The sequence below is a fragment of the Miscanthus floridulus genome, chromosome 9, assembly GCF_019320115.1.
Source record: "Miscanthus floridulus cultivar M001 chromosome 9, ASM1932011v1, whole genome shotgun sequence".
Classification (NCBI taxonomy): Eukaryota; Viridiplantae; Streptophyta; class Magnoliopsida; order Poales; family Poaceae; genus Miscanthus; species Miscanthus floridulus.
In genome coordinates this window covers 91,558,761-91,702,939 of record NC_089588.1, presented here as the reverse complement: position 1 = coordinate 91,702,939, position 144,179 = coordinate 91,558,761, and the positions used below count along the sequence as shown (strand labels likewise).

Here is a 144,179-nt window from a genome sequence, read left to right as displayed (position 1 = left end):
GATTTTTCCGCCCTCAAGTAAAGGATATAAGTTCATATTGGTAGCAATGGATTACTTCACTAAGTGGGTTGAGGCAATTCCTTTGAAGATGGTAACCTCAAAGAACATGGTTGATTTTGTCAAGTAGCATATTGTGTATCGTTTTGGGATTCCTCAAACTATCACTACCGATCAAGGGACAATGTTCACATCAGAAGAGTTCGGAGATTTTGCTGCTAGTATGGGAATTAAGCTACTAATTTCTTCTCCTCACTATGCTCAGGCTAATGGCCAAGCAGAAGCATCCAATCAGATTATGATTAAGCTGATCAAGAAAAAGATTGAGGAGCAGCCAAGGAAGTGGCATTCAATGCTTAATGAGGCATTATTGACATATAGGATGGCCTATCATGGATCGATTAAAACATCACCTTATGAACTTGTGTATGGTCATAATGTAGTCCTTCCTTGGGAAATTCGAACAGGATCGAGGCATGTCACATTGCAAAATGATTTGTCAGCCGAAGTCTACAAGAATCTTATGATAGATGACTTAGAAGACTTGAGTTGCCATCGACTGTGTGCTCTTGAGAATATCGAAGTCAATAAACTGAGGATTGCAAAATATTACAATAAAAAGGTCAAGGGCAAGCAATTTACTAAAGTAGACTTAGTCTGGAAAGTAAAATTGTCGATCGGGTCAAAGGACAACAAGTTTGGCAAATGATCGCCTAATTGGGAAGAACCTTATCGTATTAAACGTTGTGCGCCTGGCAATGCTTATGTTCTAGAAACACTAGGAGGAGAAGAAGAGTTTAGCAGAGCAATCAACGGAAAATATCTAAAGAAATATTATCCCAACATTTGGATTAATACTTGACAGCTGATTAGTTCGATCATCGGTTCTAATAGCCGATACCAGAAGGGTGTCGCCTCTACTTCAAAAAATGAACCCAAAGGGGGACAAGCCAGTGCAATATGTATCGCCTATAAGAGCAAAGCGAACACAGATAAATTGATGCATGGAACATGAAGTACAAAGCAAAAGAAAAATCACTTGAGACGAAGAAATTGTTTACTAATGTCACCTATTACAAGCTACAGGCCAAAAACACTTTGTTTACTATATCATCGGCCTGGGAAGTAAGGGCTACAAAGTTGGTGACGTCAAAGAAATCCTCGACCAGGAGCTCATGATCCACAGGGTGTGCCATGGCTGGAAAACCATGGGGAAGAAGCCGAAGCTCATGGCTAGAACGGGCTTGCGCAGCAGCCAACACCATGGTAGCACCATGATGAACGCCATGCAGAGCGACCTCCCTGACACGGTTCGGGATGTCATGCAAACAAACCACCAGAACGGCGCCTCTGGCAATGACGAATCCCACCGCGTACTCCGCAGCTGATCGGAGGCTTTCTAGCTGAGCCGATAGATCTAAAAGATTAAAGGGAGGGATGATCAAGATCTTGAAGACAAAATTAAGAAGAGATAGAAAGTTGTGGTAGGCATCTCACTGATGATTCTAGACTCGCCCTTGGCCAACCTATCATTAACTGGGTCAGCGTCGGAAGGCGATCGGCATCGAACCATGGCCAGAGTTGATTCTGCGAGGGAAAGGCAATCGGTGAGGTTCTGGCCAGCCCGATCGATGGAGGCGAGCAGATCATTATTGTCAATCCACCTCCTCGGATAGTAGGGGAGCTGGCGGTGGGCTATTGACGAGGATGACCCCGAAGGTTGAGCGGAGTTGGCCCTATGCTCCGGGATGGTGGGGGCATCCCGAGCTGCACCCTCCTGATGACGAAGGTGCTGGCGTGATGACGTAGATCTATTGAGGGCCTCCTTAGCAGACCTCTTACTATTCTCCATGATCTCAAACCTATGGAAAAGCAGAAATCGTAGCAAAGACACGAAAGGTTTTAGATGAAGCAGGTTGTTTTTCGATCCATAGCCGTGGCCCGTATATATAGCCTGGGAAGGTGAGAGGATAGACTTTGCCGAGGTTATGGAATTGAAGGCAGATATGGAAATGGATCGACACTCCAGAAATTCAGGGGACGGATCAAGAAGAGATAACAGATTAAGACTTATTGCTCCCCATAATCACAAAATATCGTGGGATGGATACGAAAGGTTTACATTGACCAGCGATCAACCCACCAAGGCTTCTTTGGATTGAAGGGAGTCCGGATCCCCACAAGGCCAAAGGTCATCATGAACCGAGTCACATCAGCCCATTGATAAAATTGCATCAGTAGAAGGGGAAAGGCCGCCTGCTTAACAGATGCCCAACTGATTTCTCGGTGGATGGGAAACTGTGGGAAAGAAGTATGTGGTTTTCCCGACGGGCATTTGATGGAGTGAACAAGGGGAAGGTGTCCACACATTTTAGCCCTTGCAAACACTAGAAGAGCTCTGTGATCATGGAGAGAAGACTCAGTTGATATCACAAGAATTCTTCAAACCACAGTAGCCGATCCTCTTGCTCGACAAGGCACTAAGATGAGCGACACAATCACCCTATGCACAAGAATTCTTCTAACTACTCAAGATCTTCATACCAAAAAATTAAACCATGGAGGATCCGGCGGAGCCAGAGGCACTCAAGGAAGCAGGCAGAAGAGAAACATAACTGAGTTGTTGAATTGCTCTCACCAGAGTCGGATAGACATTTTATAGTCGACCTGGAAAGATGGATCCAACCGCCCATGAAGTAATGATGCTCTCATAAAAGTTTTGAAGCATGAGCTCATAAGATAACATATAGTAGACCCCAGATCAAGATTCTCTACCCATGACTACGGACCTATCGAGGGTACGGACATGATAATTTTGGAATAAAATTACTTTTATCCCAAAATTGGGGGGCATGTGTTTACACCAAAATTTGGGAAGAAGAATTATAGGAACTCAAAAGCTCCCAAGATCATGTCATCAAGAAATCGATTGCATGAAGGTCGGTATCAGCTGATTCGAATGCAGCACTAGAATCAGCTCTCTTCAGATAATGCCAGCAGATAACGATAAAAGCTACGGTTGGCATCAGGAAAAACATGTTGGACTCCACAAAAAGGGAAAGATTAGGGTCCAAATTATCTTAAATTAGGAACGTTTTCTCTCATGCCAAAAGATTGTGATGAGTCATACTTAAGTAGGATTCATGCATAGATTCTGGGTATAAATATTGGACCCCGGCTATTGTAAAGGACACACAATCAATCAAATACAAGTCATTTACTTTTTCGGCTGAGTAGATCTCGGCGAGTTCTTCAGCGAGCAGGGATGCATCGGTCCGACTGACCTCTAGCTTGTCTATAAGTACTGTCATGGCTTATACTATTGTTCGTACAACTGCATCGATCCGGTCGACCTCCACTGCAACTCTAGTATAAGCTAGTTATCGACTCTTGTCTAGTTCAAGTATGGCTGCATCGATCCGGTCGACCTCCACTGCTCGAACTAGATTAAGGTCAAGTTATCGGCTCTAAGGGTAGCATCCTTCAGGTAGATTCATTAAGTTACTGATCTTGCTGATGTTTTCATTGTTATTAGTTTATAGCAACATCAATCCGCCCCGTCGAGATCGAATTAGATCGGCCTTATATCCTTTCAGTCTGTCGTTCGCTTTACTACAACACGATGTTTCTTACTCTGAGCGACGGATTACGTTTCGTTGGCTATTTCTACTTCGATCTTGATCGTGCATAGTATGCGGTTAAGGCATGAATGATCTTGAAAAGGTTTGCTGGCTAGTTAAATCTGATCTACGGTTCACTATTATGGCTGTAACGATCCGGTTGATTCCCACTGATAGCACTATAGATTGGAGTATGCTAGTTAGTAGATCTATTCTTGATTAGGCACGACCTTACCTGTTTGCTATGCCTGCATCGGCTAAATAGCCGATTGCCTATGTGTTAACACCTACATCATATTTACATGATTCTGTTGAACGTGAATAGATCTGTTCACTTTAAAGGTTTGATTTGTTGTCTTTATCACGGATGCATCGATCCGGTTGAACCCCACTGTTAGAGATAGCAGGTTACGTCTAATTAGTCCATGGGTCTGTCCATATGAAATATTCGATTGTTCACACGTTGTAGTTTTCTTCACCTAAATCGGCTATTTTAGCCGATTTATCCGAGCCTTCATGTATAGCATGTCTTTCGGAAAGCCTGTCTAAGTGTAGATGGTTTTACGGATTCTTTGGTTTTAGTTTGTTATTATCATCATAGCTGCCATCGATCCGGTTGAACCTCACTGTTGATGGTAACAGATTAGACTCAGAGCATCTATAGATCCGTTTCTATTAGATAGTCGATTTGTTCGCATGTTATATCATTTCTGGTTAGATTCATCGGCTCAATGATTTATACTGGTAATATCCACCTAGCGGATGATCTCATTTACATATACATGTACTGTACCTATCAACATAAAATCAATCGCTACCCACGAGCTTTATAGTCCGTAACAGCCGATTTCTGTGCGTATCAGCTATTTAATCGTTCTTTCCGTATGGCTGCTCCCAAAGCGGCACACTTGGAACTATCTAGGCATAGACCGGCACGTTCCACCATAAATTACTGATAAACTTTCTCTCCTTGTTAATTGCAGGGTTAAATTGACTAGCACGTCTCTGGAGGAATACGCAGGATCGATTATCCCTGTGTTGAAGCCAGGCGGATCTCCAGCTCCATCGAGCAGACCCTTCCGGCTTGCTGTGTGTTGACACATTTTTGTGCCGACAATCTCGAAGGCAAGTTCAAGTAGAACTTGGATCCACCAAGGTACAAGCCATAGAGAGGGCACCGATAGGCCGAATCCTCCTCCAAACTCTTCCCTGACTTTCCATCTTACTATTTCTATTTCTAAGACTAGATCCTATAGAGGAATAATCTTCTCTTGAGTGCTGGCTCGATCCTGAAGATATGAATTAGGGTTTTAGGGATGGCTCCAGGGAGGGGGTAGGGTCTGCTATATATAGGCTGAGGTGGAGTAGGGGGTCAAGCAATCACCACGTCATCGATCCGTGTCAACTTCTTTGATCACCGTTGGATAAACCGACGTAAAACCCCTTTAAAATCAATGGTGTAGATCTTAGCAACGAGTACGAGGCAGCGGACGATGAGCAGGCTCCATGGCAGGCCGGTCGGCCTATGGGCTGGGCCGGCCGACGCACTTTCATGGCCGTTTGGCCCAAGCTTCGGCGTTGTGTTTTCTAGAACCTTCTAGAGTTGTCTTTTGCAGTTTTCGCAGGTTGAATCACTTGTTGTCGTCAGTTTGCTTGTTTAGAGTGTGTGACAGTGGTCCCGGGAGTTGTTTTCTAGATAAATCCTCCTGCAGTCATGAAATCACCAAAGCTCCTAGAATTCATTAGTTAAAACCCCTATACCTATGTTTGGTGATGTAATTAAATATAAATGTAGGTTATGTTGATGGTTTATAATTGGTATTAGTGACCGACTTAAAGGACGGCGTAGATGTGACCTAGAAGGCAGTGGAGAACCGACATAGGAATGGGGGATGACATGTGGGACCTAGGGGCTAGGTGGCCTATAGGTGGGGTCGGCCGGCCCCTCTTGGCAGCCACTCGTGCTCCGCCTCGGTGTACAGTCCTCTCGAGTCTTCTAGAGTCTTCTGGTGTCCGTTTCGTTGTGGATAAACGCGATTAATTCCGATATGTAGGTCCACCTTGATGGTTTTCTAGATAATCCCTGCAGAAAATACAGATTCATAAAAACTATGTGGAATTTGTTAGTTTAAACCCCTAGACCTTCGTTGGTGATTATATTTATGCCCTTATGCATGTTATATTGACGGTTTATAATGGTTGTTAACTACCATCAACAGTGTATAATTAGTCGGTCTACTCATTTAGTTGGTTGTTTTAGTGGCAAGCAATCATCCCAATTGTGTACAGTATATGACACCTTGTATGGTAGTACAAACTTTGAATCTTTAATGCCTTGTATTTCAGGAAAGAGGAGGTATCGATGAAATAACAGAGAAATTTAAGGTCTCAAAGATTTTTCATCATCCAAGAATGCCACTGAAATACTGAAGACTGCAGACGCATGCGTCATCCTAACTGCTTGCAAGCAAACACATTATTATTATTGTAGAAAGAATGCCACACATGAAGGCAACAGAAGCTCTCTTGCCTCTCTCAAACTCTCATGTCCCTTTTAATAGCGTCTGTGCTTTCAGTGGTAGGCGATGTTCATGTCGACAGCAAGGCGCCTGTGTTGACTTCGTCAATATCGAAGATTTGCTGGCTCAATCTTCGAAGATGCTCATATGGGTTGGGTTTGCGTGCGTGTATTCATATAGATTAGTATATATCCCGCGCGTTGTTGCAGAAATTACGGATGATTTGGAATGAAATTAGACTATATACAATTACTTATATCAAGGAAGAAACTATTCCAAATTAATACTACGGGATTGTGTAGAATGTTACATGGACAACTAAATGTTTGTGTGTATTGCTGATGTGGACATCACAATTACATATGCTAGTGGGTTTTAATTGCATGAATCACTAGCAGGGTTTAGGAATATAAGATATAGAGATAGGGATACTTTTTATTTTTTAGAAGAACTTGCTAGCTAATGGATCGCACATGATTTAATTAGAACTCTCTCCATACTGAAATACAAGGCATTATTGGAATTGTTCTAAGGAGAAGTTAAGAGATAGAACAAAAGACGCCTGTGTCCCAGATTTGATCTTCCAAAATGTTAAATGCAGATGCCGTTTGTTTTCCTTATTGGTGTATAATTAGCCGGTCTGCCCGTTTAGTTGTTTGTTTTAGTGGCAAGCAATCATCCCAATTGTGTACAGTATATGACACCTTGTATTGTAGTACAAACTTTGACTCTTTAATGCCTTGTATTTCAGGATAGAGGATGTATCAATGAAATGACATAGAAATTTAAGGTCTCAAAGATTTTTCATCATCCCAGAATGCCACTGAAAGACTGAAGACTGCAGACGCTTGCGTCGTCCTAACAGTTTGCAAGCAAATACATTATTATTATTATTGTAGAATGCCACACATGAAGGCAACATAAGTTCCTCTTGGCTCTCTTAACTCTCATGTTCCTTTTATTTCACACCCCTGTATGCAACTATGCATGCTTAGAAGTTGAGGATGCCTGCATCCTTGTAGGATTTTACAGTGTCCTTGAAGGTTTCCTCTGCCGGCCTGTAGCTCCACCCCAGCGCCTGCAGCTTCTTGGATGTGAACATCCTTTCGCCTTGCATTTTAACGAAGCTGCAAAATCATCATATATAATTAATTGAAGTCATCACTAGCTTGGATCAACTAACTAACTGATACGTGGATTATTCAAGTTCTTTAATAATTAATCAGTTCCCTCCAAGACACAAATGCATGCATGTTCCATCAATATATGAATTGGAAGCTTACTTCTTAGGGTAGTAGAAGATGTTTGGCAACGCAGAGCTGGAGCGAAGCTGTAAAAACAGGGGTGGATTTTTTATATTAATTTTTCTCTTCTATGTTTCGATTGATTTTTTTTATTTTTCCTGTTTCGTATATATTTTCCCTTATTTTTTTCACGCTTGCTTTTCCATATATATTTTCCCATATTTTTTCTTCTATGCTATCTATGTTCAGTTCCCTTTTTCTTTTTTGTTACGTAGTTTCCTTTTCCGTTCTGTGTGTAACACCCTAAAATTTACATGGTTTTAAAATAGGAAAAAATGATTTAATTATGCATTTTATGAGCATTGAAATTTAGAAAAATAATAACTTTGTTAAAATTAAAATAAAAACAGCTCTACATACATATTTATGCATTCATGCTGCTGCATATTATTTTTGCATTGTGCAGTTTGAAATCAAATTTCAAATTGATTTGAATTTGGTTGGCATTTGGAATTGAAAATCAAATTGGAAAAAAGGATTCTTCCTCTCCTTTCTTTTTTTGGCCCGAACGGCCCAGCTCCCGCTCAGCTTTCTCTTTCCGCTGGCCCAGCTCGGTCAGGCTCCCCGCGTGGCCCGCTTTCCCACGTGGCCTGTTTCCTCTTCTGTGGCGGTCCAACAAGCCAGCCCAGCGCAAGCCACGCCGCCCCGCGCTCTCTTCGCTTGGTTTCGCTGACGAGGCAGCCCCACATGTCAGCCGCGTTGTCTTCCACCCTGTGATCGTTTCCACGCCGGACACGACTACCGCCGGGAATCCGCGCCGCCCACACCACACTCCTTGCCTTGTGCCCCAAGCCGCTCCCGACAATAAATACTGGATGCTCGCATCGTGTCGCTCTCATCCCAAGCTTCGAAGCTGCCTCACCTCGTCCCGAGCTCATAGCGTCGCCGTTAGCCCTAGCCGCCACCGCCGAGATCAATCCACCGAAGCTGTGCGCCGCTTCCATCCGTTTCGTGCCTTGGTAAGTTACCTAGACCGTATTTTATGAGCGCCGCCTGCCTCTGGCCATGGCGCCGCCGTCGGAGCTCGCCGCCGGCCTCGCCGTCCGCTCTCTCTCTAGTTTATTTCCAACCGTCTGATCCAAAATCAAGGGATGAGATTAGAACATACCTCCTCGCCTGACGTTTTGCAAAAAGACCCTTATAATTATTTGGATCTTAACCCATCGTCCCTGCATTTATTCTAAAGAGCCCTTGCCTTTTCTTTAAATTGTATTCGCAGTCCTTAGGCAGATTTAAAATCAGGTTTTAACTATTTTAAATTTAGAAATTAAGTTTCATCTACTTACAAAACTGCCTCTACCTTCTGTAGGCCATAAAATCTTTGTTTTAACTCCGATTTGATACGTTCAAGTTGTGTTAGGTTCGTAATTGAGTAATCTACATGTTCATATTACTATTAAGTATGTTTTCAACTTTTGAAATTCAAGGTTAGATTTAATCCATTATGTTAATAAAGGAAATCTTGTTTAATACATAATTTCTTCGTTTTAGCTCCGATTTTTGTGATCTTCGTGTCTGTGTGTTCGTAGCATGATGTAGATTTGTTTTACAAACTTTTCATCTTGACATTATGCTGATTGGTGTAATGTTCTAATCTACAGCTTTTGTTTGCTATGCATGATTGCTTCTAGATGCTTGTATGTTGCTGTGATTATCGAGTATAGACGGTGAGCAATTCGTGGGTGATCAAGAGTACTACTTTAATGAGCAGAAACACACATGAGTACTTTGTTCAAGGCAAGTATAGCATGAGATCATCCTTGTTTCCTATCAACATTAATACCTTTAATTCATGTTGCGCTTGTCACCTTGATAGGGATTCCTGAGAATTGAACTTATACCTTGTCTCCTACGGGATATGCATTGGGTAGCTTTGCTACTACCCAATTAAACCATGATCTTGTAACTTGACTAATGATATATGCAATAAACATTAAAATATGACTTTTTAGCAACTTGGAAATAAAGGGCTGGAGTATTTAGCTAGTTTCTAAATGCTTTAGATTCCTCTCCCTAAGGACTTATCTATAAGCGAACATCCGGGACATATAGTACAGCTGTGAGGGCTACATGACTCTGGCTTTAGCTCAGTAAGAGGACCTGTGGGAGTATGGCCCCCAAGACATGGGCCGCACCATCGGAGATGGCCCGACCCACAAGATCAAGGCATGCACGGCGCTGCTCGGTGTGCACCGCAAGACATTGTATAGTACCAAATAGGATACTTTACTTGTAACCCTGTCTCTCCAGACTATATAAGGAGAGGCAGGGGTCCCCTAGCGGAGAGGGCACATACATCTACTTGGTCGTCCAGATCAATACAATACACCAAAGACACAGGACGTAGGGTATTACATCGATCAGATGGCACGAACCTATCTAAATCGCTGTCTCTGCGCCTTGTGTCACCATCTGGTTCCTGATTACGCGCATCCACACCGACAAATCTACCTTCGTGGGATACCCCTTGGAGGACTGCCGAGCATATTCTATCGATAGTTGGCGCGCCAGGTAGGGGTGTGCGCTTGATCCATGGCGAGCCAGATGGACCTCAAATCAACAACGCGTTCTCGTCGTCAATCTCATGGAGATCCATGCCGGTCCACGACGATGATTCATCGCTGCTACACCAGCCCCTGCGACAGCAGATCCGATCTCGGAACCACCTCCGAGGTCGTCTTCACCAACAACTCACCGCCCGCCAGGTGTTCGCTGTCAACGCCAACCAGATAGCACCATATGATTTTCCGAACTATTTTCTCCATGTTTGCTCTCCAAACGATTTTTCGAACCCCCGAACAGTCCTGTTGATGCTCGGACGCCTCCAGAGACGGCCCTGTCTCCGGCTCCTCCCTACACGTGCTATGGGCTCTGCGCTCTGCGTTATGGGTGGTCGGCAGTGGCTCCTTGGTCATGCCTGTTCCTCCTACACGTGCACGGGCTCCATGCTCGACGTTATAGACTATGGGCTAGCTAGGGCTGGAGACTCAGCTACACACTAACTGTTTGGGCGGTTTATATTAAACATAAATATATTTTTACGCCAATTGATCGCTGAACTGCATACGCCGTTTCATCACCATTGTTGATTTTTCTCCGGAGTTTCTTTATTTGTACATTATGTACTACCCGTTCTACATATTTGTATTGCAGGATCGTCGTCTAGGTGATCGGACCACCTAGTGCTCGGGCTTCACCACTGATCAACTGGTCGGACCGCTTGGTTCATGGACTCCGTCGCCGACCAGTTGATCGGACTGTTCGCCGGTCGCTTCTACTCAATGTTCACTTCGCCGTCGACCAGTCGACCAGACTGTTCGTCGCTCGTGCTTTATCGCCAGCTACGTCGGTTACTCCTCGGCCCTCGGATTCTTCGTGCTCGAGGACTAAGTGGGCACACTTCACCGCACGGACATCATCAGCTACGTCGGTGCTCGGACCACGCCGCCTACGCTGAGGACTCCTCGGTGCTCGGACATCGCCGCCTACGCCGGGGATTCCTCGGTGCTCAAACATCGCCACCTACGCCTAGGACTCCTCGGTGTCGGACATCGCCGCCTACACCGGGGACTCCTCGCTCCTCGGTGCTCGGTCATCGCCAGCGACGCCGAGGACTCCTCGCTCCTCGGTGCTCGGACATCGCTGCCAACGCCGGGGACTCCTCGCTCCTCAGTGCTCGGTCATCGCCAACGACGCTAGGGACTCCTCGCTCCTCGGTGCTCGGTCATCGCCGCCTACGCCGGGGACTCCTCGCTCCACGGTGCTCGGACATCGCCAGCGACGCTGGGGACTCCTCGCTCCTCGGTGCTCGGTCATCGCCAGCGACGCCGAGGACTCCTCGCTCCTCGGTGCTCGGACATCGCCAGCGATGCCGGGGACTCCTCGCTCCTCGGTGCTCGGTCATCGCCAGCGATGCTGGGGACTCCTCGCTCCTCGGTGCTCGTACATCGCCAGCGACGCCGGGAACTCCCTTGCTCCTCGGTGCTCAGTCATCGCCAGCGACGCCAGGGAATCTTCGCTCCTCGGTGCTCGGTCATCGCCAGCGACGCCGGGGACTCCCTTGCTGCTCGGATCTTGCTACATCTCGTCGGTGTGCTATCAAGCTGCTCCATGTTGTTCGGATCAAGGTGCTGATCTTGGGCAAAACGTCTGGGGTATTGATATGCGCATGTCAGACGACGTCGGCAAGTTTTCAGACTTCTTTGACCCTGCTACAAGATTCATTCTTCATCTTCTAGCAGGCTCGGGGACTAAGTGGGCACAATTCACCTTGCGGTGAATGTGCTTGTTCTTATCTCGAGGCTACGCCCGGGGACTGGCTGCCTGCTCGGCTGGTCTTCTACTTTATGACCCTGGCACCACGTGACTGCGTCACCTACTGTCAGGCTCGGGGACTAGCTGTGGGGGTATGGCCCCCAAGACATGGGCCGCACCATCGGAGGTAGCCCGGCCCACAAGATCAAGGCGTGCACGGCGCTGCTCGGCGTGCACCGCAAGACATTGTATAGTACCAAATAGGATACTTTACTTGTAACCCTATCTCTCTAGACTATATAAGGAGAGGCAGTGGTCCCCTAGCGGAGAGGACACATACATCTATTTGGTCGTCCAGATCAATACAATACACCAAAGACACAGGACGTAGGGTATTACGTCGATCAGACGGCCCGAACCTGTCTAAATCGCTGTCTCTGCGCCTTGTGTCACCATCCGGTTCCTGATTACACGCATCCCCACCGACAAATCTACCATCGTGGGATACCCCTCGGTGGACTGCCGAGCATCTTTTGTCGACAGGACCTTTTCTAGCTTGTTAGAGGTTACCTTTATTGGCGTAAGAATGGCTTGTCGAGTCAGGTATAGGACTGATGAGCCCATGGCTCCTCAATTTATTAGAGCTGGAGATGATCCATATTATTTAACCATGAAATTTGGTGCATTATCCTTTGATGTGAAGGGAAGATATATGAAGAAACATATGCCCAGCAAGTACGTGTTTATTGGTGCTAACATATGTGAGGAAGTCAAGAAGTATGCTGCTACTTTGATGGGAAAGCATGTTGAGGCACTTTTAGATTATGGCTAGATTAAGTAACGTGACTACAAGCTGCTGGATTATTTATTATTTCATTTAAGTACTTAGTCCAGCTAGATTGTTTTATCAGTCATAGTCGGTCAAGTCTCCTAGTGTGTCCAGACGGGCCTGGTTGGGCCTCAGTCGTAGGTTGGTGGGTGGCCTGCGAGCCATATATCCTAGGGCCGTGGCTCTTGTAAAGTTTGGATTGGATTTTATTCGTGGAGTTATTCTCCGTCGAGCCGCTGCTCGTGAAACCCTAGAGGTTTACCATTCTGGATCCCTGCGAGGATTTGTGTTGGTGTGTGCCCGAGGATTGATCCTTTGACTCGTGCTGGAATTGATTCAATTCCCCATCTTCTGATCGTGGTTCATCGTGGCCGCGGGTGGAAGGATTATCCTAGGGTTTGGTTTGCATCATCTATTGTAAGCTGATCTCTTCATCTATCAATAATATTGCTACTGCCGTGTTTGATTTACTGGAGAAATTATTTCATCTGTGTGGAGAATATACACAATCTTATTTGGAGCGAGTTTGTTGCCGTGAATTTAATATTTGATTATTAGTGAGATTCACGTGTCCTGTTGCTGGCCGTGCTGCTGCTCTATATGGTTGTGCCAGATTACTAGTTGACTGCTTGTGCGAATATATTTCGAGCTCTGAAATTCAGTCTAGCATCTATTGGTTCGAGCCTTGCAGCACTTATTATTTTCTATTGACTCAACTGAATCGAACTGATAATTTAGAGAAGCTATAATTTATTCTGGTACCGTGAAAGATTGGGCTTATTATTGGGCATTGCAGACGTGTCTACATTAGTTGGTATCAGCTTCTAGGTTGCTCACGGTGCATTTGGATTTTCTTTTTCAATGGCTGATTTGAAATTACTCAAGAAAGTTAAATCTTTGCCAAAGCTATCTCTAGCATCTAGTCACCTAGAGTATTTTGATTGGGAAGAAAGTCTGGAGGATTTCTTCCGGGGTCGTCCACTCCAACAGTCAGAGATATATTATGCAGAAAAGACTTTAGCTAACGATGTTTTTATTGGTGGATTGACTATGACAAACAATTTCCTTGTTGGACATGGAGCGATATGAAGGTTGTGCTACAATGCCTATTTCTTTCTCCATTTTGCTCAAGGAAAATGGTAGCTGAAGTGTATGGTTCCAAATCTCTAACCACCAAGCCAATTGATAGTTCTAAGAAACTGAAGAAAGCAGATTCTCAGTTGTTGCAGAAGGCTGCAGTGCCCAAACCGAAAGTTATGCATGGGAGTGCTGATCTTTCTTCTACATTAGGGTTGTCTCCTAGTGCTTCTTCTTGTGATACTTAGTCTGAGCATAAAATTGATGATACAGATGATGGATTATCTATGATGGCAACTCAAATACATAGTGATGGTACTATTGCTACCATGAAGGGGCAACGCTCCAACATATTTAAGTCGGAATGCACAATTAAGGATAAGGTATGCAAACTAATTATTGACGGTAGCAGTTTCACTAATGTCATTAGCTCAGATGTTGTTCATGCTTTATCTTTATCTACGTGGAGGCTTCCAACGCCGCGTTATATGCAATGGATGAATCAAAGTGGTACACTAAAAATTACTCATAAGGCTAGAGTTAAATTTTCAGTTGGAACATATATTGATACTGTGGATTGTGATGTTGCACCATTGACTACATGTCATTTGTTGTTGGGTCACCATGGCAATTTGATCTTGATGCTACTCATGGTGGTCGTTCTAATACTTATTCGTTTGTGCACAAGGGAGTTAATCATGTCTTTAAACCAATTCCTGAGAGTGCTATTAAGGCTAAGGTATTTGCTACTTCGAAAATGAAGAAAAAGGTTGCTGAAATTATCTCAAAGCCGAGGACGGCTTTGCTCCAAGAGGGAGAGAATGATGTCACTGTAAGTGCTAGAATTAATGCATCTGGAAATCTATGCAAGGATCCTAAAATTGTGGCTGGTAATCCTAAAATCCCTAGTAAGGGAGAAGAAGATATTGTGATGATTAATTCTCTAGATAATGCTTCTGAAAGTTATTGCAATGGGTCTGAAATAGCAAAGACCGTTGCTAATAAATCGTCTTTGCAGTCTGGCTTTCTATCTACTTTTGAGAAGCCTGAAGGTGGGAAGAATGATGAAAATATAATCACTGCTGAAATGAGGAAGACACTTAAGAATAATCCAAAGCCGAGGACGGCTTTGTTTCAAGGTGGAGAGGATGATTAGCCCATGGCTCCTCAATTTATTAGAGCTGAAGATGATCCATATTATTTAACCATGAAATTTGGTGCATTATCCTTTGATGTGAAAGGAAGATATATGAAGAAAAATATGCCCAGCAAGTACGTGTTTATTGGTCCTAACATACGTGAGTAAGTCAAGAAGTATGCTGCTACTTTGATGGGAAAGCGTGTGGAGGCACTTTCGGATTATGGCTAGATTAAGTAACGTGACTACAAGCTGCTGAATTATTTATTATTTCATTTAAGTACTTAGTCCGGCCAGATTGTTTTATGAGTCATAGTCTGGTTGATTACAGTCAGGTCTCTTAGTGTGTCCAGACGGGCCTGGTTGGGCCTTAGTCATATGTTGGTGGGTGGCCTGCGAGCCATATAACCCAGGGCCGTGGCTCTTGTAAAGTTTAGATTGGATTTTATTCATGGAGTTATTCCCCGTCGAGCCACCGCTCGTGAAACCCTAGAGATTTACCGTTCTGGATCCCTGCGAGGATTTGTGTTGGTGTGTGCCCGAGGATTGATCCTTGGACTCGTGCTGGAATTGATTCAATTCCCCATCTTCTGATCGTGGTTCATCGTGGCCGTGGGTGGAAGGATTATCCTAGGGTTTGGTTTGCAACATCTATTGTAAGCTGATCCCTTTATCTATCAATAATATTGCTACTGTTGTGTTTGATTTACTGGAAAAATTATTTCATCTGTGTGGAGAATATACACAATCTTATTTGGAGCGAGTTTGTTGCCGTGAATTTAATATTTGATTATTAGTGAGATTCACGTGTCCTGTTGCTGGCCGTGCTGCTGCTCTATATGGTTGTGCCAGATTACTAGTTGACTGCTTGTGCGAATATTGGTTCGAGCCTTGCAGCACTTATTATTTTCTATTGACTCAACTGAATCGAACTGATAATTCAGAGAAGCTATAATTTATTCTGGTACCGTGAAAGATTGGGCTTATTATTGGGCATCGTAGACGTGTCTACATCAAGGACAACCTCTACTCTTATGTGTATAGCCGTGATGGAATTGTATCATTCGACAGGGATTCCTATATCTGTTTGCCGAGTGAATCTAATGGCCCTAACTTGTTAGACGAACCTTTGAAAGACTTCATAGTGATTCCTACCAGCTCATCTTGGAAGTGTTTTGGGAGTAATTAACCTGGGCATATGGGTATCACGACTCATAGTGAAAGTGTACAACCTCTAAGAGTGTAAAACTGGTATATCAACCGTGCTCACGGTTACGAGCGGCCTTGGACTCTTATGGAATAGATTATCACTAAGAATTATCCGTTTATGCTATTCATTCTTGTTTACATTGATTATGTGTTTTACTTTGGGATTGAAACAATTTGTTGCTACTCTTATGCTAAATTGTGACAACTAAAAGCTGAATGTTGTTAAACCTGTGTCAAGCCTTTTGAGCCTCATGAACCCTATGTTACATTTGTTGAGTACGACACATAGTTACGCTTGTTTATTTTCATTATTTGGATAAAATCCCGGAAGGGTAACACATGGCTATGGTAATGACGATTTTCCTGAGGATTACTAGACTTGTGGTCAACCAGTTGATGTCCCTGTGATATGGAGCTTCCGTGAGAGATTTTTCTTTATACTTCCACAATATTTATGTGAAGACTATTTTTTATTATTTGTGATGTAATAAACACTTGTGATGATACTATTTATAATTTGTCGGCTTATATGTGTGACTGATCTCTAGGCACACATAAGATTTTGCATCCCATTTTAGCCTTAAAATTGGGGGTGATAGATTGGTATCAGAGCCGTGTTGACTGTCACTGGTAGAGAACCGAGCTTTACTCCCGGTGGGGAATCCCCTCTAGTCCCGGTTCCCCACCCGGGAGCAAGCATCCGGGACTAAAGGGGGGGTCCTTTAGTCCCGGGTCAGGAACCGGGACTAAAGGTGCCTCCTGACATGCCACGATGGCCGGCACCTTTAGTCTCGGTTGGTAATACGAACCGGGACTAAAGGTTTTTTTCTTTTTTCTTTTCTTTTCATTTTTTGTTTTCTTTTCAAAATAGGTTTTCGAAGTCGTATTGTACGCTGCTAATTATACATTTATACGCGCATATAGTATGTTTCGGTTCAAGCACAATGAACGTATTAAATCACACAATTCAAGCATAGAAATATATATATATATATATATATATATATATATATATATATATATATATATATATATATATATATATATATATATATATATATATATATATTTACATGCATGCATGCATATGTGTATTTTACATTATATTATTTCATGTGCATATATTACAAAAGATTGCATTACAGTTGTTGTGACATAACAAGTTTCCTCTCGTCCTCTAGCTTGGCTTCAATGGCAGTGTTGGGTCGAAGTAGAACTCGCCCTTGGAATCGATGACCTGCTCATTAAAAAATCCGGCTATAGACTCTTGAATTGCTTTGATTTGGTCTTGCCGTATGACCTTTTCCTCCAACCATCGAGTCTACAGGTTTGAATTAAAGGAAAATAAATTAATATATGTACATATATATATATATAAAGACATAGTAACACAATCAATAATAATAATTAAATGAATATATAGTGTATTTTTAACGTACTTTGAGTCTCTCTGTAGGAGTTCTTTGGGAGAGCACCTTGATAAACTTGCAAACATAGTAACCACAGTAGTTGTTCCCCTGTTCCTGCCTCAGACACCACTTTACGAGAAAAAGATTTGTCATCCAATCTGGTGATCCGGTGAAAGCTATATGTTTAATTAATAAAGATGATGCGATTCAGGGGACTTACTTTCAAAGGGATTACATTCAGTGGCGCTTTGCATTTTTCCATGTATTGCTTCTCAATAAAGGTTTTCCAAACACTACCCAATAAAAAATTTGCCACGTCATCAGATATAGTTAATCATCATGTTTGTGTGTATATATAGTTGCTAGAGATCCCGAAATTACCTCTGGATAATATCTATCATATCTTGGTAGTCTTGTTGTGGTTTTCTCATCGAGTCATAGATTATCAAGTGACTTTTCACTAGATCGATGTCCATCAATATCCAGTGATTGCTGCATGTGTTTATAGGATATAACGCATAACACTCATTAATTAACTAGAATCAACATATGAGCCATTAAGGATATGATCGACATGATTAACACTCACTTGAAGTTATAGGGAAAGAGTATATCCTTCTTGTGGCGTTGGTTCACTAAGAAGTTCATGAGGTTACTCTCTGACTCAGACTTCCAATTAGTCTTTGGAGTAATTGGGTCTTTGAATACTATATGGGGATCAACAAAACCAATTTCATTGCAGCCTTCCTTTCTGAGCTCTGTCATTGTAAATCTGCATATATATAGTACTTGTTAGGATAATTTATATGCATATACACACATATGATGAGTTTAATAATAGATCGAAAGAATTATTACTTACAGGCAATAGCAGCTAATGATAACTTTGTCCAGAGAGGTCAGGTGGCATAGTTGATGAAATTCTGCAAAGTCAACATACATAACATCATCGCCACGGAACCAATGTTCGTCTCTAATTCTAACACCAACGCAGAAGTCTCCACTGGTAGACGCCTGCATGTACCACTTGTTTAGCAGGTACATTTGCGTCCCCAGATCAGATAAGGCTTGAGGGTTGTATAGACTCTGGCCTAGTACAAATTTTTTCTTCCAAATATCAACCTCCGCCGCACTCTCAATGTTTCCATCACCAAACATCTGGTAAAGGTCGAGACCAGTCTCATCAAGAAATTCACCAAGGTGATCCAAATCGACATCCGGAGGTATGTTTGCCTGATGCATTAATCCTAAATTCGAACCATATTCATTACCAACAACTAGCGAGGGGATTGATTGGTGCGCTTGTTGTCCGAGTTGGGCAACTCCTTTCCCTGCCCGCTTCTTTTTCTGTGCCGCCTCAATTGACTTGGTGAGAGTGCGGTCATAGTCTGATAACGTTGATTTGGACGGCTTACGAGATTCCCGCTGTTGTTGCTGGTAAGAAGTCACCTTTTTTCTTAGAATATCTGGAGCTACGAAGAAGTACGGTTTCTCCGGGTTTCTCCTTGCTTCTTGATTCATTTTAAGTTTGTCATAGAATCTAGACATGTCTTTTTTATATGCATCAGTTCCTTCTTCCTTCTCTTCAGATATTATTTTGGGAATAGCCCTTGGTTTCACGGTGGCTTTCTTTGCAGGCGGGGACTGGTTCTTCGTTTGAGGGGCTGGCCTCTTGCTAGGCTTCTTGGTAGGCGGGGGCGGGGGAGGCGTTGGAGACCTCCTTGGAGGTGTTGGCAGCGGCGTTGGAGACCTCCTTGGAGGTGGCGGCTGCGGCATTGGAGACCTCCTTGGAGATGGTGTGGATGCAGCCTCGTCTTCCAACACAATGTCATCGTACAGAGCACTATGATGATATGGCGATTGAACAATTGGATTTAGGTTGGGGGAGGATCTGCTACAAAAAAAGGAATGACATATTATTATGAGCAGATTGTTAATTATTTAAGCCAATACAAATTAATGATGTAGTGTTTTCATCCGCACGTACCTATGGTGAGGTAGTTCAGGAGGAGGTGGAGCCGACATCCCTGGAATGATGATGTAGCGCTTGCGCCATAGAATGAATGTCTTCTCCGCTTCTCCTAGAGTCTTCTCGCCATCACCTCCAGGAATGTCAAGAGGCAAATCACTAAAACCTTTTTCAGCTTTATCTACCGAGATGGTAGCATATCCTTCTTGGATTATATTCCCATGAATCCTTGGTGTCTTGGTTCGGTCGATAGGATTAACAAGACCGATAGCCACCTTGATTGTGGAATTCTCCTTCGGAATGTGTAGCTCACACGTTGTACAAGGTTCAGTGACGTCATCCATAGGGAAGCGTAGTCCTGTGCCCCCTTGATTTGGTATCTCCGTGGAAGCGCAGCTGCTTTTCAACTGAACAGATTAGCTAATGTTGATTCCTGGCTCTGATGCCTACTTACTTGCACTCACTGCTATTTGCACTTGCCTTCTGATTTCCTCCTGCATTCTCGCTTCAAGGTTTTTTTCCCGCTCCTGTGCTTCACGCACCGCTTCCTCCAATCTCTGGAGCCGCTGTGCCTCTTCTTCCTTCTTTCTCTGGCGACTTCTGTAGGAAGGTCTGTCCTGAGGGAATCCATGCTCCCACGAGACACTTCCTTTGCCTCTAGTTCGGCCACCATGTTCAATAGTCCCGATGGCGTATGTCAGCTCATCCTTCTCTCTGTTGGGCCTGAACGCACCACTAGTAGTAGCTCTCTGAGCATAAAACAATCTTTCTGCTGCTTCTTGCAGTCTTGCGCCATAAATGCACTTCCCTGTCTCCTGGTCTAGTGTTCCCCCATGACCGAAAAACCAATTCTTTGCACGTTCTCCCCACTCGAGTGATTCTGGTCTGATACCCTTGGCAAGAAGGTCTGCTTCCATTTTGTTCCACTTCTTAATGACAGTCGGGTAGCCACCTGATCCCAAGGTATGGTGGTATGTCTTCTGTTGGGCATTACGTTGGTTCTTTATCACCCGACTCACACCCTCTTCCGAAGTCTTGTACTATACAAACTCATCCCAATAGGGCCTCTGCTTTGAGATCGGGCCTGGGATAGTAAAATCTGGTGCTATGTTCTTCTTGACATACGTCGTGTATAGGTGTTTCTTCCAAGTCTGAAACTGGGTGGCCATCTTCTTCATTGCCCAATCCCTAACTCGCTCCTTCAATTCATTACCATCTATTATATCATCATAACCATCTGTTTGGAGCGTGAAATATACTAAGACATCATTCCAAATTAACGCCTTGTCACGATCGGAGACAAAACTGATATGAGGAGCATTGGTCTTCTTCTTCCATTCATGGGTACTAATCGGGAGCCGATCCCGTACAAGGTAACCACAGTGGTGCATAAATTTCATTTTATTCGGCCCCCCCGGTTCTCCTGTATCCACATTGAACTCCGAGATGATGAAGCGGCCCTCCAATGGCTTTTTGGGACCTCGAACATTTTTACTCTTCGTTGTAGTTGTTGATGTCGATCCAGAGGGCTACAAAACATAAACATTATTTTTAATGTCATGAGCACACATAAGACATATGATAATATATATAGCTAATAATAAAAAATATATACTTGGCCAATCTGTTGTTGCTCATTTTGTTCAAGAGCTAAGTACTAACTCCCGTCATCTGCATCCTCTTGCACGTTATTTTTAGCACCATCATCGCCGGCAACTTGAGTGCCAGTGTTGATCAAATTCATCATCAACTCCTCCTCATCCATGTTTCTCGGGTCGGCCATCTAGCTTCAAAAAACAAAACCAATATATAGTACATCAACAGCGCGGTTCGCCCTGGTGTGATTGTTTAGCATTAACGATAACGATAATACGAATGTTGATCAACTAGGCCACGAGAAAGGGCGGTGTGACAAGAGTGGCGGTGCTCCACTCCGCCGTATATATGTCTGTACACATGGGTGAACGAGGGTGGCGGTGCTCCGCCGTATACATAGAAACGCATGGACGAACGAGGGCGGCGGTGCTCCGCGACGTATATATACATGCATATGAATACAAATGATGTATATGTACGTGTCGGCGCGGTGGCCGGTGTGCTAACGACGATGACGTGAGGCAGGCCGGCGTGCTGACGACGACGACGACGTGAGGCGGGCCGGGGCGGTGTCGGTGCGTGATGTTGTGATCCTATGTACCATGTGAACCATGTAGTCATTCATCATATGAGAAAATTCTATGTTGATAATGTAAGTATAAGTCATTATGAAATGTAAGTATATGTGTCATTCATCATATTACTTTAGCAACATTAATATATTATATCTGTATATTCAAAGTTCACAAATGAAGAAATGTTGAAGTTTTCCTTCATTTGTCTGTAGCTATGCATGCAAGTCCAACCAAAACTGCTTACATCATCACATGTGATATTTTTTATAAACTAAAAAATGCTTAGTTTACAAACTGGGTATCAAAATTGAGTTCCTATTTGACCATTATATATCCTACAACAAATCCTTCAAAAAAAAAGACCCTACATGAATATATTTGGATAAAATTTCGTTAACAAACATTGATCTATGAAGATAGAAAAAATTCTTCTATTGAAACTGCATCTTGGAATAATGGCATATCATATAGTGATGAATATATGGCGGTTGATGGGCTGGATCATTTTCAGCTTTAGTGACAACGACAATGGTTTCCAAATAATATATAGCGTGTTTATTATACAAGCCATGGATTTACATCGATCTAATTAATTTCTAAAGTAATTTCATTGGTGGTCCTTAATTAAACTTGTCATGAGTTCAGGTCCCAGTGATCTTAAAATGTATTTTAGTACCATAAAATGCAGTTTTTGACACTCTAAACTTGCTAATTTATCCATATAATATCCAAATATTCAAAACTTGCGTTAAGATATGGTTTTGAGATGTGAGCTTGACAACTCCATCTTTCTCTCTTTGGCCTCGCTCGCTGCATATATAGAGTTCCAAATATTCATTTTCAGTTCCTAGATTTTGTGATTCAAAATTTGGAATTTTCAATCGACCTCGAGCGTTGACATGGCTTCCACCAAAGTTGTAGTTTTCGACGTGATCTATAACTCGGCAGTGGAGGGCTCGGGCGAATGTACAAAGAGATCGACGAACATATCACCTCGAGCTCGGCAGTGGAGGGCCTCGGGCGCGGTGGGGCCACGGGCGCGGTGGAGGGGCCTCGGGCGCGGAGGAGGGCGCGGTGGAGGGCCACGGGCGCGCGCGGAAGAGGGGCACGGGCGCGCGCGGTGGAGGCCGCACGAGGAAGAAGAGGGCGGGACCGGTGTCACGGAAGGCGAACGGACGCGATGGAGGCGGCACGAGGAAGAAGAGGGCGGCGGTGTTCGACGAGGAAGAAGACGAGCGGATCGATCTGCGCCAGACGCTGGAGGTTATATATGAGAGAGAATTACTCTCGGTGCCAGCCACCAACCGGGAGTATACTCCCGGTTCGTGTTACCAACCGGGAGTAAAGGTATACCTTTACTCCCGGTTGGTAACACGCACCGGGAGTAAAGGATTTTTTTGGCGGGCCATGAAACTGCAGCCCACCTTTATTCCCGGGTGGGCTTCCCACCCGGGAGTAAAGGTGGCCTGCAGTTTCGTTTCCCGCCTGTTTTAAGCAATAGTCTTGTTAAATACAATAGAAATGCAATAGTTTTTGTTAAATACATAGTAAATTAAATAAAATGCATAAAATTATTTTGTTAAAAATATGAATTTTCTTTTTGTTTATTGCACATAGGAAAAATCTATAACCTAACTTTTTTTATTTTTTGTTAGAATTATAAAACATAATGTAACTAATATTTATTATTTCGTTAATGCAAAAATGTAGTGTTTAATTAAAATTATTAAAACTATTGGTTTTGGACAGGAAATTTGTTTTCACATCGTTTTAACGTTAATATTTTAATTTTTCATCACTCAGTATCCTAATTTACCTTTTTGAGAGAGAAATCCCACCAAATCAAACATTGATTTAATTTGAAACATGACATAATAAACATCTGAATTCACAATTATTACATAATATCTCAAACACACACTATATTAAATCACTATATCATTAAGTGGGCATAGCAGTGAACTTCTTCTTTACGTATGTCCCTTGGTTATGATCGCTTCATAACCATGGAGTGTCCTCATCATTTACCAAGATGCTAGGGTCTTTGTTCACTTTGAAGGGCGGAATTCGGTCATCCTTTTCATATTCTTCTGACATGTCCGACTTGTCCTCAATTCCCACGATGACTCTTTTCCCTGAAAGAACTATGTGGCGCTTTGGCTCTTTGGTTGAGTCATTATCATTTTTCCCTCTTTTTGGTTTGGTAGACATATCATTGACATAGAACACCTGATTCACATCCTTGGCAAGGACGAATGGTTCGTCTTTGTACCCAATATTACTAAGGTCTACTGTTGTCATTCCATACTCGTTGTCTACTGTTACCCCGCCTTCGGTCACCTTGACCCATTGGCACTTGAACAATGGGATCTTCAAAGTAGGTGCATATTCTAGTTCCCATGTTTCATCTATGCGTCCATAATATGTCTGCTTATTCCCATTCGGGTCTGTGGCATCTATGCGGACACCACTGTTTTGGTTGGTACTCCTTTTATCTTGGGCTACTGTGTAGAATATGTTCCCATTTATCTCGTACCCTTTGTATGTGACGATATGCCATGATGGTTGCATAGCCAAAAAATACAGTTGCTCATGGATGCTCTCATCACCTTGACATTTTTTTCGCAACCAACCGCCGAAAGTTTCCATGTGCTTATGCGTAATCCAAGCTTCAGTCTTCCCTGGAAACTCGGATCGTAAGAGATCCTTGTGTGTCTCAATATACGGATCTACCAAAGAGGAGTTCTATAGAACTGTGTAGTGCGCTTTATTGAAATAATCATCATCCGTACCAATATATGTTTTCCTCCCTAGTGTCGCCTTTCCGCTTAGTCTCCCCTCATGTCTCGATTCAGGAACACTAATCGAGTCAAGGTCGGGAATAAAGTCAACACAGAACTCAATGACCTCTTCTGTTCCATAGCCCTTGGCGATGCTTCCTTCTGGGCGAGCACGGTTGTGAACATATTTCTTCAGGACTCCCATGAATCTTTCTAAGGGGAACATGTTGTGTAGGAACACAGGATCGAGAGTGAAAATCTCCTTGACTAGGTGAACTAGGAGGTGTGTCATAATATCAAAGAAGGAAGGAGGGAACACCAACTCAAAGCTGACGAGACATTGAACCACATCATTCTGTAGTTTAGCTAGATCAGTTGGATCAATTGCCTTCTGAGAAATTGCATTGAGGAATGCACATAGCTTCACGGTGGCTAGACGTACATTTGGAGGTAGAATTCCTCTTAATGCAACTGGAAGTAATTGCGTCATGAGAACGTGACAGTCATGGGACTTTAAGTTACAGAATTTCTTCTCTGGCACATTTATAATACCCTTTATATTCGAGGAGAATCCAGATGGTACCTTGATGTTGTTTAAGCATTCAAACATGATTTCCTTCTCCTCTTTGCTTAGAGTGTAGCTAGCAGGACGTAAGTAATGGCGTCCATCATCTGTCTTCTCTGGATGCAGGTTGTCTCTTTCTCTCAAACAACACAGGTCCTGTCATGCTTCAAATGTGTCCTTAGGCTTTCCATACACACCCATAAAGCCTAGCAGGTTCACACAAAGATTCTTCATTAGGTGCATCACGTCGATCGAGCTACGGACCTCCAGGACTTGCCAATAGGGTAGGTCCCAAAATATGGACTTCTTCTTCCACATGGGTGCGTGACCGTTAGCGTCTTTTGGAATAGGTTGGCTTCCATGTCCTTTTCCAAAGACGACTTTCACATCATTGACCATATCGAGTACATCCTCACCGGTTCGGTTGCGAGGCTTGGTCAGGTGGTCTGCCTTCCCTTTAAAATGCTTGCCTTTCTTTCTTACGGGGTGATTTGCAGGAAGAAATCGACGATGGCCAAGGTACACGACCTTTTGACATTTTTTCAAGAATACACCTCTAATATCACCGAAGCAGTGTGTGCATGCATTATATCCCTTGTTTGACTGTCCTGAAAGATTACTTAGAGCAGGCCAATCATTGATTGTTACGAACAACAATGCTCGCAGATCAAAGTGTTCCTGTTTGTACTCATCCCACACATGTACACCTTCTTTATTCCACAAAATGAGAAGTTCGTCAATAAGTGGTCTCAGGTACACATCGATGTCATTGCCAGGTTGCTTCGGGCCTTGGATGAGCACAGGCATCATAATGAACTTTCGCTTCATGCATAACCAAGGAGGAATGTTGTAGATACTTAGAGTAACAGGCCAAGTGCTATGACTACTGTTCTGCTCTCCAAAAGGATTGATACCATCTGTACTTAAAGCAAACCTTAAGTTTCTTGCGTCATTTGCAAACTCTGGGAATTCTCTGTCGATTGCTCTCCACTGGGACCCATCAGCAGGGTGTCTCAACATATTGTCTACCTTACGGTCTTCTTTGTGCCATAGTAACAATTTTGCATGTTCTTTGTTTCTGAACAGACGTTTCAAGCGTGGTATTATAGGAGCATACCACATAACCTTGGCAGGGATTTTCTTACGCGGACGTTCGCCCTCAACATCACCAGGGTTATCTCGCCTGATCTTATACCGCGACGCATGGCATAACGGGCATGCATCCAATTTCTCGTACTCTTTGCCACGGTACAGGATGCAGTCATTAGGACATGCATGTATCTTCTCTATTTCTAGCCCCATAGGACAGACAACTTGTTTTGCTTCGTAGGTAGTGGCGGGCAATTCATTGTACTTCGGAAGCATCTTCTTTTGGATTTTTAGTAACTCTCCAAATCCCTTGTCAGATACACCATTCTTTGCCTTCCATTGTAGCAATTCTAGTGTGGTTCCCAACTTTTTCTGCCCTGCATCACAAGTTGGGTACAACAATTTCTTGTGATCTTCTAGCATCCGCTCGAACTTGATCTTCTCCTTTTCACTTTCACATTCTCTTTGTGCGTCACGAATGACCTGACAAAGATCATCAGCCGGCTCATCTTCTGCGGCTACCTCTTCTTCAGCTTCTCCCATTGCAGTATCATTGAAGCACGCACCATCAAGAATAATATCATTGTCGTCCCATTGTTCTTCTTCACCTTCTTCCATTACAACACCGGTTTCTCCATGCTTTGTCCAACAAATATAGTTTGGCATGAAACCTGACTTGAACAAGTGTGAATGAAGAGTCCTTGAGTAAGGATATTCCACCGTATTCTTACATATGGCACATGGGCAGCACATGAAACCGTCGCGTTTGTTTGCCTCGGCCGCACGTAACAAAGAATGCACGCCGTCAATGAACTCTTGGGAGCGGCGATCAGCATTATACATCCAATGACGGCTTATCTGCATTACATGACATAAATATTATATTAAAACCTAGATCATAATTAATTATTTATACAACATGCGTGCCACCACAAAAGATACAAATTTATAAAAGCATCGCTACAATGTAGACAATCCCAACTACCACTAAAAGAACTAAAGCTAAAATACATTTCAGGAGCACAAGGATTTCACGACCAATCTCAACTAAAACAGACAGATCCCCCGATTGTGCAACATCTTTGGGCTTCTTCGGCTGGATCACTGCCTCATTAGCCGCCGTATCTACCTGTTGTGCAAGATATTTTTGCACGAGTTCAACATACTCTTCCTCCCAGTAGAAGCCTGAACATCGTCCACTGCCATCCCACTGAAATTAAAACAAAAAATTAGAACTTTAATCACAACCATCATGAAAATAGGTATAAACTAACCATAATCATTAAATACGATAAAATAACTCACATTGCGATCCGGACACTTGTAGAAGATACGATCCTTGTTGGGACCCTCCTTCTTCACTCGGTACTCCATCACAATCTTCGTCTCATCACGACACTTGCCGCATGGAATGAGAGGAAGGCCCGGCCTAAGTCGCTTTGGAAACCCATGAGAGGCCGAGGACCCGGAAGCAGTTGCCATGTACTCTCTATACTCATTTTTTAATACACTATAAATTTCTCCTTTTATAAACAAATAAAATTAACAAACTATAAAATTATCTAGATCTCTAAACAATGATATTTTTAATGGTCATTGTGTTCTCGTCTTTTACTGCGGCAGGTAAGTAATTCACATGATATTTCCGTAAATTAATAGAAGAATGGGAGTGTACACACATAACAGACTACTGCGACGATATCGGGACATGTGAATAAATAACCATCCGTACTAGTTGACCTTGCTTACGTGATCATCTCGGCGAGCATTTCTCCATCGGACGGCACCGTACTTGGTCAAGGAAGAGCTCTGATTCTACGAGGAAGGGAACACGGTCTTCCACGACCGTTGCCGCTCTCCCTTGTAGAATCAAAGCTCCTCCTTGACGTCTGTTACCGCTCGGCAGAGAACATGCTCGCCGAGATGAACACGGTCCGCAAGTTCAACTAGTACGGATTTTCTATAATTTTCTATGTTTTTTATTTCATAAAAAGTTAAAATAAAAAGTACGGTGATTGACAAACTACTGCGACGATATCGGGATATGTGAATAAATAACCATCCGTACTAGTTGAACTTGCTTACGTGATCATCTCGGCGAGCATTTCTCCACCGGATGGCACCGTACTTGGTCAAGGAAGAGCTCCGATTCTACAAGGAAGGGAACACGGTCTTCCACGACCGTTGCCGCTCTCCCTCGTAGAATCAAAGCTCCTCCTTGACGTCCGTTACCGCTCAGCAGAGAACATGGTCGCCGAGATGAACACGGTCCGCAAGTTCAACTAGCTACTTTAACCTTCTTTCATGTAAATATGCAAGCTTGAAGTGATTTTGAGCTCAAATTGCTTACAAATGAAAAAAACCACAATAAAGAACCATATATATATATAGTGAACAAAATGAGATAAGACAATGGTGAAAAATGAGAGTATGAGATTGGTAACCTTTACAACTGAAGAATCGACGGAGAAATCAAAGAAATCGACGGAGGAATCGAAGAATGGATGGAGGAACAATGGAGGGAGGGAGGAAGCAAGAACACTACTGCAGTGAGCTTCAAAATACGCTGAGCTCAGGCTCAGGGAGGAAGAAGGAGACGACCGATATATAAAGGGGGGACCTTTAGTCCCGGTTGGTGGATCCAACCGGGACTAAAGGTAACTTTCCAACCCCGGGCGCAGCCATGGCCCGGGAGTAGACCTTTACTCCCGGTTGGATCCACCAACCGGGAGTAAAAGTATACCTTTAGTCCCGGTTGGAGGCTCCAACCGGGACTAAAGGTCCCTGCCACCTCTGTCTGGCGCAGTAGCCGTTGGGCAGGGACCTTTAGTCCCGGTTGGAGCCTCCAACCGGGACTAAAGGTATTTCTAGTCCCGGGGGCAAAAAATAACGGGACTACAGCCCATTTTGGCCGAGGATCAAAGGTCTGTTCTCTACTAGTGTGTAGGATGCAAGCCTAGTTAGTAATGGTCATTTTAGCTTCTTTTACGAAGAAGAATCCAAAGAAATAGAGGTCGTTGTATTGTCTGATGATGAGGAGGAGGACACCGTTCAAGAAAATCAGCCTACCCCTGCCATGGGATGCACTACAAAGATCTGGTACAAGCCGGGGTGTGAATCCTCCATCTCGCACCACCGACTTATGGGGATTCTTCAGACCTACTACGCTGATTGGGACGCAGTTATGGAGTATGTCTGCAACGAGCATATGCACCCTCTGGAGGACACTTATTGGAAGACCTTGGTGCGCATCTCCATCCGGGATGGAGAGAAGGAAGCATACCAGCTGGACTCGAACTATGCACATCACGCTCACTGTGCCACCATGGAAGATTGCATAGAAGATGTAGCCATTGTAGGGGTCTCCATAGTCGTCGCTTTGATGATATGAAGGAAGATCAATATCACTTCCTCCCTTGCCAACACTGTGACTTGGGATGGGCAATAATGGACCCTGAAGGCATGGATTCCACTACTCAAGTGATGGTGCACTATGCCTACGAATTAGTAGACAAGAATCGATGGCTGGAAGATCAGTTGAAGGCACAAGAGGTGACACTTAAAAGATACCAACAAGTGATAGATGAGCAAATGATGTGCCTCAACCTACAAAGGATCTATGAGGAGATTCCCCATAAATTTTGCCCATAGGTGTTGGAGTTCCTTTCTATGTAATAAGACGTTAGTAGCATGGGTCAAGTTGAGTCAAGTCGAGTCTAGTAGTGTGGTGTGAACTTTGGTGTGCCTAGTTGGATTGTTATTATGTTTATGTGTGAGTTAGATTTTTGTAATGAGTGTTGGACTTTGTGGGCATATCCGCAAGTTCCATAGTTAAGAATATTAAGGTTTGAGTCAATAAATAAATAGTTGGGTTTGGTACATCATGTTCTCTCGGATCTATTTTTTAGAGCAGTCTGCCCTTATCTCAATGCCAATCAAAATCTACTGGACCAAAAATTATGAAATTTTTATGGGAGCAACTAGACTTAAGTATATTTCTAATGCCTCTAGAATCACCCTGATACCTGATTTGGTTTGTGAGATATAGCTGTTTTAACTTGAAGTTTCTATGTAGTCTGGAATCTAGGACAGTTTCGGTTGTATCCTGTTTTTGTGTAACCTAACCACAAAATCTGGGCATGTGGTCTGAATAAAAGTTGTAGATAATTTCTTAAGATTTCCAGCCATGTAAAGCATGTCTCTTTTGGATTTCTGGAACTCGACATATGACTGTTTTACTGAGCTATTGATGTTGGAACTCGTCCAGAAAATTTTCAAAATGTATCTATATCTTTATAAGTGCATATAACTTGGGAATCTCTAAATTTTGAATATTTATGTTGGATATCAGATGTCTGGAAGAGGAAGAGGTCGAGGTAATGGAGTTGTTCCCCCACATCCATCACCACCACCGCCACCTACTATGGAGCAGCTTCTGGCAGTGTAGACACAGCTTATGCAAGCTCTAGTGCAGAATCAGCAGAATCAACCAATTGGTGGAGCACCGAGTGACAAGCGTTGTGAATTCTTGAAGGGCCATCCCCCAGTGTTTTCACATGCCACTGATCCACTAGAATCAGATGATTGGCTTCGTGCAATAGAAAAGCAACTCAACATAGTGCAGTGCGATGACCAGCAGAAGGTGTTGTACACGTTAGGACAACTTTAGGGAGAAGCTCAAGACTGGTTGGTGGCATTCTAGTATGGATGTCTCACTAATGCTCCTCCTGTCACCTGGCAGGAATTTAGAGAGAATTTCAGAGCCTACCATATACCTGAAGGATTGATAGAGCTCAAGCAGGAGGAATTCAGAGCTCTGAAGTAGGGATGTATGTCTGCAGCTGAGTATCGTGACAACTTTGCTCAGTTGTCACGTTACGCTCCGAATGAGGTGGATGATGATGCTGATAAGCAACACTGCTTTCTCAAGGGTCTGTATGATGATCTGCAACTCTAGCTTATGTCCAATACATACCCTAGTTTCCAAACGCTGGTGAATCGCGCCATTATTATTGACAATAAGCGCAAAGAGATGGAGGCTAAGAAGAGGAGGCTTTAGGGATAGGCCTCTGGTAGTAATACTCATACGCGCACCAACCCTCAACAAAGGCTTCTAGCAGAGGTACCAGGGACCACCCAATCAATGGAATCGTGGTCAGTACCCTCAGCGCAACCCGAACCAGCAATGTCCACCATATCAGCAGTAGAATGGAAATCAACGTCCCCAATAGCAGAGTGGCCAGCAGACACCACGACAAGGAACACCTACGAACACTCCCATGAAGACCAGTGCACCTCGCACCCCCAACATATGCTATCATTGTGGAGAAGTTCGGCATTATGCTAACCATTGCCCCAGGAAGCAGAATCAGCAAACACCCTAGGGTCAGCACAGTAATCCACAAGGAACGCGTCAGAAGCCAGCACCCAACACAGGAAAGATGAATCATGTGTCTACAGAGACGGCGCTTGTGGAACCAGAAGTCATGCTCAGTACGTTCAATGTCAATTCCACTCATGCCACTGTTCTTTTTGATTCTAGAGCTTCGCATTCTTTCATATCACAAGCATTTGTTAGAATGCATAGCATACCCTTATGTGCCATGCAAAATCCCATATTAGTAAACTCACCAGGAGGTAGTATGCAAGCTTCTTATCATTGTCTTCTGACTAGTCTATCCCTAAGGGGGTAGAGTTCAAAGTGAGCCCCATTGTGTTGAGAACATCTGGCATTGATGTGATTCTAGGTATGGACCGGATGAAGCAAAACCGAACAATCATTCAGTGTCAAGAGAAGGTAGTTGTTGTGACCGCACCGAATGGGGATAGAATCAGTGTCGATGTTGTAGTACAAGCACAGCCGACATCCATAGTGAACCAGCTTGATGATCGCGTCAACAAGGTGGACCCAATGTTGGATGAGTTTCCAGATGTGTTTCCCGATGACTTGCCAGGTATGCCACCTCACCATGACATTGAGTTTATTATTGAATTATTACCTAGAACTGCACCTATAGCTAAGCATCCATATAGAATGAGGGTTAATGAACTAGAGGAACTTAAGAAATAAATAAAGGAGTTACAGGAGAAAGGTTTTATTCGTCCTAGTTTGTCACCTTGGGGAGCACCGGGTATATTTGTTGACAAGAATGATGGTACCCAAAGAATGCATGTTGATTATCGGTCACTAAATGAGGTTACTATCAGAACAAGTACCCGCTACCTATAATTGATGACTTGTTTGATCAGCTGAGAGGTGCTTATGTTTTCTCTAAGATTAATCTTCGTTCTGGTTATCATCAGTTGAAGATTCATGCAACTAACATACCCAAGACAGCCTTTACCATGAGGTATGGATTGTATGAGTACACCATTATGTCCTTTGGTTTGACCAATGCACCTGCATACTTTATGTACTTGATGAATAAAGTGTTCATGGAGTTTTTGGATAAGTTTGTGGTGGTATTTATCGATGATATATTTGTATTCTCCAAAATGGAAGAAGAGCATGCAGAACATCTATGGTTGGTCTTGCAAAAGCTCAAAGAACACAAGTTGTATGCTAAGTGAAGTAAGTGTGAGTTTTGGTTGAAGGAAGTTTCTTTCCTTGGCCATGTTGTCTCTAATGGTGGAATAGCAATAGATCCAAGCAAGGTGAGAGATGTGTTGAATTGGAAACCACCAACCAATGTGGGAGAGATTCGTAGTTTCTTGGGATTGGCTGGATACTATAGGAGGTTCATAGAGGGGTTTTGTAAACTTGCCAAGCCCATGATAGCTTTGTTGGAGAAAAATGTTAAGTTTGTGTGGACAGAAAAGTGCCAGGCTAACTTTGAAGAATTGAAGAAGAGGTTGACTACCGCCCTAGTGTTGGTTTTGCCAGATTTGTACAAGAACTTTTCTATCTATTGTGATGAATCTCGTCAAGGTCTTAGATGTGTTCTTATGCAAGAAGGAAGAGTAGTGGCCTATGCATCCTGATAGTTGAGAAAGCATGAGCTAAACTATCCTACTCATGATTTAGAGTTAGCAGCAGTGGTTCATGCTCTAAAAATATGGAGGCACAATCTTATCGGACATAAGAGTGATATCTACGCTAATTTGGGTTCATCATGTTCCAAGTTCCCAACAATATTTTTATGAGCTCCAAATACTTTATATGGGTTCATCATGTTCCAAAGTGTCTCTAGGAATTTTCCCCCAATTTTCGGAGGTCTCGAAGTATTTTTTGTGACTTAAATATCAATTCTGGAATTTTCTAAAATTATTTTATCCATGAAATTAATTAATTCCGAAAATAATAAATCTCTCATTTTTTACCAACGCTCAAAGCCCATGTGCAATAATCCTAATAAATCCTAAAGGCACATGCATTTATTTACTAATGGGCTTTAATGTTTATTTAGGCCCATTAGTAAATGTGGAGGGTGCAACATCAATTAGTATCATATCGCTAGTTGACGTGGATGTGGGGAGTTTTTCTTCCTATATATATCAACCAACCCCTTGGACAAAGCACACCAAAGCTACCATAAGGGGAGCCCCTAGTTTAGGAAATCCCTCGTGTAGTAAATTATATTTTTCTCCTCTTTCTCTCACCGTCGCCGTCGCCGCCGCACTGCCCAGCCCAACCATCCTCTCCTCGGCAACAAGTAAGGCCACCTGCCATGTTCCTATCGATCTCCAACGTGGCTATGTCCGATCGACTCTTTGCTCCTGGCAATCTGCAATTTGCTGATCAACAATCACAAGGTACCTCTCTTCGTTCTCTACATCTTAGCATCATTGTATCAATCAGCCGCCGTATAACTGTTTCCCCTTCGTTTTCTTTTTTTCGGGCGTGTGCCACGTAAGCCCCTTCTGCTAGCCATATATATATCATGCTGAGCCGTCTAATCTAAGATCTATGGTCCAGATTAAAACATACCCCTTCACTGTTCTTTTTGCTAAAGAGCCCGTGTATTTTTTGGCAAATTAACCCGCAGTCCATGACGTATTCCCGTAATACGTTTTCTTCTTTTGAAAAGCGTAGTTTCTTCGGTTTAGATCCAAAATACGCTTTCACTTATTTATAGATTTGCCACTGATTTTGTTTAAGCCATAACTTCTCCGTTTTAACTCCGTTTTGACCCGTTCAAATTGCGTTAGGTTTGTAATTTCATAATCTACATGTTTATACTACTGTTAGATGTGTTTTCAACTTTTAAAATTTGTGATTAGATTTAATCTATTATTTTATTAAAGGAAATCTTGTTTATTTCATATCTTCTGCGTTTTAATTCCGTTTTAGCCGATTCAAGTTGTGTTAGATTCATAGCAATGAGATCTACGCATTAGTAATAGTGGTTACCATGTTACTATTTCTGAAATTTCATGGTTTAAATCATATCTTAAATAATAATTATGCAACTAGGTTTTGTAAATAAAATATGATTTGTTTTACTTTAGTTTTATAATTTGAATCTAAACTTGACTTAATTCCATATATAGTATCTATAAAATATCTTATATATGTTATTATATAATTAAAACACATGAAGCTAATAGTTTTACGAGTAGATCTTTCAATAGTTATATCTTTTCCACCGTAGCTTCGATTAGAGTGCTTTTTCGCGTCTGTGTGTTCATAGCGTTGCGTAGAATCATGTTTCAAACTCTTTCACTTATTTTTCTATGATTGATGTACTGTTCTAATTTAGTTATATTGTTTGCTTCGTGTATGATTGTTCGGATGTTTGTGTGGTGCTTTATTATTACGTCCAGTCGGTGAGATATACGTGGTGATCAAGAAGAAGAAGAATAACGTTGAAGATTAAAGCTTACCGAAGGATCAGTGTTTAAGGCAAGTATAACATAGGATCTTCCTTGTTGTCCTATACACCTTTAATCATTTAATTCATGCTGCATGTGTCTGCCTTGACTACCACTAAGGATATCCTAGTCTTTTGTACTAGTACCTTGATACCTTTGGGTTATTGCATTGGGTAGCTTTGCTAGTGCTCAACTACAACCATGATCTTGTAACTTGACTAATGGTATAGGCAATAAATATTAAAAGATGCTTTTTAGCAACATGGAACCAGGGGGTAGAGCATTGGGCTATTTTTATGGTGCTCTAGATTCCTCTCCCTAAGGACTTATCTGTAAGTGATCATCCGGGACTTACAATACAACTGTGAGGGCTACATGGCTCTGGCTTTAGCTTAGTATGAGGACATTTTCTAGGTTGTTAGTGGTTACCTTTATTGGCGTAAGAATGGCTTGACGAATCGGGTATAGTGCGGCCTCTGTCCCCTTGTGTATAGGCTATGCGTCATTGTGCCATCGGGAAGGGGGGCTCTACATCTGTTTGCCGAGTGAATCTAATGGCCCTAACTTGTTAGACGAACCTTTGAAAGGCTTCATAGTGAACCCTGCCGACCTTCCTTGGTAGTGGGTTAAGAGGCTGATCAATTCAGGCGAAAGGGTAAATCACGACTCAAAGTGAAAGTGTACAACCTCTGCTGAGTGTAAAACTGGTATATCAGCCGTGCTCACGGTCACAAGCGGCCTTGGAACATTTATGGAAATAGATGATGAACACTAATGATACGGATGATGAAGATGCTCACTAATGGTTAACTGTTTATGCTATTCATTATTCATGTTTACCTGATCATGTGTTTATATGGGCTTGTGATAAACTTGTTGCCACCCAATTGCTAAAAGATGACTCATTAAAAGCTAATCGCAGTTAAACCAGTGTCAGCCTTTTAAGCCTCATGAACCCCATGTTATATTTGTTGAGTACGACATGTACTTATGCTTGCTTTATTTTCAATTATTTGGATAAAAATCCCGGATGAGTACCAGATTGCTAGATTTAGAGGAATTAGGCTTGTGATCAACCAGTCAGTTGTCCCTGTGGATTTGGAGTCTTCGTCTGAAGATCGGAGTTGTTTTTCCGTTGTCTATACTCTGAGGTTATATTCTTTATACTAATACGCTATGTATTTAAGTATTGTCTTTTGATGTTACCCTTATTTGTAGCTATATGTGAGATGTGACTTCCTGGGCTCACATATGGTGTGTATCTGGTTTTATCCTTAAAACTAGGTGCTATAGAGTGGTATCAGAGCAATGCTGACTATAGGACGCAAGCCTAGTTAGAAATTGGCCGTCTTAAGGTTTTGAAATTGATATAAAATCCTTGTTCTATAAACCTTGATATTTTCTTCTCTACTATATCTCTATTCTTGCTATTCATCTCTACCTTGGTGCTTATTTTAAAGTCCTTGTTCTCATCTTCACTCCTTGATTTGATTTGCTTTTAGAACTGTTCCTCATCACCCTCTTGCTTAATCTGAAGATAAGTCTTAGGATTGTTACCCCTAGTGTAATAAAAACGTTAGTATCGCAAGTTGAGTCAATGATTGAGTTGTGCATCTTTATTGCTTATTGAATTATCATTATGCTTATGATTGTTTTGGATCTTTGTAATGATTGCAATGATCTTGTTGGGTGTTACCACAATTTCATTTAGTTTATAGGCCTAAGGTATAAGGATCAGTGCAATAAATAGTTGGGTTATGGTTTTCTTCTGTTCTTCTTATCCTGTCTTTTTGAAGCAGCCTGCACTCTTTGGCTTATATCTCTATTCATGGATGATAAAAAATCATGAGAAAATTTTGGACAATAGTAGACTTTACTTCCTTTCTCTGAGCGAAAGAATCACCTTGATCGCTATCTTGGTTATGGAGATACGAAAATCACAAGGCGATGCATCTGTGCTGCTTGGAACGCAGAACAGTTTCTGTTGTGTACCATTTTCGACCAAGTTAACTGCAGAATTTGGAAAAGTGTTCTATAAGTAAGTTGTGGAGAATTTTATAAGATTTCCAACGGTATAAGCTGTATCTTCATCGGATTAACAGAATGTAAGTTACAGCTGTTTTACTGTGCTGCTATTTTTCATCTCGCAAGGAATTTCAGGTTTCTTGTTTTTGCCCATACACAAGAGTATCATTGGGATGTCGGAACATCTTGATATTAGTTAGTTCATCTAGAAGAAGGTGCAAGCTACCCTTCTTGTGACCCCTAGTTTATCTTTTCTTAAGGGGGGTAGCCAAGTTGAAGAATTTGTAAGCTAAAGTATCCTACGTTCTAGTTTGTGCAGCAGAAGCGTGGTGGTACACAAAGATGTGAGAGAAACTCAGAGTCTCAAAGAAGTTTAATTAAAGGTTCAAGGGAGGTTTAACCAAGATCATCAAGATTTTGGTAGAGCTATCGGAGAAGCTTTTAAGTTAGTTTGGATCAAGAGACCTCAGCTAAGTGTTGAAGGAGTCCAAGAAAATATTGAAGTAAAATCTAAGTATTAGCTTTGCTAGATCCAGAAAAGAGTTTTATAGCTATAATGATGCACCTTGTCAAAGGTGTGGGATGTGTATTTATACGAGAAGAAAAGTAGTGGCTGGTTCATTAGGTCAACTAAGGAAGCGTGAGTTGAACTAACCGACATGTTATTTGGAGTTATCCAATGTGGAGCGTGGAAGTACTGTCTTTTTGGAAGTAAAAGTGACATATAGGAGGATCACAAGAATCTACAGAGCATCTTCACTAAGTTGGTCTTGAGCTTGTGTTATCCTCGTTGGAATGAAATTGCTTATGACTTGGAAAAGTGCTATCACCTGGAGAAGCAAAAGTTGCGACCGATGCCCTTAGCAATGAAGAATTGTGCTAAGAAGGTTCAGATGACACCAAGGACTAAGAATTGTATTCCAAGTTTGAGCAACTTGATCGGAATCATTAAATATTTTGAAGGTTGGTAGTAGAATTTCCTTCTGACCAAGAGATTCATCAGGTTTCGTTGGACGGTGAATATTTTAAGAAAGAGAATTGATATTACGGACTAAAAAGGAAAGGCGGCCTAGTAATTAGAGTTACCAAGGAATTTCTCAAGGTACCTATCATAATCTTGGAGTTAGTTTGACAAGTTACTTGGAGTACGATTTATAGGTATGCAAAGTAAAGTGAGATCCCTATCAAGACAATGGAACTGCATGAGAAAGTAAAGAAGAATTCAAAGGCAGAGTATTCCTATCTCCTAGTCGACGTCGTGCGAATCTCGGGGACGAGATTCATCTTAAGGGGGGTAGAATTGTAACACCCCAAAATTTTGCCACTTTTGAAAATAGAGTTAAAATAATTTATTTGTGATTTTTGTGCACATGAAAACATAGGAAAATAAAAATTTTCATTAATTTAAAATTTATCATAAGGTAGAAACGTGTTTGTTGCATTCATGCCGGTCGCACTGCGTGTTTCTATGTGCAAAATGTGTTTTTTACGTTTAGGAGACGAATATCTATCTCTAGGAATTTTCTAGCTTCTTCCTGGAATTTAATTCCTACCTCCTTCACCTTAATCTTTATGTTCCAAGTTCCCAACAATATTTTTATGAGCTCCAAATACTTTATTTGGGTTCATCATGTTCCAAAGTGTCTCTGGGAATTTTCCCCCAATTTTCGGAGGTCTCAGAGTATTTTTCGTGACTTAAATATCAATTCTGGACTTTTCTAAAATTATTTTATCCATGAAATTAATTAATTCCGAAAATAATAAATCTCTCATTTTTTTACCAACGCTCAAAGCCCATGTGCAATAATCCTAATAAATCCTAAAGGCACATGCATTTATTTACTAATAGGCTTTAATGTTTATTTAGGCCCATTAGTAAATGTGGAGGGTGCAACATCAATTAGTACCATATCGCTAGTTGACGTGGATGTGGGGAGTTTTTCTTCCTATATATATCAATCAACCCCTAGGACAAAGCACACCAAAGCTACCATAAGGGGAGCCCCTAGTTTAGGAAATCCCTCGTGTAGTAAATTATATTTTTCTCCTCTTTCTCTCGCCGTCGCCGTCATCACCGCACTGCCTAGCCCAGCCATCCTCTCCTTGGCAACAAGTAAGGCCACCTGCCATGTTCCTATCGATCTCCAACGTGGCTGCGTCCGATCGAGTCTTTGCTCCTGGCAATCTGCTATTTGCTGATCAACAATCACAAGGTACCTCTCTTCGTTCTCTACATCTTAGCATCATATAACTGTTTCCCCTTCGTTTTCTTTTTTCCGGCCGTGTGCCACGTAAGCCCCTTCTGCTAGCCATATATATATCATGCTGAGCCGTCCAATCTAAGATCTATGGTCCAGATTAAAACATACCCCTTCGTTGTTCTTTTTGCTAAAGAGCCCGTGTATTTTTTGGCAAATTAACCCGCAGTCCATGACGTATTCCCGCAATATGTTTTCTTCTTTTGAAAAGCGTAGTTTCTTCGGTTTAGATCCAAAATACGCTTTCACTTATTTACAGATTTGCCACTAATTTTGTTTCAGTCATAACTTCTCCGTTTTAACTCCGATTTGACCCGTTCAAATTGTGTTAGGTTTGTAATTTCATAATCTACATGTTTATACAACTGTTAGATGTGTTTTCAACTTTTAAAATTTGTGATTAGATTTAATCTATTATTTTATTAAAGGAAATCTTGTTTATTTCATATCTTCTGTGTTTTAATTCCGTTTTAGCCCATTCAAGTTGCGTTAGATACATAGCAACGAGATCTATGCATTAGTAACAGTGGTTACCATGTTACTATTTTTGAAATTTCATGGTTTAAATCATATCTTAAATAATAATTATGCAACTAGGTTTTGTAAATAAAATATGATTTGTTTTACTTTAGTTTTATAATTTGAATCTAAATTTGACTTAATTCCATATATATTATGTATAAAATATCTTATATATGTTATTATATAATTAAAACACATGAAGCTAATAGTTTTACGAGTAGATCTTTCGATAGTTGTATCTTTTCCACCGTAGCTCCGATTAGAGTGCTTTTTCGCGTCTGTGTGTTCATAGCGATGCGTAGAATCGTGTTTCAAACTCTTTCACTTATTTTTCTATGATTGGTGTACTATTCTAATTTAGTTATATTGTTTGCTTCGTGTATGATTGTATGGATGTTTGTGTGGTGCTTTATGATTACGTCCAGTCGGTGAGATATACGTGGTGATCAAGAAGAAGAATAACGTTGAAGATTAAAGCTTACCGAAGGATCGGTGTTTAAGGCAAGTATAACATGGGATCTTCCTTGTTGTCCTATACACCTTTAATCATTTAATTCATGCTGCATGTGTCTACTTTGACTACCACTAAGGATATCCTAGTATTTTGTACTAGTACCTTGATACCTTTGGGTTATTGCATTGGGTAGCTTTGCTAGTGCTCAACTACAACCATGATCTTGTAACTTGACTAATGGTATATGCAATAAATATTAAAAGATGCTTTTTAGCAACATGGAACCAGGGGGCTAGAGCATTGGGCTATTTTTATGGTGCTCTAGATTCCTCTCCCTAAGGACTTATCTGTAACTGATCATCTGGGACTTACAGTACAACTGTGAGGGCTACATGGCTCTGGCTTTAGCTCAGTATGAGGACCTTTTCTAGCTTGTTAGTGGTGATCTTTATTGGCGTAAGAATGACTTGACAAATTGGGTATAGTGTGGCCTATGTCCCCTTGTGTATAGGCTGCGCGTCATTGTGCCATCAGGAAGGGGGGCTCTACATCTGTTTGCCTAGTGAATCTAATGGCCCTAATTTGTTAGACGAACCTTTGAAAGGCTTCATAGTGAACCCTGCCAACCTTCCTTGGTAGTGGGTCAAGAGGCTGATCACCTCAGGCGAAAGGGTAAATCACGACTCACAGTGAAAGTGTACAACCTCTGCCGAGTGTAAAACTGGTATATTAGCCGTGCTCACGGTCATGAGCGGCCTTGGAACATTTATGGAATAGATGATGAACACTAATGATACGGATGATGAAGATGCTCACTAATGGTTAACTGTTTATGCTATTCATTATTCATGTTTACCTGATCATGTGTTTATATGGGCTTGTGATAAACTTGTTGCCACCCAATTGCTAAAAGATGACTCATTAAAAGCTAATCGCAGTTAAACCAGTGTTAGCCTTTTGAGCCTCATGAACCCCATGTTATATTTGTTGAGTACGACATGTACTTACGCTTGCTTTATTTTCAATTATTTGGATAAAAATCCCGGATGGGTACCAGATTGCTAGATTTAGAGGAATTAGGCTTCTGATCAACCAGTCAGTTGTCCCTGTGGATTTGGAGTCTTCGCCTGAAGATCGGATTTGTTTTTCCGTTGTCTATACTCTGAGGTTATATTTTTTATACTAATACGCTATGTATTTAAGTATTGTCTTTTGATGTTACCCTTATTTGTAGCTATATGTGAGATTTGACTTCCTGGGCTCACATATGGTGTGTATCTAGTTTTATCCTTAAAACCGGTAGCTATATGTTGAGAGCTTGTACATTGCAATATGGTACAAGTTGGGACAAGAGCTTGCCTTATGCAGAGTTCTCGTACAATAATAGTTATCAGAAGAGTCTCAATATGGCACCTTTCGAAGCTTTGTATGGACGAAAGTGTAGAACCCCATTGTTTTGGAATCAAATGGGAGAAACCCAAGTGATCGGACCGGATGTTTCAAGAGACGTAGAAGGGCAAGGATGATTAGAGATAACTTGAGAGTGGTGTAGTCTTGACAGAAAAGTTATGCCAACACTAGGAGAAGAGAATTGGTTTTTGAAATAGGGGATTATGTTTACCTAAAAGTATCCCCAATGAGGAGTGTGAGAAGGTTTAACATGAAAGGAAAGTTAGCACCAAGGTATATTGGGCCTTTCAAGATTTTAGAGAGACGTGGAGAAGTAGCTTATCAGTTGGAATTGCTTGAGAGCTTGTCAGGTGTACATGATGTGGTTCATGTGTCTCAACTAAAGAAGTGTTTGCGTATACCCGAGGAGCAACTACCAGTAGAGGAACTTACAGTTAAGGAAGATCTTACATATGAGGAATTTCTGGTAAAGATTTTGGCGACGGCAGAAAGAGTTACGAGGAGCCAAGTTATAAAGATGTGTAAGGTTCAGTGGAATCGGTATACAGAAGATGAGGATACTTGGGAAAGAGAAGAGGATCTAAGGAAAACATACCCACAGCTTTTTGAGTAAGCATCATCCAAATCTTGAGAACGAGATTTATTTTAAGGGGGTAGAATTTTAACACCCTAAAATTTGCAAGGTTTTAAAATAGGTGAAAATGATTTAATTATGCATTTTGTGAGCATTGAAATTTAGAAAAATAATAACTTTGTTAAAATTAAAATCAAAAATAGGTCTACATACATGTTTATGCATTCATGCTGCTGCATATTATTTTTGCATTGTGCGGTTTAGAATCACATTTCAAATTGATTTGAATTTGGTTGGCATTTGGAATTGAAACTGAAATTAGGAAAAAAGGATTCTTCCTCTCCTTTCTTCTTGTGGCCCGAATGGCCCAGCTCCCGCTCGGTCTTCTCTTTCCGCTGGCCTAACTCGGTTAGGCTCGCCGCGTGGCCCGCTTTCCCACGTGGCCTGTTTCCTCTTCCATGGTGGCCCAACAAGCCAGCCCAGCGCAAGCCGCGCCGCCCCACGCTCTCTTCGCTTAGTTTCGCTGACGAGATGGCCCCTCATGTCAGCCGCATCGTCTTCCACCTCGCAATCATTTTCGTGTCAGACATGATCGCCGCTGGGAGTCCGCATCGTGCCGTGCCCATCCCAAACTTCGAAGCCACTTTGCCTCGTCCCGAGCTCGCAGCGCTGCCGCTAGCCCTAGCCGCCGCTGTAGATATCAATCCACCGAAGCCACGCGCCACTTCCATCCACTCCGCGCCTTGGTAAGTTACCTAGACGAGCTCGCCTTGCTCTCCTCTAGCTCCCGGTATCCTTGGTTTGCTATATCATGGTCCATAGACCGTATTCCATGAGCGCCGCCCGCCTCCGGCCATGGCACCACCGTTGGAGCTCGTCATCGGCCTTGTTGTCCGCTCTCTCTTTTGTTTATTTCCAACCGTCCGATCCAAAATCAAGTGCCGAGATTAGAACATACCCCTTCGCCTGATGTTTTGCAAAAAGGCCCTTATAATTATTTAGATCTTAACCCGTCGTCCCTGCATTTATTCTAAAGAGCCCCTACCTTTTCTTTAAATTGTATCTGCAGTCCTTAGGCAGATTTAAAATCAGGTTTTAACTATTTTAAATTCGAAAATTAAGTTTCATCTATTTACAAAACTGCCACTACCTTCTGTAGGCCATAAAATCTCTATTTTAACTCCGATTTGATTCGTTCAAGTTGCGTTAGGTTCATAATTGCGTAATCTACATGTTCATATTACTATTAAGTATGTTTTCAACTTTTGAAATTCAAGGTTAGATTTAATCCATTATTTTAATAAAGGAAATCTTGTTTAATACATAACTTCTTCGTTTTAGCTCCGATTTTTGTGATCTTCGCATCTGTGTGTTCTAGCAAGATGTAGATTTGTTTTACAAACTTTTCATCTTGACTTTATGCTGATTGGTGTACTGTTCTAATCTATAGCTTTTGTTTGCTATGCATGATTGCTTCTGGATGCTTGTATGTTGCTGTGATTATCGAGTATAGATGGTGAGCAATTCGTGGGTGATCAAGAGTACTACTTTGATGAGTAGGAATAGTAGGAGTACTTTGTTCAAGGCAAGTATAGCATGGGATCATCCTTGTTTCCTATCAACTTTAATACCTTTAATTCATGTTGCATGTGTCACCTTGATTGGGATTCCCTAGAATTGAACTTATATCTTGTCTCCTACAAGATATGCATTGTGTAGCTTTGCTAGTGCTCAATTAAACCATGATCTTGTAACTTGACTAATGGTATATGCAATAAACATTAAAATATGACTTTTTAGCAACTTGAAAATAGGGGTTGGAGTATTTAGCTACTTTCTAAATGCTTCAGATTCCTCTCCCTAAGGACTTATCTGTTAGCAAACATCCAGGACTTACAAGTATAGCTATGAGGGCTATATGGCTCTGACTTTAGCTTAGTATGAAGACCTTTTTCTAGCTTGTTAGATGTTACCTTTATTGGCGTAAGAATGGCTTGCCGAATCGGGTATAGGATAGCCTCTACTCTTATGTGTATAGCCATGATGAAATTGTGCCATTTGACAGGGGGTTCCTATATCTGTTTGCCGAATGAATCTAATGGCCCTAACTTGTTAGATGAACCTATGAAAGGCTTCATAGTGACCCCTGCTTGCTCACCTTGGAAGTGTTTTGGGAGTAATTAACCCAGGCATATGGGTATTACGACTCACAGTGAAAGTATACAACATCTACAGAGTGTAAAACTGGTATATCAGCCGTGCTCACGGTCATGAGCGGCCTTGGACCCTTATGGAATAGATGATCACTAAGAATTATTTGTTTATGCTATTCATTATTCTTGTTTATATTGATCATGTCTTTTACTTGGGATTGAAACAATTTGTTGCTACTCTTATACTAAAATTGTGAAAAATAAAAGCTGAATGTTGTTAAACCTATGTCAGGCCTTTTGAGCCTCATTAACTCCATGTTACATTTGTTGAGTACGACACGTACTTACACTTGTTTATTTTCATTATTTGGATAAAAATCCTGGATGGGTAACATATGGCTATGGTAATGATGATTTTCCTGAGGATTACTAGACTTGTGGTCAACCAGTTGATGTCCCTATGATATGGAGCTTCCGTGAGAGACTTTTCTTTATACTTCCGCTACATTTATGTGAAGACTATGTCTTATTATTCATGATGTAATAAACAGTTGTGATGATACTATTTATAATTTGTTGGCTTATGTGTGTGACTGATCTCTGGGCGTACATAAGATTATGCATCCCATTTTCTCCTTAAAATCGGGTGTGACACTGTGTTCCTTTTCTGTGTCTTTCCTGTGTTTTTTTTTCTTTTAGGATTTTCTTATTTTAGTTTTCTTTTTCTTTTATATTCCTTATTTTGGCTCCAGGGATGCAAAACAGCAGGACGGCCCTACTTGGTAGCCACTCGGGCTCCGCCTCGGTGTGCAGTCCTCTCGAGTCTTTTAGAGTCTTCTGGTGTCCATTTCGTTGTGGATAAGCGTGATTAATTCCAAAAATCTCGAAGCTAGGTGGATCTCTAGCTCCATCGAGCAGACCCTTCCTGCTTGCTGTGTGTTGACACATTTTCGTGCCGACAATCTCGAAGGCAAGTTCAAGTAGAACTTGGATCTGCCAAGGTACAAGCCATAGAGAGGGCACCGATAGGCCGGATCCTCCTCCAAACTCTTCCCTGACTTTCCATCTTACTATTTCTATTTCTAAGACTAGATCCTATACAGGACTAATCTTCTCTTTAGTGCTGGCTCGATCCTGAAGATATAAATTAGGGTTTTAGGGATGGCTCCAGGGAGGGGGTAGGGGCTGCTATATATAGACCGAGGTGGAGTAGGAGGCAAGGAATCGAGGTGGAGTAGGGGGCAAGGAATCGCCACATCATCGATCCGCGTCAACTTCTTTGATCACCGTTGGATAAACCGACCTAAAACCCCCCTTAAAATCAATGGTGTAGATCTTAGGAACGAGTACGAGGCAGCGGACGGCGAGCGGGCTCTGTGGTAGGCTAGCCGGCCTATGGGCTGGGCCGATCGATGCACTTTCATGGCCATTTGGCCCAAGCTTCGGCGTTGTGTTTTCTGGAACCTTCTAGAGTTATCTTCCGCAGTTTTCGTGGGTTGAATCACTTGTTGTCGTCGGTTTGCTTGTTTGGAGTGTGTGATAGTGGTCCCGGGAGCTATTTTCTGGATAAATCCTCCTGCAGTCATCAAATCACCAAAGCTCCTAGAATTCATTAGTTTAAACCCCTATACCTATGTTTAGTGATGGAATTAAATACAAATGCAGGTTATGTTGATGGTTTATAATTGGTATTAGTGACCGACTTAAAGGACGGCGTAGATGCGACCTAGAAAGCGGTGGAGAACCGACATAGGAATGGGGATGACATGTTGGACCCAGGGGCCAGGCGGCCTATAGGTGGGGTCGGCCGGCCCCTCTTGGCAGCCACTCGTGCTCCGCCTCGGTGTGCAGTCCTCTCGAGTCTTCTGATGTCCGTTTCGTTGCGGATAAGCGCGATTAATTCCGACATGTAGGTCCACCTTGATTGTTTTCTAGATAAATCCTCAAAAAATACAGATTCACAAAAACTATGTGGAATTTGTTAGTTTAAACCCCTGGACCTTCGTTGGTGATTATATTTATGCCCTTATGCATGTTATATTGACGGTTTATAATGGTTGTTAGCTACCGTCAACCGTGTATAATTAGTCGGTCTGCTCGTTTAGTTGGTTGTTTTAGTGGCAAGCAATCATCCCAATTGTGTACAGTATATGACACCTTCTATGGTAGTACAAACTTTAGAATAACTGATACGTGGATTATTCAAGTTCTTTAATAATTAATCAGTTCCCTCCAAGACACAAATGCATGCATGTTGCATCAATATATGAATTGGAAGCTTACATCTTAGGGTAGCAGAAGATGTTTGGCAACACAGAGCTGGAGCGAAGCTAGAAAAACGGGGGTGGATTTTTTTATATTAATTTTTCTCTTCTATGTTTCGATTGGTTTTTTTATTTTTCCTGTCCCGTATATATTTTCCCATATTTTTTTCACGCTTGCTTTTGTCCTTTCTATGTTCAGTTCCCTTTTTCTTTTCGGTTACGTAATTTCATTTTCCGTCCTGTGTTCCTTTTCCGTGTCTTTCCTGTGTTTTTTTCTTTCGGGATTTTCTTATTTCTGTTTTCTTTTTCTTTTATATTCCTTATTTTGGCTCCAGGGATGCAAAACACCAGGACGGCACTCAAGCTGATTCGAATAGAATTTCTAATCATGAAGTCTTAGAACAGAGAGCCCTTAGAATTCCAAGTTGTCGGCGCTATCTTAAGAAGCGTTGTATATGTCATTATAAAAACAGGATGCCCATGAGTCCATGATGGACGAACATATGAGCACAACTTGTGAGTCCGGGTCATGTACTCGACCAAATACGTTTTGGAATCGGATTCCGTATCGCGTTGGACAAGAGCTATTCTAACTCGTATAAACATGGGTATATATATAAGTCTGGTTGGAAGATACCCTCAATTATCCAGTAGTTAGAGGGAGACGGTCCAAAAAATGGATGGATAAAAAAATGGGCAAAATTTTGCTGCTTTAGTATGAGGTATAGGTGTAGAGATAATGCGGTCCTGCCATGCATCAGATAGATCGCGACACCTACCTTAATGGTTCTGCAGAAGTGCTCGTTGGCACGCCCGACACTGTTGGCGACATGAGTCTTCAGGTATGGCTCAACGTGGCTGCGGGTCACGTCAAGACACGCCTGCTCCCCTTCTGGCATTAGAAGTTTGACCCTGGATTCATACTCTTAGAACCATAGTGGTTGGGGGCGCTGCGGACTCCCGTCGGGCAAGGCGAAATCCCCCCTCGAGGGGATGGACGAGGCGAAGCCCGCGCCCGAGGGGTTGAGCGAGGCAGATCCCACGCTCTCGGGATCGGACGAGGTGGATCCCACGCCCTCGGGGTCGGACGTGACGGGGCTCTCGCCCGAGGGGTCGAGCAAGATGGAGGCCGCGCCTTCGAGGTCGGTGACCAGGATCCCACGCCCTCGAGGTCAGACGAGATGGAGCCCGTACCCTTAGGGCCGAGCGAGACCATGATACACTCTTGACCATCCAAGGGAGTTAGCGTTCGCGGCCATCAGCTTCCTTCTTCCGGGTATCCCTAAACCTGATACCCGACACAAAGTAAATGCTAAGTAAAGTAAAGCAAGAGTATAGGCACTTGGCTATTTCCCATGTTGCCCTTACATGAAGCACTCAACCCCAATCCCTTCCATGGAAAATTCGTCCAAATTTTTCTTTAACAATCCAATTGACCCAATGCCTTCTTGACTTCGGTTTGGCTCGACGCAAGCTTTGAGATGCCACCACACATATTTGTGGCTTAGACCTGACAGTGATAGGTACCTTCACTGCCTGGTGAATAGCTCCCCCACGATCCTAGGCATACAAACTAGCAGTGATGCTACGACATTGATTGCTTGTTCAGGCACAGTGCCTGCTCCGCTTCACTCTAGACGTACATGACGGTGTGCTAAAAAATTATGTGCCAAAAATTTGATAATATTGGATTCCTAGTTAATAAGAACTAGAAGCATACTCGAAAGGGCCTCTAGCCTAATGGATAGAAGAGCCTCAGTAGCATCTGAGATCCTAGGTTCGACTCCCCGTGGAAGCACATGTTCCACGATTTAATAGCGTCTATGCTTTCAGTGGTAGGCATTGTTCACGTCGACAGCAAGGCGCCTGTGTTGACTTCATAAATATCGATGGCTCAATCTTTGAAGATGCTCATATGGGTTGGGTTTGCGTGCGTGTATTCATATAGATTAGTAAATATCCTACGCATTGCTACAGAAATTACGGATGATTTGGAATGAAATTAGACTATATACAATTACTTATATGAAGGAAGAAACTATTACAAATTAATACTACGGGATTGTGTAGCATGTTACGTGGACAACTAAATGTTTGTGTGTATTGCAAATGTGGACATCACAATTACATATGTTAGTGGGTTTTATTTGCATGAATCACTAGTAGTGTTTAGGAATATAAGATATAGAGATAGGGATACTTGTTATTTTTTAGAAGAACTTGCTACCTAATGGATCGCACATGATTTAATTAGAACTCTCTCCATACTGAAATACAAGGCATTATTGGAATTGTTCTAAGGATAAGTTAAGAGATAGAACAAAAGAAGCCTGTGTCCCAGATTTTATCTTCCAAAATGTTAAATGCAGATGCCGTTTGTTTTCCTTATTGGTGTATAATTAGCGGGTCTGCCCGTTTAGTTGTTTGTTTTAGTGGCAAGCAATCATCCCAATTGTGTACAGAATATGACACCTTGTATTGTAGTACAAACTTTGAATCTTTAATGCCTTGTATTTCAGGATAGAGGATGTATCAATGAAATAACAAAGAAATTTAAGGTCTCAAAGATTTTTCATCATCCAAGAATGCCACTGAAAGACTGAAGACTGCAGACGCTTTCGTCGTCCTAACTGTTTGCAAGCAAATACATTATTATTATTATTGTAGAATGCCACACATGAACACTACCAGAGACGGCTTCTTTGCCGAGTGTCCCATACTTTGCCGAGTGCTTTTTATCGGGCTCTCGGCAAAGAGGCTATTTGTCGAGTGCCAGAGAGAAAGCACTCGACAAACAATTGGCACTCGGCAAAGAGGTGGTTTGCCGAGTGCCAAGCACTCGGCAAACAATAACACTCGGCAAAGACCAGGTTTGCCGAGTGTCGGGCACTCGGCACACCAAAACACTCGGCAAAGGGCCGCCGCTGTTAACGGCCGGCAGCCGCCGTTAACCCTTTGCCGAGTGTCTTCTTCTGACACTCGGCAAAGTGGTGATTTGCCAAGTGTCATTTTTTGACACTCGGCAAACCATTTTTTTTCACTTTTGACCTCCAAACTTTTTCTGCAGTCCTCATACAATACCTGATACTCCATGTTCCAATGTGGCACATTTCTCGGACATTTTCTATATTTCTTTAATTTATTTCATTTAATTGAATTTTCTTGGATAATTCAAATTATAACTGCTAGTCATTCGAATAATGAAAAAATGAATGGAAAATGATATTCATGTTATTTAGTATAATGTGAGGCCGTATCCAGGACCAGACCACCAATTTCGAACATCTTTTTCACGAAACATGACCACGAACTTGCGGTCAAGTTGTTTTTAAATTCTATAAAAAGCAAAGGAAGTCCAAAAATCATGAAACTTGTTAAGATGTCATGATATCATATGTGGAGGCTATGATAAAAATTTGAGAAGGTTTCGCGCAAGTTGTCACGTATGATGCTTGCAAACCGAAGAATCTCTGAAGAAGTTTCATGATTTCGTGAAGAGGCTGACAAGGTGGTAAGCATCGTACATGACAAACTTGCGCGAAACCTCCTCAATTTTTTATCATAGCCTCCACATATGATATCATGACATCTCGACAAGTTTCAAGATTTTCAGTCTTTGTTTGCTTTTTATAGAATTTAAAAACAACTCGACCGCAAGTTCGTGGTCATGTTTCGTGAACAAGATGTTCGAAATTGGTGGTTTGTTCCTGGATATGGCCTCACATTATACTAAATAACATGAATATCATTTTCCCATTCATTTTTTTCATTATTTGAATGACTAGCAGTTATAATTTGAATTATCCAAGAAAATTCAATTAAATGAAATAAATTAATGAAATATAGAAAAAGTCCGAGAAATGTGCCATATTGGAACATAGAGTACCAGGTATTGTATGAGGACTACGGAAAAAGTTTGGAGGTCAAAAGTGAAAAAAATATGGTTTGTCGAGTGTCAAAAAATGACACTCGGCAAATCACCGCTTTGCCGAGTGTCAAGACGGCTGGCACTCAGCAAAGAATTTTAAAAAAAATTTAAAAAAAACCCTCTTTGACGAGTGCCAGGCTAGGTGGCACTCGGCATAGAATTTAAAAAAATTAAAAAAATACTTTGCTGAGTGCCAGATCGGGGACACTCGGCAAATATTTTTTAAAAAAAAACCCTCTTTGCCGAGTGCAAGGCCAGGTGGCACTCGGCAGAGAATTAAAAATAAATAAAAAATACTTTGTCGAGTGCCAGATCGGGGGCACTCGGCAAAGGGGGGATTAACCCCGCCGGCCCAGCCGGCCCACACACACCGCACACACGCACACACGCACGTAGGCAGACCACGCCAGTGCCGCCGCCGCCCGCGCCAGCGTCGCCGGAGGAGGAGGAGAAAGAGAGGAGGAGGAGGAGAGGTGGAGAGGAGGAAGAAGGAGGAAGGAGGAAGAGGAGGAGGTGGAAGAAGGAGGAAGGAGGAAGAAGAAGAAGGAGGAGGAGGAGGCGCCCCGGCCGCCGTTGCCTTGTCCACCGGTGTCCTGGCCCCTTCACCACCGCCGCCCTACGACGCCCACTAGGTATGCCCTACAGTCATCGTCGTTGTAGTATTACTAGTAGTTGCGGTAGTAGTAGTGGTAGAGTAGCAGTGGTGGTAGTCGTAGGAGTGGTTGTGACATTGTTATATATGTGGTTGGATATATTCTTGTGCATGTCAGCCATCGTGCCGTTGGTTTTCTTGCAGGTTTTGAAAACCTCACCGTGCAGGGGAGGTGCTGCCGAAATTTTGTATTAATAGTTTTATGTTTCTTTTTTTTGCAGAGAAGAGCCCGTCGGAGCAGAGCCGGAGTACCTCGGCGACCCTGATCGCCTTCCTCGCCGCTGCAGGTCCGCCTGCACCGCGTCGCCTCGCCACTGCACCGACCCACCACGGCCCCGCTAGCCTGACTCCACCGCCACCCCAGGTATAACCCCTCTTTCCGTATCATGGTCATAGATCATGTAACCCAGTTAGGCGTCTCCCATTCGAAAGAGATACGGTTGGAAATATGCAGATATTTCCATATCTAAAACCGTATCTGTTTTGAATTGTCCACATTTTTTGGACAGCCCGCGAAAGAGTAGGTGGGGTTAGTTTCCATGGTCTGCTCCGATCCAAGATAGAGTTTTGGCATCATCTCCCTGTTGTTCTCCGGATACACACTCTCCCTGGCAGGACGTGTATTTGGAGAACGGTGAGGTGCTGCCGAAATTCTATCTCAGATAGGAGTAGAGTATGGAAACTAACCTCATCTATGGATCCTCACGTGGGATTAGGACCTATCCTCACCTATTAGATAGTAGGAACATCGTGTAGATGCAATTGATGTTTATATTACTCACCGCTATATATGTTAGAGGATGGAGGACCATGAGTGGATGTACATGGGCTGCGCAAGTTAGGGTCAGGTCACCAATGAATGGATCGACAAGACCGATGCTTTCTTGGAATAGGCATTTGGCCTGGCTGCTAAAGGAGCGAGTAAAATTTGTTGTCCCTGCAGCAAATGTGCAAACAGGAAAAGACAAACAAAGAAGGTCATGGGGGAACATCTTTGGAAGAATGGATTTATGGTAGACTATACCTAGTGGGTCTACCATGGTGAAGCCGATCGTATGAGAGAGGAGGTGGTGAGACCATGAGTCGAGGATTGTGATGCTGATTCTGGGGTAGCAGACATGTTAAATGACTATCACGAGGTACAGTTCGCTGAAGGACATACGGAGGAAGAGCTAGAGGCAACCGCAAAGGCGTTCTACGACATGTTTGTCGTGGCACAGAAACCACTTCACGGCCAGACAAAGGTTTCTCAACTGGATGCCATTGGACGCATAATGGTGTTAAAGTCCTAGTATAGCCTGAGTCGAGACGCCTTTGATGGTATGTTGACAGTTATTGGCAGCCTGCTTCTAGAGGGTCACCTTCTGCCAAAGAGCATGCATGAGTCACAGAAACTCCTTCGTGCACTTAAGATGCCGTATGAGCAGATACATGCCTGCTCGATGGGGTGCGTCCTATTTAGGAAAAAATACGTGGAAGCAAAGTACTATCCAAAGTGTAAATCCTCTAGGTTCCTGGAGGTAGATTCTGGTGATGGCCAGAAGAGCCAGCTTGACATTCCCATGACAATTATACGGCACCTTCCATTCATACCGAGGATCCAATGGCTATACATGACCGAGGAATCCGTGAAACAGATGACATGGCACAAAAATGGCAAACGATACAATCCTGACAGGATGGTACATGCATCCGATGGTGAAGCATGGACCCACTTTGATGGCATTCATCATGAGAAAGCTAAAGAGGCTCGTAATGTATGTGTTGTGCTGGCAATAGATGGGTTCAATCCTTATGGAATGATGGCTGCCCCATACACATGTTGGCCCGTGTTCGTTATCCCCCGCAATCTCCACCCCGGCATATGCTTTCAACGATATAACGTATTCTTGTCATTGATAATTCCTGGACACTCAGGGAATAATATGGGTGTGTTCATGGAGCCTGTGATTGATGAATTGGTCCGTGCTTGGGAGGAAGGGGTATGGACATACGATAGAGCTACAAAGAAAAACTTCAAAATGCATGTTTGGTACCACTACTCCCTACATGACTTCCTGACATATGGGATATTCTGCACCTGGTGTGTTCACGGGAAGTTCCCATGCCCAGTATGCAAGGAAGGTCTAAGGTTCATTTGGTTGCAGAATGGTGGCAAGTATTCATCGTTCCACAAACATCAGCAATTCCTCCCTCTTGACCATGCATTCAGATGAGACATCAAGAACTTTATGAAAGGTGTCGTAGTGACAGACCCTGCACCACCGATAATGACTAGTGCCACAGTTTGTGAATAGATAGATGGTCTCGTGGTCAATCCAGAAGGTGGTTTTGTGGGATATGGTGAGCAACATATGTGGACTCATAAGTCGGGCTTGACTCGGCTCCCCTATTTTGATGACCTTCTCCTTCCACACAACATTGATGTAATGCACACTGAAAAAAACATCACCGAGGCAGACTTGAGCTATTTCTTTCACCAGCTTTGTGCCAAGGAGTTATCTCGGACCATGATTGCTGACTTAGAAAGAATGGCACCTGTGTTGCTCTGTAAGTTAGAGAAGATCTTTCCACCCAGCTTCTTTAATCTGATGCAGCATTTGATTTTGCACCTCCCGTATGAGGCACGAATGGGGGGGCCGTGCAGGGCCGTTGGTGCTATCCAATCGAGAGATGTCTAAAGGTTCTTCAAAAGAAATGTAGAAATAAATGCAAAATCGAGGCTTCCATTGCAGAGGCATACATTCTAGAGGAGGTGGCGAACTTCACAACAACATACTATGGTGACAACCTCCCTAGCGTGCATAATCCACCCCCTCGTTACAATGCTGGAGAAAATGAATCGAACCTCAGCCTTTTCTGAGGGCAACTCGGAAGAGCAAGTGCATCGACCCCCAAGACCTTGAATCATGAAGAGTGGCACCATATCATGCTATACGTGTTGACCAACCTTGACGAAGTGGCGCCGTACATGCAGTAAGTTCTCAACGAACTTGTTAAATACGCCATCACTATTCTGCATCTAACCCCCTTGTTTCTCGTTGGTACAGGGAATTTCTTCATGAATTCTGGCGTCAATCGAGGGATCCTACCCCACAGCAGCTAGATACCCTTCTTAGATAGGGTGCGCGAAATGGAATGCCCGATTTCATTTATTGGTTCAAACGGAAGGTACCATCCAATTTAGCTCGTACTTAGTTTGACATTCCAAGTTACTCGTACATGCGAATAATATAATGATGTATCCTGCTTGAGCTTGTAGGGCCAGAGGGATGCATCTATGTGTGCTGAGTTGAGATAGGTTGCCGATGGCTTTTCCTATAGGGTCAGGTCATTTTCCAGTTATGACGTGAATGATATCGCTTTCGCACAACAAGCTACGAGCAGAGTCGACCCAATCGAAGAACCACAAGTTCTAGAGTTTTTACGCCCGGCGTTGATGAGGTCGAGTATTATGGAAGAATTGAAGAAATATACGAACTCAAGTTTCATGGTTCCAAACCTTTTAATCCCATCATATTCAAATGCCATTGGTTTGATCCTGAAGTAACGAGACATACATATTCTATTCTTGGGCTAGTCGAAATTCAACAGGATTTCATCTTACTAGGAGACGATGTCTATATTGTGGCCCAATAGGCCATGCAAGTTTATTATCTCCCATATGCATGTCAAACCAAAAGGCATCTTAAGGGTTGGGATATTGTGCACAGGGTATCGCCACATGGTAAAGTGCCTGTCCCAAACGATGAAGATTACAACTTAGACCCAAACACATATGACGGAGAGTTCTTTCAAGAAGAGGGACTAGAAGGGAGGTTTGAGATAGACTTAACCGAAGTGATCGGAATGGAAGTAGACAATGAAACGGTTATCGAAGAGGACGCTGGAGATGAGGTGCAAAATGTGAAGGACTTACAAATGCTTGAGCGATTACATTTAGACAATGACAATGGCAACATTGCTCATTCAGATAGTGTTGATTGTTTCGACATGATTGATAGTGATGATGAGACTTATGATCTAGCTAATTCCGATCATGAAGATTATTTCTAATACATGTAATACTATGTTATTTTGTAATTACGTTTTGTTTATTTTGCATCTCTTTCTAAGTACTTCTTGTTTATCTGTGCTTATTGGTTTACTCTTTTTAATTGTAGGTGATTGAACAAAGATGGTGGGCGGTGGGATGAGAAAGCTAGCGTCCTTGTACGGAATGACAAGGACCGCTGCACTGGGCAGAGTAGGAGGAGGAGGAGCCATAGGAGGGAGCTGTCGCCTACCGCCCCGTCGCGTGAGGAGGAGGAGGAGGAGCAGGTGCCCCAGGAGGACGCCGAGGAGGCATAGGAGGATGTGCAGGAGGATGAGGAGGAGGAGGCGACAACAAGGGGTTCCACTTCCTCTAGTTCGTCGAGCGTCTACTTGTGAGGTCCCACGAGCCTCCCTCAGCGACCAATACCTTGTGAGAGATGCCTACTGATTCGACCCGAGGGGGAAAAGTAAGTAACTTTAGATGTTATCACTACTTTATATGATATGTTGAAAATGAAAATAGAAACTAATAATTTTTATTAATCACTTGGGCAGGAACTGGACGATTGTGGCGAGTGGAGGTGCTCACACACGCCAAGTCAGTGGCATCCTCGGTCTTCTATGCAAGGAGCACTTCCCTGGCCTAGTTGAGTACGCCGAAGTGACGGGGCTGGCCTACTCGTTTGACCACTATGCCGCCGCCCCCGATGCTGTAGATCGGGCCCGCAGGGTATTCAACAACAAGGCGGAGCGGGTGAAGTAAGAGCTGTGGGTAAGTCTTCCTCGCACTACATTGCTCAATACATCGCATTCATTGGACATTCTTGAAATATTAAATATATACATCGTGTTTGTATGCAGGATTTCTTTACATGCTAGGACGGACCTGAGGCCAGGGCGGATGCGGTGGCTACCAAATGCTACAAAAAACTCATCGTGGACATGCATTATGAGGCGCACATCCAGGCCATCGTAACTTACCACCGGACCGTCCTTGGAATGAAGGTCACCAAAAGGGACGCAAGAACCATGACGCTGACCTAGGACCAGTACCTGTAGGTAAATACAGAACATTAATATTGATTCCTTTTGAGATTAAGTAGGCTTAATTTCATCTTCTGATATGTCATGTACTTGATGGCCTGTAGATGGTTACTTATTGGTGCGCCGCGCATCCCCAGTGCTGGGTACAGATGGTGGACAAGTGGTGCTCATGCGAGTGGGAGGAGACGCACAACTTATGCCGGGAGAGGCGATTGATGATGCTAGGTGTAGCACACCATCAAGACAGCCGTAGCCTCAGCGGATACGCAGAAACATGGGTATGCGAATTCATTTATTTGTTCTAACGCTCAATTCTGCATGATTTCTAATCATCTTGCTGTTTTTCTCGCAGTCGACGTCACATGGTGGCTAGCCTTGCTCCATCATCAAGGCATTTGCTATGGCCCACAAGGGCAAGGCAACGTCTGACGTCGACTACAACCCGGAGGATGGGCCCAAGGCGTACAGCAATGCGACCGTCCACAACCGCCTCAGTGAGTACACATCGATGGCAAGGGAGGTCCATGGGCCAGAGTATGATCTGAGCACCGAGGACCTTGATGCAGAATTCGTCATGAGGGTGGGAGGAGGCAAGAAGCATGGGCGGTACTGGATTGGCAACGGCGCAATCGACTCGGCCGCTACTCCCAGTCTCTCCTAGATTTGAGCAAGCAGCACGAGCACGAGCCTGGCCATACGACCTCGGTAGGACACTTCACACCACCTGGTGGAGGCACTCGAGGTTATTCCTAGTTTATTCATCGTTCATTGGTTTTTTTATACCTTTCCATTGCATTATTGTAACATTGGGGTGAATATATTGTAGGCCCAGCTAGAACAAGAGAGGAGGATATAGGAGCAGATGCAGGGGAAGATGGAGAGGGTGGCGGCCGAGCAGGAGGCCGAGCAGCGGAGGATGGCAGAGATTCTTCAGTACATGCAAAGTATTGGTGCCGCTACGGGTGTAGTTCCGCCACCTTCGCTATTCGCTCCACCTCCACCTCCTCACTATTCTACTCCTATGAGTATAAATGTTTTACTTTGTATGTTCATGCTTACGGTCAAACCTAGTGGAGTATGAAAGTTTTATTCATGTATGGTATATGTTTATCTTGTCTCACACATGCAATCTCTTCTCCTTTGTGCAGAATCAATCGGTGGCATCGAACGATCCTCATGCTTCAACGAATCCTTCACCAAATCAGTCTCATTGGCCATCTTGGTGATGATACTTGTGGTTGTTAATGGTACTTCTATTTGCAATTTTGGTTGTAGATGATGGAGCACTTGGATTACTTGTGAAGTTATTTGTGATATATTGTGAGACATGTGACGTTTGTGATATTTGTGGTGTTGGTGATATATATGTGCTGTTGATGATATATTTGTGATGTTGGTGATGTTTGTTATATATATCTTCTGTTTATTTGGATGGGATGTAAAAAACTAATAAAAAAGATTGTTTTCAGTCACTTTGCCGAGTGCAATGGCCATGACACTCGGCAAAGTGACAACCTGGGAACATGCTTTGCCAAGTGCAAAGGCTATTGCACTCGGCAAACATCACAGATTTGTTGAGTGCCACGGGCCAGGCACTCGACAAAGGTCGCATGTTTGTCGAGTGTCTTCACAGGACACTCGGCAAATAGGCTACCTTTGCCGAGTGTCTTGCCGGTGGTACTCGGCACAGTGGCCACCTTTGTCGAGTGTCTGAGTTAACGGCGCTCGGCAAAGAGGCGACCTTTGCTGAGTGCTTGACCTTGACACTCGGCAAAGCCGCCGTCACGGTGGCGCTCGGCGTCACGACGACTTTTCTTTGCCGGGTGTCAGATTAGCACTCGGCAAAGGCTTTGCCGAGTGCCTGATAAAGTGCACTCGGCAAACAGGTCTGTGCCGATGAACTGTTTACCGAGCGCCCTTTGCCGAGTGTAACACTCGGCAAAGGCTTTGCCGAGTGTATACCGGCCTTTGCCGAGTGCCTGAGGCACTCGGCAAAGAAGCTGAATCCGGTAGTGGAAGGCAATAGAAGTTCCTCTTGGCTCTCTTAACTCTCATGTTCCTTTTATTTCACACCGTTGTATGCAACTATGCATGCTTAGAAGTTGAGGATGCCTGCATCCTTGTAGGATTTCACACCGATTCCTACCTAGCTGGGGAGATATTCCTAACACACACCCAGGCAACCTGATCAGAGCCACCTCGGGTATCCTTTGGTACAATTCAGGACCAAATCGTGGGTCCAATCAGCGCCACACTCTCAAAGATACTACCAATCTGCCAGGAAGCTCGAGACTTGAACCCGCCCTTAGACTCACGCCATCGGCTCTTCACACATCCTTACTGTCTCTAGGGTGCGCACTTTCACTTATTGGGTCCCAACCTAAATTGAGCTACTCGGCTTCGTGATCGGAATGACTTATCCGGCAAACTATGTGAGAGGCATGCGTTCAACATGACAAGATGACCTCCAACGACCGGTCCTTAAATGACACAGATGGAATCACTATGATCACCACCAACATAAGACTCCGCCCTATCTCCAATGAATCGATAACACCAAGTTATGTTCCACAATAGCACAATATAGCCAACCGTGATCAAGTTATCGCCTATGGCTCGTAGGTGACAGGAAATCACCCGCTTTCTACCGGTCTAAGCATGGCTAAGCATAAAGGTCGATCCTGGACCTACATAGGGTTCAAGGTATATTTCTGGACAAGGTAGTTCTATGCATCAAGTGGTTCCAATAAACTCTTATAACCTAATGCATCAAACATAAAGAACTCAAGTGATATTTGTAAAAACAATGGAGGCTTACAATGCTCCGGGACGTGCCTGTGGTCTAACACTAGGTCAGTGTTTGTTAGATGACACTGGCTTGGCAAGCATCTCCCATTTCGGCACTTGCTTAGTCCTTCCATCTTTGGGATAGGTCCACCATACACCGTCTTCGGGTTTGGCTCCAACATCACGTCCTTCACGTGGTTCATCTAGCGTACCTAGATGAGATGCAAGATACAAGTGCATGAATATGAAGAATGGTAATATGACATGCATCACATAATAGCATTCAAGGCAAACATAAGATCATGCAAGACATAGACACCTTGAGTTATTTAACTAAACATCACACAACCTATTATAGAGGGATAACAAGCATATTAGGCATGGCACACAAATGAACTTAAGTTCAAATATTGCACACATGCATCAATCGAGAACTAACCAACAAGTTTAGCCAAAACAAGAGCAAGCTAAAGCAATCACCTAACACATGTATAGAAATCTGGACAGCAGCACAGCAGTCACTTATTTTAACCAAAACTAGAGATATAAGCATCCAACAAGGGTAACCCTATACTTTATGTAAATCTACTAAAATTATCTAAAACTTTGTTATTCATTCTAAAAGCTAATTCATAGGTTAACATGATCAAATATGCCAATATATCAGGTCTGTACCGATAAGGATAGAAAACTGACATTAACTTTAGAAATGTATAACTAGAGTTCTAATCATCTAACAAGCATGATCCTTAACTTTATAGAAAGCTTATTAAGTTATCTACAACTTTCTTATTATCATATTTAGGTGATTCAATAGTTATTTGACCTTAAATACACAAAGCAACAATTCTGTCCAAAACATGGACATAATCCGACATGCAACTTCAGACATCAATAAGTTGAGCTCTAGCTTTCACAACAAGGTGGTTCTAGGCTTTTTACAAATCTTAGCAAACCATGCACAACTTTGTTATAAACATCACAAGCTAATTCCAAAGTTAACTAGGTCAAACATCACAAAGAAGACATCTCTGTCCAGATTTGGACATAATCTATCACTCCATTTCACAAGCTCATAACTGGAGATTTAGACCACCAAAAGGGGTGATATTTAACACTTTTGAAAGCTCATGAAAATAACTACACTTCTTATATTATCTCCAAGACATGATTCAAAGCTTAGCTAAGTCAAACAACACAATCATTCAGATCGATACAGAGAGCATGCAAAAACTTGACAGCAAACTTCTAAAATCTATAACTCCTAAACCATCAGGCCTATGGTCATAAAAATTTAACACAAGCTATATTATGAAGTTACCTACAACTTTGGTATTCACCATAATCACAGAAAACATCATTTGCATCACGAAACTAATTGCATAACCAAAACTGTACCTGCAGTCTAGACAACTGAGGCATAACACATTCATCTCTTATTTAGTTGCTACAAACTAACATATTCTTGACATACATGCTACTGTAAGCAGATTGTGACCATATTCAAACAATCATAACACATACTAATAGCTATGAGAAGCATCATAGGACAATAACTACATAGATCTGTTAGCAAATTTCATCCTCTATGTATATAATGCAACATATATGCTATTTTAGTGCCATATGAGAACAACTAGTTTGGGGATGAGATTTTTATGAGAGGAATATGTTATCAAAACATGGATATTGTACAGATTTCATATGCTCAAGTTTTTAATTTAATTACTACAAAAAGGACAAATTGCAATTGCAAGAAATCATGTGAGAGCAAGATAAATATGAAATTCAATATTTTATGCAAATGCATGGTCATATTATGTATTAACATGATAGAACAACATCATACCAAGGTAATAGAATAACATTTTCCATTTTTACCTCATCAAACAAATTATAACTTATTTAAAACCATTTAAAGCTATTTATCCAACCCTAAACAAGATAAATCAATAACTCCTTCATACTACATCTAATGAGCCTAAAATTTTTACTACAGCACACACATAGCATCAGTAGACTACCATAAAAAGTTCACAGCAATTGGAGCACCACAACTTCAGATATGAAAATGACAAGCAAAACAAGCTAAAATTGCCTATTTAACAAGATTAAATCAAAACATGATAAAAATAGTTTACAACTAGCATGTTTAATATTTTCATAGCTAGAGAGTGTCATCACAAGACTAACACAACTGGAATCACAATTTTTGGACTTCTATAATTTAAGATATGCATCTAACCAACTTAAAAAGATTTCTAAAAGCACTTTGCAAGAATAAATAAAAACATCAAAAACTTTCTACTAACACATATCATATTATCCTCTACTGTGTAGGTCTACTCACCAGAATTCCAAAAAGTCCTCATTTGCTATTTTATGATTTTTCTACAATTTGTTATGATTTTCCAAAGTTTCAGCCATAAAAGAAAAGCAAACTTGCACCGAGGACTCTAGACTCATCTTTAATACCGATTCCAGCATACAGGTCCTTATAGGCACTATTTAAATGAGTCTACGGTTTGTAGATCGACCATCCCCTTTCTTTGAATTCCAGCGCGAAGCCCTTGACGGTAATTTGGAGCAGAGGATGCCGGGGAATGGCCAATTTTCGGCGCGGTGGTCGATGACAGCAGGGAAGAAGTGGCGGGGAAGCACCAGGGCAGTCGTGCGCACCTAGGGGACAGCTCGGCTTGGCCCGAGGCGGCCCGGCCATGCGCGTGCATGGCGTGCAGAGGCGCAGCTTCGGCGGTGGTGACAGCGGGGTTGGCCTGCCTTGGCGGGCGGTGGCTAGTAGCAGCGAGGAGCATCACGGTGCCCGCACGCATCCGCAGGTGCCCTAGGCTCGCTCCATGGTGGCCCAAGGCCAGCTAGCCATGCATAACAGCACCGACAGTGAGGACGAAGGTAGAGCAGCTAGCTTCACCAGACGAAGAGGAGTGGTGCGCCGGCTGCGACGCACGACAGCGAAGGCGATGGTGCTGGCCAGGAGCGGGGGCGCGGAGGTGAGGTGGATGCGGGAGGCGTGGAGCTCCGCCTCAGCCATCCATGGCGAACGTGCTCTAGAGTGGCCAGAGCGAGAGAATGAGAGAGCGAGAGAGAAAGGAGGGCGCTCAGGCAACCAAAACGAGCGAGCGTGGCGCCGTAGCATGCATGCATGCGAGCACGAGGCCATGCGATGCGTTTCACCTGCGCGCGGTTGGCCATGAACGCAAAGCTTGCAAACACTGTCAATACTACCTAAAAAATATAACTAAAACCCGCTTTTCATCGCTCCATATCTCCTAAACCAGTTAGTTTTGGCACAAGATGTAGTAACCAAAGTTGTAGAGCTATGCGATATCTCCAACTTTTCTTAAGGTGTCAAAGTCTGATTCGGCCTGGTTGGAGAGATACAAGGATCTAAAGTGGGGTACACGAAACTGAAAACTTAGTTTCAGTCCATTAGGGACTTAGCCAAATTTTGAGCTCCAGAAACAGCAATACATTCACTTTTGGAGGCCATGATAGACTAAGTTTGAAACTAAACTAGCTCTTGACCCCTAAACAAAGTTTGTTCTACATAAGCAGAACTATAACTTTTATTTAATGTACAACTCCATGCAAGCAATCCAAACAGTTGGTCAACACAGGTCAAAACCATATCATGAAAAAGACAAATTTAGCTATTCCCACACTTAGAAGCATTTCTTGACATTTGCTCAACGTCAACCCTTCATGAATTTTGTTGTATAGTTCAATTAGAGTCCTTTGGGCAAGGTTGTAAGGTTTGGTTGATGACCTATAATTCCATTTACTTACTAGTGCAATTCAAGCAATAATGTAACTCGTCATTTCATGTGACTTTTTGGCTCCAAACTTCATGAAACTTTTCCATTGGTCAAGATGGATGCATATTGATGTAATGTACATGAAACAAGCATGTTTAACATTACTCATGCCTAACATTAACTAGGGTCCACATCTAAGCAAAGTGTATTGTCCGAGTCCAAGTTGGGGCTCATTTTCATAGGTTTGACCCCAATATCTTCATCATTACTTCCAAATTATGAACTAAAGATCATTATGAATGCTTGACATATCCTACTTACTTCCAATTTTGCTGCTTAACTCGTGACTAACACCCGGGGTATTGCATTGATCATTCGGATCATCACATCGCCGGCGTCTAAGTCCAATTTGCATCCTTTGAACTATATCCATAAATACTAGCAAACATTGTTAGTCCACCTTGGTTGTGTTGATCATCAAACACCAAAATCTAAACACAATGAGCCGAGGTCCATTTTCCTTACAATCTCCCCCTTTTGGTGATTGATGACAACATGACCAGAGCAAGCAAATAATAATAGATGCAAAAATTAAAAAAAACTATCTACTTGCTAGGATGCAATGCAAAGGCAAGTTTGTATGGTGCTAAAGTATAACACTTGTATGAATTTTTGAAAACTAATCTTGCTCTTGTAATTTGTCCCCAAGTGGCATTATGGACTTAAGCCTTCCCCTAACTCCATAATCCAATTTTCTCCCTTTCTCGGACCATTCCCAAATAGGGTTCACCCCTTTGATCTATGGATTGGGATTGCTTTTGGTCCTATAAATTCTCCCCCTTTGGAATGAAACACCAAAAAGCAAGATATTAGTAGCACAAGGGAGGGTCAAATTTTGTGATCCTTTATATGTGGAGTGGAATAGATCTTAAAACTTGACTCTCATATTACATAGACTAAGCTCACCCTAAATATGTGCATATATATGGTGGAGAGTGAAGTATATGCATAATTGGCAAAATAATGCACAAGGGAGTATAATCTATATAATGCATGGAGAAAGCATATAAATACCAAAGTGAAATCAACACAATGATATCGGTTTAGAAATACCACATGTAGAGACCACTTGGATCATCACCACTTATAATGACATTACTTGTAAATGGTGGTGGATTTTAGAGCTTGATGCTTATCTCCAGGGACTCCATTTTCCCTACAATGAGACTACTACACACATGATAAGCTTGAGATAGTGTTAGTCTCAAAGCATTCAATTTGTAGAGTAACCCCCCCTAAATTTATGCATACAAGCATGGAATACTTGTAGGAGACTTGCACATTGATTTTTAGAATAAAAAATGCCACTTGAAAGAGACATCTCATGATTGTGAGAATCATTTTGAATAATGGTATTTGGGGGAAATTATCTACAATTTATACTTTGGCACATATTAGATAAACAATGGTAAAACAAGCTATGTGCCGTGCTCCTAAACAATTTAAACCATGTAGGTTTGCTCCAAGGTTTAAGAGTGAACCCAAGCAAGCCTACCATATGAAATACCTAGTGTATGCATGACAAAAAATCAAACATGCAAATGCAAACCTAGGCATGAAAAGGAACTAGATGCTAATTGAAATTGCAAGAAATTAAATCTAGTTACCAACCACGGGAAGAGGAATTTGGGTCCATAATTTACACTAACCCACTTGGCAATTACCTTGTCCATCATGATGCGCCCCACAAAATGCACCCAAACTATATGCCAAGTCTCCAAATTCCCCAAAGTCCATCGGACTTCTCACTTCCCTTTCGGGACCCAAACCTTCTTGGTGCTCTTCATGCTAGAAATGAACTCCTTTGGCCCCCAAATGTGTTTGGCCCCTTTGTTGGCTTGCTTGTTCACCTTGATAGCCACCACCTTGTCATTCTTTTTCTTCTTCAAGAGGTAAGGTGTGGAGGCCTTCTTGTCCACCTTGTTGGTATAGGTGTTGGAGAGCTTGCTTGCTTGCTTTTTGTTTTTCTCTTTCTTCTTAGCTCCTTCCCCATTCTTCACCTTGCACTCATAGGACTTGTGCCCTTCCTTGTGGCATACGAAGCAAACCATGGTTTGTCCTTCATCAAGCTTCTTCACTCCCTTGATGATGTTATCTTGATGAAGTTGGGTTTGTTCTATCTTGCCTTTCACTTGAGTCAAGTCCTTGGTGAGGTAAGCCACTTATTGCTTGAGTGGCTCATTCTCCATTGCGACCTCTTGTGTGCATGTTTCTACAACAACTTTCTCAAAATGAACTTGGTCGCAAAAGGGTGAGTCTAAACATAAATCATTGCAAGAAGTAGTGGCATCGTTTTTAGGCATGTCAAAGATTGAACTTTTCTTTTCTAGGTGCCTTGGTGGGGGTTGTACCGATGGCTTCAAGATTAGAAACTTTATTTGTTAGCTCATCACAATGTTTGCACATGGTTTCCATTTTAGCAAGCAACTTTTATAAGCATCTTGTGAGTTAGCTAACTTTTCCTTTAATTTTTCATTTTTCTTTACAAGTTGCTCATCATTGATTGTGCATTCATTTTTGTTTGCACTAGCCTCAAGTTGCTCAATTTTAGAAGATAGCTCAACATTAAGGTTTGCAAAAGTTTCATATTGTTCAAGAAAGGCATTATAAGCTTCTTGTGAGCTATCTGACTTTTGTTTTAGCAATTTTAACTTCTTTTGTTGGCTAGTACAACTTTTAGCATATTTAAGTTTTTCTTGCACAAGTTGCTCATAAGAAGGTAGCTCATCATCACTATCACTATCATTCTCACTAGTGGAGGATGAACTTTCATTACCTTGTGCCACAAGGCACATGTGAGAAGAGCTTGGTGATGAGTGCTTGTGCCCGTACCTCTTGTGATGGTCTTCTTCTTCACTTGAACAATCATCCCATGACCTTATTGATGTGAGGGCTTTGTCCTTGCATGCCATCTTCTTTGTCTTGGGTGTGGGCTTGTTTGGACAAACTTCCACAAAGTGCCTCAACTCGCCGGATCCATAGCATCCCTTCTTTGTTTGCTCTCTTCTTTGATTGGTGAAGATGCAATCTTGAATTTGGATGGGCACACCCTTGACATTGAGCAATTGGATCATCTTATCCACCTTATTTATGAGCTTGAGTGATTCTTCGTCAATGTCGGAGGTGGAGGAGGATTGATCATCACTTGATTCTTCATCATCATCCTCTTCTTCTTCTTTACTTGAGGAGCTTGAGCTTGAGCTTATCTCAACTTGCTTGCCCTTCATCTTCTTGTGTTCACTACAAGCAAGAGCTTTGCCTTTGCTTGATGAAGAGGCTTCTTCTTGACCCATCTTGTGTGACATCTCAAATGCCAGTATCTTGCCAATTACAATGGCCGGGGTCATGTTGCTCAAGTCGTTCATATTGTGAAGGATGGTGATGATGCTTGCATACTTCTATTGTGGTAGCATGGAGATGATCTTCCTCATGATGTCCGCATCACTTAGCCTTGTTAATCCTAATTGAGCTCATTGATAATTAGATTCAAACAAGAATACATATCACGAACAACCTCATCTTCATTCATTTTAAAGGAATCAAAGCTTTGTTTAGCCAGGCAATGTTTTTGCTCATGAAAATTACTTGTGCCATCATGGAGCTCTTGCAATTTTAACCAAATTTCTTGTGCCATAATTAGGGTGAACACTAGGTTAAAGACATCCATGCTAAAAGATTCAAACAAGCAATTTTTAGCTCTAGCATTGAAATGCATTTCCTTTTCATCACTCTTAGTTGGTTTTTCGAGATTCTTAATGGGTTTCATCCCATCATGAGTGACTCTCCAAACACCTAAATCAACCGCCTCAAGGTGACAAGCCATTCTAGCTCTATAGTATGGGAAATTCATGCTGTCAAAATGTGAAGGCCTAGAGGTATCCATCCCAACCACTCTAAATAGTGTCGGCTCAACGGTGGTGAAGCCAAAGGTCCAAATTGAGCCAATCGGCTCTGATACCACTTGTAAGGGACCATGACACCTAAGAGGGGGGTGAATTAGGCAACTTAAAATTCTACTTCTAACTATGGCCTCTAATTTCACCTAGTCAAAACATATGTAAGAAAGTAATCTATCTAAATGTGCAACAAAGGTTTTGCTAGGTATGTTGCTATCTCTACCGCAATAGAGTTATGCACCCTAGGTTCCAATCCTATCAACTAGCCTATCAAACTAAGCTAGGAAAGTAACCACACAACCAAGTCATATAATATAAATGTGAAAGGTAAAGATGAGGTAGAGATCTAAACTCCCATCGATGACTCTGGTATTTTTACAGAGGTATCAAGAAGCGCTCAAGCTTCCCCTAGTCCTCGTTGGAGCCCCTCATAAGGAATCCCTCGCAAGAGCGAAGCTCCTAGTTATGTAACTCCATGGATAGCCCCGGGCCTTCCCCACGTGCAAGTGGGTCTCCCGTGTGCCTCTCCCGGACTGCTCCCCATCGTCTTCACTATCAAGCTTTCGGCCAAACCACCGTGGACCTTGTTCCCTTTGGTACACGGTGGTGGCCACACCACAAACACGGTTGGTGTGGTCTTGCAAGACTACAAGCCCCGCTGAGTACAACAATGGTGCACGCAAGCACCGAGTGGTAAGAGTTATTCAAACCTCACTAAACACTAGGCCTAACACCTAGAGCAAGAGCAAAGCAGTGGTCTAACTAACCTATGCACTTCGTAATGCACATATGCTAATCACCAAATATTTCACTAAGCACTATGCATGTGGAGATCACTAAATTCGAGTATCACCTCACTTGGTATTTTTCCCGGCCTCTCCACACCTCTCTTGGCTGGTTTGAGCACCTATTTATAGCCCCAAGCAAACATATGGCCGTCGGAACCTCGGCACAGCTTTCTGCGTACCGTCGGACCATCCAATGCATCGACGTCCGACCATTGCGTCAGAGTCTGACACTTCTGCAGGTTACTGTTGAAACTAGCATTTTTCTGGGAGCGTCAGACCAACCGGTGAGCGTCGGACCATTAGCGTCGGACCATATGGTGACACTGTTCAATTTGTTTCAGTGAGCGTCGAACCAAGGATGGGGGCATCGGACTATTAGCGTCGGACCGTCCGATGCTCCATTTTTAGCACGAACACACTTCCGTATTTTGGGCATAACTTTGAGCTCTGAACTTCGATTTTGATGATCATGGTCTTTTTGGAAAGCTAATGAAAATCTCTACAGCTTTGAGCTGGTGCCATGTCAATTTGAGCAGATCTAAGATCATGAGACAATTCCAATTCATCCACCTCTTTGTCTCAGTTTGAGCAGCTTCAACTTTGTTTGTGTCTTCGCGTCCGGGCTTCTACTTCTTGTGTCTTGGACTTTGCTTGTCTTTGTAGGTCTTCAACACATCTTCTATGGTCTTGTTTGAGGTGTTGATTATTCGGATCATCACATCACCTGCATCCAAGTCCACTTTGCATCCTTTGAACTATATCCACAAATACTAGCAAACATTGTTAGTACAACTTGGTTATGTTGATCATCAAACACCAAAATCTAAACTCAATGGGCCGAGGTCTATTTTCCTTATAGTGTGTCAACGCTAAAGCACTACTACAAAAATATTTTTTACAAGTGGCTTTAATTTCTAACACTACGCCATCCTTGATCTTTAGGGGTGGCTGGTGACCCTTTGTAAGGGAGGTTTTGCCAGCCGCCCCTATGAAAGGGTGGCTACAAATCTCTGATTTGTAGGGGTGGCTGGCCAACCGCCCCTACAAATCAGTTTTTTTTGGGACGGCTGATGATATATAGGGGCGGCTGGATACAGAGCCACCGCTACAAATTAATTTCCGAAATTCATGAAATCGGGCCAAAAAATAGCAGATTTTTTTTTAACCTAGGGAGACCCCTACAAATCAATTTTTGAAAATTCACAAAGTAGTGACATTTTTTGCGCGAAAATCATGAGCTTCGCTGCTGTAGGGATTCGAACCCGCGACCTCCCCTCACGCGTACCATCCACTACCACTGCACCTCACACTCACTTATGTTTATATTGGATTTTGGTTCCCCACATATTATATTAAATTGAGTTTAATTTGGTTGTTTGAGGCCCTAAACGAATTCAAATGAAAAAGTTGTCAACTATAAAGTTTCATAACTTTTCGAGATCTACAACTTTAATTTTAATAGTTTCTCCATCTGAGGCCGTTTACAAAATTTGAATTCCAAATTTAAAAAATTCAAACATAGTTTTCCTTGACAAGATGATTTCAAATCCAAAAGTTGTCAACTACAAAGTTTCATCACTTTTTGAGATCTACAACTTTAGTTTTTGCTATTTGTCCATCCGAGGTCATTTAAAAAATTCAAATTTAATTTTTTTAAAATTCAAACGTAGTTTTCCTTGATAAAATGATTTCAAATAAAAAAGTTGTCAACTACAAAGTTTTATAACTTTTTAAAATCTACAACTTTCATTTTGGTTATTTCTCCGTTCGAGGTCGTTTGAAAAATCTAAATTTCAAATTTGAGAAATTCAAACGTAGTTTTCCTTAACAAGATGATGTCAAATAAAAAAGTTATCAACTACAAAGTTTCATAACTTTTCGAGATGTACAACTTTTATTTTGGTGATTTAGTCATTTATTTATCCGACATAGTGGTAGTAACATTGTTTACAAATTTCACATATCCTTCTTATAGTTTATGAAACTATATGAGACAACAACAACAACATATCCTTTCAGTCCTAAGCAAGTTGAGGTAGGCTAGAGTTGAAACCAACCAAGAGCCCCAAGTCATGGTTCAGGCACTTTAATAGCTGCTTTCCAAGCACTCCTATTCAAACATAGATCTTTAGGTATATCCCAAGCTTTCAAATCTCTTTTTATTGCCTCCCCCCATGTCAATTTCGGTCTTCCTCTACCTCTCCTCATATTATTAGCTTGGCTTAGGACTCCACAACGCACTGGTGCCTTTGGAGGTCTCCTTTGGACATGGCCAAGCCACCTAAACCGATGTTGGACGAGCTTTTCTTCAATTGGTGCTACCTCTAGGCGATCACGTATATCATCGTTCTGAACTCAGTCCATTCCTGTGTGACCACAAATCCATCGCAATATACACATTTCTGCAACACTCAGTTGTTGGACATGTCGAATCTTTGTAGGCCAACATTCTGCTCCATACAACATAGTCGGTCCAATCGCCATTTTACAAAACTTGCCTTTTAGCTTTTGTGGTACCCTCTTGTCACAGAGAATGCCAGAAGCTTATCGCCACTTGATCCACCCTGCTTTGATTCTATGGCTAACGTTCGTATCAATATCTCCATCCCTCTGTAGCATCGATCCTAGATACCAAAAGGTACCCTTCTTAGGCACTACTTGACCTTTCAAACTCACATCTCCCTCCTCCTATCCAGCTCTACCAAAGTCGCATCTCATATATTTGGTTTTAGTTGTGCTCAATCTAAAACCTTTAGACTCAAGGGTCTGTCGTCATAACTCTAGTTTCCTATTTACTCCCACCTAGCTTTCGTCCACTAACACTACATCATCAGCGAACAACATACACCAAGGGATATCCCCTTGTATGTTCCTGGTAACCTCATCCATAACCAAGGCAAAGAGATATGGGCTTAAGGCTGACCCTTGATGAAGTCCAATTTTAATCAGGAAGTAATCTGTGTTACCATCGTCTGTTCGAACACTAGTCACAACATTGTTGTACATGTCCTTGATGAGGGTCACATACTTTGATGGGACTTTATGTTTGTCCAAAGCCCACCACATAATATTTCTTGGTATCTTGTCATAAGCCTTCTCCAAGTCAATGAAAACCATGTGGAGGTCCTTCTTCCCTTCTTCTGCTCTCTAAACCACTCCATAACTTGTCTTATTAAGAAGATTGCTTTTGTGGTTTACCTTTCGGGCATGAAACCAAATTGGTTTGTTGATATTTGCATCGTTCCTCGTAGGCACTGCTCGATGACTCTCTCCCATAACTTCATAGTGTGGCTCATCAACTTAATTCCTCGATAATTAGTACAACGTTGGATATCTCCCTTGTTCTTGTAGATTGGTACCAATATGCTTCTTCTCCGCTCCTCAGGCATCTTGTTCGATCAAAAGATATCGTTGAACATCTTGGTTAGCCATACTATAGCTGTATCCCTGAGACATCTCCACACCTTGATTGGGATACCATCAGGGCCCATCGCTTTGCCCCCTTTCATCCCTTTCATTCTTGAATCCTTCGCACAAAGCGCCTGTTAGTGTCATCAAACGAGTCATCCAGCTGAACGGTGGTGTTCTCGTTCTCACCATTGAACAATTTACCAAAATACTCTTACCATCTATGTCTGATATCATCCTCCTTCACCAAGAGTTGCTCCCTCTCATCCTTTATGCACTTGACTTGGTTGAAGTCAATTGACTTCCTATTGCGAGCCCTAGCCATCCTATAATTGTCATTTTCTCCTTCCTTCATACTCAAACGTTGGTAAAGGTCTTCATAGGCCCGCCCCTTTGCCTCACTCACTGCTTATTTTGCAGTCTTCTTTGCCACATTGTACTTCTCTATGTTGTCTGCATACCTGTCATGATACAATCGCTTATAGCACTCCTTCTTTTAATTAATAACCTTTTGCACATCTTCATTCCATGACCATGTGTCTTTCGAGTCGCATCCACTCCTTTTGGTCACTCCAAGCACCTCTAAAGCAACCTTCCAAACGCATGTTGCCATCTTGTCCCACATGTTGTTTGCATCGCCTTTATCCTTCCAAGGGCCCTCTTCAATGACCTTTTCCTTAAATACCTTTGATGCCTCCCCTTCTAATTTCCACCACTTTGTTCTAGGAACCCTAGCTTGTTTGTTCCCATGAGCTTCAACTAGAAAGCGGAAGTTAGCCACCACCAGCTTGTGTTGAGCGACCACACATTCTCCAGGTTTCACCTTAAGTCCACTCATGTTCGTTTACCCCCCCTTGTAAGGGCAAATTTGATTTGACTAGAGTATTGGCCACTACTAAAGGTCAGTTTATCTCTTACGAAAGAAAGTGTTAGCTATCATCAGATCAAAAGCTATGGTGAAGTCTAAGACTTTTTCTCACTCCTAGTTGCTACTACCATATCCGAAACCCCTATGAACTGCCTCAAAACCTGCACTTCATGTACCTACATGGCCATTAAGATCACCTCCTATAAAGAGCTTCTCGCTACTAGGGACAGCTCTAACCAAGCAATCTAAGTCTTCCCAGAAAAGCCACTTAGCACTCTCATCGTAGCCTACTTGGGCGGCATACGCACTAATTATATTTAAGACCATATCACTAATGACAAGGTTAACTAACAGGATCTGATCTCCTTTCCTTCTCACCTCCACCACATCATCCTTGAGGCTCTTATCAATCAAAGCTCGGGACTTGAACCTGCCCTTAGACTCATGCCATCGGCTCTTCACACATCCTTACTATCTCCAAGGTGCGCACTTTCACTTATTAGGTCCCAGCCTAAATTGAGCTACTCGGCTTCGCGATCGGAATGACTTATCCGGCCAACTATGTGAGAGGCATGTGTTCAACATGACAAGATGACCTCCAATGACCGGTCCTTAAATGACACAGACAGAAATCACTATGATCACCACCAACATAAGACTCCGTCCGGTCTCTAATTAATCGACAACACCAAGTTATGTTCCACGATAGCACAATATAGCCAACCGTGATCAAGTTATCGCCTATGGCTCGTAGGTGACAGTAAATCACTCGACTTCAACCGATCTAAGCATGGCTAAGTATAAAGGTCGATCCTGGACCTACATAGGGTTCAAGGTATATTTCTGGATAAGGTACTTCTATGCATCAAGTGGTTCCAATAAACTCTTATAACCTAATGCATCAAACATAAAGAACTCAAGTGATATTTATAAAAACATAGGAGGCTTAGAATGCTCCAGGGCTTGTCTGTGATCTAACACTAGGTCAATGTTTGTTAGATGACACTGGCTTGGCGAGCATCTCCCGTCTCAGCACTTGCTTAGTCCTTCCATCTTCGGGATAGGTCCACCATACACCGTCTTCGGGTTCGGCTCCAACATCACGTCCTTCACGTGGTCCATCTGGCGTACCTAGATGAGATGCAAGATGCAAGTGTAAGAATATGAAGAATGGTAATATGACATGCATCACATAATAGCATTCAAGGCAAACATAAGAACATGCAAGGCATAGACACCTAGAGCTATTTAACTAAACATCACACAACCAATTATAGAGGGATAACAAGCATATTAGGCATGGCACACAAGTGAACTTAAGTTCAGATATTGCATACATGCATCAATCAAGAACTAACCAACATGTTTAGCCAAAACAAGAGCAACCTAAAGCAATCACCTAGCACATGTATAGAAATCTAGACAGCAGCACAACAGTCACTTATTTTAACCATAACTAGAGATATAATCATCCAACAAGGGTAACCGTATACTTTATGTAAATCTACTGAAATTATCTAAAACTGTGTTATTCATTCTAAAAGCTAATTCATAGGTTGACATGATCAAATATGCCAATATATCAGGTCTGTACCGATAAGGACATAAAACTGACATTAACTTTAGAAATGTATAACTGGAGTTCTAATCATCTAACAAGCATGATACTTAACTTTATAGAAAGATTATTAAGTTATCTACAACTTTCTTATTATCATATTTAGGTGATTCAACAGTTATTTGACCTTCAATACACAAAGCAACAATTCTATCCAAAACATGGACAGAATCCGACATGTAACTTCAGACAGCAATAAGTTGAGCTCTAGCTTTCACAACAAGGTGGTTCTAGGCTTTTTACAAATCTTAGCAAACCATGCACAACTTTGTTATAAACATCACAAGCTAATTCCAAAGTTAACCAGGTCAAACATCACAAAGAAGACATCTCTGTCCAGATTAGGACATAATCTGTCACTCCATTTCACAAGCTCATAACTGGAGATTTAGACCACCACAAGGGGTGGTATTTAACACTTTTGAAAGCTCATGAAAAGAACTACACTTCTTATATTATCTCCAAGACAGGATTCAAAGCTTAGCTAAGTCAAACAACACAATCATTCACATTGGTACAGGGAGCATGCAAAAACCTGATAGCAAACTTCTAAAATCTATAACTCCTAAACCATCAGGCCTATAGTCATAAAAATTTAACACAAGCTATATTATGAAGTTACCTACAACTTTGGTATTCACCATAATCACAGAAAACATCATTTGCATCACGAAACTAATTGCACAACCAAAACTGTACCTGCAGTCTAGACAGCTAAGGCATAACACATTCATCTCTTATTTATATGCTACAAACTAACATATTCTTGACATACATGCTACTATAAACTGATTGTGACCATATTCAAACAATCATAGCACATACTAATAGCTATGAGAAGCATCATAGGACAATAACTACATAGATCTATTAGCAAACTTTCACCCTCTATGTATATAATGCAACATATATGCTATTTTAGTGCCATATGAGAACAACTAGTTTGGGGCTGAGATTTTTATGAGAGGAATATGTTATCAAAACATGGATACTGTACAATTTTCATATGCTCAAGTTTTGTAATTTAATTACTACAAAAAGGACAAATTGCAATTGCAAAAAATCATGTGAGAGCAAGATAAATATGAAATTCAATATTTTATGCCAATGCATGGTCATATTATGTATTAACATGATAGAACAACATCATACAAAGGTAATAGAACAACATTTTTCATTTTTAACTCATTATAAAAATGATAACTTATTTAAAACCATTTAAAGCTATTTATCCAACCATAAACAAGATAAATCAATAACTCCTTCATACTCATCTAATGAGCCTGAAATTTTTACTACAGCACACACATAGCATCCGTACACTACCATAAAAATTTCACAGCAATTGGAGCACCACAACTTTAGATATGAAAATGACAAGCAAAATAAGCTAAAATTGCCTATTTAACAAGATTAAATCAAAACATGATAAAAATAGTTTACGACTAGCATTTTTAATATTTTCATAGCTAGAGAGTGTCATCACAAGACTAACACAACTAGAATCACAATTTTTGGACTTCTATAATTCAAGATATGCATCTAACCAACTTAAAAAGATTAATAAGAGCACTTTGCAAGAATAAATAAAAACATCAAAAACTTTCTTCTAACACATATCATATTATCCTCTACTGTGTAGGACTACTCACCAGAATTCCAAAAAGTCCTCATTTGCTATTTTACAATTTTTCTACAATTTGTTATGATTTTCCAAAGTTTCAGCCATAAAAGAAAAGCAAACTTGCACCGAGGACCCTAGACTTATCTTTAATACCGATTCTAGCATGCAGGTCCTTATAGGCACTATTTAAATGAGTCTACGGTTTGTAGATCGACCCTCCACTTTCTTTGAATTCCTGCGCAAAGCCCTTGACGGGAATTTGGAGCAGAGGATGCCAGGGAACGGCCAATTTCTAGCGTGGTGGTCGACGACAGCAGGGAAGAAGTGGCGGGGAAGCACTAGGGGAGTCGTGCACATCCAGGGGATAGCTCGGCTCGGCCCGAGGTGGCCCGGCCATGCGCGTGCATGGCGCAGAGGTGCAGCTCCGGTGGCGGCGACAGCGGGGTTGGCCAGCCTTGGCGGGCGGTGGCTGGCAGCGGCGAGGAGCATCAGGGTGCCCGCACGCATCCGCGGGTGCCCTAGGCTCGCTCCACCATGGCCCAAGGACAACTAGCCACGCATAGCAGCACCGACAATGAGGACGAAGGTAGAGCGGCGGCAGAGGGCGACAGTGTCTGGCTTCACCAGGCGAAGAGGAGCGGTGCGCAAGCTGCGACGCACGACGGCAAAGGCGATGGTGCTGGCTAGGAGCAGGGGTGCGGAGGCGAGGTGGACGCGGGAGGCGTGGAGCTCCGCCTTGGCCATCCATGGCGAACGTGATCTAGAGTGGCCAGAGCGAGAGAATGAGAGAGCGAGAGAGAAAGGAGGGCGCTCGGGCAACCAAAACGAGCGAGCGTGGCGCCGTAGCATGCATGCATGCGAGTGCGAGGCCACGCGACGCGTTTCACCTGTGCGCGGTGGGCCATGAACGCAAAGCTTGCAAACACTGTCAATACTACCTCGAAAATATAACTGAAACCCGCTTTTCATCCCTCCATATCTCCTAAACCAGTTAGTTTTGGCACAAGATGTAGTAACCAAAGTTGTAGAGCTATGCGATATCTCCAACTTTTCTTAAGGTGTCAAAGTCTGATTCGGCCTGGTTGGAGAGATACAAGGATCTAAAGTGGGGTACACAAAACTGAAAACTCAGTTTCAGTCCATTAGGGACTTAGCCAAATTTTGAGCTCCAGAAACAGCAATACATTCACTTTTGGAGGCCATGATAGACTAAGTTTGAAACTAAACTAGCTCTTGACCCCTAAACAAAGTTTGTTCTACATAAGCAGAACTATAACTTTTATTTAATGTACAACTCCATGCAAGCACTCCAAACAGTTGGTCAACATAGGTCAAAACCATATCATGAAAAAGACAAATTTAGCTATTCCCACACTTAGAAGCATTTCTTGACATTTTCTCAACATGAACCCTTCATGACTTTTGTTGTATAGTTCAATTAGAGTCCTTTGGGTATGGTTGCAATGTTTGGTTGATGACCTATAATTCCATTTACTTACTAGTGCAATTCAAGCAATAATGTAACTCATCATTTCTTGTGACTTTTTGGCTCCAAACTAAATGAAACTTTTCCATTGGTCAAGATGGATGCATATTGATGTAATGTACATGAAACAAGCATGTTTAACATTACTCATGCCTAACCTTAACTAGGGTCCACATCTAAGCAAAGTGTATTGTCCGAGTCCAAGTTGCGGCTCATTTTCATAGGTTTGACCCCAATATCTTCATCATTACTTCCAGATTATGAAATATAGATCATAATCAATGCTTGACATATCCTTCTTACTTCCAATTTTGCCTGTTAACTCATGACTAACAGCCGGGGTATTGCATTGATCATTCGGATCATCACATCGCCTGCGTCCAAGTCCAATTTGCATCCTTTGAACTATATCCAGAAATACTAGCAAACATTGTTAGTCCACCTTGGTTGTGTTGATCACCAAACACCAAAATCTAAACTCAATGAGCCGAGGTCCATTTTCCTTACAATCTCCCCCTTTTTGGTGATTGATGACAACACGACCAGAGCAAGCAAATAATAATAGATGCAAAAATTAAAAAAACTATCTACTTGCTAGGATGCAATGCAAAGGCAAGTTTGTATGATGCTAAAGTATAACACTTGTATGGTTTTTTGAAAACTAATCTTGCCCTTGTAATTTGTCCCCAAGTGGCATTTTGGATTAAGCCTCCCCATAACTCCATAATCCACTTTTCTCCCTTTCTCAGACCATTCCCAAATAGGGTTCACCCCTTTGATCTATGGATTGGGATTGCTTTTGGTCCTATAAATTCTCCCCCTTTGGAATGAAACACCAAAAAGCAATATATTAGTAGCACAAGGGAGGGTCAAATTTTGTGATCCTTTATATGTGGAGTGGAATAGATCACAAAACTTGATTATCATATTACATAGACTAAGCTCACCCTAAATATGTGCATATATATGGTGGAGGGTGAAGTATATGCATAATTAGCAAAATAATGTACAAGGGAGTATAATCTATATAATGCATGGAGAAAGCATATAAATACCAAAGTGAAATCAACATAATGATATCGGTTTAGAAATACCACATGTAGAGACCACTTGGATCATCACCACTTATAATGACATTACTTGTAAATGGTGGTGGATTCTAAAGCTCGATGCTTATCTCCAGGGACTCCATTTTCCTTGCAATGAGACTACTACACACATGATAAGATTGAGATAGTGTTAGTCTCAAAGCATCCAATTTGTAGAGTAACCCCCCCCCTAAATTTATGCATACAAGCATGGAATACTTATAGGAGACTTGCACATTGATTTTTAGAATAAAAAATGCCACTTGAAAGAGACATCTCATGATTGTGAGAATCATTTTCAATAATGGTATTCGGGGGAAATTATCTACAATTTATACTTTGGCACATATTAGATAAACAATTGTAAAACAAGCTATGTGCCGTGCTCCTAAATAATTTAAACCATGTAGGTTTGCTCCAAGGTTTAAGAGTGAACCCAAGCAAGCCTACCATATGAAATACCTAGTGTATGCATGACAAAAAATTAAACATGCAAATGCAAACCTAGGCATGAAAAGGAACTAGATGCTAATTGAAATTGCAAGAAATTAAATCTAGTTACCAACCATGGGAAGGGGAATTTGGGTCCATAATTTACACTAACCCACTTGGCAATTACCTTGTCCATCATGATGCGCCCCACGAAATGCACCCAAACTATATGCCAAGTCTCTGAATTCCCCAAAGTCCATTGGACTTCTCACTTCCCTTTCAGGACTCAAACCTTCTTGGTGGTCTTCATGTTAGAAATGAACTCCTTTGGCACCCAAATGTGTTTGGCCCCTTTGTTGGCTTGCTTGTTCACCTTGATAGCCACCACCTTGTCATTCTTTTTCTTCTTCAAGAGGTAAGGTGTGGAGGCCTTCTTGTCCACCTTGTTGGTATATGTGTTGGAGAGCTTGCTTGTTTGCTTTTTGTTTTTCTCTTTCGTCTTAGCTCCTTTCCCATTCTTCACCTTGCACTCATAGGACTTGTGGCCTTCCTTGTGGCATATGAAGCAAACCACGGTTTGTCCTTCATCAAGCTTCTTCACTCCCTTGATGATGTTATCTTGATGAAGTTGGGTTTGCTCTATCTTGCCTTTCACTTGAGTCAAGTCCTTGGTGAGGCGAGCCACTTATTGCTAGAGTGGCTCATTCTCCATTGCGACCTCTTGTGTGCATGTTTCTACAACAACTTTCTTAAAACGAACTTGGTCGCAAAAGGGTGAGTCTAAACATAAATCATTGCAAGAAGTAGTGGCATCGTTTTTAGGCATGTCAAAGATTAAACTTTTCTTTTCTAGGTGCCTCGGTGGGGGTTGTACCGATGGCTTCAAGATTAGCAACTTTATTAGTTAGCTCATCACAATGTTTGCACATGGTTTCCATTTTAGCAAGCAACTTTTATAAGCATCTTGTGAGTTAGCTAACTTTTCCTTTAATTTTTCATTTTTCTTTACAAGTTGCTCATCATTGATTGTGCATTCATTTTTGTTTGCACTAGCCTGAAGTTGCTCAATTTTAGTAGATAGCTCAACATTAAGGTTTGCAAAAGTTTCATATTGTTCAAGAAAGGCATTATAAGCTTCTTGTGAGCTATCTGACTTTTGTTTTAGCAATTTTAACTTCTTTTGTTGGCTAGTACAACTTTTAGCATATTTAAGTTTTTCTTGCACAAGTTGCTCATAAGAAGGTAGCTCATCATCACTATCACTATCATTCTCACTAGTGGAGGATGAACTTTCATTACCTTGTGCCACAAGGCACGTGTGAGAAGAGCTTGATGATGAGTTCTTGTGCCCGTACCTCTTGTGATGGTCTTCTTCTTCACTTGAACAATCATCCCATGACCTTATTGATGTGAGGGCTTTGTCCTTGCATGCCATCTTCTTTGACTTGGGTGAGGGCTTGTTTGGACAAACTTCTACAAAGTGCCTCAACTCGCCGGATCCATAGCATCCCTTCTTTGTTTGCTCTCTTCTTTGATTGGTGAAGATGCAATCTTGAACTTGGATAGGCACACCCTTCACATTGAGCAATTGGATCATCTTATCCACCTTATTTATGAGCTTGAGTGATTCTTCATCAATGTCGAAGGTGGAGGAGGATTGATCATCACTTGATTCTTCATCATCATCCTCTTCTTCTTCTTTACTTGAGGAGCTTGAGCTTGAGCTTGTCTCAACTTGCTTGCCCCTCATTTTCTTGTGTTCGCTACAAGCAAGAGCTTTGCCTTTGCTTGATGAAGAGGCTTCTTCTTGACCCATCTTGTGTGACATCTCATATGCCACTATCTTGCCAATTACAATGGTCGGGGTCATGTTGCTCAAGTCCTTCATGTTGTGAAGGATGGTGATGATGCTTGCAAACTTCTCTTGTGGTAGCATGGAGATGATCTTCCTCATGATGTCCACATCACTTAGCCTTGTTAATCCTATAGAATTGAGCTCATTGATAATTACATTCAAACGAGAATACATATCACGAACAACCTCATCTTCATTCATTTTAAAGGAATCAAAGCTTTGTTTAGCTAGGCAATGCTTTTGTTCATGAACATTACTTGTGCCATCATGGAGCTCTTGCAATTTTAACCAAATTTCTTGTGCCATAATTAGGGTGAACAGTTGGTTAAAGACATCCATGCTAAAAGATTCAAACAAGCAATTTTTAGCTCTAGCATTGAAATGCATTTCCTTTTCATCACTCTTAGTTGGTTTTTTGAGATTCTTAATGGGTTTCATCCCATCATGAGTAACTCTCCAAACACCTAAATCAACCGCCTCAAGGTGACAAGCCATTCTAGCTCTATAGTAGGGGAAATTCATGCTGTCAAATTACGGTGAAGCCAAAGGTCCAAATTGAGCCAACCGGCTCTAATACCACTTGTAAGGGACCATGACACCTAAGAAGGGGGTGAATTAGGCAACTTAAAATTCAACTTCTAACTATGGCCTCTAATTTCACCTAGTCAAAAACATATGTAAGAAAGTAATTTATCTAAATGTGCAACAAAGGTTTTGCTAGGTATGTTGCTATCTCTACCGCAATAGAGTTATGCACCATAGGTTCCAATCCTATCAACTAGCCTATCAAACTAAGCTTGGAAAGTAACAACACAACCAAGTCATATAATATAAATGCGAAAGGTAAAGATGAGGTAGAGATCTAAACTCCCATCGATGACTCCGGTATTTTTACAGAGGTATCGAGAAGCGCTCAAGCTTCCCCTAGTCCTCGTTGGAGCCCCTCAGAAGGAATCCCTCGCAAGAGAGAAGCTCCTAGTTAGGTAACTCCATGGATAGCCCCGGGCCTTCCCCACATGCAAGTGGGTCTCCCGTGTGCCTCTTCCGGACCGCTCCTCACCGTCTTCACTATCAATCTAAAACCTTTAGACTCAAGGGTCTGCCGTCATAACTCTAGTTTCCTATTTACTCCCGCCTGGCTTTCGTCCACTAACACTACATCATCAGCGAACAACATACACCAAGGGATATCCCCATGTATGTTCCTAGTAACCTCATCCATTACCAAGGCAAAGAGATATGGGCTTAAGGCTAACCCTTGATGAAGTCCAATTTTAATCAGGAAGTAATCTGTGTTACCATCGTTTGTTCGAACACTAGTCACAACATTATTGTACATGTCCTTGATGAGGGTTAGTACTTTGATGGGACTTTATGTTTGTCTAAAGCCCACCACATAACATTTCTTGGTATCTTGTCATAAGCCTTCTCCAAGTCAATGAAAACCATGTGGAGGTCCTTCTTCCCTTCTTCTGCTCTCTAAACCACTCCATAACTTATCTTATTAAGAAGATTGCTTCTATGGTTGACCTTCCGGGCATGAAACCAAATTGGTTTGTTGATATCTGCATCGTTCCTCGCAGGCGCTGCTCGATGACTCTCTCCCATAACTTCATAGTGTGGCTCATCAACTTAATTCCCCAATAATTAGTACAACGTTGGATATCTCCCTTGTTCTTGTAGATTGGTACCAATATGCTTCTTCTTCGCTCCTCAGGCATCTTGTTCGATCAAAAGATATTGTTGAACATCTTGGTTAGCCATACTATAGCTATATCCCCGAGACATCTCCACACCTTGAATGGGATACCATCAGGGCCCATCGCTTTGCCCCCTTTTATCCCTTTCATTCTTGAATCCTCCGCACAAAGCGCCTATTAGTGTCATCAAACGAGTCATCCAACTGAACGGTGGTGTTCTTGTTCTCACCATTGAACAATTTATCAAAATACTCTTGCCATCTATGTCTGATCTCATCCTCCTTCACCAAGAGTTCCTCCCTCTCATCCTTTATGCACTTGACTTCGTTGAAGTCAATTGACTTCCTATCGTGAGCTATGCCATCCTATAAATGTCCTTTTCTCCTTCCTTCGTACTCAAATGTTGGTAAAGGTCTTCATAGGCCTACACCTTTGCCTCACTCACTGCTTATTTTGCAGTCTTCTTTGCCTACCCCTTTGTACTTCTCTATGCTGTCTGCATACCTGTCATGATACAATCGCTTATAGCACTCCTTCTTTTACTTACTAACCTTTTGCACATCTTCAATCCATGACCATGTGTCTTTCGAGTCACAACCGCTCCTTTTGGTCACTCCAAGCACCTCTGAAGCAACCTTCCGAACACATGTTGCCATCTTGTCCCACATGTTTGCGTCGCCTTTATCCTTCCAAGGGCCCTCTTCAATGACCTTTTCCTTAAATACCTTAGATGCCTCCCCTTCTAATTTCCACCACTTTGTTCTAGAAACCCTAGCTTGTTTGTTCCCACGAGCTTGCACTAGAAAGCGGAAGTTAGCCACCACCAGCTTGTGTTGAGCGACCACACATTCTCCAGGTTTCACCTTATAGTCCACGCATGTTCGTTTATCCCTCCTTGTAAGGGCAAAGTCGATTTAACTAGAGTATTGGCCACTACTAAAGGTCATGCTATCTCTTACGAAAGAAAGTGTTAGCTATCATCAGATCAAAAGCTATGGTGAAGTCTAAGACTTCCTCACTCCTGGTTCCTACTACCATATGCGAAACCCCTATGAACCGCCTCGAAACCTGCACTTGATGTACCTACATGGCCATTAAGATCACCTTCTGTAAAGAGCTTCTCGCTACTAGGGACAACTCTAACCAAGCAATCTATGTCTTCCCAGAAAAGCCGCTTAGCACTCTCATCATAGCCTACTTGGGCGGCATACGCACTAATTATATTTAAGACCATATCACTAATGACAAGGTTAACTAAGATGATCCTATCTCCTTTCTTTCTCACCTCCACCACATCATCCTTGAGGCTCATATCAATCAAAACTCCTACTCCATTTTTATTTGAAGTTGTCCCCTGTGTACCCGAGCTTGAAGCCGGTATTGTCCACCTCCTTCGCCTTCTACCTCTTCCATTTAGTCTCATCGACGCATAAGATATTTACATGACTCCTAAACACTGTGTTCACTAACTCTCTTAACTTACCCGTAAGGGACCCTACATTCCAGCTACCTAAATGGATCCTAGTTGGCTTGACTAGCTTCCTTACCCTTCGCACCCACCGAGGTAGGTGTGAAGACCTTGCTCATTTTGCACCACACCAGGGTGCTGATATGGCGCGCCACTAAGGATGCGATGACCTGATCCTTGCTCACTTGACACCATATCCAGATCGTGACACGACATGTCACGAGGGTGATGACCTGGTCCTTGCTCATTTAACACCCTACCTAGGTTCCGACATGGCTCATCGCTAAGAGGGTTACGCCCTAACGGGATTCTTTTGGTTTTCATCGCCATAAAAGTAGCTAAGTTTTTACATTGGCTCACTGCGCCTAACACAACCCTTATCCTTTACCAAGGCTTGGGACCTACTATGCTGGGACACCAAAGGCGCCCCACCATAGGCGGAGTTCTATGAAACTATAAGAGAGATATGTAAATTTTGTGAACAATGTTACTACCACTTCATCGGTTGACAAAATGACCAAAATAAAAGTTGTAGATCTTGATGAGTTCTACAACTTTTACGTTCATGAGTTTTTAGCTGAAATCATTTAATTTTTCAAAATAACGTTTGAAGTTGTCATTTTTTGAAATTCAAATAGATAAAGCATAGTCACACGAAAAGATGGACTTAATAATAGCTACAACAACACGATAAACTGATAGAGCATGATTTTAGAAAATTTTAGAAAAAAATCATCAAATTTGAAGTTAGTATGAGGAAGAAAGACTAGTTACAAGTTTTAGCCAGAGATTAAAAAGAGAAATCGGAGTTCTTCGATGTTTTCAAAATTGAATTTCAAACAGCATTTTAAAGTACTAAATGATTTCAAATGAAAAAGTTGTAAACAATAAAGTTTCATAACTTTTCGAGATCTATAACTTTTATTTTGGTCATTTCTCCATCCGAGGTTGTTTGAAAAAAATTGAATTTTAATTCTTAATTTTTACTATTCGGCGTCTATACAAATCTGATTTATAGGGGCAGCTGGATATAAAGTCGCCCCTACAAATAGAGCCATTTGTAGGGCCGACTGATTATACCAGCAACCCCTACAAATAGATTTATAGGGGTGGCCTGTTTGGGCACCATTTATAGGGGCGGCTCCATGTTGAGCCGGCCCTACAAAAAAAGGGGGCGTTGCTACAAATCCTTTTTGTAGTAGTCTCATAGACGCGGATGACTTAAAACCGTCTGAAACATTGGCAGGGAGCACTGTAGCTAACAAACCAATTCCCTTAAGAGAACCACCCCTGAAATTATGATTTTTAGGGACAGGCCACTTTACCAAACTGTGTTTAGAAGAACCAGATTATCATGGACGGTTCTTTTAAGAGAGCCACGTCTGAAATGTACTAACAGGGGCGGTGCTCTTAGTCAATTGTCCCTAAAAATGACCCTTCTAAAATACCCTTCTTCCTCCTAATGAGTGTAGTTGTTCATGCCACTGTTGAGCTCCATGGGAGGTGAGAAATTACAAAAAAAAGAGGGGGAGGGGGAGGTTTTACCATTGGAATCTTTGAAAGGGATGGGTTTGAGAGGTGAGTTTGTGCCATCCCTCAAGTCTTTTCAAATTTTACCTATACAATTCTTTCACTAATTTTGGTTGTCATGCAAATCTAGAGATGTAGAGAGACATAATGTTTGATATTTTTTATCTTTTCTAGCAATTTAGATTGATTTTTTGTCCAACTTACTTGGCTCACATCAACTCAATTAAATTTGTATATTTATTTTTCCATTTTTTGGTTCATAGTTTTTTTATAGATTAGGTTTTAAGCTCTAGATCTAGAATAATATTTATACCAAAAAAATAGACAATTCATTCACGAGTTACGTGCGAATAATATCTTGAAGCAAATATATTGTTTCTCTTCAAAGACCATGTATGGATAGGTCGTGGATGTACACAGAAACGAAGACATGAAGCCTCCTATATACAAGATGTGAATGGTTTTATTGAAGCCGCTAAGTGACATGCTTTGATTAAGCAAACAAAGGATATATATTGTCCCTGTTGTGATTGTTAAAACCATCTAAATACGATAAGATCGCACTTAGTAAGAAAGGGTTTCATGGAGAACTACATGATTTGGTATCATCATGGTGAGAGATGTACAGAAGCAAGCAACCAGAAAGGGGATTGCACGAAAAGTAATGGAGATGATGATACCCATCTTTTCATGACGCATAACGGTACACGAGATGACGATGCAGAAGGTAGTGGTGGAGAAGGCTATGGTGGGGGGGCAGACTTTGGTATCAGGCGGGCTTTCGTCAGCTGAGTTTGCTACTCCCGATGCTGGTTTCTTACATTAAGCTTGGTAGCATTGTTTCCTTGAGCAAGATCTATAACGTCTTTGTTATGTATTTATGCGTAGCTTTTCTGGTTAGTACCGATAATCATTGGATTACCTATCCCTATGTAAAAAAACCACATATCCACCACATCACCTACAGACGCCAGCACAAACACGCGTCTGTAGTACGAGTTTATAGACATGCCTTCCCATCGCATGTCTGTAATAAGTCGTCGGCGGAGGTCGCCGATCCGGCAAGGTCAACACGCGTCTGTAATAAGAACTTATTACAGACGCGTGTTGGTAACAAGCGTCGTAATACTTAGACGACATATCACAGACGCGTGTTGTGAAAACGTGTGTGTGGTACGTAGTTATCACGCGTCTGTGTTATGATGGGTATACCACATACGTGTCTGAGTAAACGCACGTCAGAGAATGGAGCATCACGGACCAAAAAAAAGATTAACTCCCATGAATTTACAACTCAAGTACGCAGTCACGGAGTAGTCCCCTCTCTCTCCCCGACTCCAGTCACGGAGTCGCACAACGCCACCACCCCTCCTCCTTCACTTACAACACCGCCGCCCCCTCCTCCTACTCCGGCGTCGCCACCCTGCTCCACTGCTGGCGCTGCCACAGCCACCTCTTCTGCCGGTGCCACCACCGCGCCCTCGTCTGCCGCCGTCACCTCCCTCCTCGTCTCCTTCCTCTCCGAGATCTGGATCCTCCCGTCCACAGCTAGGGGACAGCGTGCCATTGCGAGCCCGCCCACCGGCAGCCTCCGCCCGCCCGCCAAGCGCCAAAGCACCGCCAGCCACCTCCTCTACCTTCCCGTGCGGCGGTGCGAGCAGTCCGCCTCCCTCCCTCCCTCCAGCCGGAAGCGCTTCCCTCCACCCGGATCCAGCCGGCCGCGCCTCCCTCCACCCGGATCTAGCCGGTGCCGCCTCCCACCTCCAAATCTACCAAAACAACAGCCATGGGGGAGCAGCAGCGACACCAGCAAGCGGACGATGCCCCGCGCTCTTCGCCCGCTCCCCAGGTCCATCCATCCCCATCCCTGGACTGCCCGTGCGCGTGTGTGCTTCATAGGGGTTAAGGCTGAGACTGGCCGCGCCCCACTGGGGCTACTCGGTGCTGCCCATGGCCATCCGCCAGGACATGATCCTCGCCATCCAGAGGGCCGACGGCGGCTAGGTGCGGGTCGCCAATGTCGACAATAGGTACCCCCTCTGCATCTACCTCTCTGACCCAAACAAGGTAGCAATGTCGTCCTCTGCTCCATGCTATATTCATCTAGATAGACTGGTAATACAGTTTTGAGATGATCCGATTGGGGCTTGTGCATCCCCAAAGAAATTCTTGTGTCAGGTAGAGATTTCCAATTACTTGTTGGTGAGGGGTTGTTTTTAATAACAAACTATATATGTCTGCTGATTATAATCATAGGGGTACCAGCTCTGCTTATTGTCGCAAAAATATGAAAAATATGACATTCTCTGCTACTACTTACTGTATTGCACTTTGCTTTGTATACTTTACGTGTTCTGAGAGCCTGCTTCATGGACTGGCCTGTCACATGGACTAATGTCTGCTTGGCTCTGTGTTGCCATGAACTTTTGATTAGTATAATCTTCTGAACAGTTTTCATCTGAAGGAGTTCAATTTTTTTTGTCATATTCACTGTCATTATTGTGTAGTTTTTAAGTCTCAGTAACATGCCATTTTCTCGGTAGATTGGCAAGAAACATCTCAGATGTGATGGGGATGTTTAATACCTTTGTACTTGGTGTTTCAGACTTAGGGAACATCGACCCTTCTATATCATTCATACATGTTTCCTTGGTCCATTGCCCATTAGTGTGGGGTTCTGAATACTTGTACCTGCTTCCTAAATATGTTATTGATCTTAGTCATGTTATATATGTTGTAAGCCCCTTTACTGGTCCAATAATATGATATATTCCTTGCTGGTATTATAGCACACATGAGCTGATATGCCTTTTTCCATCAGTGTGCAGGAACATGGTGGTGAAACCATACTTCCTTTCAGTTGTGCTTTTGAACAGAAACTAGTGGATATGCCAGAAGATGAAGCTGTCAAATATTGTGCCGAAAACCAAATAACAAGGCAAGTTCATTCACAATTTTGATACTAGAGTTGGTTAGCTTCGTCATGCTAAATGCTTCTAATGATACTACAGACCTATGTAATGAGGTGACAGTTTCTACTAGGACATACTTTAACAGTCAATTGTTTGACAACTTCTGAGTTCTCACTGATGCTTTTAAAGTTACTCAATTTGACTTCTTGGTAATTCTGTCAATGATATCCATTGTTTATCAGCACCACCTCCATTTTTTTATGTTCATACCTGTGCACACTTTTAGTAAGGAAAACTATACAAGATAATACATGCCATTAATGCCAGCAATAGACCAATGAACCGATTTGAATCTTGTAGCATTTAGATATACTATAAATGATGAGGTATGGCTGTGGTCGTAAGAGCACTTTAGAAATAATATGTAGTTGCAGGCATGTCTTCTACAACATACGGCATCCAGTTTCCATTGACAATTTTGTTACCTTGACATTATAAATATTTGGATGTATACTAGCTGATGAGGCCATTCTTTTGGCATTGTTTAGTTTGGCTCTATTCATGTTTGAACAGTATAATTTCATATATGATTGTTACTTCTACTTTTGTGGGTCAGGTAATGAAGTTTGAAGATCTGAAAGAATTGGGCAGTGAATCTGCTGTTAAGGTATACACTCCTTCCCCAAGGACATTCTTGTTAAGTGCCTGTTTTGAGTTTCGACTTGATGTTTCGAATGTGCGTACTGTAGGCATAATCTATCTTGATGAGGTACTTGTTCTTTTCAGTGCAGCATAATCTATCCTTTTGTTATGTGTTGCTAAAATAGTAATACAAAGTTGCCTATCTTTTATTGTATTATTCTTCATGTGCTTTTCATTGAACTTTAGTAATTTCATTGAACTTTAGTAATTTCTTTTGCTCTTTTGAATATTTTTGAAAAGTTGTGCCAATAGTTGAAGTTGAAAGATCATTTCTATGTGCACTTGTTCAGTAGGAGAATGTGATTTGAATTAGCTGCTTCAGCAACAAATTTGAATTTTTTGTTCAGGTAAAGTGTTGGCAGATCAGACGTCAGACTAAAGCTCCTCAAGCTGCTGGTGCAATTCATACTAATTTCAAAAGGGGCTTCATATGCGCTGAGGTAACCCTCTGCTATTTTAAGTAGCTGATATAGTTGTTAAACGAGACCAAATTTTGGATAGCTGTTCTACTCTGACTATTTTGGTTGTTTGTGAATCTAGCTGCTTTTAAAGTTACTCAATTTGATTTCTTGGTAATTTTGTCATTGATATACATTGTGTATTAGCTTTTAGTTTTATTGAAATAAATTTTAGAGGAATGTTTTGCTTCAGTTGAAATACAATTCACATTTTGCAGCATTGCATCTTAGATGGGTAAGGGGAAGATTGCTGCACAGTGCAGGTGAGATCTTTGCTTCAATAATTTTGTTAGTTTGCTTCTCACTTCAGTCGCAAATTGATTCTTTGCAACTATGAGAGCTTTAATAGTACATTTGTAGCATTGGTCTGCATTTAAGCATTTTATTTAACGACCTCCACAGGAAGTGAAGGGAAGAGGATTCCTGTTGGTTTCAACATACATAGAAATTAAAGGGTTTGATGCTCTCGATTGTCTATCTAGATCACAGTAGTGTGAATGTGCAGCGAGCAAAACATAAATTAGTTGCTATATGCATGCACATTAAGCTATTAGTATCTAAAAAAAATTCGGTGTTATATGCCTAATATTGGATGTATGGATAAGATCCTGGCACTGGAAATTTTTTTTTTTGCTTTTTAATTCACTATAACAGACGCGTGTTGACTATGCGCGTCTGTGATAAGGGCTCATCACATACGCGTTTTAACTATACGCATCTATGATAGGGTTACTACAGACGTGTCTTTCCTTCACCAGTACTGTCTGTGGTAGGGTTACTACAGACGCTTGTTAGTAATACACGTCTGCAGCATGAACTCATTACAGACGTGCTTTTGTCGCGTCTGTAATATGACCTTATTACAGACGTGTTATGGCAGAAGCGCCAAAACACGTCTGTAATGTATCTAAACGCGCGTCTGTAATGATGTTTTTTTACATAGTGTGCATTGGGACTTCGTGCAAAACTCTTTTACCTCTTAATAAAAAACATGCCATGACACAGTCGAGAGAAAACACTATCATAAAGCCACCCCTAGGAGCTTTAGAACGGTGAATATAGTGGATTGCGCGCTGTAGTAGACCAAACCATACAAAATGTATTTGTGATTTGTACGAGCAGGATTACCCTTTACTACAATGTATTTATTATTTGAAATGCAACCAAATAGAACACGCAGAAACTGTAGTTCATTCGTCCCTCATGATGAACATAAACTCGGCCCTTGAAATTTTTTTCAAGAGGTAGCGTGAGGGGCCTTGTTCTCCTTGGCATGCTCAGAAAATTTCTCAGCAGTTGCAGCCAAAGCTGCCATGCTCACCATAGCTTCAAGCTCTTGGTGTGCATCATCAACCTCATACTCGATAGTGGATCTTATCACGGACGAGTTGGGCCCTTTTGAAATGATCTCAAACCGTACCATGTAGTACAGGAACCCCAGCTTCAGAATGTCGCCTTCGATGACTTCTACCTCCTTGATATAATTCTCATTGTCTACTTTGATGAACTTCTCCTTGTAACTCTGTAGTCCAGGAATCCCTAGCAAGTGCAGCAGAGCAATTAAAAGTTACTACAAGTACATACTATGTTAGCATATCCAGCAGCATCAATAATGTTTATTTGTGTTTGTCTTTATATAGATTTAATTTCTCTCACCAGGTGGAAATATTAGCTTGAGAATGGTACCGACACCGCCGTCGCCGCTGATGAGCTCTACCTTGGCGAGCACGTGCGGGAGCAGCTCTGGCAGGAGTTTCGCGGGGAGGAGCGTGCCGTAGATTGCCCACAGCTCGGAGGCCGAGACGTCGGTCTCGTGCTCATGGACCTTGCTCCCCTTCATCCCTAGTTTCTCGGCCTTTCAGCTGCGTGATGATTCTATTGTTGGTGTGTTAGCGTGTGCAAACCACCAATATAGGCAGGCCGGTGTAGCGTGAAAGATGCTCTCTTTACTGCCAGGGATCTCCCAGAGGGGGTCATTTGGCTACGTCTGGGTTGTTGTTGCGCGCCTCTCCAAATAATACCAATCCAACAACAACAACAACATAGCCTTTCAGTCCCAAGCAAGTTGGGGCAGGCTACTCCAAATAATACCAATGAATCATATAAACATGTGCGTGGACTGGCATCTAAAGTCAGATAGAGATAGACATGTGTAGACATGTGCAGTTTGGTATTAGTCAGAAGCCCATGCATTCATATATACTTTTCTCGTATGGAAAAAATGTGTGGACCATAGAGACACCAGCATTTGTCATTCGTATAGATGATATAGACATATGTGTACAATATACACCGTCAAAGCAGTACTGTTCCTGTACATAGATGATAGGGATATAGACATGTACAAACTGGCAAAGCCACGGAGAGACCAAAATATTGTTGATATTGATGATATCACTACCGGATTCAGCTTCTTTGCCTGAGGCACTCGGCAAAGGCCGATATACACTCGGCAAAGCCTTTGCCGAGTGTTACACTCGGCAAAGGGCGCTCGGTAAACAGTTTATCGGTAAAGACCTCTTTACCGAGTGCACTTTATCGGGCACTCGGCAAAGGCTTTGCCGAGTGCCAATCCGACACTCGGCAAAGAAAAGTAGCCATGACGGCGAGCGCCACCGTGACGGCGGCTTTGCCGAGTGTAAAGGTCAAGCACTCGGCAAAGATACCCGATTTGCCGAGCGCCGTTGACTTAGACACTTGGCAAAGGTGGCCACTTTGCCGAGTGTCGCCGAGAAGACACTCGGCAAAGTGGCGACCTTTGCCGAGTGCCTGGCCCGTGGCACTCGGCAAACCAGTGATGTTTGCCGAGTGTAATGGCCATTGCACTCGGCAAAGCATATTCCCAAGTAGTTCCTAGATGGTCATTTTGCCGAGTGTCATGGCCATTGCACTCGGCAAAGTGACTGAAACAACTTTTTTTTACATCTCATCCAAACAAATAGAAGATATATATAACAAACATCACCAACATCACATATATATCATCAACATCACATATATATCACCAACACCACATATATATCACAAACATCACATGTCTCACAATATATCACAAATAAGTTCACAAGCAATCCAAGTGCTCCATCATCGTCAACCACAATTGCAAATAGAAGTATCATGAACAACCACAAGTATCATCACTGATTTGGTGAAGGATTCACTGAAGCATGAGGATCGTTCGATGCCGCCGATTGATTCTGCACAAAGGAGAAGAGATTGCATGTGTGAGACAAGATAAATATATACCATACATGAATAAAACTTTCATACTCCACTAGGTTTGACCGTAAGCATGAACATACAAACTAAAACATTTATACTCACAAGAGTAGAATAGTGAGGAGGTGGAGGTGCAGGTGGAGCGAATAGCGAATGTGGCGGAGCTACACCCGTAGCGGCGCCAAGACTTTGCATGTACTGAAGAATCTCCGCCATCCTTCGCTGCTCGGCCTCCCGCTCGGCCTCCATCCTCTCCATCTTCGCCTGCATCTGCTCCCGTATCCTCCTCTCTTGTTCCAGCTGGGCCTACAATATATTCACCCAAATGTTACAATAATGCAAAGGAAAGGTATGAAAAAACCAATGAACGACGATTAAACCAGGAATAACCTCGAGTGCCTCCACCCGGTGGTGTGAAGTGTCCTACCGAGGTCGTATGGCCGGGCTACTGCTCGTGCTGCTTGCTCGAATCTAGGAGAGACTGGGAGTAGCGGCCGAGTCGATTGCGCCGTCGCCAATCCAGTACCGCCCATGCTTCTTGCCTCCGCCCACCCTCATGACGACTTCTCCATCAAGGTCCTCAGTGCTCGGATCGTACTCTGACCCATGGACCTCCCTTGCCATCGATGTGTACTCACTGAGTCGGTTGTGGACGGTCGCATTGCTGTACGCCTTAGGCCCGTCCTCCGGGTTGTAGTTGACGTCGGACGTTGCCTTGCCCTTGTGAGCCATAGCAAATGCCTTGAAGATGGAGCAAGGTTGGCCACCATGTGATGCCGACTACGAGAAAAAATTCAAGATGATTAGAAATCATGCAGAATTGAGCGTTAGAATAAATAAATGAATTTGCGTACCCATGTTTCTGCGTATCCGCTAAGGCTACGGCTGCCTTGATGGCCTGCTACACCTGGCATCATCAAATGTCGCTCCCGGCACAAGTTGTGTGTCTCCTCCCACTTGCATGAGCACCATCTGTCCACCATCTGTTCCCAGCATTGGGGATGCGTGGCGCACCAATAAGGAATCATCTACAGGCCATCAAGTACATGACATATCAGAAGATGAAATTAAGCCTACTTAATCTCAAAAGGAATCAGTGTTAATATTCTGTATTTACCTGCAGGTACTGGTCTCGGGTCAGCGTCATGGATCTTGCGTCCCTTTGGGTGACCTTCGCTCCAAGGATGGGCCCGTGGTAAGTTACGATGGCCTGGATACGTGCCTCGTAATGCATGTCCACGACGAGTTTTTTACAGCATTTGGTAGCCACCGCATCCGCCCTGGCCTCATGTCCATCCTGGCATCTAAAGAAATCCTGCATACAAACACGATGTATCCATTCATTATTTCAAGAATGTATTGAGCAATGTAGTGCGAGGAATACTTACCCACAACTCTTGCTTCACCCTCTCTGCCTTGTTGTTGAATACCCTGTGGGCTCGATCTGCAGCATCGGGGGCGGCGGCGTAGTGGTCAAACGAGTAGGCCGGCCCTGTCACTCCGGCGTACTCAACCAGGCCAGGGAAGTGCTCCTTGCACAGAAAACCGAGGATGCCAATGACTTGGCGTGTGTGACCACCTCCACTCACCACAATCGTCCAGTTCCTACCCAAGTGATTAAGAAAAATTAATAATTTCTATTTTGATTTTCAACATATCATATAAAGTAGTGATAACATCTAAAGTTACTTACTTTTTCCTCTCTGGTCGAATCAGCGGGCGTCTCTCACGAGGTATCGGTTGCTGAGGGAGGCTTGCAGGACCTCGCAAGTAGACGCTCGACGAACTAGAGGAAGCGAACCTCCCGCTGTCGCCTCGTCCTCGTCGTCCTCCTGCGCCTCCTCGTTGTCCTCCTGCGCATCCTCCTACGCCTCCTCGTCGTCCTCCTGCACCTCCTCAGCATCCTCCTAGGGCATCTGCTCCTCCTCCTCCTCCTCACGCGACGGGGCGGCAAGCGACGACTCCCTCCTACAGATGCTCCTCCTCCTACTCTCCCCACTGCAGCGGTCCTTGTCCTTCGGTACAAGGACGTTAGCTTCCTCATCCCACCACCCACCATCTTTGTTTAATCACCTACAATTAAAAAGAGTAAACCAATAAGCACAGATAAACAAGAAGTACTTAGAAATAGATGCAAAATAAACAAAACATAATTACAAAATAACATAGTGTTACATGTATTAGAAATAATCTTCATGATCGGGATTAGCTGGATCATAAGTCTCATCATCACTATCAATCATGTCGAAATAATCTACACTATCCGAATGAGCAATGTTGTCATTGTCATTGTCTAAATGTAATCGCTCAAGCATTTGTAAGTCCTTCACATTTTGCACCTCATCTCCAGCGTCCTCTTCAATAACCGTTTCATTGTCTACTTCCATTCCGATCGTTTCGGTTAAGTCTATCTCAAACCTCCCTTCTAGTCCCTCTTCTTGAAAGAACTCTCCGTCATATGTGTTTGGGTCTAAGTTGTAATCTTCATCGTTTGGGACAGACACTTTACCATGTGGCGATACCCTGTGCACAATATCCCAACCCTTAAGATGCCTTATGGTTTGACACGCATATGGGAGATAATAAACTTGTGTGGCCTGTTGGGCCACAATATACACATCGTCTCCTGGTAAGACGGAATCATGTCGAATTTCGACTAGCCCAAGATTAGAATATGTCCGTCTCGTTACTTTAGGATCAAACCAATGGCATTTGAATATGACGGGATTAAAAGGTTTGGAACCATAAAACTTGAGTTTGTATATTTCTTCAATTCTTCCATAATACTCGACCTCATCAACGCCAGGCGTAAAAACTCCGGAACTTATGGTTCTTCGATTGGGCCGACTCTGCTCGTAGCTTGTTATGCGAAAGCGATATCCATTCACGTCATAACGAGAAAATGACCTGACCCTATAGGCAAAGCCATCGGCAACCTATCTCAACTCGGCACGCATAGATGCTTCCCTCTGGCCCTGCAAGCTCAAGCATGATACATCGTTATATTATTCGCACGTACGATTAACTTGGAATGTCAAACTAAGTACGAGCTAAATTGGACGGTACCTTCCGTTTGAACCAAGAAATGAAATCGGGCATTCCATTTCCCGCACCCTGTCTAAGAAGGGTATCTACCTGCTATGGGGTAGGATCCCTTGATTGATGCCAGAATTCATGAAGAAATTCCCTGTACCAACGAGAAACAAGGGGGTTGGATGCAGAATAGTGATGGCGTATTTAACAAGTTCGTTGAGAACTTACTGCATGTACGACACCACTTCATCAAGGTTGGTCAATACTTATAGCATGATATGGCGCCACTCTTCATGATTCAAGGTATTGGGGGTTGATGCACTTGCGCTTCTTAGTTGCCCTCGGAAAAGGCTGAGGTTCGATTCATTTTCGCCAGCATTATAATGAGGGAGGTGGATTATGCACGCTAGGGAGGTTGTCAACATAGTATGTTGTTGTGAAGTTCGCCACCTCCTCCAGAATGTATGCCTCTACAATGGAAGCCTCGATTTTGCATTTATTTCTACATTTCTTTCGAAGAACCTTTAGACATCTCTTGATTGGATAGCACCAACGGCCCTGCACGGGCCACCCATTCGTGCCTCATACGGGAGGTGCAAAATCAAATGCTGCATCAGATTGAAGAAGCCGGATAGAAAGATCTTCTCCAACTTATAGAGCAACACAGGTGCCATTCTTTCCAAGTCAGCAATCACGGTCCGAGATAACTCCTTGGCACAAAGCTGGGGAAAGAAATAGCTCAACTCTGCCAGCACTAGCCAGACATGCTCAGGGACATAGCCTCAAACCATCGCCGGAAGAAGCTGCTCAATCCATATGTGGTAGTCATGACTCTTCATCCCTAAGACTCGCATAGTAGATAAGTTCACTCCCCTCCTTAGATTAGCTGCATACCCATCAGGGAACATTAACGTCTGCATCCATTCTAGTACTTCCCTCCTTTGGGGCTTGCTTAAGACAAAATCGGCCTTAGGCCTTCTCCATGTCTTGCCGCGACTAGGAGGCTTCATATGTTGGTCTGGTCTATCGCATAACATTGCCAGATCCACTCTAGCCTTAACGTTGTCCTTTGACTTGTCAGGAATGTCCATGATTGTTGCCCAAAGTGCCTCGGCGACATTCTTTTCAGTGTGCATTACATCAATGTTGTGTGGAAGGAGAAGGTCATCAAAACAGGGGAGCCGAGTCAAGCCCGACTTATGAGTCCACATATGTTGCTCTCCATATCCCACAAAACCACCTTCTGGATTAACCACGAGACCATCTATGTGTCCATGAACCACGACACCAGTCATTATCGGTGGTGTAGGGTCTGTCACTATGACACCTTTCGTAAAGTTCTTGATGTCTCGTCTGAATGCATGGTCAAGAGGGAGGAATTGCCGATGTTTCTCGAACGATGAATACTTATCACCCTTCTGCAACCAAATGAACCTCAGACCTTCCTTACATACTGGATATGGAAACTTCCCGTGAACACACCAGGCGCAGAATATCCCATACGCCAGGAAGTCATGTAGGGAGTAGTGGTACCAAACATACATTTTGAAGTTTTTCTTTGTAGCTCGATCGTATGTCCATACCCCTTCCTCCCAAGCACGGACCAATTCATCAATCACAGGCTCCATGAACACACCCATATTATTCCCCGGGTGTCCAGGAATTATCAATGACAAGAATATGTTCTGTCGTTGAAAGCATACGCCGGGGGGGGGGGGGAGATTGAGGGGGATGACGAACACGGGCCAACATGTGTATGGAGCAGCCATCCTTCCATAAGGATTGAACCCATCTGTTGCCAGTGCAACACGTACATTACGAGCCTCTTAACTTTCTCATGATGAATGCCATCAAAGTGGGTCCATGCTTCACCATCGGATGCATGTACCATCCTGTCAGGATTGTATCGTTTGCCATTTTTGTGCCATGTCATCTGTTTCGTGGATTCCTCGGTCATGTATAACCATTGGATCCTCGGTATGAACAGAAGGTGCCATAGGATTGTCACGGGAATGTCAAGCTGCCTCTTCTGGCCATCACCAGAATCTACCTCCAGGAACCTAGAGGATTTACACTTTGGACAGTACTTTGCTTCCATGTATTCTTTCCTAAATAGGATGCACCCCTTCGGGCAAGCATGTATCTGCTCATATGGCATCTTAAGTGCATGAAGGAGTTTCTGTGACTCGTGCATGCTCTTTGGCAGAAGGTGACCCTCCGGAAGCAGGCTGCCAATAACTGTCAACATACCATTGAAGGCGTCTCGACTCAGGCTATACTGGGACTTTAACGCCATTATGCGTCCAATGGCATCCAATTAAGAAACCTTTGTCTGGCCATGAAGGGGTTTCTGTGCCGCGGCAAACATGTCGTAGAACGCCTTTGCGGTTGCCTCTAGCTCCTCCTCGTGATAGTCATTTAACATGTCTGCTACCCCAGCATCAGCATCATAATCCTCGACGCGTGGTCTCACCACCTCCTCGCTCATACGATCGGCTTCACCATGGTAGACCCACCGGGTATAGTCTGCCGTAAATCCATTCTTCCAAAGATGTTCCCCCATGACATTCTTCATTTGTCTTTTCTTGTTTGCACATTTGCTGCAGGGACAACAAATTTTACTTGCTCCTTTAGCAGCCACACCAAATGCCCGTTCCAAGAAAGCATCGGTCTTGTCGATCCATTCATTGGTGACCTGACCCTGACTTTCGCGGCCTATGTACATCCACTCATGGTCCTCCATCCTCTAGCATATATAGCGACAAGTAATACAAACATCAATTGCATCTACACGATGTTCCTACTATCTAATAGGTGAGGATAGGTCCTAATCCCATGCGAGGATGCGCATGTGGGGTTAGTTTCCATGCTCTACTCCTATCCAAGACAGAATTTTAGTAGCACCTCCCCGCTGTTCTCCAAATACACGTCCTACCAGGGAGAGTGTGTATCCGAAGAACAACAGGGAGATGATGCCGCAACTCTATCTCGGATCGGAGTAGACCATGGAAACTAACCCCACCTACGCATCAGCGGGCTGTCCAAAAAACGTGGACAATTTGAAACAGCTACGGTTTTAGATATGGAAATATCTGCATATTTCCAACCGTATCTCTTTCGAACAGGAGACGCCTAACTGGGTTACGTGATCTACGACCATGATACGGAAAGAGGCGTTATACCTAGGGTGGCGGTGGAGTTCGGCTAGCAGGGGCGTGGCGGGTCGGTGCAGTGGCGAGGCGATGTGGTGCAGGAAGACCCGCAGCGGCGAGGAAGGCGATCGGGGTCGCCGAGGTACTCTGGCTCCACTCCGACGGGCTCTTCTCTACAAAAAAAGAAACATAAAACTGTCAATACAAAATTTCGGCAGCACCTCCCCTGCATGGTGAGGTTTTCAAAACCTACAAGAAAACTAACGGCACGATGGCCGACATGCACATATATTTGAACGGTACGATGGCCGACATGCACAAGATTATATCCAATCACATATATATAATAATGTCACAACCACTCCAACGACTACCACCACTGCTACTCTACCACTACTACTACCGCAACTACTAGTAATACTACGACGACGACGACGGTAGGGCATACCTAGTGGGCGTCGTAGGGCGGCGGTGGTGAAGGGGCCAGGGCGCCGGTGGACAAGGCGATGGCTAGAGAAGCGCCGGGGACGGCGCGGGCACGGGCGGGGGCGGCGACGGCATGGGCGCGGGCGGGGGCGGCGGCAGGGCTAGCGCCTCCTTCTCCTTCCTCCTTCCTTCTTCCTCCTCCTCCTCCTTCTCTTCCTCCTTCTTCCTCCTCTCTTTCTCCTCCTCCTCCGGCGACGCGGCGCGGGGGGCGGCGTGGGCGGGGGCGGTGGCGGCGACGGCGGCGGGGCTGGCGCGGCGCGGGCCGGGGCAGCATGGCGCTGGCGCGGGCGGCGACAGCGGCGCTGGCGCGGGCGTGCGTGTGTGCATGCGTGCGGTGTGTGGGCCGGCTGGGCCAGGAGGTTAAATGCCTTCTTTACCGAGTGCCCCCAATCTGACACTCGGCAAAGTTTTTTTTTATTTTTTTTTAATTCTTTGCCGAGTGCCACCTGGCCAGGCACTCGGCAAAGAGGGGTTTTTTTAAATTTTTTTAAAAAAATCTTTGCCGAGTGTCATAGGTCCTAACACTCGACAAAGAGACTCCTCTGCCGAGTGTCATTTTTTTGACACTCGGCAAACTATAATTTTTTTTTACTTTTGACCTCCAAACTTTTTCTGCAGTCCTCAAACAATACCTGGTACTCCATGTTCTAATGTGGCACATTTCTCAGACTTTTTCTATATTTCTTTAATTTATTTTATTTAATTGAACTTTCTTGGATAATTCAAATTATAACCGCTAGTCATTCGAATACTGAAAAAAATGAATGGAAAAATGATATTCATGTTATTTAGTATAATGTGAGGCCGTATCCAGGAACAGACCACCAATTTCGAACATCTTGTTCACGAAACATGACCACGAACTTGCGGTCGAGTTGTTTTTAAATTCTATAAAAAGCAAACGAAGTCCGAAAATCATGAAACTTGTCAAGATGTCAAGATATCATATGTGGAGGCTGTGATAAAAACAACTTGACCGACTTCAGTTTGCAAGCATCGTATGTGACAACTTGCGCGAAACCTCCTCAATTTTTTATCACAGCCTCCACATATGATATCTTGACAAGTTTCATGATTTTCGGACTTCGTTTGCTTTTTATAGAATTTAAAAACAACTCGACTGCAAGTTCGTGGTCATATTTCATGAACAAAATGTTCGAAATTGGTGGTCTGTTCCTGAATACGGCCTCACATTATACAAAATAACATGAATATCATTTTTCCATTCAATTTTTTCACTATTCGAATGACTAGCCGTTATAATTTGAATTATACAAGAAAATTCAATTAAATGAAATAAATTAAAAAAATATAGAAAAAGTCCGAGAAATGTGCCACATTGGAACATGGAGTACCAGGTATTGTCTGAGGACTGTAGAAAAAGTTTCGAGGTCAAAAGTGAAAAAAAATATAGTTTGCCGAGTGTCAAAAAATGACACTCGACAAAGGAGCCTCTTTGCCGAGTGTCAGGAGAAGACACTCGGCAAAGGATTAACGGCAGCTGCCGGCCGTTAACGGCGTCGGTCCTTTGCCGAGTGTTATTGTTTGACACTCGGTAAAACTGGTCTTTGTCGAGTGTTATTCTTTGCTGAGTGTTCGGCACTCGGCAAACCACCTTCTTTCCGAGTGTCATTTGTTTGCCGAGTGCTTTCTATATGGCACTCGGCAAACAACCTTTTTATCGAATGCCTGATAAAAAACACTAGACAAAGTCAGGAACACTCGGCAAAGAAGCCATCTCCGGCAGTGTATAGACAAATGAGGCCCGACTGTCATATTCGTTCCTCCTTCGTTGCATGGACTGACAGTAGTGAATCAGTGATGCATGCCGCACGCCATGCATGGTCGTCGGTCCCGCATCGCTCAGCCAGCAGTCAGTCCACGTTCCACGGCATGCGCTTGGACTTCCGTTCACCGCCGAGCCTAGCAGTCAGTCACGGCGTTCAGTCTACACATCGATCATCATCATGCATGTCGTCGTTGAATGTTTTTCCTTGGGATGATGAACACATGCATGGAAGGTCGACTAGTTTAGTTGCCTCAAATAATTTACCGCTGCTGTGTCTATGTCTTTGGTATGCATTCTCGTCTCAGTTGGTACCGCCTGCCGCTGCCAGCACCCTGCACTCTACCCAAATCAAAATAAGTTGTGTTTGATATATCTATTTTAATGTCTCCATAAAACTTCTACCCGGGTAAAAATAAGTAGTGTAATTTGGTGATAAATTTTAATGTCTCCATCAAACTTCAACCCAAGTAAAAATCAAAAAGTTATATGTATACGAACAAGGTAGCTTCAGCATCAAAGATACAGATAATTTGGTAATCTTATCTTATCTCATACTTTAATAAAGCAAAACTCTACCACCTATTTCTTTGAGATTTCATGAGGCCACGTCATCACCAGAGCCCCACCAAGTCACTAAATACAAACACTAAATTGCATTCGCGAGCCTCATCAGGAGTAACTTCAAACACTAAATTGCATTTGCTGCCAAGCCACCACAGCATCAAGAGGCACCATATTGGTCTCCACTTGGTTCCTTGCACCAAGCCACTAATTCTACTATGCGTCCAAGCCATTATAAATTTTCACCCTGCACCTTCTCCATGGTGACTCCGTCCAGCATCAAACTCCCATGTCCTTCCAACTCCTCTACTCAACTTCCATAACGACGCTAGCAGCTAACCAAATTCATCCGTATTTTCTCGCTGGCAGCAACGTTGCAAGAAATTCTTCTAGTTAGTATAGCTCTAGTTTCAAAACTCGGGCTGGAGATGCATGGACGAGAGTGATATATCCATTAGGTAGTTTCACCATCAAAGATTCAGATGATATCGGATTCATGTCCATATTCTGGATCAGAGGAGAAAAATAATAAAAAATAATATTTTGCCATCCATATTTGAATCAAATACAGATATTGGACATACATTAACATTTTAGGGCCTGTTTGGGATCCTGTTTTTGGCTAAAAACTTGTGTAAATTAGAGACCTTAAAAATTTTCGGTCTTGATCTCAAAGGCAATGTGTTTGGATTGCTTGTCTACCCCACTAAGACCCTATTTGGATCCAAAGTATTTTTTTTTGATAGTTTGGTTTTTAAATCTATAAGGTGTTTGGATGTAATTATCATTCTTGTTTTGAAAACCATTGCATTGCAAAAGCTCTAGTCTATTTTGGAGTTTTAGAAAGTCCACTCTAGACCTCTTTTTTTTAAACAATTGTTTTGCCCATCTCCTATTCTAAAACTAAAGTTTGTTGGTACTATAGTTTCTCAAAACCACAACATCCAAATAGGACCTAAATTTTCGCTTGTATCGTACTGATCCATCAGAAATTAAAAATCACTTCCCCAGACTCCCTGGCTAGCTCTCTCCCTCCCTTCTTCCAGGATCTCTCTCTCCCTGCACATCAGTTTCTACCAAGAGCCAAATCCATAGGTGCAAACGCGATCCATGCTTGCATCTAGTGTCTATGATGAGTGCGCATGCAAACGTGATCCATGCTTGCATCCAGTCTCTATGTTCCGTTGAGTCCAAGGTCACCATTACTGGTCCTTGAGCTTAATTCTGGATTTATAGCATCTAACAAGTCCATGGTGGATATTCACCAGCATCTATGGTCATCTCCACACATAACTCTGCCTCCAGACTTACATGCCACAAAGAAAAACCTTGTCCATGTGGCGGTGGCTATGCCAGTGGGAGTGGGTCAGATTCGCTTAAGGATGGCAGCCGGGCCCATAGACACGAGTACCCATGTGTCCCATACCCGACGAGTGAGGGCATGGGTAAGAAAGTTCACCCTCGGGAATATGCGGCCCGGGTACCCACAAAGGTGCAGGTACAGAAATTTACCAGCGGGTGTCTATCAGGTATCCGCATTTACAAGACCTGAACTGTTAAGGCTGGCTGATAATATATGTAAAGTGGCCTAATATTGGCCTAGACCACACATAAGACCCTAGAACTAGAGAACCCTTATCCACAGGAGGGTTTCAGGGAACTCTCCAGCCGGCCACCACCCCAGCCTCACGTATAGACAGGAGACCCTACCGTGAGTCCGCGTCTCTGTGACCGCGACCGTGGCCGCGAGTGGGCGAGGGAGACTCGCACGGTCACACACGTGACGGGAGAGGAGAAGAGATGCTCGCCGAGGCCCGAGCCGATCCCACCTCCTGCAGCTCAGCGTCCCACTGCTGCCTCCAGCAGCTCGGCATTCCCCAACATTAGTGTTACTAACTTTTGTAGAAATGTTTTCTTAATCGTAATTGCTTCACATCATTTCAATGAGCATGCACCATTTATAATATTATTAGCAAACACAATATGACGAAAAACAAAACTCATTTTGTCGTTCGCCAATTTACACTTTGAGGCAGCACTATACGTGTGCAAACTTTTGTCTATAGGACTCTAGGTCCAAGAAGGTCTGACCGGATGCCCGGCCGGATACAAATCCCTCCATATCTATATATAGGAGATCCTCTTATTCGATGTCACTTTTATCTATATAAAAACAAATGTTGATAACTGATGCATGTTCCGATGCTCTTATTGTTTTTTATGGTTTTCACCGAGCTTTTCAAGGATAGAGCTCGATAATAGAACGAACGCCAAGAAGTGGTACAATTTTGTAGTCCTTGAATCCAGCCTCGAAGAAGATCTTCTTCCACTCTTGCTCATCTCGTTCGACTCCATTCATAACCATCATCATCATGTCATGCAAAACCTGTGTCTCTACGTGTTTGATGTCTGACGGCTCAGATCCAACCACCATATCGATTATTATTATCTTCCCTCCTGCATCTCGTGGAGGTATTGCTTGTTTGCAGTTCTTTAGTATCTTGACGCACTCATCGTCGTTCCAGTCGTGCAGAATCCACTGACATACGAAACAAAAAGCCATTCATCAAATTAAATGAATATTTGAATATCAAGCTTAATTTGCATCCGAAATATATATGAGGAGTGCCACGTGAGATACGTACCTTGAGGAACACAGCGTTCGCCGGTGGAATACTTTGAAATATGTCACCAGCAACGTACTGCACGTCGTTGTCAGTGGGAGCTTTGGTGACAACCTGTGGCAGATCCAGCACGGTGCACTTCATATCCGGGAACGCCGCCTTTATGGTTGCAGCGGCCCCGCCAAGCCCGCCGGCAACATCGACAAGCGAAGTTAGCCCATGGAAGACCTCGCCACAGTCCTTGAGGACGATCGGCATGAGAAAGGCTGTGTCGGAGGCCATGGCGGCGTCGAAAGGGAACGCGGTGGCGTCACGCTCCGCTCTTTCCCAGATCGTCGTCATGCCGCTGTGCGCCAGGGCGAACAGGGACGGACCCGCCGGCTGCGGCTGATCCTGCCGGAACCACGCGTGTATGCCCCTGCTCACCGGGGATTCTCGGCAAGGTGTGAGAATGAGCTGCGGGTAGAGAAAAGGAGACAGCTGCTGGCTGGTCGTCAAGCTCTCGTCTCTGACGAGGAGGCGGGACGCCGTCGTCAGTTTGTAGACTGCCTGCTTGACGCTGAAGATGCCAGATAAGGTGAGCACGCGCATGATGCGGCGCAGGTCGCGGAGCTTACAGGGGTTGATCCCAGCCTCTGCCATTATCTCGGGAAGGGTGGCAGCACCACCGAGGCGATGGATGGCATCGGGGATGCGGAGGTCTAACACGACCGATAGCGCCACTGGCTTGAAGAAGCAGAGGGCCTGGTGCCAGAGCTGAAGCTGAGCCTTTTTTTTTAGATAATGGATAAACATCCGGCCTCTACATCCGTAGATGTACACAGCCCAAAATTACAGAAAATGATAAAACCAAAAAGAAAGCCAAGGTCTTATAACATGACCAAGACGCTAACTTAAACAATAAAATTGTTTCCATCCGTTATTGGATATCTCTAGAGCAATAACTTCTAATTTCTTGCTTATTGTCGAGAGCGCGTCCTTAGCTTGCTCTTCACGCTGCAGCTGGGCCCAGAAGCGTAACCAGTACGCTCCCCTGAAAATGACCTGCATAATAGAGTTAGATTTTATTTTATTAAAAACAACATCATTACGGCATCTCCAAATAGCCCAACACATAGCAGCCACTCCCACCCAAATCAAATTTCTAATCCTTTTATTTTGATTAGACAGCCAGTTACCAAACATGTGGCTGATTGATCTAGGTTGAGTTAAACTAGTAGCAAAGAAGATAATCCTCCAAATCATTATGGCAATAGGGCAGTCCAGGAATAAGTGTTGAATAGTTTCATTCCCATTGCAACAAACGCAATTCTGACTCCCTTTCCAATTTTTCCTAGACAGGTTATCTTTGGTAAGAATGACACCTCTTTGTAGGAACCAGAGGAAAATTTTTATTTTTAGAGGAACTTTTATCTTCCAAATCTTCCTATGCCGAAAAGATGTATTTGTATCTATAAGGTTGAGATACATGGATCTGACTGAGAATGAACCTGAGCTGGTTAAACTCCATCTAAAATGATCAGATCCATTTATTAGTTCGACATGAGAAATACTTGCTACTAGACTAAGCCATTCTGTAAGTTTATTACCCACCAGAGCCCTCCTAAAAGAAATATTCAGAGGGCTAGTGCTCATTATCTTTGAGACTGTAGCGTGAGGATCTCTCACAATATTATATAAAGATGGATAACGAACTTTCAGAGGCCTAGCACCTACCCATACATCATCCCAAAATCTAGCCGTGGTTCCATCCTTAATATCGAAAGAACCTTTTGCCAGCACCTCATCCTTGATATGCATGAGGCCTCTCCAAAAATGTGAATCATTTGGCTTTGCCGTGACCTGGGATAAACTTTTTGAATTTAGGTATTTATTCTGTAATAGCGTTTGCCATATGCCTTCTGTGTTCAGCCAGCAATGCCATTGTTGTGCAGATTGATCGATCTTGATCGAATTCGTGATAGCTGATTGTTCTTTGTTAAGGGGTTTATGGGTGGTCACACATATATATATAGCATTGTGTTGACACTTGACAGCAAAACTGGACAAAGTCAAAATGGGCTATGCCGGTTTCTGGAACCTGCTAAGTTGGTATTCCATAGATCACCACCGAGTCTGGCAATGCACCTGGTGGGAATGCGGCTAGATCGATTTTGGCCCAGTGTGGAAACAAGTTAGGTTGGCTATTCGTTTCCTTTTTTTGAAAGATCGCCGTGGGAGCCCTTACCAATTTTTTTGTATTATATATCTATATATATCTATACCTAATATTAAAGAGACAAAATTGCTCTCCACCTATTTTTTCGTCTAGCCTTCCTCTAACTAACTACGTGAATAAGGAAACTGCCTCCGTTTACAATCCTAATCAAATAGATTTCTTCGGTTTCAAGTCCTTGGGTAAACAACAATGACCTGGCCGTACACGGACCATAGATAGGTGATGGTGTTGGCGTCCGTTTCGGTTTTTGCCCTCCACGTACATCATTTTCCTTTCTAAATACTTCTATTTTTATTTTTTCCATAATAAATGTAAATACCATAATAAATGATAAATATAATAATTAAGGATCTTTGAGCCCTTGACTCATTTCTTAAGAAGTAGAGGTTTTCACCGTCAAGTTTTAGTCGTAATTTTGATTAGAAATAAAATTTATTTTATTATAACTTGGTCCAGTCCCACTAATCAAATTAATGAAACGGAAGCTGAAATCTTAAGCAATTTGTTGTGTGTAGTCCATTATCTATATCTATCGATACCTAACATTAAAGAGGCAAATTCCTGCCCAAATTTTCATCTTGCCTCCACATTCATCTCTAACCATCCATAATCCGAAATCAACTAGATTTCCTCTGGCCCCACAAATCTATACCAAGGATTTTCCAAATCGGTAAGCAAAGTGCAAGGGACCAAACCGAGAATAAATCAAAACCACCACATCGATCCAAATCAAAACCAAAATCACCAGACTAACTCTAGAAAGACAACAATTTATAAAACCAAATCAATAAATTTGTTGTTTCTTCTGCCAACGACCACAACAATCACCAAAAATCAACAAAAATAAATTCCTTCTCCATCCACACACAAATCGACCGAAGAGGAAATCAGAGAAAGAATTGAATCGAGGAAATAAGAGAAAGAATCGAGGAGGACATTAGATGGGGTTGCGCTTCCTGCCTCCGCGTTCCAGGCAAGGGTGCCCGCGCTGTGACCCCCTCCCCCCCTGGCCCGCATGACTAGGTGCGCCCATGCCGCTGGCGAGGTCTGAGGCGGCACGCCGTTGCCAAAATGTACTCCATAGCGTATGTCGTTTTCCAAAAAAGTTTGATTGTTTTCTCCCGTTACAATGCACGGGCATGTTTTGCTAGTATAGATAAAAAGGAGAAAACAATTTGTACAGGTTACAAAGGCTCTCAGACCAAAAAAACGAAAAAGGGTACAACAGTTCCACTCATATGGGGCCCGCCGCCTGTAATTTTGACGCCGTTCTAAAAAGAACAACCAGGCGCACATGTGAGGAAATGAAGATGCGAGTAAAATGGACCAATCCGTTTGGCTAAGAATGGGACTAGGCACTCTAGTCTTCTGCAACACTGAACAATAATTTCTTTTGAAACATTAAGCCGTTGTTCCAAAATCACGACCCAAGAGCAAAGACACTAGAGAACGGTATGATCACAAGCCAACGGGTGGCTGAGTGCCTTTGGCGATGACCAAGAGGTACAGCAGATCAACCGAGAACAGACGGAAACAAGTGCTCGAAAGAACGAGAAAAAATAGCACAATCTGCATAGGTCCGGACTGCCTGCCGTAGGGAGCCCGGACTGTCCGCGGGTCAGGTCCTGGATTGTCCGGGGTTGAGGGCCGGACTGTCCGGCGTTCAACTCCCGAAAACTGAACGATGAGAAACAATTCTTACCTAGGCAGAAAAAAGAACGGCGGACTGTCCGCAATTCAAAAATCAGAAAACCGAACCGATGGAACAGATTCTGTGCACCGGAAAAAATGAATGCCGGATAGTCTGGGACCAAGGGGCAGACTGTCCACGGTTCAAATCAGCGAAAAATGAAGTTAAAAAATAGGTTCTAGGCCAGGCTAAAACCCAAGTGGCGGACTGTTCGCGGGTAAACCCCGGACTATCTAGGAGTCGCGAAACAGCACAGCACAGAATAGATCATCCAAAAATCGCCTCCAACCAAAATCCGTTTGATTTGCGGTCAAATCAAAACCAATTGCCACCAAATTTTAACCACATGGTTACAAGGCAATAGGTGAGCTAACCCTAAGAGATCAACGTCCAATTTGAAGCCAATCAACAAAAAATTGGATGAACACAAAAAACACCGGTTTTGCAATCCTAGAGCTTGATTCGCCCCGATCTATGAACTCATGAGGAATTAGATGAAATCTTTCGGTGGAAAGGCTCAACTCACGTCCTAGTTCATCTCAATGCAAAAAGGAACAAATCAAAACAACCTCAAAGTGGAGAAACGAGGCAAGAACAAGAAGGAAAAAATAAGAACGCGAAGAACACAAACTCGATTCACACAAACAGCTTACAAATCAAATCCCGGAGGACACGAGGAGGTTAGGGCCTCCATTCCGGCAGCAATCCCTTGTTCTCTTACACAAAATTTGGAATTTATGGACCTCTCTGAAGAAAACCTAAGGGGAGGAGAAAACCTAGGGCAAGGATGAATGAAAATGAAAGAGGTAAGGGAGATAGGAGCTCCCTCATCCTATTTAGCAGGGCTATTAGACAATCCCAGTTTTGCCCTTAGATATTTTTGAATCGAACCACTTAACCCGAGGACACTATGGTCCAACCCGAGGTAATCTTCATCCGATGGCCACCGTGCCCTTCATGAGATAGCTTCGCCTCGACACGAACTCCTCGATGCCGCCATGTGCCGTCTGTCCCTCCTCGGAACCTCCGCTCGGGTTTTGAGGCCCAAACCCGTGAAACCGAACACCGATGGTTTTGAGGCCCAAACCACCAAACCGCCCGCGATTACCGTACTCTATACGCGTCCTCGGTCACTCGACATGTGTCACCGCCGTCCGCGACCGGCCGGCCGCCATGTCCTCCTGAGCCCCTCTAGACTAGCACGTCTGCCGTCTTGACTCGGTCAACACGGTCACTCCCATGTACACTTGCGCTTGTCGATGTCCCAGATGTTAGCCACCACGGCTAGTCACCCGATCTCCTGGTCCCTCAGTCCAAGCCTCACGTCCATCCTTCACCGCTCTCGGTCTATCGGCACGGCACGTCCCTACTTGACCTTCACCTCACCATCGACCACCACCTCCGAGCTCCACACCTACGCACCACAAGCCAAGAGACATGCTGCACAACCCAACTCACGCCATGGTTAGCTCATCGACTCAACCCAAGACACAAGTCACGTTGACAATCACTCATCACCAATCTGAACCACAAGGGCACATATCAACCTTGTGTTTGCAATCTCCCCCTTGATGAGTGCATTGTCAACACCTACAAATGATAGCAGAAAGAAAGCACAAAAGACAAAGAAGAGGAAACAAAGAGCTCACCCAAATGACCAAAAGCCAAAGAAAAGCGAAAACCGGTTCATTTGAAATGAACAAAACTTGGTCCCCAAAGACATGGCCAACGGCTCAACGCAACCAAGTAAATCATAGCTAGCCCTCAAGAAGAGGCAACGGTCTCAACACCACTAGCAAAGCTCAAAACACTTGAAAACTGCTAGACCCTCCACAAGAGGCAAAGGCTCAACACATCTAGCAAAAACAACTCAAGGTGCAACTCCCATTGAAATGATGCAACCTCACAGATGAATGCATGCACTCAACAAGAATAGTGTATAAACTCTCCCCTTGAATGTGTGATCTATATCTCTCCCTTGTTGACACATGCACACATCAAGCAATGAAAAACTGTCACTCCCCCTCAAAATATGCTATGAATGCAAAGGGATGCAGAAATGCAGAAGCTTCAGAAGTATAGCAATCATATTGAAAAGATTGTCTAACTGGTGCTGTCATGTGTGTATAGCAACAATTACAAGTGCTAGCAAATGCTCAAATAGATCAAGTGAAAGAAAATATGATAGTTAAGCAATTTGAGCAATATTAAGCAATTTCAACAAGGGATCCACCACTGAAAGTAGCACATAGCAGGTATAAGATGGAAATCAACCTAGTGCTAACAAGTGTATACAAGGTGAACTACCCCAAGCAACGGTTACACATCATGTCAAAGACGAACCTAAGACTTGTGGTTTCATCAAAATTTAAATTTATCAGAGTTTGCAGCTTAACAAAAGAATTAGTCAAAACATGTGTGTGCAAGAAGTTATCGGTATTGTTAGGCCTAACTTAGCAACCATGCCAAGCCTATGTCATAGACAATCAGAAGCTTAAGACACTGGTTTCAACATCCACTAAAAGGCTCAAGTTCATCCAAATGTGTAATTGGAAGCCGTCTCGATACCTTGACGTAGGACAATACAGACCCATCTCGATCTTTTCTCATCACTTAGCTTGATTGTCAAGTTTTAGCACAAGAAAAGTTGTCCAAGCAATCGAATGACTCAAGGCAGGAGACGTAGCAACCTAGTATATAAGTGATAGCATAAAGGATCTCAACAAGTCCTACACATGCTGGTTGCCAATCTTAGCGGTGAACAAATTTTATGTTTCAACAAGTTTTAATCAAGTTCACAGTTTGGAAAAAACAAGCTCAGCTCATAACATGTATCAATTGATCAAAAAGAGCCTAAGCCAAAAGCACCATTAGGTAATTGCATAACATCCCAAAATAGAGCATAATTTCAATCTAATCACTATAGTCATGAAGCTCAAAATGGACTATAATACATGATGAAATGAAATGAAAAATGCAATATGATACAAAGGACAAAAGCAAAAACTAAGCTAAAAAGAACACAAAACAAGAGTACAACAACCAAAGTTCCCCTCCTCTAAAAAGAGAAACAAACTCCAAGTTCCCCTCGCAACCGAGCAAACTGGGCTTGGTCAAGTGGTTTTGTGAAGATATCTGCGAGCTGGTTTTGGGTATCAACGTGGTGCAAATCGATATCACCTTTCTCATAGTGGTCACGCAAGAAGTGAAAGCAGACTTCTATGTGCTTTATTTTTGAGTGGAGGACTGGGTTTTTGGCTACGCTTATGGCCTTGGTGCTGTCACAAAGCAAAGGCACTCGCCTAAAATCTAACCCAAAGTCTCTTAGAGTAGCTATCATCCAAAGCAGCTGGGAACAACAAGCAGCAGCAGCAACATACTTAGCTTCTGTGGTGGATTGGGCAACGCTAGACTGCTTGCGAGAAGACCAAGACACAAGAGAAGATCTAAGAAACTGACAAGTCCCCGAAGTGGACTTCCTCTCAACACGAGACCTAGCATAATCCGCATCGGAATACCCGCAAAGAGAAAGAGAGGAGGAGGCAAAAAACCAAAGACCGAACTCAGGTGTGAAACGAAGGTACCTAAGGATCCGCTTGACGGCTTGATGATGAGACGTGCGTGGAGAAGACTGAAAGCACACGCACAAACAAACCGCGAACTAAATGTGCGGTCTCATCGCGGTCAGGTATAGCAACGACCCGATCATGCTTCGGTACTCCTTCTGGTCCACAACTTCTCCTTCCTTATCCACATCCAGGGCCATCATGGCCGTTATGGGCGTTGAAAGAGGCTTGGCCTCACCCATATCGAATTTCTTGAGCATGTCCTTAGTGTACTTGCCTTGGTGCATGAACGTCCCCTCGCGAGTTTTCTTGATTTGCAACCCGAGGAAGAAAGCCAATTCGCCCATCATGCTCATCTCAAATTCCCTGCACATCGTATCTGAAAAATTGGCAACAAGAGCATGAGAAGGGCCACCGAAAATGATATCATCCATGTATATTTGAACCAAGAGAGTGTTAGTGCCTTGCTTGAGAAGAAACAAAGTTTTATCAACAGGGCCCATCTTAAAACACTTATCAAGCAAGAAAACTTTCAAACGCTCATATAGGCTCTCGGGGCGTGTTTCAATCCAAACAAGGCTTTGTGGAGTTTAAAAACATGGTTAGGAAACTTAGGGTTTTCAAAGCCAGGGGGTTGCCTCACATAAACCTCTTCGTCTATGTACCCATTCAAGAAGGCACTCTTCACATCGATCTGATGCAACTTGAATCCCTTCGAAGCTGCAAATGCTAAAATGATCCTAATTGCTTCCAAGCGAGCAACTGGAGCGAAGGTTTCCTCATAGTCTATACCCTCTTTTTGGCAGAAGCCCTAAGCTACCAATCTAGCCTTGTGTCTCACTACCACCCCATCCTCACTCTGTTTGTTCTTGAAAACCCACTTTGTACCTATGGGGTGGCAATCTAGTGGAGGTGGTACTAAAACCCACACTTGGTTTTGCTCAAAGTTCTCTAACTCATGCATAGCATTGACCCAATCTGAATTAGATAGAGCGTGTCCAACATCTCAAGGCTCAAAAGAAGCAACAAAAGCAGAGTGTGCAAACTGTGAGATGTGATATGACCTGGACCGCATGACATGCTGGTCGATGTTGCCAATCATGGTCTGAGGTGGGTGGCGACACTGAATGTGCCGAGGTGCCCCCATTGAAGAAGTTGGCTCCCCCTCAACTGCAGTTGGGGCTTCCTCAGGTGTAGTCGGCGTAGGCTGAGGAGGTTGTTCGCACGGACCCCAAGTAGTGGAAGAAGAAGAATCAGGGCCATGAGCTGAAGTATACGTCGCAGGCTCGAGAAGGGCAGCCGGTGGAGTCGGCTCAGGATCACCCCAATCGGCATCTTCCTGCTCCTCCACAAAGATGCTCTCACCAACCTCCTGATCACCTACACAATCAAAGACAGGAATGGAACAAGGCATGGTTTCATCGAATGTGACCTCACAGGTCTCCACCACTCGATTAGTTTCAAGGTTATGAATACGATATGCATGAGAGTGAGAAGCATAACCAAGAAAAATACCGTCGGAGGACTTGGACTTGAACTTGTCCAAATTACCTTGTTTCGGGATGAAGCATTTGTTCCCAAACACCCTAAAGTGACTTACCTTGGGTGGTCATCCAAATCACAACTCATAAGAAGTCTTCTTCATGAAAGCTCGAAGGAAAAATCCGAATGGAAACATGGCACGTGGTGTTTATCGCTTCAGCCTAATATCTCCTAGGAGTCCTGTGCTCATCGGGCATCATCCTAGCCATCTCAACAAGGGTCCGATTCTTGCTCTCAATAAAACCATTTTGCTGGGGGACATAAGGAGGGGAAAACTGATGCTCGAGGCCCAAAGAAGCACAAAAGGTTTCAAAATAAGTATTCTTGAATTCTGTGCCATTGTCACTACAAATTGCTCTCATGGCATTCTTAGGGAACTCATTTTGCAACTAAAGAATCAAATCATGAGCATGTGAAAAAGCCTCATCCTTACTCTCCATGAAAAACACCCAAGAGTAGCGAGAAAAATCATCCACAATCACTAGAATGTACGACTTCCCACCATCTGACCGAACCCGAGCTGGACCAACTGTGTCCATGTGAAGTAGCTCGCCGGGTTCCTTGGTCATGACTTGGTTCACAAGTGGGTGAGAAGCGGCAACCATCTTCTCGTGACGCCAAGGGTGGCAAACCAAATCCTTCTCAAATTTCAACTTGGGCAATCCTTGGATTAGATCAAGTGAGCTCAACCTAGCAAGTAAGTCAAAACTCAAATGACCCAGTCTGCTATGCCGCTTCCAAAGCTTAGAGGAGGATCCAGCCACCAAATATCGAGAAGAGGCAAAAAAGTGAGAAAAATCAGCTCAAAAGACACGGCCAAAAGGGACAATCTGATAAACAAGATTTCCCTAAGGATCAAGAAGTCAAGACAAGCCGGTGTTAAAGCGCACTTCAAAGCCATCCGGAAGGAGTTGCGAAACTAAAAGCAAACTGAAATGCAAATTCAAAATCAAAGAAACATCCTTCAAGACAAAACTCTCGTTGACCCGAATGGTCCCACAAGAAAGCACCTTACCATTGCTATTGTCCTCGAATGTGATGTACTCCATACATTGCACGGGGTCGAGGCTAAAGAACCATTTTGAACTTTCGGTCAGGTGGCGTGAACAGTCGGAATCAATGAGCCACGTGTTCTCTAGCCCTCCGTCTTGTATCAATAGAAGGGCATGGGATGAGCAAATGGCGCAATACTGGGGTTAGTAAACTATGAAGGATACCAGTGTTGGCTCATTTGCCCTAGAAAAGTGTTAGGTAAAACACCAAACATACCATGTCCCATTTGAGGAAGTGAACAACACGTGGGGGAAAATGTGGTCCACTAGTGCTGTAGGACTGAAAGACACTACCGCGAGATCCAAAGTCATATTGATCATGACCTAAACCACGCCGGGCATGACCACCGCATGGTCTCACAACCTGAGGCCTAGCACCTTGAGGCATTGCACCTCTAGGCCTAGCATCGCGCTTCTAAACAGGTGACACATGTACGCCAGAGGGCGGGCGGTATATGTTTCGGTTGTTCAACTCGTACTCTCGCCGCTCATCTCTCTTCCTCCTAAAGCAAAACTCAGCAAGATGACCATCCCTATGGCAGTAGTCATAGTGATACCTCACCCCTCTTGGGTGGTTGTTGGCTCACTCTCTTGTGGGTATGGTTCACTCTTGGTGGCTTTTTGGCTTTAGGAAGGGGATCCTCAGAGATGTTTGGTAGTGTATCATGTGGGTTCTTGATATGGTTAGGTTTTGGAACCCAAACTTGTTTATGGGGTGGAGCTTTTGGAGGTTCTTCAAACACTCCATCTTTCGTTGTAGGCAAAGTGGGCTTAGGTGTAGTGATCTTGATCAATTTGGGGGTAGTGGTAGATTTCTCACTTGGTTTCAATCCATTGTACTCTCCAACCTTGCCATAGAGATTTTTACCCTTTCCACCTACAGCAAAGCCTACACTCGATGCACCAGTTCCCCACCTGAATTGACTCATCATCATGCCCAACTGTGGCTCACTGCAGGACACCCATCTCAAGATGGACCAGAGGTTTGTGTTGACTTCCTCAGTTCTTTATTTTGTCGTGCCTGTAGGACTCAAACTCCAACTCCAAACCCTCACAACATGCACACTTAGCAACAGTGCTATCTGAACTGGTCTTCTCAAGCAAAGAGATCCTAGCAATCTTCTCTGCCAGCTCAGATTGCAAGCCCGAGCAAGACTTGCATGCATCGAACAAACCAGACCTAGACTTCCACTTATCATTCTCATCAAGCAAAACAACATACTTGGATTGCAAATCAGTAAGGTTGGACATGTGAACAGCACACTTGTCGCACTCACCCTCATTAGACACTATTACAATGAGCTTCTTAGCTTCCTCAAGCTCCTTCAGCACAATTTCTAGGTTGTCCTTAAACTCTTTCCTCTCATGGGCTGCACACTTCAGCAGCTTATCTTGGCTAAACAAGGTGTTGTTCATGGTTTCAAATTTAGCAACAAGAGCATCGATGGAAGTGGTTACCTCAGTAGTGTCATCGATGACGGGAACCACGTCCTTGCTAGCCTTCACCTCAGCATCGACCACCATGGTGCAAAACCCTTCGTGGGTGGAACCGGTGATGAAGCAGAGCCTCATCAGCTTGTCCTCGAGCTTCCTCTCGGACTCATCGTCGCTCGAGGGAGAAGAAGAGCGATCATTGTCGGTGTTGGTGTTGAGGTCGCTGAGGGAGGTGAGGAAGGCGCACTCCTGGGATTTGGCCCTCTTGAGTTAAAACTTTTGGAGCGCCTCCTTGTTGAATCCTCCCTTTGACCTGTGCTTGTCGGAGGTGTACTCGCGCTTGTCCTTGCGCTTGTTGGAGTCGTACTTATCGGAGGAGTACTTGTTCTTTTTGGGGCAGTGGGCGACAAAGTGGTTGGGGTCTCTACAGCCATAGCATCCTTCCTTGGGACAACCATCGCGCCAGCGATTTAAGCGGTTGTTGTGAAACTGCAAGAACCAGATGATGACCAGTGCCAGCTCGTCGTCCCCAAGGGCCTCCAACTGCTCCTCTATAACAGACACCAAAGAAGACAAGGCAAATGACATCTGTGAAGGGTTAGGTGAAGAACTTGAGCCATTACCTGAGACCAAAGCCATAGTCGGTGCAGAGGGATTCTTGATCTTGGCTTGGGTCTAGTAATCAATCTCGGTGGACTTGAGCTTGCTGAAAAGCTCATCCACGGTGAGGGTGTCATAGTTCCTAGACTCAATGATAGCGTACACCTTCACGTCCCAAACCTTCCAATCTAGGGCATATAGTAACTTGAGTGCCCTCTCATGATCATCATATGGTAGTTGTGGCTTGTTTGCCCGCATTTTGTTCACAATCGCCATAAAGCGAGAGAACATGGCATGTGCGGTTCTCTCATGATAGCTCTGAAGCCTCACCCAGATCTCTCGAGCAGTTGTAGAATCGTAGACTCTCTCTAACTCAGAAAGTGAAAGACTCGAAAATAGAACACTGCGAGCCTTGCTATTTGCATTGTGTTGATCAATTTGATCCTGAGTCTTGCAAGTATCAAGCACAATGTAATTAGCATTCTCACAAATCTCCCAAACTTTCCACTCAATCCCCTGAAGATGCGCTGACAAGCGAATCTTCTAATAGGGGTAATTTATTCCATCGAAGAACGGTGGTTTGCCGAAACCGTGCTCCATGTCGCCTTCGAGGATCATGGACCGATTAAGGTGGAATGATCCTTAACCAGCTCAGATACCAATTGAAGGACCAAAAAGGCGACCAGATGGGGGTGAATGGGAGCCTCAAATTTCTTTCGAAACTTTAAGCCGCTATCCCAAAATCATGACCCAAGACCAAAGGCACTAGAGATCGGTATGATCGCAAGCCAACTGGTGGCTTGGTACCTTTGGCGATGACCAAGAGGTACAATGGATCAACCGAGAACAGATAGAAATAGGTGCTCGAAAGAATGAGAGAAAACAACACAATCTAGACAGGCCCGGATTGTCTGCCATAGGCAGCCTAGACTATTTGCGGGTCAGGTCCTGGACTATCAGGGGTTGAGGGCCAAACTGTCCGGCGTTCAACTCCCAAAACTAAATGATGTGAAATAGTTTTGACTTGGTGTCGACAAAATATGGTCGGCAGTCTACCTAGGGGTATGCCCAAGGTAGTAGATTGTCGGCAGACAGATGCGCAAGCCACAAACAAGACGGTGACGCAAGACAGACACAAGGTTTTATCCAGGTTCGGCCGCCAAGAAGGCGTAATACCTACGTCCTGCCAGAAGAGGGTACATCCTGGCTTCGAGTACCAGGGAAGCGCAGATCCAACAAGGACCAGGAAAGAGGCGCTCGACAAGATAGAAGTCAAGGCCAGGATTGGGGAGCTATTCAACCTGGCCGATCCCAATTATGTCAGGTCAAACGACATCGAGCATGCCTTCAAGCTGGCCCGACCTCCCCCAAAGGTAAATGATACTTCCTTGTACCTTTAGAATCATGTTGTAACAAGAAATTGACTGTTGTCTCCTTTATGTTTCTCAGAGTAATGGTTGTGACCGGGCAGCAGTGTTCGTGTCTCCGCCCCCTGGTGTGGATTGGCTGCAAGTTGTCGGCCCAGCCGCCCAGACCAGCGCCAGGACCGAAGACGTCCACTAGGCGACACTCGAGGTTGTGGAGGATGCATTGACTAGAGCTGCTGGCAAGCGGCTGGCTGCCAACAAATGGCGCCAAGCCATCTTCCCCCTTTCAGATGATGAAGCAGAGGATGCGGACATCTTCCGGCTTGTCCCTCGAAAGAGGAGACAAATGGGGTCGACGGAGCATGGTGTCTCCTCTGTGCCAGCAGTGATCGCATCACTAACCACTGCAACACAGAGGACTAGCGAGGGAAGTGTCGAGCATCAAACCCCGGTGCTAGTACCGGTCATCGAAAAAGACCCGATGGAACCAGCCGAGCACGTGGAGCAGGCGCGATCGAAGAGACGCTCCTTCACCACGTCATTCCGTGCTTCCAAGCTGTAAGTATCTGTGACTTTGATGTAAGCTTATAATTTGTATTGAATATTATTGTCTTCTGAACTTTTCCCCGGTGTATCAGGTCGGCGTCCACCGAAAATCCTGACCAGCTAGCCGGATGCAGCATAGCTTCGCCAGTACTGCCGGAAAGAGCTGCTCAGCGGCCAGTTGTGGAGGAACCTGAAGAAGAAATCCCACCGGAACCTCAGCAGACGAGCGACCAGACATCAGTCCCCGAGCAGCTGGTCGGGAAGACAGCCGAGCAAAGTACAAGTGCTCCGAGCACAAACCCTGCTGCAGCAGGTACCTTGGCGCCAAGGGAACCAGTCCAAGCCGAGGAGCAGCAACCGGGGTTGGCACAGAGCACGCTAGCCGATGCTACGGCTCGTGGGAAAGCCATGGTTGTCGCGGAGACTGCAGACTCCAGACCAGCGCCTCCCCCTGAACAAGAGGCCGAAGAGGACGAAGTAGAAGAAATCCTAGGCCATCCCCAAGATAAACGACAACATGTATATGTGTCGCGCTGGCGAAACGACGAGTGGGTTATGCACGAAGAAATCCCAGAGGTCGAAGAGACCCTAAGAGTTGAACGGGCAGCAAAGCGTCTGGTGACAGAAGTCCAGGTATGTTTGGCTTGACCACTTGACCCCGTTATGTAGTCGATCTGTCTGACTTAGCTTGTTTATATGCAGGACTTGATGAAGACCGCAAAGTACCGAAAGAGGTGCTTCGACCAGATTGAGGGAATCACGGCGAACAATAAAGAACTGGCGGCTGAGGTGGAACACTTGCGCCACCAACTTGAAGTCGCCGACCAGGAGAGGACTGAGCTAGAGGCACAGAACCAGAACCTGGTCGGCCAGCTCAATAACAAAGAGCGGGAAAAAACAAGTAAGTTGTCATTTTATCACAGCAAGTGTGTAACGCGTGTTGTTGCGTTGTTGGTAGTGACAGCTATAATGCAGGCTTAGAAGCTGAAGCAACCCGCCTCCAAGAGGGGAATAGCCGCGTGACCGCAGAGTGTGGTCGTCTGAAGGAGGACAACGAGAAACTGGCACGCAACCAGTCTCAACTCCAGGACCACACCACCAAAATGAAGGAGGAACTGAAAAGTAAGTATTCCAGACCACCTTTCTCATTCTGTTTCCCGCCTTGTCTTGTCGTGCCATTACATTTGATGTCTTGTACGGTGTTCAGTTTTAAAAGTCAATGCCAAGAGGCATCTAGAAGCCGTGATCAAAGAGCGTGACGGCTGGAAAGCAAGATGCCTCGAGGCCACCAAGGATCGGGACACATGGAAGAACCGGTGCCAAGAAGTGGCAACTGGCATTGTGCCCGTCCTCGACCTTATCGACCCGGCGCTCACAGAGGAAGAGCCAAGGACGCCCCAGCTCGGACTGGTCGAGAGATGCAGACAAGCATGGGGATGGTTCCAAGAGTTCATGAAGGAGGCGGGTGAGTACACGGGTGCCCATATGCTAAGCATGGTGCGTGCCCACTACCCCCTGATCGATCTCAAGCGCCTGGAAGCTGGATACCTGAAGGAGGTAGACCCTGACAAGGTGGAGGAGCTTCGGATGGCCTAGCTAGACCTGTCGTCAAAAATAATTGGCGACATTAACCTATGTGGAGGTGGGATAGCACCTGTATAGGGGACACCATCGACAAGTCAGCTGGAAACGCCATCATTTGCAAGCCAACCGACGAAGCCTGCGGTCTCGACTAGCCAGGCATTGGCGGGGCCATCCCCTTCAGCTCGACTAGCACAAGAGTCGCCAAGACCCGAGTAGGGTATCGTAAGCAGTGAGCAGTAGGTGCCGCGTGCCCCGACCAGTCAATGTAATAGGCTTAGAGCTGTAGAAGGAGGGAATAGTTGTGTTATTGTAAACTTGGGTCTCTTCAGGCAAGCTTGTAATAACGTAACTGTATATATCATTATAAGCTTGTTTGCTTTGTATAAAACGTTTTTAAGCTTGAAACTTATGTTGGTGTAACTAAGTGAGAACATGTTAACGTTCTGTTTAGTTGTACCATTTTGCTCGACACATCATCCCGACAAGTTTGTGCGGCCCTAGTTTGCCATGTGGTCGGAGTGTGAGGTTCGTGACCTGTGCACACGTAGACATGGACAAGTCAAACCAAGGGGGACCTGCCGATCACTCGTAACATAGAGAGCGGATCCCATGCACATGTTGGGAGGAACCGGAGACAGGGCCTGCTCTGAAAACCGTAGAAGGAGTGGTGGTCGGCTTTTACTGGCTAAGTTAGAATAACCATAAAATTCGAAGTGACACATTAGAGTGGTCAGAGAAATCATAATAGCTTTATTGAAGTAAATCGAGAGTACAAGAGGGGTACATATCTCAGTAGCTAAGCATAGAAACATCTAAGCTTGTCGATGTGCCACGAGTTTGGTACGTCAGTACCGTCCAGGTGAGCTAACCTATAAGACGTTGGTCGTGTGACCTCCTTGATCATGAAAGGACCCTCCCATGGGGTTGCAAGTTTATGGACACTAGCCTGGTTCGTCTTCCACTTCAGGACCAAGTCCCCGACCATGAAGAACCGTTCTTTAACATTCTTGTTGTAGTACCTGCGCAAAACAGCAAGGTATTTGGCCGTACGTACGCAAGAATCTAGCCGCTTCTCTTCTGCGCTGTTCACTTCTAGTTCCCGTACTTCATTGACCCTTCCTTCGTCGAAGTTCTCTACCCGTGCTGATCTGAAAGCTATATCTGCTGGAAGGACTGCCTTAGCGCCGTAAACCATAAAGTACGGTGAGACGCCGGTGTTATGACTGGGCTGAGTTCTGAGGCCCTAGACCACGGCGGGTAACTCTTTGAGCCATCTTCCGGGAGCTTTGTCATTTTCTCTGTACATCCTCTTCTTCAGTGCATCTAAGATCATGCCATTGGCCCGCTTGACTTGTCCATTAGCTCTAGGGTGCACCACCGAGACGTATTTTACTACTATGCTCCTTTCATCGCAGAAGTCCCAAAAAGCGTTCCTGGTGAACTGAGTACCCAAATCGGTAATGATGCTATTGGGTATGCCGAAACGGTGGATGACCTGGTCGAGGAATGTGACAGCCTTTTCTGAGGATGCCTGTACCAGAGGCATGTATTCTATCCACTTAGAAAATTTATCGATCAGCACGAAGACGCATGTAAATTTCCCTGGAGCCGGTTTGAAGGGCCCGATCATATCCAGTCCCCAGCATGCAAAAGGCCAAGAGGCTGGTATTGTCTGGATCTCATGGGCTGGTATGTGAATCCTTTTGGCGAAGAACTGACAACCCTCACAGTGGCGGACTAGCTTCTCTGCGTCGGCTATTACTGACGGCCAATAGAACCCTGCTCGGAAAGCCTTGCCGACCAGCGTTCTTGAGGCCGCGTGGTTGCCGCAGGAGCCAGAGTGGATTTGGTCTAGGAGATGTTCGCCATCCTCCTGGGTTATACACTTCATCAAGATTTCCTCCTTTGCGTTCTTGCGCCATAGCTTGCTATCGACGAGCAGGTACTGCTTACTACGACGCATCAGGCGCTCGTTCTCTATCCGATCAGTGTAACCGCTGCCATCTGTTAGATACTTGATGAAAGGTATTCTCCAGTCGGGCTCACGAGTGGTCGGAGGGGGCTCGGCGGTGCTTGACGCCGAAACCGTAGCCACCAATTGCTGGTCTGGAAGCTTGACTGGCGTGGAATCTTCCTCTTCGATGGAAGGCGTGAGCAGGTCTTGGACGAATACGCCATGTGGGATTTTTGCTCGGGATGATCCTAACTTTGACTGTGCATCCGCTGCTTGATTCTTGTCCCGGACCACGTGTATGTACTTGACGCCATAGAACCTGCCTTCCAGCTTTCTGATCAATTTGCAGTATGCATCCATCTTCTCGCTGGTTGTGTCCCAGTCCTTGTTGAGTTGGTTGATGACTAGAGCAGAGTCTCCGTAGACGTAGAGATGTTTAACGCCAAGCTCAACCGCAATGCGCAAACCATGTAGGCACGCTTCGTACTCGGCGGCATTATTAGATGCTGGGAAATAAATCCTGAGGACGTAACAGAGCTGCTCCTTGGATGGCAACATGAAAAGGACTCCTGCTCCCGCACCGTCAATGTTGAGAGAGCCATCGAAGTACATCGTCCAATACTCGTCGGTTCCGGTAGAGGCAGGCGTGCTTAAGTCTGTCCATTCGATGATGAAATCGACAAGTGCCTGAGACTTGATTGTAGTGCGGCTTGCAAACTCCAAGGAAAAGGGGCATAGCTCCATTGCCCATTTGACGATGCGCCCGTTCGCATCCTTGTTGCTAATGATGTCTCGCAGAGGGTACTCAGTCATGACCACCACACAATATCCGTCGAAGTAGTGTTTCAACTTTTGGGATGTTATCAGTATGGCGTAGATCAATTTCTGAATCTACGGGTACCTGGTCTTGGACTCATTGAGTACCTCACTAATGAAATAGATTGGTCGCTGTACCTTATAGACGTGGCCGGGCTCGTCTCGCTCGACCACCATGGCCGTGGAGACTACTCGATTAGTAGCCGCAATGTAAAGCAGCAGTGTTTCGTCTTCTCTTGGAGCAGTGAGGACCGGAGGTGACATAAGGTATTGTTTCAGCTGTGTGAAGGCAGCATTTGCTTCCTCCGACCACTCAAATTTTTCGAATGCTTTGAGTAGTTTGAAGAACGGCAATCCTTTTTTGCCTAATCTTAATATGAAACGGCTGAGGGCGGCCATGCACCCGGTGAGCTTCTAAACATCCTTCACCTTTTTGGGCGGCTTCATGTCCAAGACAGCTTTGACTTTCTCTGGGTTAGGGCGTATGCCGTCGTGACTGACGACATTGCCAAGTAGTATGCCAGAAGGAACACCAAAGATGCACTTCTTTGGGTTTAATTTCCACTAGAACGTGTTAAGGGTTGCAAAGGTGCGTTCCAGGTTGTCAACAAGGGTATGTGCTTCCTTGGTTTTGACGACTATATCATCAACATAAGCCTCGACGAGGTCGTCTTTTATCTCGTCTTTAAGGCAAGCTTGTATAGCGCGTTGGTAGGTAGCTCCGGCGTTTTTAAGCCCGAACGACATGGTCGTGTAGCAGTAGGCGCCGAAAGGCGTGATAAAAGATGTCTTGATCTGGTCATCCTTTTTGAGAGCGATCTGGTAATAACCAGAGTAGCAATCGAGAAAGGAAAGGAGCTCGCAACCGGTGGTTGAATCTACGACCTCGTCTATGCGAGGTAAGCCGAAGGGGTCCTTAGGGCAGTGTTTGTTGAGATCAGTGTAGTCAACGCACATTCTCCATTCATTATTCTTTTTGTGTACAAGAACCGGGTTGGCTAACCACTCCGGATGATACACTTCTTTGATAAATCCGGCTGCCAAAAGTCGTGTAACTTCTACCCTAATCGCCTCCTTTTTGTCGCGAGCGAACCATCGTAGCTTCTGCTTGATAGGTTTGGCCTTGCCGTTGACATTCAAGGAGTGCTCGATCAAATTCTGAGGTACACCGGGCATGTCAGCAGGTTTCCATGCAAACACATCCACGTTGCTCCTCAGGAACCTGACGAGCGTGTCTTCCTATTTGGGATCCAAGTTGGCCTCGATAAGGGCCATTCTGCTGGGATCGCCGTCGACCAGCTGGATCACCTTGTGCTCCTTGGACTTGATGTTCTTGCATGGAGCCTCGAGCTCTGGGATCTCCAGGTGGTCGGCTGAGGTCTTCTTGGCGTCGAGCATTGTTTCGGCCATGCAAATAGAGAGGTCGTGAGCCTCCGCTATTTTGAAACTGTCGTCCTTGCAGGTATAAGCTACGTACATGTTGCCTCGGAGGGTTAGAACTCCTTTCTCAGTAGGCATCTTGAGCACCAGATACCTGTAATGAGGTATGGCCATGAACTTGGTGAGCGACGGTCGACCAAGAATAGCGTGGTAGGTGCCATCGAAGTCAGCGACCACAAAGTTGACGTAGTCGGTGCGGAAGTGGTCTGGGGTCCCAAACTGCACAGGTAGCGTGATCTGCCCGAGAGGTGTAGAGCTCTGTCCGGGGAGAACACCCCAGAACTGTGCCTTGTATGGCTTGAGATCCGCCTGAGCTATCTTCAGGGCGGGCAGACTGTTCTTGAACAGTATATCGATGGAGATGCCGCCGTCGATCAGCACTCTGTCGAACTAGACCTTGTTGATACAAGGATCGAGGACCAGGGGAAAACGTCCTGGCTCAGGTATTGCGGCCCATTGGTCCTTTCTGCTGAAAGAGATTTCGCGGTGAGACCACGGAGGGAGCCGCGGATCGGCGAGGAGGTTGTCGGCGTTGGCCACATTCAAGCAAGCACGGGCGAGCAGCTTGCGTTCCCGCTTGGTCTCGATGGACACTTTGCCTCCGATGATGGTGTGCACGCGATCGGTTGGCTTGACATACTTGTGACGAGGGTCTGCATCATCGTCGTCGTTATCCTCGTTGCGCTGTTCCCCTACATCGTTAGGCTTGTCGGATGTATCCGGAGCCTATTGACGCGTATAGATAGACTTGAGAACGCGACAATTCTCCATGGTATGGTTTGACTTAGGATGGAGCTGGCAGGGCCCTTTCAATGCTTTGGCGTAGTCATCTTCGTAATTACGACGTCCGCCACCCTTTTTAACGGTATTGACCTCGCCATCGTCTTCCTGAGCACGCTTGCTCCTGTAATCGTCACGGCGGTTACGCCGCTGATTACGTTGGTCGTGGTGGTCGCGGGAGTCGTTGCGCTGGTTGCGGCGGTCAAAATTGTCGTTCCGACCACGGTTGCCGTGGTAGTCGTCGCGGTGTGGGGGGTGGTCGGAGCGTGGAACCCTTGCTGCTTCTTCAATAATTATCTTCTTAGCGTCGTCGGCGTCCGCATATTTCTTAGCGGTGGCTAGGAGCGCTGTGACCGATTCAGGTCTCTTTCGGAGGAGCTTGTCTCTTAGGGCATCGTGAAAGTGGAGGCCAGTGATGAAAGCCTCGATTGCCTCATTGTCGGAGATTGATGGGACATTGATGCGCATCTCCAAGAAACGCCGGACGTACTCGCGCAGTGGCTCATCTTTCCGATCTCGGATCCGTTGCAGATCGTACTTGTTGCCCGGTTGTTCACAAGTAGCAATGACATTGTCGATGAAGGCTTGCTTAAGCTCCTGCCAAGAATCAAAGTAGTTCGCCGGCAAGCTGACCAGCCATTGGTGACCTGCATGGCCAACAGCGACTGGGAAGTAGTTAGACATGATGTGCTCGTCAGCCATGGCTGATCTGCACGTAGTTTCATAGAGCATGACCCATAATTCGGGGTTTTCCTTGCCGTCGTACTTCTGAAGTTTCTCGATCTTGAAATTCTTGGGCCATATGACTTGGCGAAGGTGTGGAGTAAACTGCTTCAAACCCAGCGGACCGTGGGCAGTGTCATACTCCATACGGCGATAGCTTTCATAGGATGCTCGATCGTCGGCTCTCTGGTTGATGCTAGCGCGCAGATCGCGTCCACCGAGGTAATGGCAGAGATCGTTATTGCCATCACGGCGATCTCGATTGCCATCTGGATTAGCCCTGCGACCGTGGTTATCGCGGCGATTGTCGCGGTTGTCTCGGCGATTATCGTCCCGGACGTCGCGACGGTTGTCCTCCTGACGGCGGTTGTCATCCTGACCACCATCATGGCCACCATTTCCGCCTTGACGATTGTCTGATGGGTCGTTGTTGCGCGAGCCTCGTTGGTTCAGTGGCTGTGAGCGACTTGGGTGCTGGCGGCTGTGGCTTGACTCGACTAAGACAGATGGAGCCCGAACTTGATTTACAATCTCTGCGGTCTAGGCCATGGCAGCCGTCAGATAGGCTTGTATTTCATTGTGAACCGCTTGGGTTTCCGGGGTGTTGGGTAGCCGTTGCATTGTCGCCATGGCGACGGCTACATTGGCACTTGGAGTCCTAAAGACCTGTTTGTCCCCCACCCTGTTGAAAGCATCGTTGAGGTCACGTGGCTGGACCCTTATGCGTCACGCCTCCTGGTCTGCTTCGGCTTTGATTTGTCGACGATTAAACCGGTCAATATTGCGTGCTTCGCGCGTAGTCCTTTCTTGTTCTGTTTCGCCAACTGCTGGCGATTCGTCATTGCTAACAACATAGATCAAATCCCCTCATCTTGGCGGGAAAGACAGGAATTGTGAAAACCCCGGGGCATGGTCTGGCAGATCCAGATCGTACTTGGCGCCATCGTCTTCGTGATGCTGAAGCTCGGTGTGGACAGATGCATTAGATGCGATGCCAGATGAGGAGCTAGAGTCGCCCTCTTGGACTGTGTGGACGGATCCTTCTTGATAATCTTCAATCCGGATCATGTTGACGAAGTTGCGTGGCTTCGGCCGAGGTCGGTGCATAAAACACAGATTCAAGCGGCGTTGTAGGTTATACGCGTAGCTGGAGGCAGCGTTTCACAGGCCGTAGGGCTAGACCTGGTGGTTCTCCGTCGAGGCTTCGTACTCGGAGAGCCGGAGACCCATCGCGGAGGCTGGCCGGTGACGAGCGGAGCGCCCTTCAGGAGTAGATATGACCACGAGATCTGTACCAAGTCATGCAGGACGACTGGTCCGAGCTGGTCGGGTAGATCTGTTGTGGGGAGCGGTTACCTGCTCGTTAGGTTGACTTTGAATCGTACTTACCAGAGCTAGGGTTTCAGCGAGTTTGGTGCCGACCCGATCGATGGAGTCGAGCAGGTCGGTGTTGTCGATCTGCTCCCCTTTGTAGCGGGGAAGCGGATGACGAGTTGTCGGCGTGGCTGAAGATGATGCAGGCGTGGTTGGAGCCAGATGTACCGTGGTCGGAGCTAGATCCATCGTGGTCGGAGCCGTACCTGATGAGGACATGGCACCTTCGGATACGAACAATGATTATAAGGTGCGCTCGTTCCTACATTTGCATAGTGGCTTTGGTTATAATTCACTTGGTTCCACATGTACATGTCACTATTTGATTGTAGGTTCAAATGTGTTTCATAATGGAAGTTCATCAAAATTGAACTTTCGGTTCGTCGGCAGCCCGACAGTGCCTCATTGGGAAGGCCATAACTCATCCATCCGGAGTGCGATCAAGGTCAATGAGCACTTGATGGAAAGATTGTTTGATAAGCTTTCAAATAGATCTGGTTCCATCTCAATATCACGTCGGCAAGACCTCCAAATCATCAATATATTCTGTCACTGTTTCTGCTGGGAGCTACACTGTCGTTATGGGCTTGTTATTCATCCTTGGGACCCTGGCCCAAGTGGGAGCACACCCCAAGGACTTGGAGAACCCACCAAGAAAGCCCTTGGACGTCCTCCTCCTTGGCCACCACCTTAGGAGGCCAGCAAGGACGTCCAAGCCAAGCCAGAGGCCCAGTCCAATCCGAGTTCGAGTCTGCCTTGGCCGTCAGGACCAGTCTGCAATAAAACGGGCACCCAGGACGCATCCGGACTCCGTTTTTGATGATCCACATATGGATGGAAAGATAATTTGATAAGGAAGCCAATCCAAGTGGTTTCACGTCAAAAGCTCTTCGGAATCAACAGAAATCGTCGAAACAAGTCAGCGTCCAGAATCTGCTAGGGTGCTGCGACACCTTCTTTTGGGCTGTTGGGCCTTGTAACGTGTTGGGACACCTTTAGGACGTGAAGAGGGATCCTTGGACGTCCCTTAGGCTATATAATCAGTAGCCACCACCTACTTTAGGTTTTGGGTTTTGCTTAGATTATTCTATCAAGAACAGTTTCGCCGTTCATCGGTTTGTGAGACCCCAACTCGTGAGATTAATCTTTCATCTGCAATTTGGTTGCGTTCTTTCTTGTTCTTGCTCGTGTTCTTCGTTGCGCAGGCAAGGATTAGCCTTATTGGCGAGGTCAACCTGGTCCGTGACTTGGTTGATAACCAGAGGAGCTGTGGTGCTAAGATTGCAGGGTTCGATCTTTCGATCTGAATTCGGATCGGTGTGTCATTCTCCGCCACAACGATAGTTACCATCACCTGACGGAAGATCGGGATCCCCATCTCCATTAGTACCCGTCGTGGTCGGAGCCGTAGCCGATGCAGGTGAAGCAGTGGTTGGCGCAGACTTAATCCACGCCTCCTCCGGGGTTATGGCGATGAAGTCGTCGGAGCCGGTGGTCCAGGTGATCTGGCCAACGGTGAACGTGAGGCCGTTCGGCGTAGCCATGGAGCCGGAGATGATGACCATCTTGTTTGCTTGGAGAGCAGTACGCACACCCCCTACCTGGCGTGCCACTGTCGACGAAATATGGTCGGCAGTCTACCTAGGGGTATGCCCAAGGTAGTAGATTGTCGGCAGACAGATGCGCAAGCCACAAACAAGACGGTGACGCAAGACAGACACGAGGTTTTATCCAGGTTCGGCCGCCAAGAAGGTGTAATACCTACGTCCTACGTCTGATTGTATTGCTGTATGTCAATGAGAGATGTTTTTTAGAGGGGTCCCCTGCCCGCCTTATATAGTCCGGAAGGCAGGGTTACAGATCTGGAAACTAATCCTAGCCAGTTACAATTGCCATACATGGCCGGATAAGGATTCCTATTCTAACCGACCAGGATCTTGCTTGGTCGCCAAATCTGTTTTGACTCCTTACGCGGGACTCCGAACAGGTTAGCTGGGCCGCGCGTCGTCTTTTGGTGGACCGAACCCACTTATCCGGGCCGGCCCAAGCCTAGCCGTAAGGGTATAGGGGTTAATACCCCCACACCTGGGCAGAAAAAAGAACGGTGGACTGTCCATGGTTGAATCTCGGACTGTCCGCATTTCAAAAATAAAAAAATCGAACTGAGGGAACAGATTTTATACGCTGGCAAAAAATGAACGTCGGACAGTCCGGGGCCAAGGGCAGACTGTCCGTGGTTCAAATTAGAGAAAAACGAAGTTGAAAAACAGGTTTTGGATGTGGCTAAAACCCAAGTGGCAGACTGTCTGTGGGTAAGCCTCGGATTTTTCGGGAGTCGTGAAACAACACTGAACAGATCACCCGAAAATCGCCTCCAACCAAAATCCGTTCAATTTGCGCTCAAATCAAAACCAATGGCCACCAAATTTTAACCACATGGTCACAAGGCAATAGGTGAGCTATCCCAAAGAAATCATTGCCCAATTTAAAGCCAATCAATGGCAAATTGGATGAACAAGAAAAACACCGGTTTTCCAACCCTAGATCTTGATTCGCCCCGATCTATTAACTCATGAGGAATTAGATGAAACCCTTCAATGGAAAGGCTCAACTCACGTCCTAGTTCATCTCAGTGCAAAAAGAACGAATCAAAATGACCACAAATTGGAGAAACGAGGCAAGAACAAGAAGGGGAAAAACAAGAACGTGAAGAACACAAACTCGATTCACACAAACAGCTTACAAATCGAATCCCGGAGGACACGAGGAGGTTAGGGCCTCCATTCTTGCAACAATCTCTTGTTCTCTTATACAAATTTTGGAATTTATGGACCTCTCTCAAGAAAACCTAAGGGGAGGTGAAAACCTAGGGCAAGGATGACTGAAAATGAAAGAGGTATGGAGGAGAGGAGCTCCCTCATCCTATTTAACAGGGCTATTATACAATCCCAGTTTTGCCAATAGATATTTTTGAGTCGAACCACTTAACCTGAGGGCACTATGGTCCAACCCGAGGTAATCTTCATCTGACGGCCACCGCACCCTTCATGAGATAGCTTCACCTCGACGTGAACTCCTCGATGCCTCCCGTGCCGTCTGTTCCTCCTCGAAACCTCCGCCTGGGTTTTGAGGCCCAAACCCATGAAACCGGCCACCGATGGTTTTGAGGGCCAAACCACCAAACCGCCCGTGAGTAGCGTACTCCATACGCGTCCCCCGCCACTCGACACTTGTCTCCGTCATCCTCGACCGGCCGGCCGCCAAGTCCTCCTGAGGCCCGCTCGACTCGCATGTCCGCCGTCTTGACTCGGTCAACACGGTCACTCCCATGTACATTTGCGCTTGTCAATGTCGCAGATGTCAGCCACCACAGTTGGTCACCTGGCCTCCTGGTCCCTTAGTCCAAGCCTCACGTCTGTCCTTCATCGCTCTCGGTCCATCGGCACGGCACGTCCCTACTTGACCTTCACCTCGCCATCAACCACCGCGTTCGAGCTCCACACCTACGCACCACAAGCCAAGAGACATGTTGCACAACCCAACTCATGCCATGGTTAGCTCACTGACTCAACCCAAGACGCAAGTCACGTTGACAATCACTCATCACCAATCCGAACCACAAGGGCACATGTCAACCTTGTGTTTGCAGAAAATGACCATGTAGAGAAGTTTCAACTTTTTCCAACGCTAGCAATCACATTAATGTGTGCAATGAGGCATTCAACTTAGTGCACGGTTATCAAGACGATCGTCCGAGATTTATTTACCGATTACATCACATTTCAATTCACCCCACTTATTCTGCTCTAACTTGTATGAGCATAGGAGGTTTAAAGGTTTCATGGGTACCACGAGTATTTTTAGAGGTGGGCATTCTTTTGATTTACCAAGCCAACACTACGCCAGAATTGCTAATCACTGTCGGGTCAGAACCCCATCACTCCGGAATTGTTTCAGACAGAGGATAGTCGGTAGTGATAAGGGTGGCATATCATTGTTGGCTCGACAACTCTTCAGTGATAATATGCTCTCACTGCCAGGTCAAAGCATTACACGACAATTGTATCCATGAATATCACTGCCGAGTTAAAGCATGAAATTGTAAGTATCAAACCTGGGTCAATACAACGTCAATACAACACCAGACAGTGAGTATTATATAGGACTCTACTATTTAGCAGCAAGGCTCTATTTAGCGTGCCGTGTTGTGGACACCAGCCCCATATTTTTATTCCGGTGAGCCTCAAAACAGTCAGCAGATAGTAATAAAAGTTTTTTTTTATTTCCTGTAGCAAGATGCTGACGTGAAACCACAGCATTAAAAGAAAATCAGACTTGCTAGCGCCTAGACGTTCATCTAGCATCTAGGGCGCTAGCGTCTAGACGCGGCCATGCAAAGGCCGCAAATGAGCGTTTAGCATGTCGGGCTTGCGAGGGAGTGCACTAGGAATGTGCTCGCACCATCCCAGACGCCCCCTACGTTGCCCCAATCATCGTCCACGCCGCCAGCCGCTTCCCACACACATCCCTTGTGTAACATCTGATCTATTATTGAAACATCTAGATGCAACATTTGGAACATACAAAAGAAGACAAATGAAATGTAACACCCTAAAATTTGCATGATTTTAAAATAGAAGAAAATAATTTATTTATGCATTGGTGTGAGCAGTTAAACCTGGTGGAATAATAATTTTTTGTTAACTTAAAATCAATTATAGGGTTTATCCGCTTGTTTATGCATACATGCTGCTGCATATTATTTTTGCATTGCGTGGATTGAAATCAAACTTCAAATTGATTTCAATTTGGATTTGAAAATTGCATTGGAAGTTTAGAAAACTAAAGGAAAAGGAAAATTCACCCCTCTCCCTGGCTTTTGGCCCGAGCGGCCCAGCTCCCTCACCTCTCTCCCTCTCCCCTTTCGGCCTAGCACGCTTGGCCCCACTTCCCCCGTGGCCCAGCAAGCAAGTCGGCCCAGCGCAGCCGCGAGCGCCCCCTCTCTCCTTTCGCTGTCACCGTGGGCCCGCTCATCAGACGCGTACTCCTCCTCCAGCTTGAGTCCAGGCCAGAGTCTGTTCCACCCGGGAGTCCGCCACCGCCCCGTTTTCCGCCCGATTGGCGTGCTGCCCACATTGAGAGCCTCATAAATAGCAGCCCTGCGCCCACCGCCTTTTCCTAACCCTAGAGCAGGCCACTATCCCGTCCCGAGCTCACAGTAGCAGCCCTCATTTGGATCTCGTCAGAAACGGTGCTCGACCCGCCGTCGTAGTCGCCGTCGTCGGCGACTTCTTTGCCCCAGTAAGCTGGCCTCCGAGCTTTGCGTTGGCTTTGCGAAGTTGCCGAGCCTGTTTTCCCTCTTTTCCTCACTCTCTTTTGCTTACACGTCGACGCCAAACCCTTGCAGGAGTTCGCCGTCCGCCATCCCGCGCCGCGCATCGTCATTGGTCCGCTTCCGCCTTCGTTCTTGGTCTTGGTGAGTTCGTCATCATCTCCTCTCTTTCCCCATGCCCTCGCTTTGCTCTGTGGTGGTCCGTAGGGCCTAAACTGGTTTGCCGGCGAGCTTCCTCGCCGCCGTTCAAGGCCGCCGCCGCGCCATCCTTTTCTCCACCGGACGTGCTCTCTCTCCCCCTCCCAACTGATATGCACTGTTCCCTTTAGATCCTATGGTCCAGATCGGCCGGTACCCTTTTGCCTGGCTTATTTTCTAAAGAGCCCCTCGGGTTTTTAATTTTAGAACCCGCCGGCTTTTGAATAATCTAACCTGCAGTCCATGGCGCACATCTAAAATACATTTTCTCTATTTATAGTTTTGCCACTAATCTTGTTTTACCCATAAAATCTTCGTTTTAACTCCAATTTGATGCGTTCAAGTTGCGTTAGGTTTGTAATTGGGTAATCTACATGTTCATACTATTGTTAGATATGTTTTCAACTTTTAAAATTCGAGGTTAGATTAAAGGAAATCTTGTTTAATTCATAACTTCTTTGTTTTAGCTTTGATTTTCGTGATCTTCGTGTCTGTGTGTTCGTAGCGAGACATAGATTCGTTTTACAAGCTTTTCATCTTGATTCTATGCTGGTTAGTATACTGTTCTAATCTATAGCCTTTGTTTGCATTGCATGATTGCTTCTAGATGCTTGTATGTTGCTGTGGTTATCGAGTATAGACGGTGAGCAATTCGTGGGTGATCAAGAGTACTACTTTGATGAGCAGGATCAGCAGGAACACTTTGTTCAAGGCAATTATCTTTGTTTCCTACCAACTTTAATACATTTAATTAATGTTGCATGTGTCACCTTGATAGGGATTCCCTAGAATTGAACTTATACCTTGTCTCCTATGGGATATATATTGGGTAGCTTTGCTAGTGCTCAACTAAACCATGAACTTGTAACTTGACTAATGGAATAAGCAATAAACATTAAAACTTGACTTTTTAGCAACTTGGAAATAGGAGGCTGGAGTGTTTAGCTACTTTCTAAATGCTTCAAATTCCTCTCCCTAGGGACTTATTTGTAAGTGATCATCCGGGACTTATAGTACTGCTGTGAGGGCTACACGGCTCTGGCTTTAGCTTAGTATGAGGACCTTTTATAGCTTGTTAGAGGTTACCTTCATTGGCATAAGAATGGCTTGATGAATCGGGTATATGCGGCCTCTGTCCCCTTGAGTATAGGCTGCGCGTCATTGTGCCATCGGCAAGGGGGGCTCTACATCTGTTTGCTGAGTGAATCTAATGGTCCTAACTTGTTAGACGAACCTTTGAAAGGCTTCATAGTGAGCCCTGCCTGCTCACCTTGGAAGAGTTTTGGGAGTTATAAACCCAGGCATATGGGTATCACAACTCACAGTGAAAGTGTACAACCTATGCAGAGTGTAAAACTGGTATATCAGCCGTGCTCACGGTCACGAGCGGCCTTGGAACATTTATGGAATAGATGATCACTAATAATTACCCGTTTATGCTATTCATTATTCTTGTTTACATTGATCATGTGTTTACTATGGGATTAAAACAACTTGTTGCTACTCCTATGCTAAAATTGTGACATTTAAAAGCTGAATGTTGTTAAACCTGTGTCAAGCCTTATGAGCCTCATGAACCCCATGTTACACTTGTTGTGTACGACACGCACTTACGCTTGTTTATTTTCATTATTTGGATAAAAATCCTGGATGGGTAATAGATGGCTATGGTAATGACGACTTTCCTGAGGATTACTAGACTTGTGGTCAACCAGTTGACGTCCCTGTGATATGGAGCTTCCGTGAGAGATTTTTCTTTATACCTCTGCTACATTTATGTAAAGACTTTGTCTTATTATGCGTGATGTAATAAACACTTGTGATGATACTATCTATAATTTGTCGGCTTATGTGGGTGACTGATCTCTAGGCACACATAAGATTTTGCATCCCATTTTATTCTTGAAATCGGGTGTGATAGATTGGTATCAGAGCCGTGTTGACTATAGGACGCAAGTCTAGTTAGCAATGGTCGTTCTAGCCTCTTTTGCTTTACTCATTTCATGCTTCCCATCTCACTCTTGTTCTTTGCTAAATTTTATGCTTCATTTGCTTCACTCTGTTATGAAAATTTTTTCTTCTATTCTAACTAAATCTAATTATGTAGATGCCTCGTTCCAACAAGACCGCCCGCATTACCTATAGAGGATCATGCTTCACTGAAGGAAATCATCCCCTAGGTGTGGGGTGGACCAAGGAGTTCTATTTCAAGCATGGGGATGACACAGCCTACTTCCATTCCCTACTCATGACAGTGCTTGTATGCTACTACTCTGACTTGTGTCCCGCTGTGCAATATCGTTGCACCAAGTACTGGCACCCCCATGAAGCTACATACTAGAAGACAGACTTGTTTGTCACTAGTTGGGATGAAGTTAGGAAGGCTCGTAGGGTGGAAACCAGTCACACTCACCTTGTGAGTCATGCCACTATGGAGGAAAGTATGGAGGATGCAGCCTATGAACCTTGTATGATATACCATGCTCGACGATTTGAAAAAATGAAGGAAGATCCATTCATGTTTCTTCCTCGTTGTGACCCTGAAAAATAAGGATGGGAGATGATGGAGCCTCAAGGTCTTGATACGACTACAAAGGCGATGGTCCATTTTGCTAGGGAGATACTCCAGAAGAATGATGTCCTTAAGGAAGAATTGGAAAAGGAAAAGAAGGCTCGCAAACGAGTTGCAAGGTAGCTTGATGGGTATAGGACCCAGCTCAAGATGCCCAAGATCTATGAGAAGCTACCCAAAGTTCACCACCATAGGAGTTTAGAGTCCCTTATGTAATAAAGACGTTAGTAGCGCGGGTCAAGTTAAGTCAAGTCGAGTCAAATAGTGTGGTGTGAACTTTGGTGTGCCTAGTTGATTTATTATTATGTTTATGTGTGAGTTGGATTTTTGTAATGAGTGCTGGAACTTTGTGGGCATGTCGCAAGTTCCATAGTTAAGAATATTAACGTTTGAGTTAATAAATAAATAGTTGGGTTTGGTACATCTTGTTCTCTCGGATCTATTTTTCAGAGCAGTCTGCCCTTATCTTAGTGCCAATCTAAATCTACTTGACCAAAAATTGTGAAATTTTTATGGGAATAACTAGACTTAAGTATATTTCTAATGCCTCTGAAATCACCCCTATATCTGATCTAGTTTGAGAGATATAGCTGTTTCAAATTGAAGTTTCTGCACAGTCTGGAATATACAATAGTTTCGGTTGTGTCCTATTTTTTATTAACTTAATGATAGAATCTGGGCATGTCATCTGAATGAAAGTTGTAGATAATTTCTTAAGATTTCTAACCATGTAAATAATGCCTCTTTTGGATATTTTTAACTCGATATATGACTGTTTTACCGAGCTGCAGATGTTGGAACTCGTCCAGAAAATTTTCAGAATGTATTGTATATCTCTATAAGTGTCTATAACATGGAAATCTCTAAATTTTGAATATTTACGTTGGATGTCAAATGTCTGGAAAAGGAAGAGGCTGAGGTCATGGAGGTGTTCCCCCATATCCACCTCTACCGCCACCGACTATTGAGCAGCTTCTGGCAGTGCAAACACAGCTTATGCAAGCTCTGGTGCAGATTCAGCAGAATCAACCAATTGGTGGAGCACCGCATGACAAGCGTGGTGAATTCTTGAAGGGTCGCCCCTTGGTGTTTTCATATGCCACTGATCCCCTAGAAGTAGATAATTGGCTTCATGCAGTGGAAAAGCAACTCAACATAGCGCAGTGCGACGACTAGCAGAAGGTGTTGTCGCGTCAGGACAACTCCAGGGAGAAGCTCAAGACTGGTGGGAGACATTCGAGTATGGACGTCCCACTAATGCTCCTCCTGTCACCTAGCAGGAATTTAGAGAGAATTTCATATCTTACCATATACCTGAAGGATTGATAGAGCTGAAGCAGGAGGAATTCTGGGATCTGAAACATGGATTTATGTCTGTAGCTGAGTATCGTGACAAATTTCCTCAGTTGTCATGTTACGCTCCGAAGGAGGTGGCTAATGATGCTGATAAGCAACGCCGCTTTCTCAAGGGTTTGTATAATGGTCTGCAACTCCAGCTTATGTCCAATACATACCCTAATTTCCATACGTTGGTGCATCACGCTATTGTTATTGAAAATAAGCGTAAAGAGATGGAGGCCAAGAAGAGGAGGCTTCAGGGACAGGCCTTTGGGAGTAATACTCATCCGCTCACCAATCCATAGCAAGGCTTCCAGTAGAGGTACTAGGGACCACCTAATCAGTGGAATCGCAACCTAAACTAGCAGTGTCCACCATACTAGTAGCAGAATGGCAATCAACGTCCCCAGCAGCAGAGTGGCCAGCAGACACAACAACATGGAGCGCCTAACAACACTCCCATGAAGACCAGTGCCCCTAGCACTCCCAACCAGTGTTTTCATTGTGATAAAGAGGGTCACCTGTGGTATAACTGCCCTGAGAAGCCCAACCAGCAACCCCCCAAGGCAGAATAGAAACCAGAAGCCAGCACCCAACATAGGAAAGGTGAATCATGTGTCTACTAAGACGGCGCTTGCGAAACTAGAAGTCATGCTCGGTATGTTTGATCTCAATTCCACTCCTGCCACTATTCTTTTTGATTCTGGAGCTTTGCATTCTTTCATATCATAAGCATTTGTTAGAACGCATAGCATACCCCTATGTGCCATGAAAGATCCCATATTAGTAAACTCACCAGGAGGTAGTATGCAAGCTTCTTATCGTTGTCTTCTGACGAGTCTATCCTTAAGGAGGGTAGAGTTCAAAGTGATCCCCATTGTGCTGAGAGCATCTGGTATTGATGTGATTCTGGGTATGGATTGGATGATGCAAAAACAAGCAGTAATTCAATGTAAGGAGAAGGTAGTTGTTGTGACTGCACCGAATGGGGACAGAATCAGTGTCGATGTTGTAGTGCAAGCACAACCGATAGCCACAATGAACCAGCTTGATGATCGCGTCAACAAAGAGGACCTAGTGATGGATGAGTTTCCAGATGTGTTTCCTAATGACTTGCCAGGTATGCCACCTGACCGTGACATTGAGTTTATTATTGAATTATTACCTAGAACTGCACCAATAGCTAAGCATCCATATATAATGGGGGTTAATGAACTAGAGGAACTTAAGAAACAAATAAAGGAGTTGTAGGAGAAAGGTTTCATTCATCCTAGTTCATCGCCTTGGGGAGCACCAATTATATTTGTTGACAAGAAGGATGGTACCTAGAGGATGTGTGTGGATTATCAGTCCCTAAATGAGGTTACTATCAATAACAAGTATCCATTGCCTAGAATTGATGACTTGTTTGATCAGTTGAGAGGTGCTTGTTTTTTTTCTAAGATTGATCTTCGATTTGGTAATCATCAACTAAAGATTTGTGCAACTGACATACCAAAGACAACCTTTACTATGAGGTATGGTTTGTATGAGTACACTGTTATGTCCTTTTGATTGACCAATGCACCTGCATACTTTATGTATTTGTTGAATAAAGTGTTCATGGAGTTTTTGGATAAGTTTGTGGTGCTATTTATCGATGATATATTGGTATTCTCCAAAATGGAAGAAGAGCATGCTGAACATCTAAGGTTGGTCTTGTAGAAGCTCAGGGAACACAAGTTGTATGCTAAGCGAAGCAAGTGTGAGTTTTGGTTGAAGGAAGTTTCTTTCCTAAGCCATGTTGTCTCTAATGGTGGAATAGTAGTAGATCCAAGCATGGTGAGAGATGTGTTGAATTGGAAACCACCAACCAATGTGGGAGAGATTCAAAGTTTCTTGGGATTGGCTGGATACTATAGAAGGTTCCTAGAAGGGTTTTCTAAACTTGCCAAGCCCATGACAGCTCTATTGGAGAAGAATGCTAAGTTTGTGTGGTCTAAAAAGTGTAAGGCTAGCTTTGAGGAATTGAAGAAGAGATTGACTGCAGCCCCAGTATTGGTTTTACCAGATTTGAGCTATAACTTTTCTATCTATTGTGATGCATCTCGTCAAGGTCTCAGATGTGTTCTAATGCAAGAAGGCAGAGTAGTGACCTACGCATCCCGATAATTGAGAAAAGCATGAGCTAAACTATCCTACTCATGATTTGGAGTTAGCAGCAGTAGTTCATGCTTTGAAAATATGGAGACACTATCTTATTGGGTATAAGAGTGATATCTACACTGATCATAAGAGTTTGAAGTACATATTCACCCAGATAGATCTGAACTTGAGGCAGCATTGATGGTTAGAGTTGATTAAAGATTATGATCTGGAGGTACACTATCATCCTAGAAAGGTGAATGTTGTTGCCGATGCTCTTAGCAAGAAGAGTTACACCAAGGAGGTGCAAGTGGCAGCTATGTCAAGTGAGTTGTGTGCTGAATTTGAGCAACTGAACTTGGGCTTTGTCACTAATGTAGTGTAGTTGGTGATAGAACCCACACTGGAGCAAAAAATATGTTAGGGCCAGTTACAGGATGCAAAGTTGAAAGAGATAGCGGAGAACATAGTGATTGGTAAGGCACTATGTTTCCGCATGGATAAAAATGGAACTCTTTGGTTTGGGAAAAGACTATGTGTGCCTACGAATAAGGCTATACGAGATGCAGTTCTTTGTGAGGCACATGAGTGTGCTTATTCTATTCATCCTGGGAGTACTAAGATGTATTTGGATCTGAAGGTGAAGTATTGGTGGTATGGACTTAAGAGGGGTGTGGCTGAATATGTTGCTTTATGTGATACATGTCAAAGAGTCAAAGCTGAACATCAAAGACCTGCAGGATTATTACAACCAATGAAGATACCTGAGTGGAAGTGAGAAGAAGTGCGTATGGATTTCATTGTTGGGTTACCACGCACTCAGAGAGGTTATGATTCAATTTGGGTCATAGTGGATAGGTTAACTAAAGTTGCTCACTTCTTACCGGTCAAGACTACCTAACTGGACCCCAATTGGCTGCATTATATATGGAAAGAATAGTACATCTGCATGGTGTTCCAAAGAAGATCGTGCCTGACAAAGGTACTCAATTCATGTCACACTTTTGGCAAACAGTACATACCTCATTGGGAACAAAGTAGAATTTCAGTACAGCGTACGACCCTCAGACCGATGGGCAAACTACGAGGATTAATCAGATATTAGAGGACATGTTGAGAGCTTGTGCATTGCAGTATGGTACAAGTTAGGACAAGAGCTTGCCTTATGCAGAGTTTTCATATAACAACAGTTATCAGAAGAGTCTCAAGATGGCACCTTTCGAGGCTTTGTATGGACGAAAGTGTAGAATCCCGTTGTTTTAGAATCAAACGGGAGAAACTCAAGTGTTTGGGCCGGATGTTTTAAGAGACACAGAAGAGCAAGTAAGGATGATTAGGGATAACTTGAGAGTGGCGCAGTCTCAACAAAAGAGTTATGCTGACACACGGAGAAGAGAATTGGTTTTTGAAATAGGGGATTATGTTTACCTAAAAGTATCACCAATGAGAAGTGTGAGAAGGTTTAACATGAAAAGAAAGTTAGCACTGAGGTATATTGGGCCTTTCAAGATTTTAGAGAGACGTGGCGAAGTGGCTTATCTGTTAGAGTTACCTGAGAGTTTGTCAGGTGTACATGATGTGTTCCATGTGTCTCAATTAAAGAAGTGTCTGCGTGTACCTGAGGAGCAGATACCATTAGAGGAACTCACTACTACAGAAACATTTTCTACGGCGGGCGAATTTGCTTTTATGCAGCGGGAAAACGCGTCCGCCAGCGTGAAAAGGTCACGGTAAATCGTGGCCTTCCCGCTGCGGGCCGCTTTGCCCGCTGCTGTTAATCGATTTCCCGTGGCGGGCACGTTAGGATGCCCGCCGCGGTTAAACGTTTCAAAAAAAACAAAAAAAAACTTAGGAACCCGCCGGCGAGCCCATTCTCGAGCCCACCGACGAGCCCATTCACAACCCAATACTGGATCTGCCGCCGGGGAGGTCATCCTCGCAGGATCTGCGCCATTGCGTGCGACCTTGCTCGATGCTGCACTGCGGAGACCCCGGTGGAGCCCGCTGCCGCTGAATCCACCCGTGTCGGGGCCGAATCCACCGTGCCGGAGCTCATCGCCGCTGGAGCTCGTCGCCACAGACCTGCTCCGAACGGAACCACCAATAACATCGTGATTTTGCCAGATCTGGAAAACCGAAGCAAAACAACGTGTCAGATCAGCAACAACACCATAGATCAGCGCACGTGATGCTCGACCACCAACACAACAACAAGAATCTTGCGGTCAAGGACTAACTGGTGCCGGATCCAAGGCTTCATGCACGCGGGTTTGTTGTATCCCCCGTGCTTAGATCCATGCGCTCCCAGCTCGATTCCAGCCGTAAGACACTGAATCCAGCAATCAGATCTGAGCCTGCGCAACATCAAGCAAACGGGATTTTTTGGTAAATCGAAACAAACGTAGCTCACCGAGGGCGCGCGAGGTAACGAGTCAGGGAGCACGGCGATCCTGGATATGGACGAGAGGAGAGGTTGCGTGCAGGAGAGGTTGCGTGCCGGAGCTCCGCCCGGGCCGCCGCGTCGCCTCCTCGAGGGCAAGAGAGCGGGGAGCTCTGCCCGGGCCTGCGCCACCGATGTGGGTCTGTGCCACTGCGTGGGTGGGGGCTGTCCCAGCCATGAGAGAGGGGAGGCGAGTGGAGAGAGGGGAGGCACGGACGATTGAGTGAGGGAGCTGAGTGTTGTGAGGCTCAAACCCTAACTCCTCTCCTTTTATATAAACCCGGTAATGGGCTTCGAGCTGGGCCTGATGGGCCAGGCCTTTTTCCGTGGCGGGCTTTTAACGTTGCCCGCTGCGGTAAATCGATTTTCCGCAGCGGGCACCTTAAGATACCCGCCGCGGAAAATAGGTATTTTCCGCGGCGAGCATCTTAAGGTGCCTGCTGCGGAAAATCGATTTACCAATTTCGGGCAAAAGTGCCTGCCATGGTAAATAAAAAATGTCCGCCGCGGTAAATCGTGGGATTTACCGTGGCGGATACAAATAGGAGCCCACCACGGAGTGCAAAAGTGCAATGTTGCGCAAAATCATTTCTGTAGTAGTGACTTATAGTTAAGGAAGATCTTACATATGAGGAATTTCCGATAAATATTTTGGACATGGCAGAAAGGGTTACGAGGAGCTGAGTTATAAAGATGTGTAAGGTTCAGTGGAATCGGTATACAAAAGATGAGGCTAGTTGAGAAAGAGAAGAGGATTTGAGGAAAACCTACCCGTAGCTTTTTGAGTAATCATGGTCCGAATCTCGGGGACGAGATTCATTTTAAGGGGGTAGAATTGTAACACCCTAAAATTTGCATGATTTTAAAATAGGAGAAAATGATTTATTTATGCATTGGTGTGAGCATTTAAACCAAGTGGAATAATAATTTTTGTTAACTTAAAATCAATTATAGGGTTTACCCACATGTTTATGCATATATGTTGCTGCATATTTTTTTGCATTGTGTGGATTGAAATCAAACTTCAAATTGATTTGAATTTGGATTTGAAAATTGCTTTGGAAGTTTAGAAAAGTAAAGGAAAAGGAAAACTCACCCCTCTCCCTGGCTTTTGGCCCGAGCGGCCCAGCTCCCTCACCTCTCTCCCACTCCCCTTTCGGCCTATTGGCCCAGCCCAATAGGCCTCACTTCTTCCCCCATGGCCCATCAAGCAAGTCAGCCTATCACAGTCGTGCAGTGCCCCCTCTCTCCTTTCGCTGTCACCATGGGCCCGCTCGTCAGACATGTCCCCCTCCAGCTCTAGTCCAAGCCAAACTCTATTCCACCCGGGAGTCCGCCGCCGCCCCGTTTTCCACCTGATTGGTGTGCTGCCTACGCCGAGAGCCTCATAAATAGAAGCCCTATGCCTACCACCATTTCCTAACCCTAGAGCTGGCTGCTATCCCATCCTGAGTTCACAGTAGCAGCCCTCGTTTGGATCTCATCGGAAATGGCGCTCGACCCGCCGCCGTAGTCGCCGTCGTCCGCGGCTTCTTTCCCCCTGTAAGCTGGTCTCTGAGCTTCGCGTTGGCTTTGCGAAGTTGTCGAGCCTATTTTCCCTCTTTTCCTCGCTCTCTTTTGCTTACACGCCGACGCCAAACCCTTGCAGGAGTTCGCCGTCCACCATTCCACGCCGCGCATCATCGCTGTTCTGCCTCCGCCTCCGTTCTTTGTATTGGTGAGTTCGCCGCCATCTCCTCTCTCTTCCCATGCCCTCGCTTTGCTCTATGGTGGTCCGTAGGGCCTAAACCGGTTCGCCAGTGAGCTTCCTCGCTGCCGTTCATGGCCGCCGCCGTGCCGTCTTTTTCTCCGGTGGGCGCGCTCTCTCTCCCCCCCCCCCATCTGATCTGCACCATTCCCTTTACATCCTATGGTCTAGATCGACCGGTACTCTTTTGCCTAGCTTATTTTCTAAAGAGCCCCTCAGGTTTTTAATTTTAGAACCCACCATCCCTGCACTTTTGCTAAAGAGACCCTCGACTTTTGAATAATCTAACCCGCAGTCCATGGCGCACTTCCAAAATACGTTTTCTCTATTTACAGTTTTGCCACTAATTTTGTTTTAGCCATAAAATCTTCGTTTTAACTCTGATTTGATCCGTTCAAGTTGCGTTAGATTCATAATTTAGTAATCTACATGTTCATACTACTATTAGATATGTTTTCAACTTTTAAAATTTGAGGTTAGATTTAAACTATTATTTTATTAAAGGATATCTTGTTTAATTCGTAACTTCTTTGTTTTAGCTCCGATTTTCGTGATCTTCGTGTCTGTGTGTTCGTAGCGAGACGTAGATTCGTTTTATAAGCTTTTCATCTTGATTCTATGATGGTTGGTGTACTATTCTAATCTATAACCTTTGTTTGCTTTGCATGATTGCTTCTAGATGCTTGTATGTTTGAGTGATTTTCGAGTATAGACGGTGAGCAATTCGTGGGTGATCAAGAGTACTACATCGACGAGCAGGAACACTTTGTTCAAGGCAAGTATAGTATGGGATTATCTATAACAGAACTGACCAAATCATAAGAACGTAAGTACAAAAACAATCACCGAAGCAATCAAATTCCTGTACTTAAGCTCCCACAATCCCGGTAGTCCGGAAATCACGATGGATTTCAACCAACTCTCGACATACAAACCAAGATCGTAGTGATTCAACACAACACATCATCCGTTACAACATTTCATAATAAGCATTTGGATTACATCCATCAGAGTTTAAATAGAATATTATAAACCAAGTTTGAGTGTGCGGAAGCAACATAGTTTAGTGCAAAACATCATGGTTTTCAAATACATTGCCAAGTCTGAGTCATGTCCCACCAAAAGCATTATCAGGTACGAGAACTAGTAGAGACCATGCCCAACGGTCTAGTCTTCATCCCCAGCTGGGAGAAGGTAGTACTTGCAGCAACCAAAGTAGAACTGGTCATCTGCAACAGGTGGGAGATAAACCCTGAGTACGAGAAGGTACTCAGCATAATTGTGTGGGTGATAGGTAGATTTGACCGGAATAAAGTGAGCGGATTTAGTTAGATGATCTACGATAACCCAGATGGAATCACAACCCTTTTTGGTAGTGGGTAATCCAACAATAAAATCCATGCTAATTTCTTCCCACTTCCAGCCAGGAATAGAGAGTGGCTGCAATAATCCGGGCCTTATGTGAATAGCCTTGACTCTGCAATAGTTATCACACTTTGCCACGTAAGCTGCAATTTCTTTCTTCATCTTGGTCCACCAATAATACAGCTTGAGATCTTGATACATTTTACTGCTACCAGGATGGATGGACAATTTAGAAGAATGGGCTTTAGCCATAATTTGATTTCTAAGTTCTTTGTCTTTGGGTACCACAAGCCTATCATTAAACCAGAGAATTCCTTTGTCATCGACCCTAAAGTGCTTGGTCTCTTTCTCTTTCATCTTCCGCTTGATGTGAAACACACCCACATCAGTCTTCTGGAGTTCGATAATTCGACTTCTAAGAGAGCAATCCACAGTGATATTGTGGAGTACCACAGGATGAAGGAGGTGTGCCAGATGAAAGTCTTCACTAACTAAGGAATTGCAATGGGCCTTTCTGCTTAAGGCATCAGCAACCATATTTGCCTTACCAGGATGGTAGTGAACTTAAAGGTTGTAGTCTTTGATTAATTCTAACCATCGCCGTTGACGCATGTTCAACTCCGGTTGAGTAAAGATGTACTTGAGGCTTTTATGGTCAGTATAGATGTTGCACACATTACCCAGCAAGTAATGTCTCCAAATTTTCAGGGCATGAACAACCGCGGCTAGCTCTAAGTCATGGGTAGGATAGTTGACTTCATGCTTTCGAAGCTAGCGCGAAGCATAAGCAATTACTCGGCCCTCCTGCATAAGAACACACCCCAAACCGGTGCCACATGTGTCACAGTAGACATCAAAAGGCTTCTCGATGTCAGGTTGTGCCAATACAGGAGCAGAGGTTAGTAAGGTCCGCAAAGTGTGGAAAGCCTCTTCACACTTCGGAGTCCACACAAACTTCTCATCCTTTTGCAGTAGTCGAGTCATGGGCTTCGCGATTTTT

General features: G+C 43.9%; 4 protein-coding genes across 4 annotated transcripts; 1 reads left to right on the top strand and 3 right to left on the bottom strand.

Annotated features, from left to right (window-relative positions):
- The first annotated feature begins 47,153 nt into the window (after positions 1 to 47,153).
- LOC136480282 (uncharacterized) lies at positions 47,154 to 88,108 on the top strand. Its single transcript, XM_066477871.1, has 6 exons — positions 47,154 to 47,243; positions 47,332 to 47,543; positions 85,748 to 86,290; positions 87,263 to 87,347; positions 87,970 to 88,020; positions 88,103 to 88,108. The coding sequence occupies exons 1-6, from the start codon at positions 47,154 to 47,156 to the stop codon at positions 88,106 to 88,108; spliced, it is 987 nt and encodes a 328-aa protein (XP_066333968.1).
- A 1,458-nt stretch (positions 88,109 to 89,566) lies between these two features.
- Positions 89,567 to 90,406, bottom strand: LOC136482376 (norbelladine synthase-like). Its single transcript, XM_066479590.1, has 2 exons — positions 90,170 to 90,406; positions 89,567 to 90,052 (listed from the first exon to the last, which is right to left on the bottom strand). The coding sequence occupies exons 1-2, from the start codon at positions 90,351 to 90,353 to the stop codon at positions 89,751 to 89,753; spliced, it is 486 nt and encodes a 161-aa protein (XP_066335687.1). The 5' UTR covers positions 90,354 to 90,406; the 3' UTR covers positions 89,567 to 89,750.
- Positions 90,407 to 98,427: 8,021 nt separating this feature from the next.
- Positions 98,428 to 98,730, bottom strand: LOC136480281 (predicted GPI-anchored protein 58). Its single transcript, XM_066477870.1, has one exon. It carries the CDS (start codon positions 98,728 to 98,730, stop codon positions 98,428 to 98,430), a length of 303 nt encoding a protein of 100 aa, XP_066333967.1.
- A 4,009-nt stretch (positions 98,731 to 102,739) lies between these two features.
- LOC136482375 (5-pentadecatrienyl resorcinol O-methyltransferase-like) lies at positions 102,740 to 104,141 on the bottom strand. The gene is made up of 2 exons (XM_066479589.1): positions 103,399 to 104,141; positions 102,740 to 103,292 (listed from the first exon to the last, which is right to left on the bottom strand). Exons 1-2 carry the CDS (start codon positions 104,017 to 104,019, stop codon positions 102,993 to 102,995), a joined length of 921 nt encoding a protein of 306 aa, XP_066335686.1. The 5' UTR covers positions 104,020 to 104,141; the 3' UTR covers positions 102,740 to 102,992.
- Positions 104,142 to 144,179: the final 40,038 nt, after the last annotated feature.

Coding starts and splice junctions, on each gene's coding strand:
- LOC136480282 (XM_066477871.1), top strand. CDS start 47,154: ATGCATCAGATAGATCGCGACACCTACCTTAATGGTTCTGCAGAAGTG. Junction 47,244..47,331: donor TTGGCGACATGAGTCTTCAG/GTATGGCTCAAC, acceptor TCATACTCTTAG/AACCATAGTGGTTGGGGGCG. Junction 87,348..87,969: donor ATATGCCAGAAGATGAAGCT/GTCAAATATTGT, acceptor TTTGTGGGTCAG/GTAATGAAGTTTGAAGATCT.
- LOC136482376 (XM_066479590.1), bottom strand. CDS start 90,353: ATGAAGGGGAGCAAGGTCCATGAGCACGAGACCGACGTCTCGGCCTCC. Junction 90,053..90,169: donor CAAGCTAATATTTCCACCTG/GTGAGAGAAATT, acceptor TGCACTTGCTAG/GGATTCCTGGACTACAGAGT.
- LOC136480281 (XM_066477870.1), bottom strand. CDS start 98,730: ATGCACACACGCACGCCCGCGCCAGCGCCGCTGTCGCCGCCCGCGCCA.
- LOC136482375 (XM_066479589.1), bottom strand. CDS start 104,019: ATGGCAGAGGCTGGGATCAACCCCTGTAAGCTCCGCGACCTGCGCCGC. Junction 103,293..103,398: donor CGAACGCTGTGTTCCTCAAG/GTACGTATCTCA, acceptor TTCGTATGTCAG/TGGATTCTGCACGACTGGAA.